Source organism: Camarhynchus parvulus, chromosome 3 (genome assembly GCF_901933205.1).
Source record: "Camarhynchus parvulus chromosome 3, STF_HiC, whole genome shotgun sequence".
Classification (NCBI taxonomy): Eukaryota; Metazoa; Chordata; class Aves; order Passeriformes; family Thraupidae; genus Camarhynchus; species Camarhynchus parvulus.
In genome coordinates this window covers 91295842-91440020 of record NC_044573.1, presented here as the reverse complement: position 1 = coordinate 91440020, position 144179 = coordinate 91295842, and the positions used below count along the sequence as shown (strand labels likewise).

The 144179-nt window shown below is 37.3% G+C and overlaps 2 protein-coding genes across 3 annotated transcripts; both read left to right on the top strand.

Annotated features, from left to right (window-relative positions):
* The first annotated feature begins 11529 nt into the window (after positions 1 to 11529).
* LOC115902805 (nuclear receptor subfamily 0 group B member 2-like) lies at positions 11530 to 16790 on the top strand. Its single transcript, XM_030946620.1, has 2 exons — positions 11530 to 12133; positions 16537 to 16790. The coding sequence occupies exons 1-2, from the start codon at positions 11530 to 11532 to the stop codon at positions 16788 to 16790; spliced, it is 858 nt and encodes a 285-aa protein (XP_030802480.1).
* A 17459-nt stretch (positions 16791 to 34249) lies between these two features.
* BCKDHB (branched chain keto acid dehydrogenase E1 subunit beta) lies at positions 34250 to 142653 on the top strand. 2 transcript variants are annotated; one of them, XM_030944590.1, is made up of 11 exons: positions 34250 to 34368; positions 36818 to 36895; positions 39458 to 39526; positions 55072 to 55205; positions 55887 to 56042; positions 59918 to 60026; positions 66462 to 66559; positions 68665 to 68775; positions 97170 to 97256; positions 137019 to 137171; positions 142322 to 142653. In XM_030944590.1, exons 2-10 carry the CDS (start codon positions 36832 to 36834, stop codon positions 137157 to 137159), a joined length of 969 nt encoding a protein of 322 aa, XP_030800450.1. In that variant the 5' UTR covers positions 34250 to 34368; positions 36818 to 36831; the 3' UTR covers positions 137160 to 137171; positions 142322 to 142653. The 2 variants fall into 2 exon arrangements, with proteins under 2 accessions (XP_030800450.1, XP_030800451.1); XM_030944591.1 differs by lacking the exons at positions 97170 to 97256; positions 137019 to 137171; positions 142322 to 142653 and adding an exon at positions 75040 to 79124.
* The last annotated feature ends 1526 nt before the right edge of the window (positions 142654 to 144179 follow it).

Genomic DNA, 144179 nt, shown 5'->3' with positions numbered 1-144179 from the left:
CCTTTCTCTTCCCCCTCTTGTAGACTGAGCATGAACTCATATGGTCCTGAGTATCACTTTGATCCATTGGGGCCACCTGTCCCAGCTCCTCCAAACCTGGGCCCCCCCAGTCTCCTCCCCAGCATGGCAGTGCAAAGAGTGAAAAGGGCTCGACTCTGTGTAAGCGCTGCTCAGCAATAACAGAAACATCTCTGTATCATCAACCCTGCATTCAGCACAAGTCCAAAACACAGCCCCCTACAAGCCACTTGGGAAAAGCTCACTCCACCCCAGCCAAACCCAGCACAACACCTCATCTTTTCCAGTGCATGTTTTTCATTCAAGTTCTTGCTTTACCACAGGTCAAAGCCACTGTCTCTGCTGCAGTGAGATACAGATTTCATCTCTGTGTCCAAGGAGAGGCCATTGCAAACCTGTTCTGTGTTTCTAGTTCTAATCCTGTACTAATGTTTCAAACTGCGTGGAATATCTACATGCAGTGGAACACAGGGATGAAGGTGCAAAGGACTCTGTTAATAAATTTAGGGGGATTACACAGTTTACCTTTTCTTTTTTCCTACCCTATATCTCCTGTGAAGATAAATGGGGAAATTAGTGTTAGAGTTATGTAACACTGGAGAGAAGTGCCTGCTTGTTTTTAAATATGTGCAGGTGTAAATGATTTTTTTTTAAAAAAAAAAAACAATTTTATGTCTGCTAAGTGAACATTAAAGCACTGGTTTCACAGTGTAAAGGCAAAGCAAAAGCAGTCCAACTTGAGAGCCAGTGTTGAATAATACTCACTGCACTGTGGCATCACAGGGTAAATATGGTCATGTTAGACCGAAGATTAACGTTTTCCATTAATTTTACTTTTTCCATAAACAAGGCAGGACTGGGTTATTTTTTGCTTTTACAGCAGCATATTAACAAGCACATGCTGCTTCTGTATCCCAATTAAAGGTTAACTGCAGTCAGCTGTTACATTGATGGCTTATCAGTTGTTTTCTAGCTGTGAAGTCAACCTGAATATGATTCTCTGTCCTTGGATTCTGCAATTACATCTTGGTAGTTTGGTTTACCTTTAAGATGGTTAGAGTGAAAATAACCTACTCATGGAGATGATTGTCAGATCAAAAGTCACTGGGTTCTTGCAGAGAATTACCAGGTGTGTGGTCATCATCCTGTTTGTAGCTAATCTAGCTGTGCATTTAAGGACTCAGAAGTCTACCTGGATTTGTCCAACGATGGACTGAGAAAAGAAAATAGGAAATAGGGAGTTGGAAATAGGGTGGCAGAGCAAAGCTTCATGACACTCTACAAACAGGGAAGTATTTTCCTATCAGCACTGCTCTTGTTATGTCTACTATAATAAGTAGCACCTGCTGCATGATACAGATACACGAGAGCATATCCCAGCAACTGCCTTAGAAATAATGATATTTGTGTGTCAGGGTTAATCTGCCTTCTTTCTTTCACATTTAGAAATCTTCTGGGCTTTGGGAGCAATAAGCAAGGATGCACCTGTAATTTGTTTACTTTCTGTCTTAATTTGTTTTGTGATAAATCCAAAGAAGGTCAAGGTCCAGTTGTCTTACCTGCTCAAACATCAAGTGACAAACAAGCAAACAAAACAGAAGGCAGGAAAAAGGGTTAGAAGAAAACATTTGTTTATGAAGTAAATTAATGCCCATTTTGAGGTATCTTCATATATCATTGTTTCTTTTAGCAGTTTTAGACCACAGTATCAGCTGTGTGCAGCTAAGGCACATCCAAACCCAACCACTTGTGTGGTTTCATGTGAACATCAGTGATAGCAATGCTTATTTGAAGCAAAGAAATTATTTTGGTGTTGGAAAAGAAAATTAAAGGGGGAAAAAATCTTCCCACCTTCCTCTATTTTATCTTTGAGATTAACACGACCATAGTAAGCTCTTGGCTCAGGCAGTGAAGTGCTAATTTCTTAATAAACAATAACAGTGAAAACAAATAACCAGTAGTAATATTTTTTTCCCAATAATTTTATTTGCTTGCCAGTTTTCTTCCTTAGTTCTTTACTTCTTCTAAATGCCTTCATCTGTTGAGATTTCTGTGTCATGATTTAACATGTAACAAAATGCACCAAGGCCTCACACCTAATTTCACCCTTATCAAAATGTTCATTTTTCAGAAGGTTTGATAATCCAGAGACCTCTTTCTCTCGTGCTATAATTATTTAATGAGACTTCTATCATCTACTGATTTTTTTTCTGTTCTCTTGCTGCCTAAAATGACATTTTGGGTCACGATGTGTATTTTCTGAGGCTGTATTAACAGTCTGCTAATCCTCTGGTCACACTGAAACACAAAGTCAAACAGAAGGTGAGGAAGGCCAGCTAATAAAACAACTCTGCTTGCTTTTTTTTCAAACCATATTGCTTGCTGTGGACACATGAATTGGGACTGGGAGTGGTTCTTCCAAAAAGAAGTATTTTTAGCTGTCCTGCATGCTGTTTTTAAATACATTCTATATTATTTGTTTTAACTTTAGAAGTTTTTCAAGTGATGTCTGGTTTTGACATTACAAATAAAACCAGAATTACTTTTCCCTCTATATGTTTTGACTTCATTTTTGCCCCAGGTTTTTGGGATTTAGACGTGACAGCTGTAGTCACAATAAACCAGACATCCCATGTGCATAGTTACTCAAGAGAAAATGTGTGAAATTAAAATTTTCACAGGTTTGTTTTCTACTGGGTGTTCCATTCCAACATTTGTTCTGAAAAACAAATCTATTCTTGGTCACAGTTTATAGTTTATTAGTAAAGTGATGTTAGCACGACAGCAGAGCAAAGGTGAGTGCTGCCCTTTCCAAACTCTGCTTGCAGAAGTGTGGGGGACTGGGCAGGAACATGGAGCTCTGAAGGGGTGGCCTCCTGCCACAGGATGGGACCTGTTGGGCCAGCTCAGTACAGCTTGTCCCAAAAGCCTCTCCCAACACTGGGCTGGGAACTGAGCTGAGGTACCCTCCAAAGTCCTGTCACCACAACATGTGTGGCTGCTGCCAGCTCCAGTCTCAAATGAGATCAATAATGAGCTGTGTCATTTGCTCACACTCGTGAAATTGTGTAACACATGATGGGCAGGGTACTTGATGTGAGTTCAGAGTAGGAGTTCTAGCATGAAACATTTATATAATGGGATTTGAGCATTTCCCAGATCAGTTTTACTTCAAGCTGAGCTGAGAACTTGGTAAATCCTGGCCCACTATGGGAATAGCTGTAAACTGGGCATGGAGAAATCCTTCTGCCCTGTCCAAAAGAGAATTTCATCTCTGCAACAGATGGCATCAAGTACTGACTTAGTGGAAGGAAATTCTAGGGCCTTTCCTGCTTGGCCTAATGAACCAGAAGCATATGAGGCAGGAGGAGAGAGGAAAAAGGGGAGAGGTTTGGGTCAGAAGGACCTGCACTGTTGGATCTGAGCTATACAGGGAAACAGGTCCTGGGGGGTATACATTTTTCAGTCCATCTGAACTTGGATGTGACCTCTCACAAGAGTATCACAGAGCTCTCACCATCCTGTCACAGGAACTGGGGAGGATGAAAGGACTATTGAGCACACTGCAGACATGTGCTTCTCTTGGTCTTTTGTCTCTTTTAATGCATTCAACAAGCCTTGCAGTTAAACTTATCTGGTTAGTGGTTTTCAAACCCTGCCTTTCTGAGCACAATTTCAATGCACAATGCCAGGACTCTAAAGTCCCACCTTCAAGGTGGGAGATTTAGGTATCAGACACACTCCTGAGGACAAAACTCCTCCTACATATGTTTCCCCAGGTAGCTAAGGGAGACAAAGGTATGTCTCTGCTTTGTTTCAAAGGCTGGTTTGAGGGGTGACAATGGATGCACCTCTGAAAGAGAAATACCTTCCAGTAGCCACTGTGAGCTAGGAGAAGTCACTGGCATGCAGCATAATAAAATCATGCTGGAACTGTGTGGGTCCCAAAGGATAATGTTGCACACTTGATTTCTTACCCAGTTTTATAATGTGTTTGAAATCAGTACATTGCATACATTTCAGTTTCCATTGCTCTAATGATCTGATGATTTCCTGAAACACTTTAATGGAGTTTCCACTGACCTTAGAATAATAGTGTTCTTAAAAAAAGTGGTTAAGTGCAGACTTTTATGAGACAAATGGAGCCAGACTTCTCTTTCAAAAATATGATTTTTGCAAATGTGCATGGTTCTAAAAATCTCAGAGCTGTTTTTCAGAGTGACAGAAATAACATAAATGCCAGAGTAAGCAGCAGTTGATCTTGCAACACTGAAGTTTCAGTACTAAGTCATTAATTGTATACAGAAATGGGTCCAGAAGAAGGTCTGAATGTCTTTCAAACTGCCACTGAACAGCATGGAAGTGCCTGTGTCTTGTGGCCACTTTTGACTCAGCAACTCACATCTTCATAGAACTATTTGCATTTATCTTGTTATAATCTGTTCTTATTAAATGTGCTCAGATTGATCTTTCCCTCCTTTCCCTCCCTTCTATTTTTAACCAGTACTATTTAACATTTTCAGGTTTCAGAATCTTCTACTCTCTCAGCAGCTTAGTTCTTTCTACAGAGAGACACTGTGGCAATCCTTCTCTGGGTTTGAGCATTTGAAATCCATTTCCTTAGCCTTAATCTCACATAACTGTTTGCTCAAAACCATACATGCTCTCTGGAAAGATTTTCAGTCTTTTTTCTTCACCTCTGCTGGACTCCATTGTTCTCAGAAGGCTGTCTCGTTCCCCAAGGTACCTTGACAGCTGAGCCTCTAACATGGAGATAGAAAATGAAATTCATTTACAATTTACAGTATGACTCAACGTCTTTTCTTTCTCCCCAGTTTTGTCAGACCAACCTGTTTCTAAAGAAATAATTGCCTAAAGGCAGGCAGACTCATGCCTTTCAGTGCTGCCAGTCAGGTAAAGGTTTGACAGATTAAGCATCCATTATTTGTAATACCTGAGAATTTTCTGGTTTTAAGTACTCTGAGCTCTTAGCAAATCCAGATTTTGAGACAGAACTGCTTTGTTCCTTTTCCCCAGTCTGAGTAGACAGATATTTATATTAGTAGAGAAGTTATCCTATGGCAAACAGCAAGGGAAGTTTGGGCACGTTAATTTTGTCACAGGGCAAATTCAATACATTAATCCTATGTTTGTCACAGAAGACATCTGATCTTTTTGTCCCTATATATTTCAAAATAAAATGAAATAGGGATTCAGTTTCTTGGGCCTTGCTAATCTGATAATAAATGAAATGCATAAAGCCAAATCTGAAGATATACACCACATATCTAATCTGCCATCTAACCTTCACTTGCCAATCTGTGGTATTTACAGAGTGCTGATCACTAAATTAGGAATTTATCTTCAATGACACAAGACAGACTAAATTTTAATATGATGATGGGCTCCATACTACACAAAAAAGTTTATCATCTAAACCACTCTTCTTAGCTAGGGAGGGGGCTGAAGGAGGAGCTCCTTTTCAGTGCCACTCTGGAGATGGCGTTGCTAGCCAGGAACATTTTCTAACTGTGCATCATTTTTCACTTGCTGAGCAATAAAAAGTGGTACATCTATCTGTATTTAAAATGACAGATGGTGCCTGTCCCAGTGCTGATAGTGGTGACTGTAAAAACACCATTTCCTCTGTGGAGGAGAAAAATGGCACAAACTTGTACAAGGTCATTTCTGGTTTATTTTAGAATCTCTACTTCCCAAGGTGTGCCCTTGTAAAAAATTGACAATTTACCCTTGTAAAATATTTAGTATGAGGAAAGCAAACAATTGGTGTTGTGCAGCCTAAAAGCTATCCATGTCTCCAGATTCATGTCCATTTCCAAACATGACTTAAACCAATCCCTTACCTGTCACCTGACCCTATGGTGTGCAAAGTGGTGAAGAAGGCTCTGATCCATGTGACCTTGAGGCAGGTTAGAGCTATTTAAAAAATTGTGGAAAGAGTTTACTTATCCAGCTGGGTTTGTTTGGTTTTGCTTGTTTGTTTGTTGTTTTGCTTGTTTGTTTCTTTGCTTTCTTAAACAACATGAAGAGCCATTTTGGGTTTATTTATGCACATGTGTTCAAAGAAATCTATTGCTTCTTTAGATTTATAAGAAGCTGAAGAGTTAAGAAATTTGTTCCTGTGTCATCCCATCTTCTGCCTGAGGAGAACTGCTGAGCTGTTATTTACTTTCTGTGCTAATATTTTAGTCTCATATTTGTTATAGCTCCAGATGGCACATGTTTGCATTCACATTTGCAACAGCTGAGATATAGTCAGGCAGCATAATAACTCTAGCAAAATGTCCTTGATCTAAAATGAAGATAAACTCTGCCCCTACTTCAGCTAGTGAGCAGCACCTGCCAAAAAGTCCCTTTAAATGCTACTCCAAGGTTTCTTGAAACAAAGAACAGGAGTACATGAGTTAAATATGATGCCTTTGATATGTTTTTTGGGAGGGTACTTCTCAGAAGTCCTGTTTTGCATCAAGGTTTGAGGCAGAAGTTCAGAGACACTTGCTTTCTATCTAACTCAGTCACCAGAGGCAAATTTATAACAGGCCTAGTTTCAGTGTTAGAAAACATTTCATGGCAGGGCAGCTGCCTCTCTATTAGTTTGCTAATTTATTCAAATGGCTATCATCAAAAAGATGCTGATTTTATCAGACATAACCAACCAAAGCATTTTAAGCACATGCTTACCCTCAATCACTTGAGCTTCAAGGTAGGTTAAGCATGTTTAAATTAACTGAATTTGTTATTCATGTAGATTTACTTCAGATATTAGGGTCAAATCCTACTCTACCATGGCATTCTCATAAGCTAAAGACATTGTTTCAGAACTTGTTTAAAAGATGAGCAGGCTTCAATGTGGACCTGGTATTTCCCAGTATCTGCTTAGCCAAAGCTGGCAGTCTGAATGGTAGCTTTTACTTTCTCTAGCTGAGAAATGAATGCCTTTATAGCTCAAGAAAGATGGAGGAAATGGAACCCTTCTAGAAAGATAATGGTTTTATTACTGTTTCCTTCTCTTAAGGCTGTTAGAGAGGTCAGCTGTCCTCAAAAGTGCCAGTGACACGGAATTCACCCAACCTCTCCCAGAAAACACATTGTATAAAACTCCTAGAGATTCCTGTTCTGAAGTCATATGGCTGTTTATAGGCCAATTAAATGTTTTCAAGTGAGACCAGAGTGATAAGAGGTCACTGAATCAAGGAAAATGTGCACATATCAAGCTGGTGTGACGCCAGAAAGACTGCTGTCAGTTTCCTGGGAAGGCATTTCCTTCTTAAAGCCCATATGAAATAATAGCAGAAGATTCTTCTCCTCCAGGAATGAATCTGCCTCCAATCTCACCTTTTAGGAAAGTAGGAGAGTTCACATCAATGCTTGGTAATAACACATTTACTATATATATATGGTGCACATATGCACAGTCCAACATTTATGTGCTTTTATATATGGACACTACTATAAGGACAGTGTCAGATTTTCTGCCCCATAGTTAAATTATTACAGTATTTTAAACGAGTCACAGCATTGAGTGAAATATTCTGAAGAGCAGTGGCTTCAAAGTTTGAGAATATCAGTGTCTGCTGATGGTACAAAATTATTTGGAGGAAGACAGGACTGTCAGAGAAATTGCAGAAAGGCTTTATGAAAATCATGAACTAGGTGTCAAATGATGATGAAGTATATGTGTATATGCATATATGGCAAAAGATGCACATAAACCACTCCTGACTCTACTCCTGATGAAGTTAAGAGCCTCTGAACTGATGACCATCCTTCAGGAATAAAAGCTGAGGGTTGTGACTGTTCCATGGCAACAACAGCTCATTGTTCAGAAGTGACTTTGAGAAAGGCAAAACAGACAACTTCATCCTGTCTCTGTATAAATCCATGCTTTCCTAAGTCCTGGATACTGTGTCCCATCCTGATACTTCAAGCACATCCCTCTAACGAATATCTTAGAAAAGCTGTAGGGCTAGGAAAGATTCAAATAAGGTTAACAAGATGATCAAAGGTCTTGTGTCACTCTAAAGAAAGAAGCTACATCTCTTTAGTTTGGACAAAGGGAGTCTTACTGAGATTTATAAAGTAGACCAAGCAATAGACAGGATGAATAGGGATTGATTGATTGATTGATTGATTGATTGATTGATTGATTGATTCCCCTTTTTCCTCCACAGCAAAAGAGCAAGAAGGCACCAGATCCTGTAAATGTAATGTTTGATCAAGTTTTGTCTCACTAACAAGCATCCACAGAGAATTCCTTGACACAGGCTGATGTGGATGTTCTTGTGGCTTTAGGAGCAGTCTGCAGAGGAACATAGGTTAGAAATTATTTGAAAGTTATTAAATGCATAAAGTGATTCTGGTTCAGAATTTCCCTAAGATGCAAATTATTGAAGGCAAGAAAAATAGTCATGAGAAAAGTGGTATATGTCATACACTCTTCCTGAAAGATTCATGTTTGGCTACTGCCAAGGTAAGAATAAGTTTGTCATGTAAGCTCCTCTAGTATCTGACAAGTTTCTTCAGACTTCCAAGTATTCCATTAAGTGATTTAATGCTATGGACTATGAGCCAAAAATAGTACATGTCTTATATGTTTGGAGCCAATGAGATATTTATTATTTTAATTCCCAGCAATGGGGTGAATATACATAGAATGGCTTGGTTGGAAGGGACCTTAAAGATATCTAGCTCCAATCCCTCTGCCATGTGCAGGGATACCTTCCACTGACCAGGTTGCTCAAAGCCCTTCTAACCTGGCCTTGAACACTCCCAGTGATGGGCAATCCACAGCTTCTCTGAGCAGCCTGTGCCAGTGCCTCACAAGTGGCTCACAGTAAAGAATTCCTTCCATATATCTAATCTAAACCAACTCTCTCTCAGTTCTTTTAATTTTGTGTGTGAACTTAGAACACATTGTACTGTTGTCCAAATGGCAACACTTGTGCTGGAGAAGCAATTCTGATAGTTCCAGAGAGAATGTGGTGGCAGTGAGTATTTGTGGGTATGGGTGTCTTCTAGGTTGAAAAAGTATATAAATACAAAAAACCAAAAAATAACACTGATGTGATTGTGTCTTATTGTTCTCAAGCCAGCATGCTAGAGACAGCTAAAATAGATAGAAATCCATGGGGATTTATCATATCACAAAATTGGGTTTTGTATTGTGTTCTTCCTTAACATTTGAAAGTATGAAGCATTGCTACTGCAGCATGCTTTATATCTAGGTGCATGTGGTTGCAACCATTCTATAGGTAAGATTTAGAAAGAAAAACTAACTATTGCCTAATTCATGAGTATAGAGCTAAATTTGGCTGCTGGTCTTCTACCTTTGAGAAAATTGGGTCACACAGGCAGTCAGTTTTGAATCAGGCTGACCAGGATCAGTTTCACCTGCAATTCAATATTGACTCATAATTCTAAGTAATCATTTTCTCAGGAAAGCTGATAATGCATAATGCATCCTAGGAAGTCATACTGGTGCAGTGACCTTTACTCTTATTTTTGGTAAATAGTCATAAAGTTATTATATAATTATATATACATATTTATATATACATACTGGGAAATTCTGATAGAAAGAAATATAATTTGCTTCTGCCTCTTAGCTCTATACACAAACAAAGGAAATAAATGACGACAAATAGGAATGGTATCCAATACCATATGTTGCTGACAACCGAACTCTGATGGAGACCTCAGAAGGAAAAAAGTAGGAAAAGAACCAATTTAACCTGAAGGAGAGTTTTCATAAGCACAGTTAATAGGAGCTGTGAAATAATGACATGGACCAAGAGAGTGATATGGTTAACCACGAGGTGTTGCTCTTGGAGCACAGGAGCTGGGATGCTCAGAACTCTGGTGCCTAGATTACTGAAACACCACCACACTCAGCAGCAGTTAGGACACAGAACTTCTTTTCACAAGCAAACACTCTGCAAGAATGATTTTAGCAAGCTCAGTCTGTCTTTCTAGTACAGCCATTAGCCAATCAATGTAATTCATGCTGAACCTCAGATGGCAATGGCCCTGTAACTGGAGTTCATTCCATTCAACCTCAGCCCAGCTTGAATTTTACATCATGAATAAGAGGGGGCCTTTCTGGGGGCTTCCTAGGGATTTCTCTCTTTCTGTGCCACTTAACTTGCAAAGCTCTTTGATATCCCAGCAATGGACAGCAACAGGGAGCTGTTGAATGGACAGAGAGGTGGACAATCAAATACCACCAGATATTCAGTGCTGTGTGTGCCCTGAACCTCCACAGCAGTTAGCAGTCACTGCACCTCAGCAGCACTACATTCCTAAATTTCTCAACTTTGGAACAGACATCTCTTACTCCACTTTTTGCCTCCTCAGAAGGGGAAAATTTTGCAACATAAATATCATGAAGAGGTAAAGAATGCACTTCTTAAAATAGCCCAGCATGGAAAAAACCCAAACCTGGTGTAGCAAAACACAAATTTGTAGTTAGGCATCTGATGGTGTGGGGGAGGCCATTACACACCAAAGGCTTGGAGATCTGGCAGATAGAGACTTTCAAGCTGTCGTTTTTAATGCTCTTGCTGAGACATGCTAGGAGCCCGGATGGTAGGAATGCATAAACATCATGCTTGGTGAAAAAAACTTAGTAACTTTTCCCCTGTATAAGAGCAAGCAAGAGAGTAGAGTGTGAAGTAACAAAAACTTTAAGTACCAATGTCTTCTTATTAAGGCTGAGTTCCTTTCATTCCTGCTACCTAGTGTTCCCTGATGTTGGCTGAAGAGTCCTGACAATTCAATCATTCAGCTCTTGAGCTGCTTCAAAAGTTCCCATGTACACTAGTATGAATTCCCATTTTTGTTTCATCAGATTCTATGAGGAAAATTTAATTACACAGCTTGTCGGGGAGAAATATTCTGAAGGAGGAAGCTGTACTGGATGTCTTGTGTTGCCTTGTTCTACATCAATGCCCAGGCTGCTCAGGGAAGTGGTAGAGTCACCATTCCTGGAGGCACTTAAAAGCATGTAAATGTGGCACTTGAGGACACGGATTAGTGGTGGACTTGGCACTGTTGAGTCAATGGCTGGACTTGATGATCTGAAAGGTCTTTCCCAATCTAATCAATTCTATGACTTAAGCATTCACATTCTGTGTTTGAAATTACCATTTGTGAAATGCAAGAAAGAACACTGTCATGAACTCCAACAGCTGACGTTCTCTGAAGTTTCTCTCAAATCTCACAGAAACATGAGGTAATTCTGAAACACAGGATTTCCATCTCCAGGACTGTCCCCAGAACTGGCCCATGCCACCCTGGGCTACAGCAGCCCAGGGACGCCAGCAGCCTGCAGCCACGCCCCATTCAAAACACACTGGTGCAAGTAAAGTTCAAGGTAACCTTATGGATCAGGGTCATATTGCTTTCCAACACCTGCCCAGGTCTATATAAGCACACGATGCCTCCCTGTGTGGCAGAAGGGCCCTCCCCTTCTGCTGACGCACAGCTCCAGACATGCTGCTTCCTGCCACAGGGAACTCTGACTGCATGGCCACCAAGATCCCTGCTGAGAAATGTGGGAAATGTCAGTGTGAGACACTCCATTCTAAAAGCATCCTGTACCAGATCCTTAACAAAGAGCATGGAAGTGAGACCAAGTGGCACCAGCAGCATTGCAGCCCTCACTGCTCTGCAAGAAGGAAATGCTGCCCTTGTTTGGACAGAAGAGTTGTCCTGAGAACACCAGAAGCCACATGCAGAAGAGCTTCTGAAGTGCTGTTGAAGACTTCAACTTTTATTAGAAACTTACCTTCTTTTTATCACATGCCTTGGGAGGATCAGTTTGTCCTCATACAACAGAACGGGGCTCCTCTTTTTGTCCTGGGCATGGCACAAGAAGGAGTGGATTTTGACCTGAGAGAGATTCCAGCCACCAGCTTATTGAAAAAAATCCTCCTCAATCAGTCTTCAACAGCTATGAATGAACTGGGCAGCTCATCAGCTGGAGCATCTTTCACAGAAGTTCAGAAGATGAAGAATTTATTGTGGAAATTCTGGGACCTGGACATAAGTGCAAAAGAATATGCCTATCTTAAAGGAATTATTCTATTTAATTCTGGTAAGTCCTCCCAGAAATTACACAAATTATTATGTGCCTAGAAAGATATTTGACATTTTTTATTTGCGTAGAGAAAATGTTTTGTTTTACTCATTTCTATGAATATAGTTAAATGTTCTCAAAAACCTGTATTCCCTGATTTAACAGTTTTTCTGCCTGATGTGGTTTATTTTGGTTCCTTGGACATGTGCAGTATGTCACCCACTGTAAGCCAAAACAACCTCTATCTGACAAATTGTAAGTCATAAAGAATTGTGTAACTTCAATGACTTCCAGTTCAAAGGTGATACAGCAGCCTCACCCTCACGTCACAGCAAGGGACAGAGGGTACATGGGCACATGATGTGAGCTTTAGAAGTATTTTAGCAAAGGCTTCTTCAGTAACAAGAACACTGGAGAACATAACCATCTGATTTTCATCAGTGAGGAAAAAGGATGCTGTGTTGAGTTTACACAGCTTTTATGTATATTCATATAATTTAGTATCTCTACTTTCAAAACCTGGGACAGCAAACTAAGACTTCTGATTGCATCCTCTCACTTCTGATGCCAAGTTCAGGCTCCTTAGGAAGGAAGGTTGCCTCAGTCAGCACCATGGAGTGCGTGAGTCATTAAAAGCTGAGCTCTAAGCCCACCAAAGTAAAAGGAAAGACTTATTGACTCCAGCCTGCTCTGGCTCAGATGCCCAGCTCCTTCCACAGCAATCACTGCTGCTGGCTGCACTGTCAGCAGTGTGCTGTACTTGGGACTGCACCAAAAGGATACTCAGATATTCCATTATATTTCTCGTGGTGGATGGTTTATAGGCTGTTCAAAGGCTGTGTGACTTTATAGTTGCTTCCAATGGGATTCAAATTCTGATTCTTGAGGTGTAATGTCATCCAGATGCTTGGTATTGCCTTGAGTGTCCGTGCTGCAGCAGCAAAGCAGAAGAGTTATTTTCAGTGCAAGCTTTTTTCACAATAAAATCAGGCTAAAAGAAACCACTGTTTATATCCAGGGGGATGATAAGAGGAGAAAGGCCTCATCTGCAGCAGCTTACACAGTTTAACTAACTGGCATTTTTATTGTCTCTGTGGGTAAAATGCAATATTCACTTAAGGAGAAACAGCAGTAGCAGGGTTATGTTCTGGATTTGTGCCTCCTAAAGGCCTGCTGCTTCCCCAGGGTGCTGTATGAGAGAGCCAGCAGCCCTCAATGCTGTCTGCAGACACATTCCACAGTTTCAGGAATGACACTCAGCTCTTAGCTGGGATGACCCTATTCCCTGGAATATTTCTCCATGAGCTGCAGAAGGCAGCCTGGACAACATCAGTTAAGCTTAGATTCAGTTAAGCCTCCATATGAAACAGAGTCACCATGTAAGTCTGGGCTGAAACAGGTACTTAGGGCTTATACACAGCCCAAACCACCCTTTGCTGCAAACAAATCTGTACAGCTCTTGTTTCACAACTATTACTTTTAATAGTTTTTCAACACTTTCCACCAAACTCAGAAAATGTTTTCTGCATATTTGCAACACATTTTCAAACTTTTCAAGTTTTGGCTTGATGTTTGGCAAAATGCTACTATTTTTGCCAGCCTCAGTTCTAAAAGGCTTCCAGGAAGTCACCAGCAGTGACTAACTCTCTCTTGGATTATGAAGTACCTCATTACCACCCTTAATGTTTTACTTCTGTTGGGACCACCAAAACTGACCGAAGCAATGGGGAAGGGCCAGGACCAGAGTGACCCAGAGCTGGGTCATGAGCTGGAGTTCCACAGTACATCCAGGCATGCAGCTGTAGCAGCCACCTCTTGGATAAGAAGCATGACAACTATGCAAAGCTTTGCTTGTACCCTGAGTGATCTCTTGTGGCACAAACATTGTGCTTACTATGAATAGAAAAATCCCTTTGGCAAGAGGGTGGCAGGCAGCATGATGGAGCGTAGGTCCTCCTACAAGAATCACAGAATGCTTTGGGTTGGAAGGGACCCTAAAGATCATCTAATCCAACCCCCCTGCCATTGGGAGGGAAACCTTCCACTAGACCAGGTTCCTCCAAGCCCCATCCAGCCTGGCCTTCTGGCCAACTTCTGGGGATGTGGCATTCACAGCTTCTCTGGGCAAGCTGTTCCAACACCTCACCACTCTGACAGTAAAGGATTTCTGCCTACACATCTGACCTAAGCCTACCTACCTTCTTTCAGTTCAAGGCCATTTCCCCTTCTCCTATCATTATAGCCCCCTGTAAAAAGTCCCTGTCCAGCTTTCTTGTAAAGTCCATTTAGGTACTGGAAGGCTGCTCTAAGGTCTTTCCAAAGCCTTTTCTTCTCCAGGCTGAACACCCCCAACTCTGTCAGCCTGTGTTCCTAGGAGAGGTGCACCAGCCCTCTGATCATCTTCAGGGCCCCCCTCTGGAGTCATTCCAGCATGTCCATGTCCTTCTTATGCTGAGGGACCCAGAGCTGGAAGTAACAACAGAATCTGTGCAGCACCTCTGTGTGGGAGGCTCTGGCTGGGTTACTGATTGACCACATCTGGGCCAGCAAGAACCTGCAAAGAAGAAATTGTGCACCAGCCCCTGAGGGGAAACCAGCACCTTGCATCAATAGGATCCACACTCTTCAGAACATATTGGCATCCCCACTCTTCCCAGGGGAGCTTCGGCTGGGTGGCTTTGGAGCTGGCTCTGTATCTGTGGGTGAAGGGTCCAGCTGCAAGGCCTTCTCTACTTGGAGCCAGGCAATAAGTCAAAGGAAGGAGCAGGTAGGACTGTTGTGCCACACAGGAACAGCCCAGAGTGAGGTGAAAACATTTTTGTGTTTTTGACAGTTGTCTGAAGAGCAATTGGGACTGCACAGTGAAGATACAGGAACAGAGAAAAACAGTGCTGTTATTATATCAGTGCCATACACATACATATTTATGTACATATATATATTCAAAAATTCCATCAAGGCTGTGACAGGGCTTCTGTTAAAGAAAAAAAAAAGGATACTCTTAAGAGGTTTACAGTTCAGCGGGAAACATGTGTTTGACTGAATATTATTACAATGTATCTCAGAACAAGAAGTGTTTCATAATGTGTAAATTAAAACCAGTATTTGGTTACATAGAAAAGAAGACCAAATGGGGAAATTAAGCATATTTGAAGAGATATAAACTATTGCAACTTCATCCTGAATCCACAAAATCCTGACAATTTTCTTTCCATGAAAAATCTCACATTTGGAATCATCCTCACAGCTTGCAGCTGCTGGTAATCCTGGGGGAGATGATGACTTTTGCAAACACTTAATTTCTGGCTAGCCTGGTTGTAGGTTTGGCTGAGGCTTCTTCTCCTCTGGCCATGGTGTCTAGGAAGAAGAGAGTTTCGGAAGGCTGACAACAGTCAGCCAGTTACAGACTAAAGGAAACCCAGCCAAGTTGGTTTTGCCCTGGTACAGGGCACTAGGCAAGAATGCTGAACTTCCCACACTGAAATGAATGATACTGTGTGAAACACACCTGGTGTGAACTATTCAGATTTATTCCAGGGAGGTATGGGGTCAGTCACAGTAAAAATTGCCAAATAATGCGTTCTACCCTCTGTCCAGACTGTAACAATTCTAGGAGAGAAAAGATATTCTTAGGGAGTCAGGACAGGAGGCAACAGGTTTCTGAGAGCTACGTGACAAGGCAATCCTTCCAGAGGCAAAGGATGAACATAGGGTGTCCTTAGCACTGAGTTCTGGCACCCACAAACACCCTCAGTGAGCCAGCAGGTCACATTTTATGGGAGGAATGTGATTGAGGCTCATGACCATGACTCCATAGGGCAAAGACCTCTCCTTCAGACACTCCTCTTGCTGAGGCACTCCTCTTGCTCTTTTTAGACTGTAAATGAGAATACCTAGATAGTGTGGTGAACTACAGTGCCCCAGCTTAGTCTAGCAAGCAGAGGCAACAATAGGAAGGAGATGGGGCTGGGTGTACCGGAAACCTACATCTTCAGGTCACGAGCCTGCTCACTGCTCCAAACAATCAACTCCATCTCCTGGTGTTACCTAGGTAGGGTGGATTAGAGCTGGAATATTTTCACCTGCCCAGACTACTATCTCAGCATCATTTGGTGGGTAGACAGCACTACAAAACTCCTTCTCTCTCTGTACTAAGTCAAAATTACCTGCTGTTACCATTTCAAAGCTGGATTTTAATGTAATTGGCTAGATTCCAATGTGATTACAATGCTGCCCAATGAACATTCAAATTATTGAGCTAGACATACCTTCTTTTTCCAAAAGTATGTTTAGGAACTGTTTATTTTTTTTCTATGGAGAAAGTAGTTCTATAAGCCAGAAATCCAGACACCCATCATTACAAAAGACACAGAACAGAAATGTTTACTCAGGATTTGTTATTTTACTTTTTGTTTTGACAGAATGTCATGCCCTGAAATGTCTCCCTTATGTACAATCACTGCAGCAGGAAGCGCAGGAAGCCCTGATGGAGTTTATCTCAACAATGCTCCATGGAAGCCTCAGCAGGTTTGCTTCGATTCTTCAGCTAATCACGTCTCTTCGAGACATTGATGCAGATGCTATTGAAGAGCTCTTCTTCAGGCCCATCCTAGGAGAGGCCACTCTAAATGTACTACTTCTAGAAACCCTATATATCAAGCCAGACTGGCTTTGAAAACAGATGACATCTGAGCAATAAAATATTTAATTTTGAAGAGATGAGAGAATATTATGAGAATATTATAAAAAAAACATATTTCAAGCAAATCATTGATGCATATTTGTAAGCCATATATGCTTCAACATTTTAGAACTAAAAGCAGAGAAAATTAAGCATTTCATGATACTGTGTGCTTTAAAAACCCCTTAGTCTAAGTATTTAAAGATTGTCTAGGAGCATCAGCATACTTTCCAGTTGTGCTAGGTTCAACTGTATTATTTCTAGTGAGCATTTTTCCAGCTGTTCATACTTTATGCTTTTGGCTTTAAGGAACAGGGGCAATTGTAAATTTTATTCAGTTGAAGACAGATACATAAAAGGCTGGTCAATGGTAAAATCAGTATAAATCCTTCCTTTTCCTTGTCAGTCCCTGACCCCAGTCCCTTTTCTATTCCACTGAGAAGCCTAGTCCTTGGCTGTAACAGCTGCATGGAGCTCCCGCTTACTAACTGCTTTCTTATAGGCTCTTTTCTAAGTCTTGCAGCAAACTGTGGGTATTAAATCCCTCTCCCATTATTTACAAAGTCCTTCCCTCACTGAGGAACTAAACAGCATGAATCAAAAATTTGTTGACTGGATCAAAGCCGTTGTTCAGGATTGTTTCCAGAATGGGAATAACAAAGGCTGAAAGTTACTGTGTCATGCCATAAGCAGCAGAACTAATGTAGCCCAGTTTCCTACACATTTAAGACCTTTTCCCTTTAGCCCTGCCTGAACCCTTCTATAATTACCCTCACTTCCTTCCAAATAGATGTCAGATATTCCTTGGACAGCAGAAATGGTAAAATATGTTTTCCTACAGATGTGTACAATCTGTTCCTGCATCTCTCACTGCAAGAGTTCCGTGTTTCCACCTCCAAATGCACTATGGCATGCCCCAAAAATGTCTCTGTCTCCTACCCGTCTGGTTGGAGAAGAGGCAGCACGTGTTGGGGTGGGTGCCAAACGATGCGTGTGCTCACTGCCCATCTGTCAGGATGAAAAAAACATTGAGCTTATACTTCAGCTGCAACAGGGGAAGCTATTTGTATCCATTTCCTGCCCCACTCCTTTCGCAATGGTTTCCATGAAACTTAAGGGAATTAATTTCTGAGTTTTTTCAGTAGCGGATCCAGCTCCTGAGGGCTCACACTCACCAAATGAGGGCTGACAGAAAGTGGACAGACAGCACAACAAAGAGTATGACAGCTTAGAATTCCTTAGAATGTCAAGCTAAAGTCAAAGGAAAGAGAACTTGTAAAAATATATATATATATATATATATATATAAAATACATATATAAATGTAAAAATGCACATCAACAGAGATGGATGTTGAAAGGACTTCCAGAAGTCAAACAACTAAGGAAAAAAGAAGTTTAAATAATAAGAAGAGTTTAGTACCTATCTGTTTTGACAAAAGAACACACATTTTTCTCCCACTTCGTTAATCAAGGAGTAAATTGCAAAAATCAAGGGGAAGAAGCAAACCCCAACCAAGACAAACCAATTAAGCCCTTGAGTAGTAGTGATCACAGAAATAACAATTTCTGCAGTAAACACAACTCACCTTCCTGTGTCCCTAAACTAACTAAACCTTTCAGAACTGTGGATTTTTGGACTGATATTTTCTATGGAAAGCCCTCAGAGTAGAAGTTTTCAGTAGCTTTTCTTTCTTTAAAATGGTTCAATAGTACTGCCACAGATCTACAGTGCAGGGTAAGAGGATATTCCATGGTGAGCTGTTTGTGATGCTGAATGAAAACATTGGTTCCAGACATTTGTTTTTGTCTGTTCTTCTCAAGATTTAAGGAAGCAGAATACATCCAAAACTGGCATTTGTACATTTGGTATCTATAACATCACTTGTTAGCAGACATATGAGCTCAAACACCTCCCAAGTCCTGTAAGCTTCTACCTCTACTACAGGTGCTCCACTTGCACCCAGACAGTGCCGCACAGGCCGGGCTGGAAGGAGCAGGGCTCAGCTGGCCTTGCACATGCAGCAGCTTCTGCAATGGAAAAGGGAAGAAGGGCTACGCTCTCATCTCAATGCTCCCACTGCTGCATAGAGAGGGGAAGAAATACCCTCGGCTCAGTGGGAAGACTGAGGAATTTTGGAAAGAGGTAAAATGTACAGAAAATATGCATAATAAAAAATAGTCATGGGGGCTTAGAGAAAGGAGCAAAAAGGCCTAACAAAAAAAAAAGGGGGGGAAGAGAGGGACAGAAGCAGCTTATTAATAGAGCTCATTTTTCTATGTAGAGTCCAGCTTACCTTCATAAGTCAAAGACCTGCTCAATGACTCACCAACAACCTGAACCTAGGACATGGTTCATGATCCTATAGCCTGAATTTCGGGCTAATGAGAGCACACCAGACATTCTCTGCTCACAGTTTTATTATAAAAAATCTGTTCAAGGTCTTTGACTTTATCTACATATAGAACGGCTTCAAATCAGCTCTCCTTGAATTGGAGGGCTCGATGCCAACCAGTCCCATGGCTTGGCTCATCTGGAAGACAATGCTGTACTTGCTGATAATTCTTTTAGCCTGGTGTGAGTCTATGTAAATCTGTCTGAAAAGAGTGCCTAGTGCTCAACAGGGAAGATTGTGGTCAGCATCCTGGATTTTCAAGATGACTTCACCTTCTACCATGAAGGCAAATACCTGGCTTCAAATGGAACTCCCACAAGATCTGATACTCATGGATCTCATCTCACTGTGCTTGAATACAAGATTCTTCAGATGATCAACAGATTTTATCTTGGTATCCTGTTCAAAGGGGCTGATACCACTGTCTTGCTGAGGACAGAGTAAGAACCTGTATTTACTGTGTTTAAGCATCACATGAAGTTGGAAGCTGCGCAGGTACAAGAAACTGGCAGGAACAGGAGAGGTGAGGGATTGTGAGCAGAGGTCAGGAGCGAAAACAGGAGCTCAACCTGGAAACTGGAAAGGCACAGCACCAGACAGCCTTTAGAAGTCAATGGAAATAATGCATTGGAATGAAGAAGCAGAGACTGAAACAAACAGAATGCAAGAGAATGACAAGAGAAAATCCCTACTCCAGGAAAAAAAAAGAAAAAGAGAGAGAAAGAGGGAGAGACAGGGAGAGAGAAGCAATGAAGAAAGGTTTGTCACTACTTTATTTAGCTTCTGGGATTGAAAACAGAAGCACTGTTTCTCCAGCTGTGAAATCCACCAATGTGACGTGTGTATCCATCCCCCTCTAGCGCCCAGGAGACGACAGTATTGCCATCACCTAGAATGTGAGCTTAGCTGCTGGAAGCGTGCCAGATACAGCACCTACTGCTGCTGATGACCCAGGCAGAGCTTTCACTCAGGGACACCTCTCCTCTCCCCTTGCTGACTTGCTCAAAATAGTGTATGGTAATATTTTTAAATTGTTAGAAGAAATCTACATTTGCAAAATCAAGAATGAAAAAGTAAATTCAAATTGCTTGTGAAGCCTTACTCCAACCTCCTTCTGAATATGATCATAAACTCTTTTCATGACCTAATTGCAAACTCCTGTGGTTTTCCCTCAGGACTCCCTGCATTACTTGGGGCAAACAATAGCCTGTGTGTGCTGTGGGAATTTGTTATGACTGGGCAATGGAGGAGGCAGCTGTTGGCTAAGGCTCAGCTGCTTTTGTTGCAGCACCATCATTGCAGAACCTGAACTAAAATGGATCTGCAGTGCCAGAAACAATGCTCTTACAGTGAAATTGGTTGAATGACACATTACAGAGTGTGGGCGAGCCACATAAATTGAAGTGGCATTATTCCACTGTGGTATTGTCCCAGAAAAAAGCTGCTACTAACATTGTTAACTGGAGTACAAGGTTATAGTTTTTCACAGTGGCAAACACAAGACCTGGGAAAGGGCAGATTGCAGAAGTCAGAAAGATATCACAAGTAGCAATCCAGGTCACAACAGGCTGTGTCTCATGCTTCCAGAATGATGTATAGTGCTGTAAGAAGTGAAAAATCAGTCTGTGCACACCTGAAGTGCAGGAGGCTTTCATCGACTCTAATCTAGGTGCTTTCATTCCTCCTTTGCAAAAAAAAAAGGGGTAATAATAATGCCTTCATTTTTTGACTCATCTTTGAAGATTTTAATCGGTGTTTGTAAAGAGCTAACAAATACTGTACTTGAGAACATGAGGGAATCCCACTGAAAATTAACAAATTCAGTGTTCTGTGCTAAATTGAGCAGCATGCAGTAAAGTAATGGAGAAGCCTACACACTACAGGGAAAGGATAAATTGAGAAGATACTGAAGATCAGGCTTTAGTAAGCAGCAAGTAAGGCAGTGATCTAGTAGCAAAAGTAACAATGACATTTCCAATGGTGGGATCCATCTTGCAAGAGAATCACTTGCACTCTCGCTAGACCACAGAGAGCGACATGCTCTGAGGGAGATATGCCTTCCTTCTCTCAGACACCTGTCTTAATTTTGGATGTATCACACCATGAAGTGCTTTACTTCTGCCTATCGGTACATCTAAGGAGCCCACCTGACCATTTGGGATTCACTGCCTAACTTTCACACAGTAAAAATGAGATTAATCCTACCTCTATGGCATATACTGAAGTGGTTTGGATCCATTTTACACCTGCAGTATTAACTTTAATGTCTTCTAATTAATGTCAGAAGCCTGCTTGGTTTTGCAGTCCTGACTATTACACAGTAGGACTTATGCTTTCAGCTAAACATGTATTTCTAATAACAAAAACCTGATACAGGCTTGGAAACAAACATAATTCTGTGATTTTATTCACTTGCCCATAAATGACTAAGAAGGCACACATAGGACATCACATTTACAAATCTACATCCTATCTATACTAATATTTCTATGGAGTTCTTTTTGCTTGGCAGGTTTTTTTTGTTTTTCCTGTGGAATGCCTTTCTTACCTCTTTTGTAGAAACAAAGGCAATTAATTCAAAATGTAAAATTTCACTTTCGCTAGAAAGCACTTGCAAGTCATAATCTCAGACATAATTTTATTTGCAGATAGGGCACGGGTATATGAAATGTGAAGTTCTTCACTTCATATTAATAGAGGCACACAAGGAAATATATGCTCCTTTTCTATCACAGGTCTGCTGATAAAAGCAGCCTGGATCAGGGGAAAAAATGGAGTCAAGTTTCTACAATAAATGCATAGTCTAAAAAAGCATAAATTCCTGTAATGACAAAAAAAGGTCTCGTTGAAGCCAGTGTTACTATTTGTGCATAAATCCTCAATCTTTCCCAGTAGGCTAGGAGAGAGGAGGGTGAGTCAGTAGTTTGGTTTTGCTTGGGCTTGTTATCAACTGTTGTCCTTATGAGATTGTGATTTTGAAAGTACAAGTTGTCATTCTTCCTGTGTTCTCTTTCTCTGCCTGGGGGGGTAGCAGAAATGTTGCAAGATGAAGCACTCCACATCTCACCTAAGATAAGAGCATCTTCATCAAAGGAAGACATAGCCACAGCTTTCTGCAAGTAATCTCATGAGCCAAGAATGCAAAACTGCAAGTAGCGTGGGAATGGTCCCATTCCAGTCACAGCGGAAACAGTACAACCCACGCACACTCATAACCATAGATTTTTACTAGGAGGGAAAAATGGAAATCTAGTGGGAAAAATAAAGGTCTTGTTTGTGCAGGTGACCACACAGTGAAGGGTCCAAAACTCTTTCCTTACCAGGATCTTATTAGCAATGGAAAGTAATCTGCCATACACCTGTAACAGACAAGTGTTTGCTTCCACATATTCAAACAGCAGTTGGTGCCTTGGAACATAACTTGATCCAGTAGATGGCTGTAGCCACTGCAGCATGAGCAGGGGGTTGCATGTCTGTTGAGGAGCAATGCAGCTCCTGGAAGCAAGACACAAAGTATGATGACAGACAAGGAAGGGATACTCTAACCAGGAGGAACAGAGCACCATCTCCACTGTGCAGCATTGTCTAGGAACTCAACACAACTGGGAGAGCCACCAAAGACGTAAGAGCAAGTTGCCATTCTTGGTGACATGGTACACACTGGTGGTGTATCAGACTAGTCTGCCACAAAACACCACATTGTCATATAAAAGCAACCATAGGGATGTTACACGTGGCTCCTGACCATGCTGCTGTGGCACCCTGGACTGGCACTTCTGGGATCTTGAGTCCCCTCAGTCCTGCTACATCACCCTGTACAGTCCCTGCATCCCTAATCTACAAAGTTTTCACACTCCTCTGAGGCACTGAACATGTGAGATCTGCACAGCCTTCTGAGGGTGTATGGATAGGTGTGGACTCCCTCGCCCACACTCCAAGTTAGGCGAAAGCAAGCCGGTTCAGATCTGAAAGTCATGTATTTGCACAGATTTAACAACTTGGGTACAGCCCTGGGCCACTCCAGCTACACAGATTCCAGAAGTGGGTGGCATCCAGTTGGCTTGGAAAGTGAGTGAGGCAAATGTGTGTCTGTCTGCACCTGTCCTGGTCAATACATATGAGTCAACAGCATCATTATTAGGAAAATAAGATTAAGGCAGGGACTAGGAAGGTCCACCTACAACATCCAATCTGGTCTCACTCATCATGGATATCGATATCAACTGTGTGTATGATTGCATCCCCAAATTTATCAAGCTCCACCTGAAGATAATCTAGGATGTGTTTGCATACCCTGTTCCTAATAGGACAGTACATAATGAGACAGAGCCTCCTGATCTGATGGTTAGGAATGTTCTAATTCTAGAACTTTCTAATTCCAGTTCTAGATTACTAACATTTTATAATATGCATCTTCTTTCTACTACTAGTATCAATTCAAATTGCTTTTCTCACTCAAGGTGTTGGATATCCAAAATGTTTGTAGACAACAGTGGTGTCCCCTATCCACCTGCCTCTGGCAGGTCCATCTGTCATCCCTACTCTGATAGTTTGCAGCTTCTGGTCCACATCTCGCTCTCTTGTTTTTGACTGGCCAGCTAACATTATACTAACTTGACCTCCCTGATGAAACTCTTTGATACAGAGGTGAATCTCGGATTTGCTTCCATCTGCTCTCCTTCAGGTGGAGGTAATTTTGTTTCCTGTTCTATGTCAGTATCACATAAGGCTTCATTGCTCCGTCTGAGACTCCACCTCTTAGCTATCTCAACTATATCTCCCTCTCCTCTGTTGCAACTGTCTTCCCTAATTTTCTCTTTTGCCATTCCATCATCTGCCTGACTTTTCATATCCCTTTCCATTATTGCAATTTCATTTCTCAATTTTTTCTTCTCTATCAGTTAGTCTTTTTTGTTTTACTTTTGCAACTGCATCCTTCTTCCTCTCTTACCCTTCAGGTAAGTTTCCTAGATCCCAGCCTTACAGAAAGGATGAAAATTCTCAGATCTCCTCCTACAAATTGCTACACAAGCCACCCTTGCTGTTTGTTTTGGGTAGGTAGAAAATTCCTTGCAAGAGTTATTTTTCCTTTGGTCTTGCCTGTAACAGTCTTTCACAAGAAGCTGAATGTGTGCAGTCGTAGGCAGTAGCTTTGACAATACATATGAAACCACCAGTAGGTCTTGTACTACCTCCTGGCACATTTGAAGCAAAACAACCCTAGGCATTCTTCTACTGCAATGTAAATCATTCCAGTATCTTCAGACCTGAGCAAAACCACTCCTGTTTTCTATCCCATCCTACTTCTTGCTATCACCTTTTCAGCATGCTAAGGAAAGTGTCCTAGGAAAGCATACTTCTTTCTTTCCACTAATCTCATTTCTGGGTGATGTGGGAAGCCTATCAGGAATACAGAGAATGTTGTTAGATAGCTTAAGTGTTCACACAGCCATCATATGCCTAGGAAATACACTGTTCTGCTGACCTCCAGAACATTTAGACTTCTCTAGCTAACTTGCTTCCACTGTGCTGCCTGAGATCCCTCTTTCAAAGGAAACTGTTTTCATTCGTTAATCTGAGTTAGTTATGACCAATGGTCTTGCATTGGGAAATATGTTTTAGTTTACTGAGGTCTCTTCAAAAGAAAGCACAGGAAAGTACAAATCTACAGTTTATTATATGTGCAGTTTAAGAAAAACAAAACCAAACTGTTTGGTGCTTTCTATAAAAAGGAGATGATACAGAACACCAATAGTTTGGGATTTTTGTTGAAGCGAGGGTAAGGGGATTGAGGCAGATGATTTTTCAAGTTCTGTTTTTTATTATATCCACATCAGAAAGTAGAGGGAAGATGCAAAGTCCTGCAAAGGGGGCTAAACTTTGTCCTCTTGGACACAGATAAGAAGAAATCAAAAAGGTGGTTGTGCCCACTCTTGCAAACAACTGTAAATTCTAAGTAGAGTCCAGGGAGACAGCTTGTTTAGGTCCTTACATTCTCAAAATGTGACAATATCTCAGAATATATTTATCCTCTTCTTGAGCAGACTTTCAGATCTGATTGTACAACAATGAAAGCACCAAAGGTACAAAAAGAAATATTCAGCATTTTGGCTCAGCTGAGTAAGCAACTCTTGACATTTCTGATAAAACTGTAAAGAACAACATAAGGAAAACAGGCTGATAACTTATAAATATATATAAATAATGTTTCCTAGCTTCAGGCATATGTTAACCCACATTTGAATTATGCAGACTGGAAGGACCTCTCCTTTGTGGAGATGCAAATACTTCGTACTAATTATCTGTGGTTTTAAAAACACAAAGCACAATAAGTGATCAGCTGGATGGTTATGATTGTTCCTCCCTTTCCCACAAAGATAAGCAAACCACCACTGCCCCAGATCGAAGCCCAGGATTAACCTATGTCCTGTTAGGCTCCATGCTAGTGAAAGCCCAGCAGCAGCATCAAGATGTGCATACACAGATCAGTTCATGCCCAATCCACCCCAGAGCTCACAGTGTGCTGCAGACTCCAGGGGCAAATTGCAATGTGCACACAGCTTGCATTGCATATTGCACTGCCTGGCACCCACCTGTTCCCAGCAGCCTGTCCTTTGGAGAGCTTGAGCAGCCCCACTGAACAAAATTCCCTCTGAGAAACACACTTGCTTAGTGACTTAGTGACTAGAGGGACATTAGTCTCTCAAAGACAAAAATTTTTGATTCTTGAACAACTCACAGTGCACCAGAAAAAATATTGCTTGTTTGATTTCACACAGGGTCCAAGGTCAATCTCCTAACACACTGCAGCTCCTCTCCCGTGCTCTCCAGGGCTATGCTGCATCTTTCCTGGGAAGTTTGTGATCTACACAGTTAGAAGGTAGAAACAGGGTAGGGTGATCGATAGATTGACTAGCTAGACTGATCCATTGGGAGTACCAATACTGCTGTCAGCATCGATAGCATGATTCAACATGCTGATAGCATGTTGAATTAGATTCAATCCTGCTTGGCAGCTTTCTGAAATCTGTAACTATTATTTGTGAGGGAAAGAAATTGATGTTGAAGATGACCCACCTTTTTTGTTGACAGCTGTGGTGGCCATGGGACCGTGATGTGCACAGGCATTGAGTATTTATATTTGGAATTAATCTGATTTTCTGCAATCCGATTGCTTAAGTCATCTTGTGGTACCATTATTATTATTGGGTTTGGCATTTTTAACTATTGAACATTCCTGTTTGAGATAGAGAGTTTCCCACAAGATTGCCTATGTCTGAACTGTGTGGATACAATACAACTACTCAGAGACTGAGATGAAAAATATAGAATTCTAACCCAAGAAGACATGTGGACTTCACAAATAGTGAAGTTATAGCTTGTATAGTTACTATCAGTGTTCTCAGGCAATGCTGGGGCTGAACAGGAGGAAAAAAAGGACTCCTTGCTTCCAGAGGCAATTGCCTGACACAAAATAGACACACTGTTAAGAGTTCTCTGAGCTGCTACACACATTTTTCTGTGAATAATGGATTTCCATCTCTTGACTGTCATTGCCACGTTAAAACTGCATTGAGCTGAATTTCACATCAGACTAATCAATAACAAATCAACAAAATATCTCTCTTGTGCTTCTCTTCCTTTCAGGTGTTAGCTTATCAAATGGGAATGGCAAACTGCAGCTGTATAGTATCTTCTGGAATTGGTATATATTTGGCACTAAATTATTACATAAACATATGGAAAAATATGCTTTGGGTCTTTCCAGTCAAGCATGTGTGACAGTATCTGTGGCACAGTTCCTACCAACAGCAGTTGATGAGTTTGAGGGGACAAGAATAAATCTTTTAGGGGATACTCTTGCAAGGGATTTAATTCCACATCTCTGGGAAATGCTGAGCATAGATTTCCTTATCTCCTACAGAGTCACTAGTGGTGCAATTAACTTCCCATACATCAATCACTGAGTGAGTTATCAAGCAGACAAGTCTTGCCCTGTGATTCCTGCCACCTACCCTCTCACCAGTGACATCCATTGCAACTCTAAAATCAGCAGCCAGCTAGATCTAGAGACATAGAAGTCGCTAGCAGTATAAATTTCCTGTCTTTTTACTTGCAGCCATCTGTCTGTCAGCCTGGGTGTCTAAGCCTTGTCAGTTCAATCCTTTTGTGCCGATGCCATGTAAAAGGTCCCTATTTATAGCCAGACCCAGACACAAGCATAGCCCTTACAACCAAGGCTCTCAAAAAATAATAAACTTTCTTGCCTTCCACCAATGCTTACTGAATTAGACTGGCCTAGGGGTTTCTTCCAGTAGAAAATTTAGCCTGACCAGAAGCAGAGATTAGAAGTAGATACACAACAGTGCTGATGTTTAATTTTTAAGGAACTCCCAGCGGAATGAGTTTGCCTTTTTGGTTTTTTTCTGTTTGTTTTTTTTTCCCCTTATTTCACAAAAGGATTGCACAAAAATGAAATCTGAAGCAGTTTTGATGAAAGCAGGGAGCCCTGTTGGTAAGTCATTTAATAATTAGCTAAACAAAGCTCTTGACAGTTCACAGTAGGAAATCTGATTCAAAAAGGGTGGAGAGAACAATCTCATAGATCTGTATTTCAACATATGTATTTCATCAAGTAAATCTTTACTGTTTCCTGCCACCTAATGGTATACATTAAAAATTACAAACCCATAAGACAATTCTCAATTCATGCTATTTCTAATAGATGTTGATATATTTATTTAAATATAGAGAAGGATGAAAGTTAGGGATAAAAATGTAAATTATTATTATTTGACTTTCAGTGAGATCCAGACTGCCTAAATTAGTCTAAATCCTGTGTTTTAGTGAAGCTGCATTTCTACATGAAATGCCTGTGCTGTCTAAGGGTGTCACTGAAAACCTGTTTAAAGATATCCTGTTCATATAAATTAAACTTAGGCAGAAGCTTGTCATATATGTATTTGAAACAATCTTTTCTATACAAGTCAAATCTTTTCTATAAAAGAAAGATTTAATGTACAACATTGCCACAACCTAGTTGTCCTTTTTGAATGGGACATAAAAATGCTGAACCCGTCCTAGATTTCCCAGACCCATACAAATTGCATGAGTATTAAGCATTCCTTCGCTTGGTGGTGACCCACAGAATTTTCAGGTACTCTGTGATGATGAAAATCTTTAGTCAAAAGAGAATATAGAAAGATACACTCTATATTAAAATTAAAAAATGCATCTAGATATTTTTTGCTGGGATGAAAAAAATTGATTGGGCAAAGGAAAAGAGGAGCAATAATAAATATCACAACCAGCTACTTTATATAAGACAGCTGCAAGTGGGTGACTGCAGTGGTGCAGAAAGTAGTGCCACACTGAAAGCAGCATTAGAATCTGAATGTGAACCAATACCTGAAACCTAGTCTAGAAAAAACACCTAGAACATTCTGTAACTGCACAGATGGTCAAACTAAAAGGAAGAGATATGTAGAAGGAAAAAATCCCTTGCAGTTTGGAATAAATTTAGGCAAACTGATAGCTGAGTATGTGATTTGGCTTTTATAAAATTAGTAGCACAGGTATCCCTAAAGTATGGTCTAATTTTGGGTAGCTCTGATTATTCACACTCTGAATATAGTTCTCTTCAATCCTCTCATGCTTGACAGCAATGAAACATGGGTCTGGATACTGTACTGACATATGAAATACTGCTTTTCTGCCTAGTTCAAAAAATGCCCAGGTGATGCACAGAAATTGATGTATCCACACATAGAAGTTTGGCATATTTTACAATTACATGGCTGGAGTAGGACTTGTTCACTGGCTGGTAGAGTACACATTTGGTATGTTTAATTTCAGAAATTACTATTAGCATTCTGGGGAGAGATTTATTCCTTTTGTAACTGATCACAGCTCCCACTCTGATCAGCAGCTGAAGGCCGGCCTGTGGCATGGTATTTGAACATAGCTCAAACACTCATTTAAACCTCTTGAATGTGTTGCTTGGTACATGGTGATCTCTAAAGCAGCACCAGCCAGCAGCAGACAGAACACTGTGGAAACCTTTTGGAAACTCATGGGATCCAAATGTGACTTCTTTAAATCACATGACCATTACTTAAAGCCATCTCTGTATATTTGTTTTTTGAACACTGCTTATAATGTCAGCTATATGTGTATATATATATACATACATACATACACATAAATACATTCAATATACCTGAAAAATCCATCACTCCACGTTTCTGAATCTGATTGAGATTTTTGCCATACTTTCTGCACCAGTCAAATAGCAATTCTCACTTTATTACTGAACAACAGGTATTTTAGAACTGCAAGGTATTAATAAGATTATTTCAGTATGACTTCATCGAGTAGTTTTGCTATCAAGATAGTAATTTTGTTTGAGCTACAGTACATCTTCTACAAAGAAATCTAGTTATGATTTGAAGAGTGGAAGTGATGAGAATCCAACATGTTCTCAGGCAAATTGTTCCTACATTTAACTATCCCCAAGATAAAAATGTGGTCCACATTCCTTGCACAAATTGGATTTAATTATGACCTTTTTTGGCATTAGAATTGTAAACTGTCAAGTATAAGAAATCATTTCTCTGTACAGGTATTTCTAGATTAAGTTAGTAGGAAATAGAGTTAAATATGCTCTGCGGTTTCAAGGCAATTAAAACTGATTGAATTAAACAGAGTGGGATTCTCATCCTGTAATTATGAAATACTGAAATGTATAAAGAAAGCTCAATAATGTCTCTATGGATAGACACCGCAGTTTCTAGCCTTGATTCACCTATGTTATGAATTACTCATGTAATTTAAAATAGGACTGTCTTCAACTTAAGAGTGCAGTATTTAAAAATCTAAAAAGCAATTGGTGATGAAACCCACAGTTACTATTCCAGACTGAGTGGGAAGCACTGTCTTACCACAGAGGTGGGTCATATGGCAGAAGTAACTGGATGATTTCTGACCTTAGATGAAAATGAGTGCAAAACTATGCCATTAAAGTTTCTTTTCCTTTTTCCCCCCCTGCTCTCTGCCAGACTACAACTTGTCTGGTTCCAGATAGATTGCTCTGACCTGCTTTTTATCAAAGTGTAAAATAATAATTTCTCTGCTAAACTACAAAAGGATTTCTGGCATTTATGCCACCTAAGATGAAACCATTTTATTCTAAATCCTGTTGATCAAAACCATTATTGCTCTGGTCTTGTTCAGTTTGTTTTACTCATTCTTAGGGGTAAGACAACCCTTTCTGTTCCCACATTTAATCTGTACAAGACTGACAATAAAACCAGTCAGGCCAAATGGTACAGCTTCTCTTTTTCACATATCCAAGAAAGAAATGACTGTCCCTAATCAACAAAAACCCCCATTTGTCTGAGGGAGGAGGGATGGGAGAAAACAGCTCCAAAGTATCAGCACAGAAAAAGAAGGAAAAAACAGACAATAATTAGGGTAGAAGGAAGACAGAGGACAGCAAACAAAGCATGAAAACAGCTGTAACACCAAGACCTAGGAGTAGCGTGACAAGAGCGCTTACGAGCAGCTCCTATAAGAGGGGGTGAAACAGCTAATCAGCTGTTGGGGTGGAAACATGCAACAAAATTCCTTCCATGAAGCACAGAGCAGGGAGGCAAACTAACAGCAACACTATAACACGTCAGACAGATGTGACAAGAATGCAACTATGCTTGAAGGAATGCAACAGAAATCGCCTGGATGCTTCATCATCTACAAAAATGTAATTTAAAGTAACACCTACTAGGAAATGTGGCAAGTTTAAGGTTCAGTTGCAAGCTATGTAAAATTTTTGAGAGATTTTGAAATAGAGTAGTAGACTTGGAGCCATATGTTTACGTCCAAATCCAATATTGCAGTTTGCTCACAGTTAGATACATGTCAATCAGAGGCAACAACACGGACTTCAAAGGAATTACATCTGATTGATGCTGGCATCAATATGGGCATAATCTGGTCTGGGTCAGTAGGGTCTGCAGTCATCATCATATCCTCATTAATTGCTTAAATCACAAATAATACTAATCCCTTCCAGAGTTTTTTAATGGTTGTCAAGAATACTAAGGATGTGCAAAATGACTAATACACACAGTTGGGGAATGCAGTTGATTTCAGCTCTTAATGTCTGCTGTACAGATTTAACAGAAGTGGCCCTAAATGACTAAACAACTTCCAAAAGAGAAAAATGTCTTCAAAATGTAATTGAAGTTGCTAGACTATCACAACATACACCAGGAACAACATGGATATAATTATTACCCTGTCAGAGCTGGAAAGACATAAATGCTGGGACAAAACTCCACTAAAATATTGTTCAGCCAATGTACATTTGGATAAACCTCTTTGATTGCCCCCCCACCCCCCTTTTTTTTTTATTACCAGTGCAAATATCCAAGGCCATGTGGACAAACCATCTTTTGTACTTAAAAGGCAACAACAATTTAGGTCTTAGTATGTCTTCAGATACTTTTTTCTCTTACCTAGGTCTGACTAGCAGATGAACGTCTGACTGAAGATATTTCTTCTTTCCACCCTTCCATCATAAATGCTGTAACTTCCTCTGTAAAATACTGGGCCACATGACCATTCTTTTCCTTTTCAAGTTCCACATATCACCAGGTATAGGAGACAAGAGTCACAGCATGGTATCTACTAACTGTACATAAGCAGGATATGTCTGACAGTTTATAGTATGAGTTTAGCAATTCACAGTAACTGACACATTTGAAGTAGATGACAGACTCACATGTAAAGTAATTCCTTTCTATACTATTGCTCTCCATTTTTAAGTTTTGCAGATTTTGCCTCAATGATATGAAATATAGCTAAATTCTTCCAACTTAGATACATTGCTCTCTGAAACACAAACATTTGAATAGTAAACTTGGATATTTTTAATATCTTCCACTATTAGCAATACATATTACATGATTATATGTCACTTGATGGTTATGATGTTGTTTTCCAGGTCCTAAACTTTTTCAAACATCAAATGTTGCCTTCAGTTGAAGTTGGAAGCAACCTCAATATTTGACATTTATACTCCTTGTTCATTGCAAAGATGGCTTTTCTATTGTTTTTTAAAATTCTCACCCCCTTTAGAAACTTAAATAGTGTGTTGTTTCCCTGGAATATACTGGGATATGTTCAAGCTTGTTTGATCCCATGATCAATCACTCAAAATATGAGTGCTTTTTCAGCAGTCTCTAAGGATAAAGGGCATGTTAAAGAGCAAGTGGATGGTCTCCCCAGTTAGCAGGAGGATTAAGCCTTTTATTTTGCACAAATCTTAATGATTAAGAAATTCTAAATCAACATGAAAAAATAGTTTTTCACAAAATACATAATGAAACAATAGTCTTCAATGAAATGGAACTGTGGTCATTACAGGGATATTCAGTAATGGCTTGGAACTCAGATAGAAAAAAAAAATCTAAACATGACAGTTATATTTTATGTTAGACATGAAATCTAACATTCCAGTATTTAAACCAGGCCCTGTTCACACAGGGTTACATATGAGCCCTCTCATTTGAAAGAGGTGATGCCATTTATATATAATTCTAATTTCTAACCTTTTTCTTTGAGGCACAGTATCGAGTTAGAGTTCTTGGAGCAAAGAAAAAATGCTAGCCAGTATAGTTGGTCTTACAGATAATATCAAAACACACAGGGAAGAACAACTCAAAGCTTGTCACATGCATTGGAGGCTGCATGAAAGGGCTTGATGAAGAGGCATGCACAGGGACAAGATGTGAAGCACTGACAAACGGAAAATCAAAAAAGATTGATTTAGAGACAACTGAAAGGCAGCAAGGATGGGTGTACAGAGGAAGAAATGGAGGCTGCAAAAGCAGACCAAGTAGACCAAGGAGATTCACCTGGATGATGGAAGGAATGTGAGGTTGTCACACTCTGATGAGGAGAACATTAGAAAGAATGTTTTTATAAAACCCAACAAAGAAAATATGGGCATATGAAAGATCATAATTTCAATAAAATAATGTAATGAAGGTCTGAGCAAGAGTGTTTGAAAGAAAATACCTTGGAAAAAATGAATTTAAAATAAGACAGACTGATAACCAGGTTGGATAGGCAGTTGAGAGGGATTCTGAGAGATAGAGTGGAACAGGTAATATCTGCAGGTCCATCAATTCTTTTTACCCTTCTGAGGCAACTGCTGGGGTAGAATATGAGGATTTCAGATATTTGTGGAGGGAGCCAAGAAAAAAGATAGAGAGTTTTACAAGACATGTAGTGACAGGACAAGGGGGAATGGATTCAAACTGGAAGAGTATAGGTTTAGAATATTAGGTAAATAATTCCCTACTGCAAGAATGGTGAAGCACTGGATCAGTGAGAAGCTGTGGGTGCCCCATCCCTGGAAGTGTTCAAGGCCAGGTTGGAAGGGATCTGAGCAGCCTTGCCAAGTGAAAGGCGTCCTTGGCGCTGGCAAGTCTGTTGGAACTAGACCATCTCTAAGGTCCCTCCCAACCGAACTCAGTCTATGATTCGTCGATTCTGGAATGGTGACACGACAACCCCTAGAGTGGAAGAAAAGAGAAGAATTCAAGGGGAGAGGTGAAGCCTTTGGTTTCAGCTGCGACTGTGACAGCACCGAGGCGAGGCGTCCCGTGGCCGTGCCTATGACTGCGGCCATGGCTGTGCCTGTGCCCATGGCTGTGGCCGTGCCTTGCGGCTGTCCCTGTGTGAGGGCGCACGGAGCAGCGCGCTCCCGCCCTCAGGGCGCGCTCACGGCTGCCGCGTGCCGCGCGCATGCCCATGCCCGTGCTCGTGCCCGTGCTCGTGCCCGTGCTCGCACCCCCGGCCCCCCAAGGCCGCGCCCGCCGCGCGCACGCAGCAAACCACCCTCCCTCCCACTCCTCCACCCACCGCGGAGCCGCCGCTGATTGGTCCGTGCCCCGGCGGCGCTGGCCAATGGAAGGCCGGTCCGGGACCCCGCCTCTTTAGAACGCGCTGCCGGCGGAGGGCCCGGCATCGCGGCGATGGCGGCGGCGGGGCGGGCGCTGCGCGCGGCGCTCCCCGCCGGGCTCTGGGGCCGCCTGGCCCCGCTGCCGGGCGCGCCCCGCCGGACCGCCGCGCACTTCTCTTTCCAGCCGGACCCGGCGCCCAGCGAGTACGGTGAGAGCGCGGCTGGCCGGGGTCCACCCCGCAGGCCGGCCTCGACCTCGCTCTGCCGCCGGGTCCATCCTGTCACCCCCGCCTTCTTGGCGGAGGACGCCAACAACCCGTCCGGGATGGGAGGGAGGGAGGCAGAGCCCGCTCGGGGCCCTGGGGGGCGCTGCCAGTCGGCCCCGGGGGGGGCATCCGCACGGCCCCGTGACCCCCGCTCGACACTTCCAGCCGCGGCTTGTCCCAGAAATCCTGGGTTGTGGGTGGGAAGGGCCCTGTAGGCCGCTGGCGAGGCCGGCAGGCCCCCTCGACAGTGGGGTGGCGAAATGGTTCGGGCTGTCAGAGCCAGAGCTGCACTAGATGGGCCCATCGTGTGCTCAGAGCTGCAAGGCCATCCTCGGCCCCTGTCCTAGACCAAAAGCTTCTAGCAGTAACTTAGTGACTTGACATCTATCCTGGTTTTTGTATTGCATGCTTAGGTCATGAGTGTGATAATAAACCTATGGTGAATAAGGACTGCTGTCTGCTGAAAGCTTCGAGGTCATCCTCGTGGTCACATGGTTGAGAGTAAACACAGATAACTTGGGAACGAGCAGCGCATGGCGTTTGACTTTTATTTCTGAGATACATCCCTGGAAATGGCTAGTGCTGAGTTTTCCTGGAAGAAGTCTACCAGCTGCAGAACAGTTGTTTCTGTGAACCTCGCCGTCCTCTAGAAAACTTGTTACTTGATTGGATACCTTGGTGTTGCATCTTGATCATGACCAAGAGAACCAGTTTCCATTAGTGACAAAGATGTACAGGTGACCAAGGTGCCATGTGGTGAAGCTTGTGTATGACAGGTCCCTGCTCGAGATCATGCAAAGAAGCACTGGAGTGGCATGCCAGTTATTGCCATTAATTAGTAGAAGTCTAATTCCCTGTGAGTCAAAATACACTTTGAAATTCTGTGAAAAGCAGTGGAAGTGAAATAAAATTATGGCAATACTGATGCTGATATTGTTGAGGTATTGCTTTTCCAACTTCACAGCTCAAATCTAAAAGGCACAGTTCGTTCCCCCTTTCCTCTGTGGGCCTTATACAAAGGCCTGTGTTATAAGCAAGAGAAGCAGGTTAGAACTGTCATGGTGAGGAGTTTCTGACAGCAGCTTAAGTAATAGCCATTTATTTATATCAAATACTGGAAGGATGGTATCTTGTAGGAAAGATAACCTAAGTACTAATGTGGACAACTAGGGAAAGAGAAGCATCTGCTCTTCCTGAGCTTTTCTCCCCTTGAATTTGTAAATTTTGTTAGGGCTTTTGTATAACTTGAACAGTTCCCATAACATTTTCTTTTCCACATTTTCCTCTCCTTAAAGGGCCATGTAAAGTATAACAAGTGAAGTTACCAAGCACAGGAATGTGTAGGAATGCAACTATTCAGCTACTCAGGTGTCGTGGTGTGACACGAGTCCTTAACAAAAAATACTAACATTAATTAAAGATTTAGAAGAAAGGGAAGCTGAATGTTTGTTGAGAGGTACTATAACTACTGGGAAAAGAATGTAGTTCACCTTTCTGAATTCTAACATCTGTTAGTTTGTGTAGGATCTTAATCTAATAATCTTATTTATTTATTTAATTTTACACATTGTGTGTGTTGGTAGGTAGCATTCTGCTGGACTGTGGCTTCTAGTCATGACTTCAGAGGTTTCACCAGTTAAAGATCTATCAAATGTCAGACAAGCAATTTCTTACTTACTTGGTTTCTTTTAAGAGTTATTTTATTTGCTTGGAGAGGCTGAATTGGTCACAGTAGTGAGGACTGGGCTACTGTTTTGGTCCATCTTTGCTTTCAGGTCTCCTTGTTTTTCCCAAAAGTGCTGGAATGAAGAAGGGCATTCTGGTAGCTTTGCTTTGAATTGAACAGCTTGCTTTACTTCAGCACCAAGTTTCTTTCTTTGAAGTATGGATTTGAAGCTTCAGACACTTACTAACTGCAGTGCAGAGAGCAGGCCAGTGGTCTAGAAAATTTCTGATAATAATAGATGTCTGTAGATGGGAAAGGCTGGAGCTTAAAGAAATGTGATTAAAGAATAATAAAGAAATCTTCAGTGAATTTTAGTAAGGGGGTTATCCCAGTCCTCAAAACAATAATACCTTGGTTTCTTCCTTTGAAAAGGAAGGCATTCTTCCCAGTGCTTGAGCTTTGCAAAGCTGCATCTGCTCCAGGCAAGAGCATAGTTTTTTGAAAAAAGAATTAGAAGTGGAATTATAGTCCTTGGGAAGGCCAAGTATACCATGCTCAATCCCATCTATCCTGTAATTTAAGTTTTTTCAACCAATGAATCTTGGGTATTCCTACCAGGGATCTTGTTTTTGATGGTTAAGTTTTTGGACATGTTTGCACCAGTGTTTGCTAATGTACTTCGTGTTTTGAACCAACTTAAACTGTGGAATGATCACTTTCACACAGGGCAAACTCAGAAGATGAATCTCTTCCAATCCATAACAAGTGCCTTGGACAATGCTTTAGCCAAAGATCCAACTGCAGGTACCTTATACTTGTTAATGTATTTTGCTTTATATAGATTGTGTTTTGCTTTTCCTATCTGTGTATAATATTTAATGCATTTCTCATGGCCTGTGAAGTTTTTTAATAAGTTATTACTACACTTCGATCTCAAATCTTAAAAATGTGTTGCATTAACAGATTACTAATGGATTATATGGTCTAAAATGTAATTGTATCTTCTGTATTAGCTCTGTGTATTTCACTTGAAAGTGAGGACAGAAGATACATTATTTACCATGTTTAAAGTATTACTGATGAGAACTGTCCTTGAGGGCAGCTTGAGTCCCACTAGTCAGAGTTTTAAAAATTTAAACAATACTTTACATTTCTTAAACTTTCCATTCCCTAAAACTGGTATTTTTTGAGAGCCCATATATTCCTTGCTCTGTACATTCTGCTTTCTTCCCTGCCCTCCAGAATTAATGTATAGCTTTACTGTTTTCTGTTCATTGTTGTCCATAAGCAGTGGAAGATTTGCTAGACTTTTGTGGTCTGGATAACCCATGACTTGGAAGATGCTACTTCATTATAGTGGGATTTAAAAGCCTTATTGTAAACTATTGCACAAAACTATTTACTCCACTTTTAATTCTTATATATAGCAGGAGGTCTTTTGCTTCTGTTGTCCTAACAAAGGCATGATGATAGCCAGATATCTGAAAGAGATGCTTCATGCCATGAACACAGCTGCTAAGGCTGCATCATCTTCTGTAATTTTGGGTTTTCTTTTTAGTTTATTTTTAGCCCTTTTTGTCACTGCTTGAATCACTGCTCAGCCTAAATTTTGACCAGTTGTCTAATCTGCTGGGACAAATTCTGTGTTGTGTGCAGTACTATGCCTGTATACGTTCCCTCTCAATCTCAGCTGTTCTATATGCTCCTCAATTAGATTAAATTGAGACAACTGAGGGTAAATTAGGGTCAAGAACAGATTTTATTACCATTTCTGTAGAATCAGCCGTATAAAACCAAGTAGAGTGTTAGTCCATCAGGAGCCTAGACTTATGTATAATCTTGAGACTTAGAGAACCATTTGCTCTAAGGTTCCTGTCTTGCTCCTCAGCTTTGCACGGCTTAGTCTTTGTAAAGCCCTTTGCAAGACCATGTTGGAGTTCTCCAGTCCAGATGTGAGTTCTCAGAATCACCGCACTTACTGAACTAATTAGGACTTTTCACAATGGAAAACACGTCCTTCATATGTTTTTAGTTGTATGAGAATTGAGCAATTGTTGTTTAAGTGTGGAAATCCTCATACTTGTGTTGATGAGAATTAGAATGTCTCCAAGAAAATACATTTCAGTGGCTGAACTGAATGAGTAAATCCATTCGAGTTTGTGGATACCAGCATTAAATGGGAATATTTTTTGTAGATGCCAGCTGGCTCAAAAGTAAGGAGACATATGGTAACAGAAAGGACTTGCAAAGATTTTAAGTACATGAAACCCCACCCAGATTATTGTTAAAAATTAGAGAAGTAACTTAGGGACATAGTTAAATCATACACTCCATGAATGTGTTCGTTTTATGTCTTTATAGAATTTATTTTTCTTTAAGTGGTGTCACTGATGTGATTAGCACAAGTATGCTAATCCCTTTTAGTGATTCCAATCAGAAATTTATTTTATTTAATTAAGAATAGTATTTGAAAGGCAAGGAGGTTAACCTATTATTTTGTGTCCTTTAGAATATGGAGAATATTGAAGAATTGTGGAATAATCAGAACTGACCCTGGTTCATGCAAACAGCTATTGGTGATATTGCTGCACATCTTACATGCTTAAAATTTTTAAATGGGCAGTAGTTGTTTCTGTGAAGCAGATAACAAAACTGTTTTAAGAAAATTAGACATAACCATCCCCTAAATTCAATGAAAAAAACCCACAAATAGATTAGTTGATATGAAGCTAAGTTTTAAAGGCAAATGCTCTTAGTAATAAAACTTTATTAACTACAAGAATAGTAGTGTTAAATACTGAGAACTGTCCTAGTTATTAAGTAGTCATCTTTTCTGTAGAGGAGTTCCTTTGAAGTCACTCTTCAGGGGTCTGGCAAGTATGTTTGGAGAACACTTGACACTTCATATTGGATTGATATTTTGAAAAAAATTTCAATTTGATGGTTTTCAAAACATTATATTTATTGAAGTCTTTGGATGAAGAATGAAAATGGTTACCAGTTGAAGCAGAAGGCTTAATTTCAATGACTCATTTGTGACTGAGTGTAATTGCTTTTTGGAATTTTACTCATTTAGTTTTAGACACTGTGCTACTATAGGGTATTTCAAAAAAGCAGATAGCTAATGAAAGCCTAACAGAATAATTTTCATGAATTCTGTTTTGAGACAGCTGTGTTCTGATTCCTCATTAACCTTGGTTCTTCATTTGTTATAGTCAGGCTGTGCATGAGAAATTCTTAGATCTAGATAAATCTTGAAGTGAAATGAAGTGTTAGGAGTTACTTTTGTTAGTGTCTCATGTAAAAGCCTTTGAAAGTAAGCTGTGTTGGAGTAATGTTAGCCTCCCCTACTGTTATTATTTTCAGTTGTATTTGGTGAAGACGTGGCCTTTGGTGGAGTCTTCAGATGTACAGTTGGCTTGCGAGACAAGTATGGTAAGTTTATGTAATTTATAAATGTGACATCAGTTTCATATTAACATCACTGCTCCTTTTTTTTACCCATTTTGCTGTGAGAAGTGTTGTTACTGGAATGCTAAAAAACCGTAAAATCAATGTTTCATGTATGCAGGCTAATTAGTGTATAGCATTTGGCAGGTCTTGGAAGCTGGTTGTGGAGACAGTAACATGATACAACTTTTAATTTGGCAATTGCTACTCCCCCACTGGGCTATTACAGAGAATAAGAGGTTATAACATATTTAGTTTCAGCAGCTTACTTTCTTCAAGGCACCAAGATGACTTGGACCTTTTGCAGCAAGTGATTAAATCTATTTAACAATAATTAAGATGTGTTATAGCCATCTTGGAGAACAAACATCCGCCTTTTTTTGAGTAAACCAAAAGAGAGAGAGGATGAAGACTATACTTCTAAGAAGTTTCAGAAGCACAACCATATTTTGTTGCCTTGCTTCTCTGCTTCAATTATTATGTAGATGTTCTCTTGCTCTCTAGTTTACATGTTAGTCATAGAACTTCTGTTAGCCGTGATCTTCAGTGCTGCTTGTTGAGACTGAGGTATAGTTCTGTACCTGGTTTGATATATTGACTGTGTGTACTAGACTCCGTATGAAAACCAGGCCTCTGAGACAGCAACCAGTTGCTGGAAACACAGGCAACAGATGTTATTTGGGAAGTAAGTAAAATAAGCAGATGGTTGCATAAGCAACCTTCTTGGGTTTTAGTGAACATCTCCAGTTTAAAAGACAGAAGGGACAAACTTTATATTGTTAGGGTCGTGCTGTGAGGGTCACTTGATGGGTTTTTTTGATGTAAGACAGACATATAATATTGGCATGAAGAAAAGAGATTATTTAATCTTTGTAGTAACATTTTATTGGTAGTGTATTCCAATGTGCCAGAGCTATTCAAAGACTCTGTGACAGCCCTGACTGCCCTGACAGAGCACAGGGGTCTGTTGAGGGAGTGCTGTTTACACTGTGCTAATCAGCATGGTAAGCAGCAGTCACAGCACATCAGCAGTCTAGCTAGAGTCAGGTTTATTTTATGGGTATAGTATCAATGATTTTTAATGAGATTTTTGAGGAAGCTATGATGTGACTTCAGGAATATTTGGAAAGAACTCCTTTAAAATGTGAGAGGGAACAGGAATTGTACTTATATGAAGTACAATTGTACTTATATGAATATTGAACAAGGACTAATTAAACTAGTATTGCCATTTGCTCAAAAAGGGTACTAACCTCTTCAGGGTGAATAAGAGGAAATACAAGTTTGAACAGGAAGAGAGTCTGAAGATAAGGTCCTGAATTTAGGACTCATTTACAGAATGGAAATTCAGTTTTGTAAGGCAGATAAGAGGACACAGGTAACTCAGCTTCTTTCTTCACTGATAGTGAAATTCAGTAGAAAACAGGCGGGGGCTGAAGAGGGAATGGCAAAGATGAACTGAAGCATGTACTGAAAATATAGTGACAATGCTGATGAAAAACAGAAAAGACTGAAAGTGCAAAAAAATTTAAAGGATACAGTGTTTTGAGGGGTATGACTGCCTATCAGTGCAGTCTCAGAGAGTAAATAAATTCTAGATGGAATGCTTGTTTTATGAAAAGGCTAGATTCCCTGTAAAATAAGGAGGAATTGCAGATGGAAGTGACAACTAACCAACCAACCTGATGAATCTTATGACGAAGATTATAAACACTTACTGACTCTTTCCCCATCCCCCTCCTGAATTTACTGTCAAATTATGGTAGGTGATGCAAGTAACATAATGTGAGGTTGTTTCTATATGTTGATATAAAATATGAAGGAATTAATGGGGTTTTTTCCTTCTATCCTGGAAGAGGAGCTGATTTTTGTTTCATTTATTTAGTTTCTTTTTCTTTGTAGATAATTAAGATCACTAGGTGGCAGTCTATGCCTGTAAGTTATTTTTTTGATAAAAACTGATAGTTCATTTTAAAGCACATCTATAGAGGTCAAGGTCTAAATATAATCTAATATTATAGTAGGAAGAACTTAATATAGTAATACTCACTAGTAGTATTATAGAGATGTTGGTTGGTGTCCAGAATGTTACTGAAGTCTCTCTGGAGAGACAGAAAAGAAATTTGCTTTTAGAATAAATTGGTCATTAAATATAAAAGCTGCTTTTTTTTTTTTTCCAGTGGAGTGTTACATTGTATAAACATAGCCAGAGGCCTGTACTAATAAGTGAAGGAAAGCTCATTGACTTTTTAAGGAAATAAATGCAACCTTTTGAGCATATGAATTTTTAATGTGCTACCAGGAATTATGTTTAAAAATATTTAATTAAGGAATTGTATGTAAGTCAGTGTGTGGAAATTTGATTTTCATGATAGTGTGACTAAAGATGGTATGTTTGTTCCTATGCATCTTATGTCAAGGTCTAAAATACATTATTCCCGTTTTCTGGCATTGAGTTGAATGTTTAAAAATCTGTTGCTGTATAATTCTGAAAATGAGTAGGCTTTCTGAAATATTTATGCAGAGTGCTCCTTTCAGATAAGGGAAATTAGTGTTGTACAGTTTTTTTCCTTTGTCCCCTCTCTCTGATCTGGTACCCTGGAAGGCATATTCATGTTTTATTTTTTATCTTTTTCCCCATCACCCTCTGACAGGTTTTTGATTGTCACTGTTTTGCAGACGTTACATCCTCTAACCTTTAGAGTATCTTTATCGAAATAAAGAATGCCTGCTGTTCCATAGTCCTGCTCTTGGAGGTGTTTCCTGTCCTTAGAACAGTGTGATGTAAACTGCCTACTGTGTTTCGATAGCCTAGGTAATGTGTGCAAACATTTTTAAATTTTTTTTTAAAGGGAAGTACATATGCCAATCCTTCAGAGAAAATGCTGTCCATTTGTTTTTGAGTCTGCAAATGGATTTGAAACAACTGTCTTGGAATGGGAGTATGTGTCCTGTTGCTCTGCCTGAAGTGTGAAATAAAGTGGCAGCATGTAAAGATCAGTATCATCCACATGACAGAAATATAGAGGAGATCAGAGGTAGGAATTAGATGATAGGAGATAAAGAAATGGGAGGAAAAAACAGAGGTAAAAACAAGGTAAAAATGGAGAAATTGGACAGAAGTGAAGACTGGGAAATAAGAATAGCAGAAATAGTGATTGACAAAGGATGTAACTCAGAAGAATGCTAGGGCAGGTGTTTTTTGTATAACTCAAAAAAAAAAAAAGACCTCTCTATCCTACTGTGGCCAAGAAATGAAAATTACATAAACAGGGAAATAAAGTATGTAGATAGATAGAACATTAAAGGAAATATCTTTCTGCCTATTCTCCAAACACCTACAGCTTGAGGGCTTCTTTATCTGTAAGTGCCTCTGTGGTGATTTTTCTTTCATACCATTCTGGCCTGCACTTGAAGGGAGAATCTAATGTGAACTTGCTGCCATGTCAAAAAATTGTCCTTAGTGAGGGTAAGAATCAGGAGCTTTCTGGCTATTTCAGAGCTTGATATTTTGAGATTGTGGAATAGGATCAGTCCTTGCTCAGAACTCTGAGAGTCCATCAGAAGAAAGGTGAGCTTGGCAGGTCTTTCCCCATAGCAGTGCTTGAGTAGGAGCTGACTTTTTTTGGGTGTATATGTTCACTTTTACAGATGAAGTTTGCAAACTTTTTGAGGTTCTGCTCAATTCCCTATTGTGCAGCAACCTGCAATTCCTTGTCGTGGAATGTCTTTCTGTTTGCCATGAAGGGAGTCTAGGTGACTGTATAAGTTAAATTCCCAGTATTTACAGGCCTGAATAGATTGTTTTCTAAGTTTTTGAGCTATTGAAAATTATTTTTGACTGAAAGAGTAGTGTAAATGAGTCTTTTACTTTTCAGTAGGGAATTCCTCAATAATGCCATTTTAATTCCCTTGCAACTATTTGCAAATACAGGTAGAATGTGAATACATTGAATGAGAGTTTTTATTTCAAACATTCTCTCAGTTCCAGGAGGATGTCACTGTGGTATCTCCTACCAGAAGCGAATGCTTGCCCGGGGTATAAGAGACTTGACCTAATGCTGTCCCTCAGGAGTTCTGAACTTACTTCACAAAGAGCTGACTGAGATGCCAAAGCTGATCTTTGTGAAGATACAGCAGCAGTTGTTCTTTTGAAATATTTTGGAATGAATTTGTCTTTTGCTGGTGTGGTTAATGTGTCACTCTTTGGGATCCTCTGTGTGATCGCAGAGTGAGCAAGAGGAAGATAGGGTTCTTCCTTTCTGGATTAATGTCCCATCCCTGATTAGAGAGTTTTTGACTCATGGCTTTTTAATTTTATCTATTCTGTTTGGTCTCTGTTATTGCTGTTCCCCTCTTTTTGTGTCTCAGTGCACACAGGGATGTACTGCCCACAGCAGCTTATGGTACCCTCAAATATTGTCAATTAGAACAGAGTGCTTTTCCCAAGGTTTCTGTGTAACATTGCTGAAATGTTCTAGGGGATGCTTGCTGCCTTTATGAGCAATGCAGTGTTGGCTGTCAGTTTGTGGCCTGATTTAGTACCCAAGTTTTTTTTCTAATCTACTACTGCTGTGCAGCCACTAATTGATTTTTGATTTTTTTGCTGGGTGGATGCTTGATAAAATGAAACTCTGTAAGAACAACTGTGTGTCACTCCTATATGTACGCAGGATAGACCAAAATCAATTTCGGATCATTTCCTTTTAGGTAATACTGAGGTACACACATGGCTAGAGACATTAATACATGCAGGTAGTAGTAAATGTGTAATAAGCAGCTTAATTTTTTTTCTCCTTATTCATTTTACGGTTTTGTTATGTAGAGTGGAAGGGGAATGCACAAGTAACTTGAAATTTAATTCTCTTTTTTCCCTAATATTTTCAAGCTTATTGGATTATTTTATATATAATCCTTCCTGTGCTTTATTATTATTGTTATTAGTTTGATGCAGCTAGGAGTGTAAATATAGTTGCTAGGATTATTTTCTTCCAAACCATATTTTTAAAAAAGTGTGAAATAGTTGGGGAGCAGACTGTAAACACTAATTTCTGTCTATTAAGTGAATTCAGGATATTTTCTTGCAAATTGATAAATTACAGGCAAAAAAATAACATCAGGAGAAGAGGTAACACTTGTATTGAATCCTGTGAGAATAGGGAGAGTTGAATCAGAAATTTCCCCTGTGGCAAGTTTCAAACTCAGCAAAAAGCAAGTGACTGAACTACATATGAAACCACAATTATAACTGTGAAAGAAAATAGTATCCTTATGTTCCTTATGTCAGGATGACCTAGCCACATTAGCAATCAGCTGGATGCTTTAAAAATGATTTTATTTATCACTTCCATATTTGTTTTTCTTTTCTTTCTGTGTTCCTTACAAAATTTTCTCTCTAAAGCAAAGGGTATGTTTTGGGACAGATCAACTGGCAAAGGATGTTTTTAGCCTTCAGTGGTGAAGTTTCTCTGGCTTTCCTACACATATGGTCCCAGTGCAGGATTATTGTTATGATTTGAAGCTTTTCTTTATTGATCAATTTCTCTGAACTCTGGTTGCTACAGCTGGAGGATATAGGGCATCCAAAACTGGATACTTTACTCGTGTGTTTTACTGAGTAAAACCTGGTTGCTTACAGCTCTCTGTTCTTACATCCCATGATAATGCTAGCTTGTCTTGAGCAATAATGTTTATTTACAACACCTGATCCACTGTAATCCCTGGTTGTTATTCTGTAGATCTTGTGTCTAAGGTGTAAATACCTGTGTGAGTTTTCAGGGAACACCTAATTCTCAGTAAATGAATAGTTTATTTATAGTCCAGTAAACTAATTCATGAGTCTGTTTATTTGGCCAGGAGATGGCTGTACCTAGTCATGCCCAAAGGACACCAGCTTTTCTAAAAAATAGTAGTCATTCTTTGAAGATAAGTATTTACTTGAGCACAGTATTATTCTATGAGCTTTAGCTGTAGAAAACTCCTGAAAGAAGTTCTGTGCTTTAAGTAAAGCCTATAGAGGAAAGCATGGGGGAGAAGACAGAGTTGTGCCCATGTTGTTATGGTACTTGGTGAAAGTTGTTGGCTGAAGTTTGGATATGCTTGCAAAAACTGCTTAATGTCCTGATGGCTTTTAGTGGCATGAAATGATGGCAGAACCTTTTGAAGCTGAGCTAATAGAAGTATATATAGTATAGAGTTGTTTTTAAAACAATTCTGATACTCTGCCTCCAAAATACATAAAATACTTAAAAATGTTTATATTGTATATATTTTGGTAGTGATTTGAAGACTTTTTTTTATTGTGACTGGTGAAGTAGCAGATATCTGTTAATGGAGATTCTGGGTTGTTCTGGTTGTTTTTGTGGTCACAGTGTGAAGGTAAGAAGTACAAGAACACAATTTGGATGGGCTGTAATGCAATATAATTAGGCAGTGTGTTCTGCCTCCCAAAAGCTACTAATAGTTGGGTCTTAATTCAACAGGTGGGAAGACACTCTGAAGTTTTTGTGTGGAATTTTGAATCAATGATCATGGTGTCTTTTACATTCTTTTAGAACATAACCATAGGCTATTATGAGGAAGAGGAAAAACTCAGCCTAAAGTAGCATAAGTAGCTTTACCATATAAACAGATAGAAAAATGTTATCTCGATGCTTAAAAGCAGACTGCAAGCTTGCTGGAGAAACATGGTGCTTCTTTGGCATAGGTCCTGGTCCTTTCTAAAACATTGCATGTGGTAGAAGGAAGGAGTTCAGAATTTTTGACATCATGGACATAAGCTGAAGGTGGAACATTTCATTCAGAGCTCAGAATGACTACTTGTGTGTAGATTGAGTAAAACCTAAATAGCCTGCCTCATTTCTTTGTTCATAGATTTAAGGAAGAATTCTGCAGTTTGCTTGCCTGGTTCTTCCAGAACAGTTTGGCAAGACCTGGATTTGTTCTGATTTATGTAAATGTCTTTGAACAGTAACATCTGGAGAACGTGTTCCGGACTCATTACACAATAGTACATTTTGTTCATTTTCATCTTAAATAGCCAATTCTTTTTTAAAGATTTACAGTTAGAAGGAAAGTTATTTGAAAACTTGGAAAAATGTAAAAACTTGGTAAAATGTAGTATGTCCTTTCTACATGTTTTTTATCTGTGGGATAATAATATAAATCAGTCACTGTCAGAGGTAAATAGCTTTTATTTTAGTTTTGTTATTCTTTTCTTTTTAATTGTTCTGATAATGTGCCTGCTGTGAAAATTGTATTTTATTTATTTGGGGCTTGCTAATACTTATTGTGTTTCTTTTCCTATGTTGTAAACCTGTTTGAGGGAAAGATAAGGAATATATTTTTTAATATAGAACTTGATACTCAGTGCAGAGTAAAAAGAGAAAGCTGTTCTCACATTTTTTAAATATTTCATTGCTGGGCAAGAAAGTATGTCCTGCTGAACTTCATAAAAATGGAATTTTCCACTTCAGAAAATACTTGTAGTGAATCATGTAAAAGTAGTATTTTGATAATATCATGTCGAGGAGGATGAAACTTTATGTATTAAAGACCCAAGATGGAATTGATGAGCATAACTAGTCTTTGCAGTCTGTATTAATATGAGGTTGCAAGCACATTTTGTGTGCCTTCTTTTAGACATCTCTCTTTATGCCTTTGCAATTCCTTAGGTGGAATGAAGTGATTCTCAATTTCTTTGGTTAGTCCTGTGATTCCCTCTGTTTATCTGTATGTTTATTTATCCCACTCATCAGCTGGGGTTAATTCAATATGTCTGCTGTTTTTTCTACTCTGAGTTTGGTGGTAAGAGGGTGGTAATTTCAATTTAAGAAGGTTCTGCAGGCTTTTTTACAGGGAATAAAACTCTCAGGAGTTTTCTTGGAAGTAATTTGCTTGAAGCCTAGAAGGGTGGAAAAAATCAAGACTAGTATCCAAGTCTGGGAATTGTTTAACCAGATTTGCAGCAGAAGCACTTTGAGGTGCAGGTTAGTCTTATTTTGACTTGATTCAGAGCCATCTTCCAGTGACCAGGTTGATATAACATGCTAGTCATTTATTATAAAAGATCTCTTTTCTTTTTAATCTGCAGAAACATTAAATCCTCAAAACCTGGCACAGGGTTTTCACACTTAGATGGAAGCACCAAGTTTAGACTACTTTATTAATTTTTCCCTTGCACATGCTTTGCATTATAAAGGGGCAGGCATGGTTACCAGTGAGATTTGTAAGATGGTTTTCATTACTGCAGGTTTCTGGTCACTGAGGTCTTTGCTCCTGAGTACTTCTACAGCAGCATGAAATCTTTGCTCTTGTCTTGAGAATACTTGCTTCACAATTCCAGGTAGATCCAGCATGCTTTCACATTTACTCTAAAATACATCTACACTACTGATACTGAGGAATGTGAGAGAGGGTAACTGGTATTATTTGACATTTTTGCCTGCTTCTTGATTTGTCATCCACATGGTGTGCACAGCTTATTATAGCAGAATTTTCATTGACAGGTTCAAAACTTAGCTTTGACAACTGTTCTGTGTTTCCTGTTGGATCTCTGTCGTGTCATGTCATGTTGCAGACGATGTGAAAATGCATGGAACTGACCTAAGCCTTGTAATTTAAGCTGGTGTGTTGTCCTCTGCATATACTCACATATAAGTATTTGGTAGATGTCAGTATTGGGGCATAGCTTCGTCTGGTGTACCTTCTCATGTCAAACTGTATGTCAGTTATGCTTTTCTGCAAGTTTGCTTCTCACGCAGCAAAAGTTTTTTGTAGTTGACAAAGGAATGTTATTAATCATAGCTGAAGGAATATTTGAATGCTTTAGTCCAGTTAGTTAGGCATTGCTCTTTTTTTTTATTTAAGCTGCAACTGGGTGTATGAGCCAGATGATGAGGAAGATTTCAGTGTAGAGTGAGCAGCCTGCATGAATGTTTAAACTAGCAGTTCCAGCTCAAAGTGTTCTCAACAAGTCATTCTCTTACTCAAGATGATGTGTTTTCCTTCCAAGAGCTCATTAGATCACAACTACTCTTTCACCTCCTCTTCTCCCAAGAGTCCCTTAGAAAAGTAGAAAGAAATTCTGGTGAGGAAATCTACCACTGAGATGTGAGCATTTTTTAAAAATTTTCCAAAGAGTGTGGATCTGACTGAGTACTGTTTTATTGATGTCATGAATTGCTTCCATGAACAGGACAGGTGAAAAGGACAGGCATAAAACGTTTTGGCAGTCAGCATGTAGCCCTGCTAGGGGCTGTTAATAAACCATAGAGAGTTGTAAGGAGACAACTTGAAAGTCATCTGTTTAGAACCAGTCAGTACTCAACACAGAGTTTAGTTTGCCTGTGATCTTGTCCAGGTGAACATGTCCAAGGCAGGAGCTTCTACAACCTCTTGGGACAGCTTATTCCACCATGTGACTACTGTCATAGTGAGGATTTTTTCTTTTTTATAATTCGTTTACTTTTTTGCATCATTCTTTCACTTGACACTGTGTACCTGAAAAGAATTTGTTCTTCCCCCTGTTCATGTTACTGCTTGGCTGCTCTTCCATTGTGGGAGGATTAAATGATTTGCAAGGTTACCAGCATTCAAAGCTAAAGCCAAAGCTTTGAATTAACCTCCCCCAACTCCTCCCACTTCTTCCCTGAGAAAGGGAGAGAATGATGTAATATATTTTAATATTTTCATTCTATTCTTTAGCTTTTGGTGGCTGGTAGTTTGTCACAAATGGCAGGAAATCTGAACTGGGGGAGAGGGCTAAAGATGAAATCTTCACTCTTTGCTTTAGGAAGGCAGAGGTATCTATGGAGTTTTTTGGATCCTCTTTAATACAAAATTCTGTAAGCCTGACAAGGACATTATTAATGTTATATTCATGCCGTGAACTTTCAGAATTTACTAAGTTTTAGTAGAAAGTTTTCCTTCCAAACCTGAAATTTGGTAACTGTGCAGATTACAAGAATTTCTGTCCATGCTAACCTTTTCTTTGTACTTCAGCACTTCTCCTGACTGATACTATTTGTAGTCTGTGAGAGTGAGGGTTAAGTGGAAATGCAGTAAACAGTCTTTTCTCCTGGGGAAATCTTAGGGGAGAGGAGGTGAAAGTGTATTTGTGATCTAATAAGCTCTTAGAAGAAAAATGCATCATCTTGGGTCAAAGAATGACTTGTTGAGAACACTTTGAGCTAGAACTACTAGTTCAAACATTCATGTTTCTTCAAATGCATGATTTAGTAACTGGGGAAGACTTAAAAGGAAAATAGATCTTTCAGCTGTTCCTAATTTCCAGATTACTTGAAGAGCTTTTCTAAAGTGTTGGATATGTCAGTGACATATATTATAAACCCATGAAGAATTCCTGTTCTTACCAGTTGCCAGGTAGAACAGGTGTCCTTTACTTTGGGCAACACAGGGGTGACAAGTGGTTCAGAAGAATGCATTTTTTTGGTGGGATTTTCTTTTTTTGCCTCAAATGAAGCATAATTAGGACTCCTGTGAACAAGTGATCTTTAAAACTTCTGTCTAAAAACTTCTGTCTAAAACTAGAATAGAAAGTCAGCTCCTTTGTTGCAAAATAGAGCATGATGGATTTTGCAGCAGCAAAATAGGATGAAGCTAATTTAGTTTAGTGCATGCAAATCTCATTTCTCCCCTGATGTCACAGATTTTGGCAGTATGTTTTTTTTACTAACTTTTGTATCTTACTGCCATAATGTGAATTTCTGGAATATTTATGGAAAATATAATGGGAATGTGATGTACTTAGTTGCTAAATAGTCAAAATTTGAATGGCTTTTTAATTCAAGCTAATGAAATGTTGAAATTGTTTTGAAGACATAGGCAGTGTATACAGTGTGTGTGGATACACACATTTCTCCTATTAACAGACCAACTCACTGCCCATGACTTGAGACTTTACACTGGCTTGACTGAGGGCTGAGACCTGGTCACTCAGCCCTGGGGTTGGCTGAGTAATACCAGAGGCATGGCTGGGCCCTTGAAGCCTGTTATGAATGTTTGGGCACACACAAATGTTCTTGGCTTTTGCAGGATACAGGGTTGGGGAAGAACAGGAGAGGAGTATAGCTAAATTCTGTACGTTGTTATTCTGTGCACAGTAGGTAAAAGTCATCTTTAGAAGTTCAGTGTATGAAATCCTTTTCATCAGGTGAAGTATTGTAACATGGATAGTTCTGGAAAAAGCAGCTTTTTAAACAACACAGCATTTAGTGTGCAAAGTTTCAAGACTGTGAGTTAAACCATCTCTGTGTCAGTGAGCCTGAAGCCCTGCTTTGGACAAGTAGCTTGGAAATTTCTATATTCAACTGTAAAGTTAATGTATATTTACTGGCATTCCCTTCAGAGCAACAGGGCCTCTTTTTTTAAAGTTGGAGAACTGTGACTAGGTTATCAGTAGAAAAAATGGTAGAACAAAATGATTAAAATGAGTAAGTTGTTAGAACTACTTTTGTTAACTCAGGAGCTCCAAAATTTACTTGCTGTTTGGCTTGCCCTCTTGCATAGTATCAGAGAAATGGAAGACTACAAGTATCACCAGTTGTAAAATGGGGCTTAAAAACGATATTGGATAGATTATGTTAAGAAATAAAATTAGTAGACTGATGTAGAAGTACATCTGTGAAAAATCGTAGATATTTTAAGGTTAAAAAGGTCTTTAAAGGCAGGACTGAATGGAAATAAATAATTCCTATTTGAATTTTCTACACAAAGTCCCTGCTGAGTACCAAAAAACCTCATCTTTTCTTTCCATTCTTTCTTTCTGCATGTGGAGCCTGACTGCTTTGGTTGAACTCCTAATATATTTAGCTTCTTAGACTTTTCTATTTGACTTATGGATGTTTTAAATGGAAGTCAGTGAGATCATTGAGACAAATGAAGTGCTGTCCACATATATTGTTAATACTGCTCAGTACTGACATCTTTTAAGATGCGTTATGCATTTTTTTAGCACCAGTGATGTAGCAGTATTTTGGAAACAAAGCACAGTTCTCCTTTGGCTAAATCACCAGCCATACTCCCTAAAACACCCAAATGATCCAGGGTGGACTTGTGCAGAGTGATATGAAATTACTCAGAGTTGCAGCATTGGGTGGTGTGTTAACATTATAGGAGATTTAATATTGTTTGAATATCTCATTTTTGAAGTTAAATTAAGACAGGAACATGACTTGTTGCAGAATCCTGAAATACTTTTTTCCCTGATGGCTTGGAACAAATAAAGATGAAGCAGCCAAAACATTAATGCACAATAATCGACTACAAATGTCTGTAAACATGTTCTGTTAGGTTGCTATGAAACTCTATTCCTGGCGAACGAGAAGATGACTGTGAGACTGCCTTAAAGCTTTTGTCTCTTGCACAAAGGGTCAGTGGTAATTCGAACATTCGTGGGATACTCTTTGTTCTGAAAATCACAAAGATCACTCCTTTTTATTTAAGTAAAATTGAACTGAGTATTGCTTTTTTCTTTAATGTTTGTTCTTCTTAATTTCAGATGTTCTTTGTTAGGGAAGACTTCTGGAGTGTTTTTTTACTTCCTGAACATGCATCTATTCTTACTCCTTAGTTGTTGGGATGGAGAGATGAGAAGAATCATCCTTTTTTTTCCCATAACCCTCCCTGTTTGCCGTATTGTTTCCCTCAGTAGCTGGCAAAGGGCACTGACCTGTTCAGATGGCTGAAACCAGGGATGTTTGTAAAGCCAGGCAGGTTAATTGAAATGCACACCAGTGTCATGTCTTCCTGCAGGGGCTGACGCACCTGGCTGCAGAAAGTGCAGAGCTGCTGCTTTCACCTGGGCTGACAAGTCACCTCCTTGAATTGGTGTTAGTTTGTTTTGAGCTGTGTGGCTAACACAAATCATAGGAGAAACACATTTTAGGAGGTGTTTCTTTGTTGGTAAGGAAATGTAATGTGGAAACACAAAGTATATCTCCGGGTTGTTTGTCTGCTTCAGTCAGATTTCAGCTGAAATCTAACTCAGCTGGGTTGCAGAGGATGGTGTGAATGGCGGTTTATCAAAATGGACTTCCTTTTCATGTTTTGAAAAAAAGTGAAAAATAAGAAAATGTGAAATAAAATAGATAAAAATACATAGGCTTAATGCATTTAAATGCTAAATATTTAAATATTTTGTGTTCGTTTCAGTAATGATTTTCATACCATATCAATAAAAATAGAAGGTTAAAGCAACGCCATACTATTTTTAGTGTTTGAGGAAATGAATATATTTGTTTTACCCTAACAATGTGTATGTCTTTTTGTCATAAGGGGCTAGATTTTATAAAGAAAGCCCTACTCCTTGAAACTCTGCCTGAAGTTGTTTTCTGATGTAAAATACAGTGAAGTGCTTTAGGATTTTCTTCTAAGTGGTCAGTATTATTGTTTTAATGCTACAATCAAATCTATTCCTGAGTAATAAATTTCATTCATTGAGTTCCCTTGCTGACTCTTTTCTGTTTTAAGTCATTGTGCTTCAGAATTGTACCTTTAGTCCTGAAACTCCAAATTAGGTGCTTCACGCTCCTCACATTACAGCTGTCTTGTTACATTTCAGATTTGCTTTAATGATTTTCACTTCATTTATTTTATCATACTCCATTGATAGCAGTGTGATACCTCTCATTTAATATTTCATTAGTATTTCAGCAGTTTTATTAGGATGTATTTTATATTTTGAATTATAGTGTTACATGCTAGTGTGGTGGGGCTAACGTGCTTTTAAATTAATTTACCACCCTAAATTGATATTAAAGAATTAATTTTCAATATGGCTACAGGGCTTCTGCACCTTCACAGTTGTGGTGGTAAGGCCTGGGACAGCTGCACGTTTACAAAAGGAAGTTTATTTTCCTCTTTTTTTGGCCATGATGTCTGTCAATGGAGAGAGTGCACCAGAGAATGCAATATAGGAACTGAGATTACAGCTCCTTCAGGAATGAAAACAACTTACACAATGAAGAGTCCCTCTAGGGGAAAAAATAATCTTGGATTCTCTTTGTTTCCACTATCTTGTATGAGAAATCATGGTGTGTCCTGCAATTGCGGCGTCTCTTTGGACTTGGTGTTGGCTTGTGTAGCCTCACTGACACCACCAACACTGTAGTATCATTTGATGGCATTTCTTTTTTTACTTGCTTTAAATGAATGTTTCTGGTGGAGGGGAAAAAAAAAGGAGAGCAGAGGGAGAGCCAAAAACGTATTCACTGATATACATACATTCATACATGCATATGGACAGGGTATAAGGGGTGACAGTGGTGTGCTGGGTGACTTGTGAAAATAGAAGATGTGTCCTTTAAAGAATTGTAAAACATACCTCCCTTTAGAATGTTGCAAGTACTTGGACAATGTTTTTTCCCTAATCATCTCTTTCTGAAAACTTTTGTTAGCTTTCCTTTTTATAGTTGAACTTAGAGATATTGAAATTAGAAGTCCTGCTAGTAACAGCTTTCCCACTTATTAGTTTAGTCTGGTTTTTTGGTTAGTTGATTCATGGTTATTTTGTTATTGTTTAATTTATTTCATAGCCACTGGTGTGCACTGTGCACATTTTTTCCATCCAATTTGAAGTGTTGGCATTTTCATGCATGATGGATTCCTGTAGAAACCTACTGTCTACCCAATGTTCTAAAGGGAAGATTTAATAGCAGACCAGGATTTTTTCTGCTGTATTCCCTTGGCAGAAAAGTACTGCTGGCAAATATTGTAAATAAGTCTTACACAGGATATTGTAGTGGTGTTTCATCTCCCTCCCACTCCTTCTTGTTTTTAATTTCATGAACTGAACAATTTTGTGTGGAGTCATCTATTAGATTGATGCATATTTGGAGTCTGAAATTACTGTGGCACAGAAATGTGTCAGGACTAAAGTAACCTTTTGCACTCCCTTAAGGGAGAAATGAAATCAAATGTTTTGGGTTTGTAGCAGGAACTGCAGTTCCTTGGGGACAAAGCTTATGTAAATGTGGCCTTACCTTGGCAGAGAAGAGTGGTAAGAATGGGCACTGCTGATGGGGAGTGTGGACCAGAGGCAGTGTGCTTTTGTACAGGTGCCCCTGGGCATGTGTCTGCCTTTGAGCAGGGACAGTTACTTGTCAGTGCCTGGAAAATAATGGAAGAAGCAACATTTACCTTTGTTGTAAACTATTAAAGATGGTTTTAAGTATTGTTCACTCTCATATAAGCATGGGGGGTATGGATGTTTAAATGTGAATACATCAGAACAAATTTTCCTTCAAGTGCTCAGAACGTTGTAAGTTACCGGAACTGTTCTTAGCTTTCATTCAGTTTCTCCTTTTCTTCCTCTAAGTTGTTACATGTTAAAGTATCTGTACCTCTGTAATGGATGGTTATTGTTGCTACACCTAAAAAAGCCCATCTAAACAGCGATATGCTTAATTGCATGTGACTTGTTTGTAAGTAAAATATTTCTGGGACAATATTTCCCGCTTAGAGCTGATTGTATTAACGGAATTGTATGGTTTTCTCTTTTTTTTATATAGGTAAAGACAGAGTTTTCAACACCCCTTTATGTGAACAAGGAATTGTTGGCTTTGGTATTGGAATTGCTGTTACAGGTGCTACAGCCATTGCAGAAATTCAATTTGCAGATTACATTTTTCCAGCATTTGATCAGGTTAGTACTAATAAATTTGAGAGGGGTTAAAATAAATCTTACATCTGTTTAAATTACTCTTCTGTTAGCATTAATACTTGGTTTGAATATGTAATTTTTGCAAATATAACCACAGCTGTATTACTAATATTTATGCATGCTTTAGGTAAACAGGCATAAACTGCAAACAGTGCTAGTACTGTACTGTAAACAGTAAACTGTACCATGGCCAATTTGAAGGCTTATTAAATAATGGAAATTAAAGATCTGGTTTGAGGCAAATGTCTGTTTGTTTTAATTTTTGGTTTTGTGGCTGTGTTGGCTTCAGCAGCCATAAAGTCAACAGCCTATGTCTTCTGAACACAGTCTCATTTCTGCATACAGCTGCAGCTGGCCATGTGTCCACAGGACAAAGTACAGATCTGGACTGAGCTGATTGACAGTATAGAATGATGAAACAACTGGGTTATAAGGCTACCCCTGAGGCTTAGGCATCTAACTTGAACACAATAAATTATTGTTTATTTGCCTTGGAGAATCTTTGTCTTTGTGCTGACTTACAGTGTTCCTTTGCTTCTAATTTCATCCTCTGAATCCCATGCATGGAACAGATGATGTAGTTACATTGCCTGTATTGAAGTGTCTTGATGCATAACTAGAGGTATTGGACTGAATGTTACTTTTGTATATAAATCTTCCCAGATTGTTAATGAAGCAGCCAAATATCGTTACCGCTCTGGAGATCTGTTCAATTGTGGAAGCCTCACCATTAGAGCACCGTGGGGCTGTGTGGGTCATGGTGCACTATATCACTCTCAAAGTCCAGAAGCCTTTTTTGCTCACTGTCCAGGAATAAAGGTATAATAACTCTTATTTTATGAAGACTATTTTTTTTTGTTTGTTCATTAAAATGGACCTGACTAGCAATGAGTCTGGGTGCAGAGAGGGGAAGAAGAGTAGATGTCAATCCACAACAAAATATCTGAATATGTTAATTAAAAACTATTAGTAAACTTAAACTCTGTTAAGTGTTTGAAAATTTCTAGCCATTATTGAAGCAACCTTTAGTACACATAGCATTTTGTATTTGTCTGTATTTTGTGCTACAAATATACATTTTATATAGTTTTCTGTCCAGTATAGTACAGAACCTAAAAACTAACAAAAAGTAGTACTTTCCTTTAATTTTTTTTTTTTTAATTTCTGCATCTCTATTAAGTGCATTATTGAATTAATTTATATGCAAGACAGTGGTGGGCAGTAGGCACAAACTGAAGCACCAGAGGTTCTTTCTGAACATGAAGAAGTACAGATTGCCCAAAAAATTTGTGGAGTCGCCATTCTTGGAGGTGCTCAGAATTTGTCTGCATGTGATTCCAAGCAATTGGATCTGGATGCCTCTGCTTGGTCAAGGGTATTGGACCAGATGACCCTCTGAGGGTCCTTGCCAAACTGAACTGCTTGGTGATTCTTGGAGTGAGAACTTCAGGCAAGCTTTGTGCCTGAGATGGTGACTTCCCTTGAAGTGAAGACAGCTAGTGCTTAGGTGGATGACTTTCCTAGAGCAAGGGAAGTGCAGGATATAATCATCTCAGACCAAGAGAGTACTGTTTGTCAGGCTCTTAATTTTTTCCTGACCAAATTTTTGTCTCTGAATTTGTACTTCTGGGTTAGCTGGCATCCACTCCATTGAGCAATGACTCAGGGCAGATTAATGTGGAAGATTTAAGCAGAACCAGTATTTGTATTCTAAAGACACATGTTCATTGTTTATGTGCTGTTTATACTGTTGCCTCTGTATGATTTTGGTGTCCTAAAGCTTCAGATATTACTCATCTACAGGGAGACCATAGCCAGTTCTCCTACTTGTTCTTCTTTTAAATAAAAAACCCTGTATTATTCACACTTTATTTCATTATATTTGAGGAATGGGATACATTCTGGTCTTAGGGTGTTCTTTATGGTGTTTGAGGTCCTCTTCTGAACTTGAAAGTATTTCCTGGTTATAGACAAAAGCAATCTACAAAGTCTTTTGCCAGGTTATTGAATCAAATGTTTTCTAGAGCTTGTTTAAAACTAAAGTACTTTATTAATATTGTATGAAAGCAAAACATAGCTTAGATAATTAAAATACTGACTCCAGGTCCAGCTAATTTCTGCTGATCTTGTAGGTCAATCGCAAATTTTTATATACTAAACCAAAGGATGAGGTTTAGTGGTCCACTCTGGTGATTAATACTCTTTCTGATTCATACCAGCTACCTAGACTGATGGCTAGTCTTATGAACAGGTTAGTAAGTCAGAATTTTATTTAGTCACTCCATGTGATATGATTTCTTTGTTCCTACCTCTGATCTTTGTGTTCGTTTTTCCACTTTCTTTCACTTTTCCTTGGATAAAATGCTAAAATAGGTTGCTACCACTAAGATCTGTCATCTCAGTTAAAGGTAAAGGCACATTAATTCTGTGGAACTGATGGAGCAATCTGCTAGCTTTTTGTGCAGAGAGAAGTGTTTTAGACTCTATCTTTTGAATATTGCTTTGTGAAAACAGTGTTGTTCTTTAATATTTTTTGCAAAGTTGTTTGTTGGTACAGTTCATAATGTTTCAAGATTGAAGGTATTTATGAATAACCCTGGCCCTTAAAATAGAAATCAAGAAGTTAAAATGAACTGGTGTTTCAGATGCATTTTCAAATGTCCAGTATCTAAGCATACTTTCTCCATATTACAGGAGGAAAATCAGTGTCTTACAAACTGAGAAGGGTAAGGTTTGATCTTTGGAAAGAGTGGCTTACAAAACAACCCTCTTATTAAACTTTGTGAGAGGTTTCTGGCTTTTTATTTTATGTTTTTCTTAAGTGGCAGGTAGAATTTGGATTGCTCAAGCCAAGGGGAGTTTGTACAACTTTAGTTATTCAGGGGAGGGATTGTGGTCATTGGTACTTAGGCAAAGCTTATTGGGGTTTGAGAACAGTAGTGGATGGTTGTATCTTCTGTCCACTGTTGTGAGGGTGTACATGGAAGAAATTAATATTGATTCTCTGCATTCCCTTGTACGAATATCTTCTTTCATGGTTAGAAGCTTTCTTTTTCATTTCCAGCATAAATTTGTTCTTGACTAACTTGTATATTAACTTATCTGTCCATTTATAGCCTAAAACACTTGTACTCTCTGAAAAGATCAAAGTATCAAAGATTTTTAACAGTATCTGGAGCTCTTTTGACATCTGTTTCATTAATTTTCTTTTGAAAGGGTTGAAAGAATCATGAAGTATTCCAGTTGAATTTCTAGCAGCGATTTTTACAATAGCATTAACAGTTCCTTGGCTGTGTTGTTACTTTTTTTTAGGACTTAACTGCATAGTATGCTAGTCATTTTTTGAGTAGATAACAAATTCACATCTGAATTTCTGCTCCTGAGTTCTAAATCTGTAACAAAAATGTAGTCCTTAAACATGTGACTTTCAGTTTGTTTTTGTGAACTGGGTCTTTTATAGTAGCGTCATCTCTAGTGTAGTGACTTCCAGCTTTGGAATAGTCTTCATCATCATGTTCTGATTTAACATCATAAATGAATGAGGTAAATAAAGTCTGTCCTAAAAATGATTCATTCCTAAGGAGCTGTACTAGTTACATCCATAGGTATTTTCCCATGTGTCTGTTACAAAGTGCTTTGATGAAATATTAATAAATTGCTTCTCCCTTGTTTAGAAAAATCACTTCTCAAGTTAATTTCATGTAAAAGGAGATTTAGGTTGTGATTTCACTGTTTTATATTATTTTTATGTAAATAAATGATATAACTCTTGAAATACATTTTGAAGCCATGGCTGTAGTTAAAATGTATTTTTTTTAAACAAGTGCTAGAACTAATGTTTTCAGTGACTTCTAACTTCACATGTATAAAAGTGTTTGCTGGTGGACTTCATGCTGCATGTTCCAGCTCTTTGAGGTCTCTGGGATGGAAATCAATTGGTTCTTCTGATTTGAGGGAATTTGGCTCTTGGGTTCTATTTTCATTTAAACTGCGATAATTTGGTAATTTTCTTTTCATAATTGAAATTCTCTTAGGTCATTCAAAGTTAACTTTTCTGTTGGCAAATAAATTATACTGTTTCCTTTCAAGTATTTGGATTACATCTGGAGGCCTTAGTTTTTTTTTGCTTGATAATGATTTAAGGTATTTATTGGTTATTTATTTCCAAAGTGAACAAATTTCAAGCTTCTACCATAAGCCAAGAAAGTCAGCTTTAAGTAACTATTTCATTTTGTAGCCTTCAAAACTTACTGGACTAAGTCTGAATACCTTTAGGGTCTGTTCTGATGAATCTTTACCCAAGTAACTGAGGATTATTCAGCTGCCTTTTTTGTTGTACATCTACATTAATTTTACTACGTTTACGTATATATGTATATTAATCTGACATTCTTCTGTTCCTTTTTACCTCAAATGTTACTGGTAAGATGTTTGTTCTACCTTATCTGAGCACAGTACCTTAGTATTTAAATCACTGTATAGAGGGGATTAAAGCTTCTTTAATGAACAAAATAAAATTAAAAATTTGGAGTGTGCTTTAATAATGTAGCACTGTTGTTGATTCACTTTGTAAGAACAGCTCAATCTTTATGTAGATTTATTTAAAGCAAATAATTGCTTAGTTTTAAGTATTATTGAGGAAGTTTCTAGCAGAATTGCTATTTTAACTAAACTATTTTAAAATATTTTTACAGGTTGTTATTCCAAGGAGTCCTCTGCAGGCCAAAGGATTGCTGCTGTCATGCATAGAGGACAAAAATCCATGCATATTCTTTGAACCTAAAATACTTTACAGAGCTGCAGGTAAAGATTTGTATGTTGTATCTTCCAATAAAGCAACAATGTTTGGGGTTTTTTGCACATATATGTTAATAGCCTCAGCTAAAACAATGCTTCAGTAGAAGTCTTGACTTATTTTGACTTCAGCAGAAGTCTTGACTTGGCTCTAGCTATGTAGTGGGATGGGTTTTTAGATGAATTGTGAAAACTGAATAAATTCTTGAAGTTTGACTGCAAAGATAAACCAACATTTGCCATCTGATTTATGCTCAATTATGCTCAATTAGCTTTGGAAGTGGAATGCTTTACAGTCTAAGGTTAGCAAAAGAAGTAGAACTAAGAGGTATTATTCTTTATCAAATTCCAGTATAAATTTGGCAGAATTTGAACTGCTTTCTTGTGGTAACTCTTAATACTAAAATAAAGATTCCAGATCTGTTTTCATTTTTCCAAAAGAAACCCACCATCACCATTTTATCAAAGTTAAAATTTCTTTGAAATGCCTAATTTCTAAAAATCTTCAAAATCTGCTAATTTAGCTTTCAACCTTATTTGAAAGGAAATGTGATTGCCATTACTTTGTTTTTAGTCATAGTGAACTTTCTGGTTCAGAGTAGTTTTAACAACTCTCAGTTATGTGTAACATATTGGAACAGTGGAAATTGACAATGATGGTGTTTGAACTGGTTCTAAAAATTAGCTTGTTACTTCTTTGGACTAGAGAAACTTGACAGAATAGAAAACAGATTAAAAATTTCGCTTGTGGAGACAGGCAGAGAAATAGGATGAGGAACTGATAAAATAGAACTGAAGCCCTGACCTACCTGTAGCATTTCCCTGTCCTGTAGCTTTACATGTGAACTATGCTTGATCCATCAGTCTGGTTTATAGGTTGACTCTGTGTGGACTGTATTTGAGTAACAGACAAAATGTTTCGATTTTGCTTTGGATCTTTTAACAGCACTTTTCCATCCATTTTGTAAATTTATCCTCTTCCTAGAGAGACAGTAATAAGGGAAAATTTAGAAAACAGACATCAAAACTACAAAGAAATAGTAATATAACTTAGGATCAAATAGGATATTTACTGGTAAAACTGCTTATTTGCTTTTAAATTTAAAGAAAAGCCCAGAAATCCCAATAGCAATGTAAATTTAAAAGTGCAGCTATTTTTAGCTATTTTAAGTTTCTCCTATTTTTAGCAGTGGGTGTGATGTATCCATAGGGTTTTGCATTCCTTAAGTTCAGTGTGTTTTGAGGGCTTACTAAAATTCAACTGAAGGGCCTCTGTCCATTCATTTAGAGAAAGTAATTTGAAAAATGAGCCTGAGTCTGGGTCCTGTTAAACAAAGAAAAAAATGAAGTGTTTTTAAAACTGGCCTTTATTTCTCCCCCTTCCCCCCATATTTACAAGTCACAAGTACAGACTGTAGAGTTAATAAAATACTTGCTTTCATATTAGCATTACAGACTGCACATCAATATCACACAGCTTTTGAGAATATAGGGAGGTTTTTGTGTTTGAGGAAATGACTTGTAAAGCAACTACTGGATCATTTATTGAATATAAATCAGGCTTGGGATGGAAATCTTGAGTAAAGATGTGCTGAAATAGTGTTTAATGTGGTGTATGTGCTGGTCAGTAACCAGCTATAGCATTGCTGTTGTTGGTAATTTCTGAAAGACTGTGATTTCCTCCTGCATTCTGATGGCTAATTTTCAGAGACTTTACCAATATTTTTTGTCTTAAAATTTCCAAGAACATCAGTTTAGTCCTGTAAGTTGAAATTTGTGTGTACAAATGTGCAAATGTATATACAATATGTGCAAATGTACATATAGTACATTTGCATCAACAAATGTTCTATATGTACATACGACAGGGATGATTGTAACAGGTAACTTCTTTCATCTACATGGGTATTTTATTATTTCTACAATGGTTTCTATGTTCTGTTTATTTCCACTGCGAACCTTTCTCTGTGTTATTAGTTTGTCATCTTGACTATCCTTTATGGGTTGGGTCGGCTTGGACTGGAAGATGACTGCTGTCTGGGAGTTTCTCCTATAAAATTGATCTCTCTTAGAGTTCATTCTTATTTTTCTGGCCACAGTCAGGGCTTCTGGTAATTCCACCATAGAAACCAGGTGGCCTGATGAATCAAGAAATGGACTGGGGCCATCATGATTGATAAGATCAAGATGCAGGAGCAAGGAGACACAAACCTGGTAAACAAGAATAAGATAAATGGTGGAAAGAAGGGTTTTAAAAATGTGACTTTCTTATGTTTCCTAAAGAAAATTTTTACAACACCCCATGTGAATGTGTTGATTCTAGCAGGAGAAAGTTTCTGAATCCGTACCATTTTCTGACTTACACAGTAAGCTTGGACTATGTCTGTATTTATTGTGTCTTTCCATTAGTGTCTCAAAACCTCAAAACAGTACAGGGTTTTCTCAAGGCTGGGAACATGCAGGCTTTCCAAAACAAGAACAAAAAATGGTATCAGTTGTCCTCTATTACTTAATTTCTTTTTTTTTTTTTCCTTTTTAGCATGGTATAATACTTCACCTAAGATTTGGGATCTCATTGTTCCAGATGAAAATAAATTTCTTTATTTCCATGATGATGGCTCACTTATTGAATAATGAAATTATATTGCCCCTACCATAGCTTTTTTTTTTAGCTTCATGTGAATAGACATGTTTGTTCAGAGAGCTTTGTGACTGATGTAGTAGTCCCTTTGTGTAGGGACTTGGTTGAAAAATTAAGGTGTTAAGGATGTTAATGAGAAAGAAGATTTTTTATCTGTAAAATTAATGTAGGCTTTTGAGCCTCATAATTTTCCTCTAATGGACTTTTCTTTCTTCCTATGAGGCCTCTAAATATTTGTCTGTGGTATTTTGTTCAGAGTTGTTGATATATTTGAAATTACAGTTGAAAAGAAACTGTAGGTGGGATAATCTTTAAAAGATAGGGTATCTGTCCTTATTCAGGAGACCTGAAGCTAATAATGCTTTGTTTAAAACAAGCGAGCGAAAAAATTAAACTAAAATAATGACAAAAATCCCATTCCTGCTCCATTCCAACCAGTAAAAATTTATAACCCTTCTCTCATTGTTCCTGACAAGGTTTGTTTCTTGTCTTAGTCATATTCGTCTTCACATATGTCTGCAAATTTTCTTCTCCTTTTTCTTTATCATCCCATCAGATAGCTGTACTGAAAGAAACACTCCCATATTCCTCACACCCTTACCAATAAGTGGGACTGAGCAGGTTTGGTTTTTGTAACTGCAACTCTCAACCTTTGTGGTAAGGTCTGTCTCCCTGTGTGTCCTTCCTCATGGCTTTTCTCTCTTCCTCTTATCCCCTTTTACATTGTAAAGATCCTTGTCTAGACACCCTTCCAGGAGCAGATGCTTTCTTCTTTCACACAACCATCCAAGTGTTTATCAGAAGTATTGTGTATGTTAAGTTTTCCTTCAATTATATTAGGAAGGACCAAAGAAATGTAAACCTTTCTGAGTAAAAATCTAGAGTTAAATATGCAAGTACAGGTTTGAAGTGAGAATTCTGTTGCTATTCAACTTACGAGATCATAGTGTTATTGAAAGTGCTGTAGTGATGTCCCCCTAAATATCAGAGATACTAAGAAAACATCTGAATTAAAGAGGAAAAAGAGGCTTTGATTTATAAAAAGTGTTAACAGCCTGTGCAGTGTCAAGAGAACATAATGGTTATGAATCAAAGGAGAAGATGAGTCACATTGACATTATCAGGTTTAGACATCTTGTGGAGAACCTACTCTGATGTTTTCTGACCTTTTCAGTTTCATTTAATTGTACTATATGTGACATTGGTGGTGTAGAAATAAATATAACTTGCATCAGTGGTTGTTATAGAGACAAGGCAGGTAAGATGAGAAAACATGTATTTTTTTTCTGCTGTTCAGACTGCTCCTTTAGAAAATGTAACAGATGTTGTAACCTCTTAAAATTGTCATGGCCTTTTTTCACTGATAATTACAACTTTTTGTTAATTGCTGTATTTGAAATCTGTATTTGAAACATTTGATTTAAAATACTTGATTTCCTTAGTAACAGATGAACAGGCTGCTTTGTACGTAAACACTGTTATCCTGGATTAGATAATTATTATGAAAGAATATTAATAGAATAATTCCATGTGCTATTTTTCATCAGTATTAGTTGGGAGTTTTTGCAAAGCAATCAAGAAAAATCCTTCCAAATTGGACTTTCCTATAAATTTTTGACAAGCTGAATTTTCCATTTAAAATTGTCAGGTATGATAGATGAGCTCATTTAATGGACATTTTAGTGCAGAATGGTTCAGCTATAGTGAGAAATTAGTTAATTTGTGTAATTTTATGTTATATTTCATTTCCCTAAGTGGATAAAACCATTGCACAGAGAAAAAGCTTTTATTTCTGTAGCATGTACACCTTCTAGTTCTTCCTCTGGCTCATCCCACTCCCTTCAGAGCCTTCTGATTCTTGTCAGTACCCTGGGTTTCCACTTGAAGGTCCTGTGGTATCTTTTTAAGTTTCTTGTTCTCCAGGTTTCATGTAGGTGACCATTTCATGACAAAGACAGTCATGCAATGCCAATTAGTATAGTTGTGAGTTTCATTATCTTTCAGGATCTCTTTCTGTTGCCTGAGGGTTGTACAATGTGCAAAATTCATAGAAACCTGGTCTGCCATTAATGTGCAGTGATCAACTGCTGGCTGTGCATTTCTTTCCCTTTCTTTCCCAGCCCTATATTTTTCTGGCTACTTGTCATTCAAAAAGTTATTACAGAGCAGGATGCTTGGACTAGGTGGTCTCCAGAGGTCACTTCCTACCTCAGCCATTCTCTGTTTCTATAATATACATGGTATTTATAGATCATTATCAACAAGAAAAAAGAAAATTGTCTGCCAGGATTGAAAATTATTTGCTACTTCATTTTTTTGAAGTTACATTTGGAAGTTGTAAGCCAGGAAGAAACCTAGGTCATTCTACTTGTGTTGTATCTACCATAACAGGGAAGGAAACATACTAACCACTTCACTACTGCTGTCACTCAGGGAGATTGTTCATTGTTACTTCAAGAAGCAATTTTGATCCGCAGGAACTCAATAAGTATTTTATGAGCTATGAAATAAATTAACAAAAAAAGGCAGAGTGTTTCTTTATAAATTGTTTCTGTGTATTTAGAAGATTTATTTTTTTCTACTTATCACTAGAATATGTTTCAAGAAGTATTACTTGACTTGCTGGTGCATAGACAAGTTCATCTTTAGATCAAAACCAGTATTTCTTTTAAAATATTATATATGGATGTCTTTAATCATAGTTTTAGTCATTAAACCAGTCATTGTATAGTGCATTGGAGCACTGATTCAAAACTAGCACAACTGACATTTTTCCAGCTGAAAACTAGTAAATGAATCTTGAATGGAGCTATATTAAATGTCTCAGGAGAAGACAAGATGCCTAATTCCTGCCTACTCTCTCAAATTGTGGTGTATTTTTGGTGACTAGATAACATTTTTTAAAGGAAAAATATTTAGACTTATTTAAAACTGTGATAATCAGAAGTTCTTGCTGACATTCCCTATGTAGTTTCTGAAAACTTTTTACTTCAGTTTAAACTTTTTACTTCAATAAAACTGCAGAGCGCCATATTTGGAGCATCTGGAGGATGCTGGCACATCTTGTCTTGTCTGAGTATTAAAGTATAATTTAGAGACTCTTCTCATGATTACTAGAATAATCAAGAATTCTGATCAATTAGTGGTTACTTGAGATTTTTTATCAACTGTAGCAGTGTGCATTTCCAAATCTGATGCTGACATTTTGACTGGATGTACGTCAGAACTTATTACTATCTTTTGCATGTTTATATATGCATAATCTTGTTGTGGTATATAACAGAAATTTAGCTCTACACTGAATGTATTTGTAACAGTCTAATTAAAAAGAATTTGAATTGCAGCTAAACCTTTGAAATGAATGCTAATACTCAATTATTTTGGTCTAATGCTAATAAAATCACACAATTGTTAGGGATGGAAGGGATCTCTGGAGATCATCCAGTCCAACCCCTCTGCCAAGGCAGGGTCACCTAGAGCAGGTGACACAGGAACACATCGAGATGGGTTTTGAATTTCTCCAGAGAGGGAAACCCCACAACCTCCCTGGGCAGCCTTTTCAGTGCTCTGCCACCCTCAACATAAAGTTTTTCCTCATACTGAGGTGAAGCTTTTTCTGTTTTTGTTTATGGTCATTGCTCCTCATCCTGTCACTGGGCACCAGTAACATACTCAGTGAAATTTTAGTCTATTCTTTTAGATGGCTTTAACAGTGAAGAAAAATTTTACTGTATGTTTTTATGGGATAATATTGGCTAATAAAGGAATCTAATACTTATTCTCCCCTATTTCTCTTTTTTCAGTGGAACAAGTTCCTGTAGAGCCCTACAACATTCCACTGTCTCAAGCTGAGGTGCTGCAGACGGGCAGTGATGTGACAATGGTTGCTTGGGGCACTCAGGTCAGTAACTCTCTTACAAGCTATTTGTCACACAGTGTAGCCTGGCCTAGGGGGTAGGTGATGTTTGCATTCAAGCTCAAGTGCCAGACATTAAAATGTGTGTGTCTTCCATCACTATATGCTGGGATGAATGTTTGCAAGTGTTAAATTTCTAGGAAACCTGTTTTTTGTTGTGTAAATTTTTACCCATTTTTGGTTGAAGATGACTCTGGAAGTGTAGAAGGTTAATGATGTGCATCAGGCTAATGATTTTTCTATGATTATGAAAATGATAGATTTAAGAATGGGACAGTGAGATGTAACTCTGAGGAAGGTAGTGGGAAAGAAAAGTTCAAAATGGTATGCTGAAAGAAAAGTATAGATCTTCACTGCATGATTTAAAGAACCTTGGGTCCCTTTGTTGAAAGTTAAAAACCTATGGGACATTTAATACAAGTAGGGATTGGTATAGGTTTGATTCTAACAGTTACATTTCAAAAACTGTTCAGGAGCATCATTGGCAACCGTCCCCTGCCCCCCAAATGAAGATCTGCAAATATTGAAAAAGCTGTTAAGAAAATACATTCTCATAGTCCAGAATTACAGAGAAGAAATTTGAGTCTAGTGTGGACTAATCAGAAGTTACTATTTTCTTGGCCTAGTTGTATCTGAGAAGCTTTCAGAAGAGAGGATCTTACAACTTTTGTGACAAAAGAGTTTTGACCTGATCTCTGGGTTTGTGCTTTTTGTTGTTATTGGGGTCTGTGTAGGATTTATTAATGCCCTCTAACCTTCAGGCAACTGACACTCCCTGACCATGTCCAGGTTGCTAAGTTTCTGTTGCCTTCAAGATGAAGATGACTTCATCCAAATTGATTACTGGGGATGGTCCTTGGCTTCAACCTCTTAGCTATGCCTAGAAGTTGCTTGATGGAGGTCATTTGCCACAATCCAAACCTGTATTGTGAAATGTTCTAACAATAAAGAGAGCACCAGAGTTTATTGGCAACATCATATTGAAAATTTTTCTACCCACATATCTCATGAGCAAATGCTTCTTGCTGAGATGTTTGTGGAGGATAATCTGATTTGTAACATTTCTTATTTTCCATGTTGGAGCATTTGCTTGCAAATATTTGTTTTAGGGAAAACAATGCTTGAGATACATTTAGCTGAAAAGTGTATTATAACCTAATGTCAAGATACAGTTTTGAATGTGTAGAGTATTACTTTCTTTTCTGTTCTTAGCATAATACACCTTATGTAAAGGATGGGTGTAGATGTGGATGATTTATACCTACTGTGATTCACTACTACTAAATAGATTCCTTGACTGGTGGATAGGGAATAATCTGTATTCCAGTTCAGTGATAGCCTCCTGCTAGAGAAGAATACTTTTTTGTTTTAGTAGAATGTTAATTGTAGTAATCAGGTAAGGTAATGCAGCATTTGTATTGTTGGTGTTAAACTACGTGTAGGAAGAGCAATAAGTGCTTATAATGTCATGCTACTGCTATATGCTTTGTGGGGATCAGGACTGGATATTTACAGATTGTAGTAATCACTTTTTCTCCTAGCTCTTCATAAGATAATGCTTTGGAGATGATCACTTGGCTATGTTTCAGTAAGTTAGAGCAGTTACTGGGGCTACTAGAACTGTTTCTTGGCTTTTTGGCTAAGATCAGATGTAGTGGAGTGTAGTATTTCTGAATGTATTTAATGCTTCTTGCAGGATTGCATGGGACTGCTACATTGAATACATTACTCTGATATATTTGGGTATTAGCTTTGTTAGAGTACTAATAAAATCTTCCCAAACTCATTCAAACTAATTAAAAAAAATAGTGAGGACTGATACTTTTCACTGAAAGACACTTCTCTAGAAAGCAAATTTTGTTCTCAGTGATTCTTTAGTGAATTGAGTTTTTGGAGTGGTGCTAAAATACTGGGAATAATTTGGTACTAAATAAGAAGAATGCACTAAATACTAAATGGTTATTATTGAATAGAAACATACCTGCTCAACATGCAGGTGATATGTTAAATTACTGCTTGTATTCCAGATGTATAATTTAGAGCAATTTGCATAATTCAGATTCTTTGGTGATGGTACATTGTTTTTTCAGGTACATGTGATTAAAGAGGTGGCAGCAATGGCTCAAGAAAAGCTTGGTGTGTCCTGTGAAGTTATTGATCTGAGAACCATCTTACCATGGGATACAGAGACTGTTTGCAAGGTAAGAAGATGATGCATATTCATTTAAAAGCAACCTAGGTTGTTTTAAAAAGACCTATGTTTTTTCTTTGTATATATTCTGTATTTTTGTTCTGTATCATAAATGCAGAGTACATGCACATTACATGGACCAGACATTTACTTTAGCATTGAAAGATAATTATGTTTCAGGGCTCAAAATAATGTCAGAATACATGTTCTTTACTTTCAAGCAGAAGGTATGATTTAATCAGACTTCCACCTGAAAATTGCTTTTCCACAATTTCTGAGTCTTTGTCTTTCTGACATCCCTGCTGTCTTGGGAAAATCTTTATATTTTCTTTTTCTTGCTGTTTTACATTAAGGTCTTCATCTAGTTATAGGTCTGCAGTAATGTGCCTTAGTGTTGTTTATATGTATTTTTAGAAATAAATGTTTTGATTTAAGGTATATTAATTCTTGAGCTAGGGAGAAAAAGCAGCATTTATTCTTCTCAGACTACCTAGTTTGAAATTCCTGAGTACTGGAAAGTCCTTTTCTTCTTTGTGGAAGTCTTTGATGTCACTAACAGAACACTCACTGCTTCTGCTAGAGCTGAGTTTCCTTAATCTGGCAAATCCACAGTCCTGCAGGACCATGGCTAACAACTCCTTGGTCCTAATTCAAGCTGGGTTGACTCGCTCATTTTATGCTCCTGAACAAATTACTCAGAAGATTGAGAGATGTCTGCAGCTTTCTTAACTCAGGCCTAGTATCTGTAGTGTGCTGAGTTAACCACAGGGATGAGAGCAGCCATGGGCTTGGAAAAAGGTGTGTGATTCCATCAAATACTTTCTCTGCCTGCAGTTTCTAATTTAAGGCAATATGGTGTCATGTGCAGCTAACTCAGATTTTACTGATGTTTAAATAGGGCAGATCAGGCACATATCTGACTCTATATACTTGGAATATCTTAATTGTGTAGACAAGTGTTCTGTCATTCTGTGTTTGCTCAGTAAGGGCCTTACTTCTGGTCAGGTAACATATAAACACATTAAGTATGATAAAGGGAAAGATGGGCCATTGGTCTGCTACTCTGTTTCTCCTCAGTTTTATTTATCTGAGGAACTGCCAGTGGGATGGGATGGAATAGATTATGGGAGGAAAGATCCATGTTGTGCATTTGCTATTGGCAGTGTTCTGCTGTCTGGTTGTGGATGTGTTACGAATTGTGTACTTATATGAGTAGCTATGAGTTGCCTCATATAAATTTGATCTTCTTCATTGAAGTGTTTTCATTTTTTTGTTTGAAGTGTATTTCTTCTTACTTGGATGTACTTTCTAGCTGTAAAAAATGAAATGTGTTGAGTTACTGTCATCAATATGAAGTGAAATTTTGGCCATAATAAATCCTTTACAATCTCTTCTGGACAAGTAAAATGATTTTTTTTTTTGGTAATTCTTTTTTCCTTCTTTGAAGATTTGAGCTGTCATTCTTTGGAAACAGTATCTCTTTGAAAGAGCAATTAAGTCTGTTTTGTTGGGTTGGACTTGCACTGAAACACCCTCAGGAAAAAATGTAGTTGTGCAGAGGAAGTGCAGAGCTTTAGTTGTACAATATTTTGCAAATATGTTTTTTAAATCTGGATACTCCATGAAGATTTTCAGCTCATGTTCTGTCCTGAACATCTTTTAAGGTAACTGTAACATAAAAATACCATAGAATGGTTTGGGTCCAAAAGGACTTTAAAGATCATGTAGTTTCAACTCCCCTCACATAGACAGGGACATCTTCTATTAGATCAGGTTGCTCAGAGTCCCATCCAGGCTGGCCTTGAACTTTCAGGGCTGGGGCATCCACAACTTCTCTGGGCAGCTTGTTCAGTGCCTCACTGCCCTTGCAATGAAGGTGTTTTTTTTTTTTTCTAATATCTAATCTAACACTTCTCTCAGTGTGAAGTTCTTCCCCCTTGTTCTGTCACTACACGCTCTTGTAGAAAGTCTCTCTCCATCTTTATTGTAGTCTCCCTTCAGGTACAGGAAGGCTGCAATTAGGTCACCCTAAAACCTTTTCTTTTCCAGGCTGAACAATCCCAATTCTTAGTGTTACCTTGTAGGAGAGGTTTTCCATATCTCTAAAAGATGGAATAGATGGACCTGTTGTTTTAAATCTGTTAATATGTTTACTATTAAGAATTAAGAGAATCATTAAAAAAAAAAGTACAGTGCCTGTTGGCTAGGCAGTTCAGCTGTTTATTATGATAAATACCAAACAGTAAATGTTTTTAGTTAGCATTGCTCTTATGTTAGTTTGGCTGTATGCTGGCTGGTCTGATGGGAGAAATATTAAATTCTCTTCTTCTTTAGATCTTGTCTGTTTTGCTCAGCTGAAAATAATTTGTGGTTTGTATTTGTGTATTAGTTGGTTGCATTATATAACACTGAAACTTTTTAATTTAATTTGCATCCTGGAGAGTTTTTAAGGTAATTACTTGTGTAAACAGATGAATGGAAGTACAGTTCTAGCTGCTTGCTCTAGTCTCATCCCAAGAGGAATTGCTTGTGGCAGCTGTTGCAGTCAACAGTGGCTTACAGCCTCAGTTTGGGTAATGTGACTTGTTATTCCCATCCTGAGATGCCAGGGTCAGGGTCCAAAAGATGAATAGAAAAGTTGGCCATTCCAGAGAAAGTCCTCAGCTGTCCATTGTTCTGCATATGTTCTCTCTGTGGGCTCTTAAATGATAATGGAATTACTTTTACTCCAGTCCAACCAATAAGCAAATTATCAGCTGTTACAGGTCTGACTATTTGCTGCTGCCTATTACTTGTGTCAGCACTCATAAACATCAGGCCAGCTTTTTGTTTTTCCTTGCCTCACATGTGTGTTTGAAATGTGTCTGTTGTCTGTCCTGTTGGATGCAGGTGGTGATGCACATAATATGCTGTAACCTTATTGCTCTTCTGCTGGTGCTGGAATGCATGGTCCATGGCTGATGGGAGTCTGTGTGGTGTTGGAGACTGGGATTTTGGGTTTTGCTGTAAAAATGCATCCCTCAGTTTCACTGCTGGGAGTGGTGTCCTTTGTGATCAGTAAAGGCTGTCATTTTAGTCTTAGCTGGAAATACATGCAACTTTGATTTGACAGCTGTGGTGTAGCCATGAAGAGGGATGGGCTGAAATTGTTAGTGCTTTGGAGATGAGCACTAATATGTAGATTTTCACTGCAAATCTAACTGCTTGGTCTGCTTTCAGTAGCTTTTTCAATACAGAAAATTATGTCCTCAAAATGTGTATTTCCTAGAACTATGAGAAGCTGTACTTCACAACTGCCAGCAGAGGCCTCTTCTAGCCAAGTTAAGCAACTGTTTTGACTTTGCATTGCTCCTATGAGTGCATTTGTGAATAAATATCTCTGAGAGAAACATAAATAAACATAAAGAATAAATACAGTGAGCATAAATAAAAATGGCTGCCTAATTTTACTGATATTTTCTTTGCATTTTTAAGATTTTTAGATTCTTCTCAGTGTTGAAATAAGTTAGCATTTGTCATCTGCATGAGGAGATGAGGTTGCACCTGCCTGGAGCAGACTACCATGGACTTCTAAGGGATCCCAGCAGTTATTGAAACTTTTTTTGGTACAATTCCTGGAATAGGTCAACATGCAAAAAGGGGCTCGATTTTTCTTTTGTTGATCTTCAGATGTCTAAGACGGAGAAATGAAAGAAAAATGATGTTACAGGAGCTCATAGGGCTATTCTAGAGAAAGGATACTTCCACAACTGCATCAGCAGTCTGTTTTTTTTCATGAGATAAATTGGCCTCTGGAAATATCATGGTTTAAAAGTTTGGTCTTTTTAAAAAAAAGGGAAACTGTAATTTTCCTAAAGTTAGGTGAGGCAAATTGAACTCTAATTTTGCACCTGAAAAATGACACCTGCTGCTGACATAAAGGACATAAGTAGTTGGGCTGTTTAAAATACATATCTGACATTTTTACTAGGATAAGAGCAAAGAATGTATGTGTTTAACATACATTTCTTTACATTAAAATGCACGCTGATCTGTAATCTTTCTAAGGTCTTTTGCAAGAAAAATGGGGTAGATTGTACAAGTTGTACATGCACAGGTGCAGCAACACACAGGCTCCCAGTATATTGCTTCTGAATGAAAAATGAAGCAAAAGCAAACATGTGCTTTTTCCCTGCAGGATTGAAAGTGAACATCAACTCCCAATATGTAGCTGTATAAATCAGCTTAAAAAGTTTTGTTGTTATGTGTCAGAAAAGTGACACAAGCTTGTTCAAAGACTATGTGCTGCCTTAGCTGCTTCCTTAGGAAGTGTAACAGCAAAAGCTGTCCTTAGATTACTGAGCATCTTGTCTATGTATACGTTTTCAAAGCACAATGTCATTGTGGTCAGTGAGAAATTTGTTAGGTCTTTTGTTTACTTTGACAATCTTCACTGATTTCTGACTATAACTCTTGTTTTATTCACTAGGATTGGAGTATAAGTGGTAAGCAGTTATAACTCAAAGAGAGATGAGCTAGCTGTCCATAGAGTTGATTTTTTTTTGGTATTTTTTTTGAGGGAGAGAATGCTTTCCCTGTGCTTATTCTGACATCATCCTACATCTGTGTGTTTTATTCATGTGGATCAGGAGTGATTTTTTCCCATTATACCTTCACCTGTAAACATGAATGAGTGATTTTTTCCCCATTATACCTTCACCTGTAAACATGAATGCATGAAATTAATGTGTTTCTCAACATATCCTGCTGATAAAGAAGCCTTAAATGCTCTGCTGACTCCTCAGCTGTTGCATGTGCATTGCAGACATCTGCATTTAGTGCAGCAAAGATGTCAGTTCCTAATCCGGACAGATAACACTTTTCCACTACTTAATTGATTAGCTGTGTTATTATTTAAAGAATAAGCTGTCATGAAGGACACTGCTAGAAAACTTAAACATGAGTGATATATGAAATGTCTATAAAATTGGTTATTTATAAGCCACAAAACTGTTTAAAGCACTTTTTCTCCCTTTCAGAAATGAAATTTTCAAACAGAAGTTTTATTTCCTTCACTATACTTAACAGATTTGCTTGGACACTTTGAATAGATTAGGCTGGACTTTCCTGTGTATGAGCTGCTGGATGGTGTGGTATTGATTAAAAAGTCCGTGGAACACTTCCCAGTGCTTCATTGGTCACATTCAGGGTAAAATTCTGTAGTTGTAATGGTTTTTATACTGAAAAATCCGTGTTACTGGAAGTAGGAAATCTAGCTCAGGATTAAGTACTCTTAAAGGATTGTGCAAGTTACTGTAGCTTTTTCACCCTGAACTGAGGCAAGAATGTTAATTTAAATGTTGAATTGATTAGTATCAATCTGCCATTTTAACTGTGCAAGTGAAAATTTGCAAATGCACAATTTTACCTTTTTGAATTATTTAGAAGGCAAGTATTTGCCATGCACAATGATACCTAATTAGTCATCTTAACTGTTTCTGAATGGTTGCTACCTTAGTGCAAAGAAATGTTGAGAATAGTAATTCAGAATTTGCTTCTTTAGGACCCTATGCTACAGTCAACCAAAGGCATGTTGTAGTTCTGGGCACTCCGTGTTACTTTGCTCCTCTTCAGGAAGGATTCTACAGACCCCCTCATGGAGGTCAGCAAAAATGCTTGTCAGGCTGCAAACACATCTGCTACTCATTGGAAAAAGCAAATCTGAGCAAAAGAAATACAGAGTTCTACAGAGGGAACCAGGGGGTAATACAGATTGGGCAAACTCTGGGCCTGTTTTCCATCGAGGCTCTTGACGGGAGCTTTTGTTTCCAGCATGTATTGAAGCATTATCCTTAATGCACAAGTGGCATTTTTGTCAGATGTCATCAGTGAGTAATTTTCAGTAGTACATCTTTCATGTCCTATACTTAATAGGAAGCATGTCCTAGCAGACCTATAGGTCTACCAGCTTGTTCCATTCCTTTAAGTTTACTTCATCTATTTGGACTGTGAATAAAAGGAAAATCAAGATCAGCAACCCTGATGTGGGTTTTTTATGCATTAACTACACTCACCAGGCATTGAACTGTACAATTGTAGCACAGGTATCCTGGGATCAGATTTATGTTTCTTGGCTATCTGTTCTTGATCTTTTGCCATTTTACATGTTGCTCCTTGAATTTCTTATTGAATGGATCTTGCACCTATAAAATATGATTAAAGTTGTACTGCTTGCATGATGACAGTTAATTTTGTCACTGTTTCCATAAGAAACTCGTGTCTTTTGGTCTTGTAGTTTCAGGTTGCTGGAGCGTGCTGTGGACTGTTGCTTGGCTTCCAGAAGCAGAACGCTGGAGCCGTACTCGGAGGCAGACATTTTTAAAGTTACGAGAATATATACATAACCATTTTAGAAACTAATTATTCATATCTTTGTTTATGTTTTAAGAAAGCTTTGAAGCCTTGTTTTTTGTTCCTATGCATCTTGTTTTTTAAGGGAAGTACCTAGTGCCAACGTGTTTGTTTATATAAAATTCTGTTTTCTCCTTTCTCCCTCCCAATATGAAAATAGTTCTCAGTCTTTTTGCCTATATATTGACAAGTGATACTTTAGAAAGAATCTGATTAGAAAAAAACATAGGTAAAGGCATTTGTGAGTACTTTCTCTTAACATATAGTGTTGATGATACTGTCCATCAGTTCTTCATCAAACATTTTGCTCACATTATGTATTACAACCTTCAGATTTAAAGGCACTTATGCAAATAAATGGGCAGTGGTACATAGTCTATGGTTAGAAGCTATTTTATGGCTCCAGTATGTGCATTTATTTTTTTCCTTGCAAGTGGTGCTGATTGAATTCTAATGGAAGTTGGGATGAAGTTCCATGATGGTAATCATAGATGAATCATTCTTCCACAAGCATAATTATTGCTTCTCTACAGTATTGCCTTTCTTTAAATGTCTGTAGCTATTTATCCTGCCATTATCACTTAGTTGAGCCAGCTGTTCTTTTAGACTACTTTTTTTTTAGGATTCACATGGTGTAGATTCTTCCTATTTGTGCTTTATTAACCTTTACCCCATGAGAATGAGGTTTTAAGTATTTCTACAATAATTTTGTACTTCTAAAGGTAATATTGAAATTCATCATGCCAAGATTTAATCTGCTTTTTACTGAATTATTGTCTAACAATATCCATTTATTAATAGCACAGTGCATTGTATTTAGCCTCTTGTAAGTATTTTTATGTTCACAGTGAAGGCAATCTGAAATCTTTTAATAAAAGTATAGACTACAGAGATTTCCAAAGGTAAATATTGCTAGAATTTTTTATAGGAAGGATTTGTTTTTCTTTAAGATATATTTACTCAGATATTTTCCAAAAGTCTTACAGCTGTACCTGGTATTACTTAGTTTTCATTATGCTGCTACCTTCTCTGATACTACTAATGTGGGACTCCACAAATCATTTCCTATCCCTCTCATCTTTGTTTTGTGTTCAAGAGTCTATACTTAAAGATTGCTTTCATTTTTAGTCTGCCACACAGCAGTGTTCAGCACAGTCAATTTGTGATTTGGTTTCTTCTAAATAAACTCAATCTACTCCAGAATAACTTTTTTTTTCTGTCAAGCTATTACGGAATACTCCTAAAATCCCCCAAGTCTCTTGAAACTCTTTTGGGCTGTTTAATTCTGCTCCCTGCAATCTGGTGGGCTGAACTAATGCATGAAATCCTGAATATCGGATTACCTTATTCCCTCCTTATGATAGAACAGTTACTGTCTTGTTATATGTATTATAACTTGTTATACAATTTTTGATAGCTCTGAGATACATTAAGACCTTTACCATATTGAAATGTTTGAAATTCTGATTATATGTTGAGTCCTCTTCTACTGTTTTTATCATATGGAAGTTGAAGTAATCTGAAAACCTTGCAATTTGCTTACTTTTCCTGTGTATGTAATTTTCACTGTCCTGAAATTTATGATATTTCACTTCATAATTTGAAAGAATAGGACAGAATTTGCTTGGGCTCGGTGGACATTTTACTTTTACATGTGGATATAGAAAACGAAAAAAATTGATGTTTTGTAATGTCACAAAAATGTCCTAGAATGAGATGCATGTAGTTAATTATTTCATGGTTATATAGTGGAAAAAAACCCAGAGATCTGCATTTTTTTCTCTCCAGAAACAAATTAGACTAATTTAATTTTCTTAGCTTTTTGTTTGCAAAATATGCTTTTGATGTGTAAAGCTGTTACTGCAGAAATTGTTTCACTTGATGTGCAGTTTTGAGAATCCTAAACTTTGTATGTTTCAAAGTTCTTGAGGACTTTAACATAAAAGGAAATTATAAAACAAAAGAATTAATTATATTTTTCTGTGGTACTACATTTTAGCAGTGTACTTTAGCTTTTCCCCCTTATCTGTGATTTCTGTTCAATTATTACATAGAACTAACTCTACAGAACTGAGAAGCTGCCTGTTGTGCAGAGTATTCTTTTTCAGACAACATATGACAATTTCAAGGGACAGAGACTAACTTTTACTCTTAGTCTCTTCCGCTTGAAATTTTGCTCCCGGCTAAATTACATTTAGATTGTTGGTGTTTGTATGGTGGATACAGCGAATGATTAATGATGCTGTGACACCATGTGGCTTCGTCTCTTGGAAGATGCTCATCTAATTTACCTTTAATATCAGCCCTTTAAGATCTCTGGAGATCTTTGCGCCTGTTTTTTACTGGCATCTGAGCATATTCTGTTTTCTGTGCTGAAAAAGAGAAAAGCTTTGCTGTTACTGAACTTGATTCTTCTAGGCACAAAGGGAAAGAAAAGGAAAAGAAGTATCTGATTACAGAGGCTGTCTTAGTCTCTCCCAGACACAAAGAGCAGGAGGAATGACTCTTGCATTTGCTACTGCTCTTGTTGCTCTCTTCTTCAGGTACCCTTTTGGTTCACAAAGATGTGTTACAATAGTTTCTTGCCTTTGTACTTGAAGTACAAACTAGTTAAAATGAGGAGCCAAGTGAAAGGAAGTGCTTTGAGCTGTGGCATGTAACATCGTCGTTACTTTGACAAGAATGGAAAAATCGAGCCTTAGTGGCAGGAAATGCAGGATGGACCAGTGACATCTGAGGAAAAGCAGGAGATTCCATTGGCAGTGCTAGAATGTTGTCAATGCTTGATTCATGTCCTTTTCTTCTACCCATGACTTGACTAAAAACTACCCATCTGTAGTACTGCAAGTGGTGCAATTTTACTTACTGCATAATGAATCTCACTACAGTGCTAAATCTGTTGGGAAGTTGGGTATTGTCTGCTTTTTGTGAATATTAGTACAAAATAAATTTCATGTACTGTCTTGACATTGTCCTTCCCTACTTTTCTACTTGTGTGATTATTCTGCAAATACTTTTGCCATCAATCAATCTAGTAGCTTGTGAGCTGGTGTTATGTAGTTATTTTACCAATTTATTTAATTTAAAACCAGAGATTTTATTCATAAAGTTATAAAAAGTCTTTAGGGGGAACTAGCTCAGACTGATTTTTCATCTCATTGATGAGACAATATGAAGAATAACATAAGAAAAGCAGTCAGAAATTAAATTAATAAAGTACTGGAAGGTCTTAATCTGAAGCAATCTAAAATAACTATGTTAAACATAAGAATAATCAAAATTTTTTCAAATGTGTGGTGTGAGGGGAATTGTTCATTCAACCTACTGAGGAAGCTGTCAGCATAATGAATGCTTACCGTGATATAAGTTTAAGATTATGCAATAAATTCATTTTTTCCATTTGATTCATATGTGAGGTATTTATTAACTTGCCTAAGCAGTATTCTGTTTAAACTGTAGTCACATTACTTGGATCAGCAGTGAAGTGTGCTGTAAATTGGAACTTTGCTTTGGTTTGTGTCTTGTAGCTTAAGACTTAACAAAAGTTTACAGAGAATGCTAATCAAATTTTCTAGATGAGAAAAAGAGGAAGTGGTAATTTAATACAACTTGGTTACTGTATAATGATTGTGCTATAAATGTGCAGTCTAATTTCTCTGTCCAGCTGAGAACCCCCATATTGCCATTTTTAATAAGTTCCTTGATCTGCACATGACAAAACTGTAAAATCACTCTTTTGGCACGTGGTCAACACATTACCAATAAGTACCAATCTCTACCATATTATCACATCTGGCTCTTGTGGTATGTTTCTTGACATGGTCCCTAGACTTTGAAATTTACAACAGTGCTATGTTTGGAAGGTTACAGATTTCTTAAGGAAGGAGGACATATATGGCTTTGCTGCAAAAGGCAAATCAGTTTTGAGTTTAAAGAGCAAGTGGCATCTATTTTTCATTTGCCATTAAACTGGCATGTTACTTTAGTAATAAAGGGAAATTTTGATTTATTAAAACTTTTTCAAAGTTTAAAAACATTTCTCTTAAAAATTTCAATTTTAAAATTAGGTTTAGAAGATGTGTGTTTTCTATCTGCTTTTTCTTACAGGGAAAATGGTGTTGAGGGGAAAAAAAAAAAAATTGGGTTATTAAGCTCAGCAGTGGGACCTAGTTTTCACGTGTTAATATGGAACCATTTGCAATATGATGGGAAAAAATGTTGCACTTTAACAAGCCCATGGAAACAATTAATTTCTGATTACCAGCTGTGGTGTTTTGCTGACATTAGAAAACTGTCTTGATACTGTCATTTTTTTGGCTAAGAGCTCAGTGATGTTTTAAATAATAGATTGGCTAGGGGAAGATGTGATTTTTAGGTCTTAAAACACTGTCAGCAGTTTATGGTAATACAGTTTTATTTTCCAGTGAAAGAAAATAAATCTTTCAGAGTAATCTATCTGCAAATCACTTGTAAATTGTCCTTTCTACTGGACAATCAAAATACATTTGAAGTAATTAATGCATATGTTACTAGGTATGTATGTGTCCTGATTTAAAGTATCATCTTGATTATCTAGACATCTAAGTATCATCAGGATTGATGTATCTATGTTGAAGTTAAGCCTGAAAGATCTTGGCTGTTATATCTAATTGTGTAGATGCAATACTGAAGTGTTGCAAAATGTAGAGATTTTCTAGGGCAATTACTTGGCGTAATTGAAAAGCTAATGTATGGACCCTTTCTTGTTTCAGAAATGACTTAGTAACAGACTGGGATTTGCTTAATAGAAAAGATAAATATAGCTATAGATTTTTTTTTCTCTGTAAGATCAGTAGTTCTCAAATACTTTGTATAATTGTAACTTGTTTTGCTCAAGTCATCAGTGTTAATTTTCTGACTAATATCACACTAAAATAAAATACCTTTCTTTTTCCCAATATTGGGAAAAAGTCAAAATAAAGGTGTGTAGGAGACTCACATTTCCTCTTTCTCCCATATTAATTTAGTATTTATTTCATTATCACCTAAAGTAATATCAGAACTGACACAATTGAGCATCTGATGATTCAGCAAAGTACAGAGGAAATTGCTGATGTGATGAAGTTTTGAGCTTTCACCATCTGTGTTCTAAAGAAATAAAATATTTTTTTGGCAATACCGAAATGCTGATCTTTAAATAAGTAAGAAACTCTGAGCAATCTAAAATTATGTAATTTAGAGGCTCAATGGTTTCATAAGTAAACAAAATTAGAAACGTGGAAGTATTGAGGAAGAAATTGGGATTTGCATTAGTCAAGTGCCTTACAGAGGCTCTAAGGTATTTGTGAAATTACTCAATTTCTTTATGCTGTGGTCTTCCCTTTTATAAATTTTGTATTAATCTTTCATTTTTCCAGTCTTGCCTGAGATAATTATGATTGTCTGATGAATTATTTAGACCTTCCACTAACTTTTCAAGTTTTAGGTCTTTTGTCTAATTTTCTTCAAGTTTCCCTTAGTCTCCTTTTCCAGTTTTCTAAATTTAGCATTCTAACTGTTCAACTTTTGCTTAACCAATTCCCCTTGAAGGAAAACAAGTGACAACAAAGATAAGCAACAGTCTTTCTCTAAAATGATTGCATTCCACTCAGGAAATTTACCTGAGAACTCCAGAAACTGTGATAAACTGGCTTCTGAAAACAGACCTTCTTTTTGCAAACAGACCTCTAAAGAATATCAGAGCACACAGAATTTGTTATGGGGCAGTAAGTTGCTGAGCTTCTGTGAGAAGTGGTGTGTAGCAAATGCTTTTCTGTAAGCAAATGTTCCTCAGAGTAAAAAAAAAAAGGAGAAAAATAGTAAACACAACCACATGTTGTTTGCTACCTACAGTGCTGGGTAATTGGTCTTCCCTCTGGCCCTTCCCCTAGCAAACCAAGGTTTTTAGAGATCCTTAACAAAACTACAGCTCTGCTAATTACTGCTTTCAAAAAATGAATTGACATTCTGGTTGAATATAGTTTTGCTCTGTTGACAAGCTTGGTTATGCTTCTTTCATTGTCCTGCTCTGAGATGTACAAAGCTCCCTGGTATTTCCATAGATCTGTGTTTAATGCATTCTCTCTCTGGCCCTGCATATGTAGAGGATGTAAATGAGGAGATCTCTACAGGCATTCCAGTGATTACAGTGATGCAGCATTAATTCCAGACTGGGAATGGATGTTATTCAATAGTACTGCATTTGGAAATTAAAGCTTCAAGACAAGAAGGTCTCATTTGTGCCTTGTATGGTTCTTACAGCAGCTTCATGGTTTTTCTGTCTGTATTCCTTCTGGCGTCAAACATAAAAACTGCCTTAGCAATTTGAGTGAAAAATATTCATGTGACACATAGTTTAAGACTGTGACATTTCAAACTGCTTAGAGGAAAGACTGTCTCAGATATGCAAGGAATATGAAATAAGCAGACAGGGGGGAATAAAGGCTATTATTCAGCAATAGTCAGAACTGTGCAATGAATGAATTACAGGCTTTGATTATTTTTTCTGTCATGTACAAAGATGACTGCTGTCTTTTAGTTGATAAACATTTAAAGGGCTCAACATCTTTTAAGCTGCTGATCTAAGTGAAAAATGCAAGTGCCTGTGTATCATGTTGAACAGAAGAAGCCAAATAGTTAATTCATTTATGAGTATATACCAAATAGATAAGGAATATTTGAAAACTCTTATTTCTGATAATTTACTTATGCTGCCGACTCATTGTAATGCTATGGTGATCAGTGATCAATGAAAAAAATTTATATCAGGCTGTTTTTCCCAGATTACTTTCAGAGTTTTTTTCAGCTCACCAGGAGAGGCTATTTAAAATAAAATGTATTTCTTGATCTATACATAGAATTTCTTTTGTCTACATTTTAAAATTACTATAATTAGTGATTCTTGGACTAGCATGTTAAAAGTTTTGATGTAACGATTAAATGAAGCTCAGTTATGTGTCAAGAAATACCTGTATCAAATATGAGGCTTGATTTCAGTGTTTGTCACTAAAGAGATTTCCATTGAGGTCAGTGGCAAATGCATACATTTTATGACAGTTTTTGTGTGTGCTAATGTTTCATTGTCCTGTGCTAACCCATCAAATGTCATTGGCTTACTGGTGCTTTCAGTAGCTGAAAGACCATTAAAGTTTATGGAAATGAATAATTGGAGGATGACGTTGGTTGAGTACAAGGTAGCCCTAAGTGGCATATGGTTCACCACAGTAATGTTTTTGAGCATTAGAAGTTCTTATTTTAGTGTAATCTAATCTTTTTTTTTAATTTTAGCTTGGATATGAAAGACATATGGAACATGCTGGAAGATTATAATAGTGGCATTTGCCAGAAAATAGAATGAGTTTCTAAAATTCAAGTCTGTCTATTAAAGAAAAGATTGCTGAATATTAACCTTTTTTTTATATGATACAGACATTTTGTTACATACAATTGGTCCAGAAAACAAGAATAATAAAACCTGCAAATTTATATAGACTTGAGTCATCATGTGATCTTTTTCAGTTGTTATTGACAAGATTGTTTTACCTTTATCCCAAGCACTGCAGCTGTAGTCCCTCTTCTGGGGAAAAAGAAGTTATATCCAAATTAGTGGCTTGAGTGACAGACATCAAAAAGGTCAAATTAATTGTTATAAAAGCAACAGAGTTATTGCTTAAATAGAAGACAGCTATTGTTTCATGGTATTTTCATGGAAATTTAAATCAAGAAATTATGGTCAAATTACTGAGTTTGTAAATGATTTGGAAATTCTAATGGCATAGTAGCACTGTTCCATGAAATGGAAGCCTGAAAAAAACCCCTAGAGAACTCTCAGATATGTGTTCCATGGGTTTTGCATTTGGCCTTACCATCTTTTCCCTTCCCATGCAATGCTGTGAAGACACAGAAATTAATTTCTTTACTTTGGATAACAACATTATGATAAAGAATGAAAAATAATTACTACACGAGGAGTGAAATCTATTTTTCTATGAATTTATGTCCCATATTTCCTGCCTTCCATCATCCCATGTCCTCCATTTACCTACATTAAGATGCTGAGCTCCTTTCTAAAATGAATGGCTAGACAAAAAGCGACAGAGACAATTTATTGGTGCTTACCAATAAAGAACTGTGGGAGAGATAGTGTTAAGTGCAGCTTGGCTTTCATGAGGTTATGAAGTTAGCAGGCGTACTAATCTTCCTCATACAGACTGATTTTTACCATGCTTTCAGGAACTTAGTATTTTTAAGACTTGCATTTGGCTGCAAAATGTGTATCAGGACACTGACAAATGGGCAGAAAAATGACCTCAGGTTGTGGGACCCTCATTTTCTTGGCTGACAGGCTGAAAATTAATGCATATCTTCAAAATGACTATTCCTTCTGTAAGTTGAAGTAGGTCAGATAGGGAGAGAGTGTAAACTGATAGAAAAAAATGGAGATTGTAGAAGAAATGACATGAGGATTGCTGAGATAGTTTGAATGAAGAGAGCACAAAAGATAGAAGAGAGAATAGGACAAAATATGCTGAAAGAATGAAAGGAGGAGGTGAGCTGGTTGTTGCTTTAGAAAAATAAATGGGAAGTAAAACAGAAAAAATATATTAAGAACATAAACAAGGCGTACAGTAATTTTTAAAGCCTAGGTTTGCAAGCTAATTGGCATAAAATTCTGTAACGACCTGTTATTCAAATAATTATATCTATCACTTCACCTGCTAATGCTTGTTTCTGAAAGGGGCAGAGGTGGCTCAGCTCTCATTTTCATACCACTACTTGATCATCCTGATCTGCTTCATATTTTTATTTAATTATTTAGTGATTATTTTGCTCAGATCTTTCCCTTATATTGTCTTGTGCTTTCCTATATAATCCATGTTAGTTTTTCAGATACTAAGTCAAATAAAGCCTAAGTGGGTTCAACATCTGCAGTGAAATAAATTCAGGTGTCTGTGATGAACTTCATGAATTTGTGCTATCAGAGTTGAAAGTAATTTAAGAAATAAGAATGAAGCAGATGCTGGATGCAGAGATTCTGAAGCTCCTGCATCTTTGGGAGGTTTGGTGAAACAAAGTCTTACTGCTGTCCTGGTCATGCTGTAATTCCCAGTATGAGCCAGAGTGAAAAACGAGGGGTATGCCACAAGTGGTATTGCCAGTACTTTTCTCAGTTCCTTTCTCCATACCTTTCAGAATCCACATATTTTCTTTCCAGAACTTGGCATCTCTCTTGCTATGGCCTTTTCTTTTTTCTTGCCGTTCTTCATTGACATTCCTGTGCTTTTCATTTTCTTCTGTCTGTACTGCCTTCAAGTTCTTATATTCTTACAGTCTTCCTCTTCACTTACAAATTTACGAAACATCATTTTTATTTTAATCTTTCTCTTTGAACCAAAGCGGGTTTTTTGCTGGGACACTCTAACTATTTGTCTTACAGGTTTATTTGAATTGTGTTAAAAGCTACTGACCAATTCAGTGGAGGAAAATGAAAGTATTGTTGTCTTCAGCAATGAAATTTCAGTCTGTTTTAGTTATTTTATTGGTGACCTGATTATATTTTTCTCTTTCTTTTAAGAACAGTTGTTGGCTTCTTTCAAGTTCTCCAAACCTATAGTTAGCTTCAGTAAAATTATTCTGAGGAGACCTGTTATTGAGTTATATCTGGCAGGATGGTGTTTTGCTTCTGGATGAGTACTGCCAAGATTTGTTCCAAAATAGTGTTTTTGTTTGTCTGTTGGGTTGTGAGTATGGCAGTGAATTAGCTGGCCCATTCTTGGATCCTCCAGAGTAGCTGGGGAAGTTCTCTATCTGGTGTTCTTCACAAAAACTGTAGTACAATATTTGGATTAATAGAGGATTTATGGATTTTACAAAGCACTGGATTGTCCGTGGAGGGTCTTTAAGAATTGCCCAGGATCCCATCTGTTTTACAAGAATAAAAAAATGGCTGAGGCACTATTCATGCTCTTGTTTTATAACTTGGTTTCACTGTCTGACTTTTTGATGTGATTCTACTTGTGAATCAGAGGACCTGAAGAGCAGGGGTACTGAACAGAGAGAATGGTGGTGGTTGTGAAGAAAGGAGGTAAATAAAGCTAGCTAGAGGCTCTTAGCATTTCAGGGGTTTAGGTACCTTCATAGTCCTGGGGTAGATCCCTCTAAGATTTTGGGACTTTCATCTTACAGAATGTGGGTGTTTTCCCTGCCTTTTTTGGCTGTAGAAGACTACAGTCTTTCCTTAAAGGTTATCTTGGATGAACCTCAAAAAACACTCAGACTTGAAAGCTTGAATTTTCTTTTTTTAAAAAAAAGTATTATAGTGAAAAGAATATGTACTATGTCAGCTTGATTATTCCAGGAATTTGAGGGACTGATGAAATTTTCAAAACTTGAGAATATTAATAAACAATATGCATGTAATTTCTGAAAGGCAAGAGGAGGGCTAGCTAATCTCAAATTTTAATTTATTAACAGACTTACAACATTTAAGGCCTAAAATTAGTGCTGGATTTGAACATGAATATAGAAAAACTGAAGAAGCAAGTTAATTTATGAAGGCACTAGTTAGTATGTTTAGCAATTAATTAAAATTCAGAAAAGGACTTTTCTCCATGCAATGTCAGCTGAATGTGGTGATGCCGCACAGACTTGAAGGGTGTCTTATAATGTGTCCATGTAGATTTTTGGGATGAAAAGGGTCTCTTTGGTGCAGTATTGTTCATCTGTATTTCCTGAGACTTTCTAATTTTGCTCCCATAAACAGGGAATTAAATGGTGTAGAGGGTGAGGGAGGGATACGTCTACCCAAGTGTTTTATTCACACTGGTGGAGGTTGGAAGCTGCTGCAAAAGTTCCTGTTTTCTGAAACCTTTGCTATTAAATGTTATGTTTTAGGCTATACACAAAGAAGGATTATTTGAATAGATATATTTAATTGTGGTTAAGTAGGCAAATGTAGTTCAAAGTACTGAGGAGTCATGAGTTACCAATCCAGTGGATTCATTAATATTTTTCATTGAGTTTAGTTGCCATTATTCTTCAAATGTCTATTTAAGGAATCTGCTAATAATTATTTCTAGAACACAATGACTGGGAAATCTAGAGGCATTTGGTTAAAATAATTTTTTTTGACATTCAATCTACTTATTTCAGTAGTGTTAGCAGATTGTATGTGGAGTCCTCAGAAATAAATATACTCTTGTACCAAATGTATATTTAAATTATTGTCACTACTAAGGAGAGCTTCCAGTGCCAGAAAGTAAATGAGATTTGAAGAGGTGGAGGAAAATGATGCAATAAAATCAGTGTAGTGTATCTGAAGTTATAAGAACGAGCCAGATGGGTTTTATTTTTAAATTTACTTTTGATTTCTGAATCAGTTTATATCCCTAACAAATTCAGTCTAATATGTATGTATCAAAAAGCCATGCTATGGAATTCCAGAAGTACTTTTTCTTTGCCCATCTCTTAATGAAGTTGATTAATGTGTTCTTAAATACTTTTAAGTTAAACAGGAGTGTCCATCTGCACAAAACATCAATTTTCTTCATTGTCCCCACAATCCATGACCATTATTATCACCCGTTGTTTTCTCAGCAATTATCTGTTTTAGGGTATGTAGAATGATGTTATAAAAGTATTACAAGAGGGTTTGTAGCAGTGTTGTATTACAAGAGTAAGTTTACTGAAAGGCATTGGAGAGTTAGTCACTACTTGATAGAATATTAGTCCTTTTAGTGTACTTTAACCCTCTTCTATTAAAAATTATATCAAGCAACCCAAACTGTACTGAGGTGTGCCCTGCTGTGTGTCATACCTCATTTCTCTTTTCACAGTCTCAGCTATTTAACTTGCAGGTTCTTTGGAGAGGAATTTTCTGCTACTCTTCATATGCTACTCTGCACATGGGGGATCCGTCTTTGGTTCTTGGCTTTGCAGGAAGCTTATAAATTTCTATGTTGATCATCTCAGTCATACGCTGGCAATGTTGTGTAGGTGTAAAAGCCATAACTGTTTCATTATTGTCTCTTCATTGTTTCTTAGGATATTCTATCTAGTCCTGTAGCAACTCCATTTAGTTTTGACTGCAATTAAAAAAATTTTCCATGTTGCTTTACATTATTCCTGTGCTTGTTTTCATTTTTCTTTCTCTCTGCACCACCATCTTTACGCCGCAGCATTGTTCTTGGTGCTATGCAGGAAGAATCCACATTAGTATTTTGGAATTATTTTTGGCATTTATAGTGTAAAATGATACATACTGGAATATTAAAATCCTGGTATGTTGAGTCAGTAAATTTTATGGTTGTGTTAACATTTCTCTGCAAGATGTTTCATATGTGCTTCCCTGCTGTGGTCACAGTAGTTCTTTATGAACTGTTTCTGCCATACATACAACTGGGGAAAAAATCTGTCCTGATGTGGATTTCAGTATGCAACATCAGCATAACAACAGAAACTCTGCCTCTGGGCACCACTGCAAAGAGTCTGGCTCAGTCTTGTTTGCACCCTCCCTTTGGTTTGTAGTTATATCAATGAGGTCCCTTCATCCCACTCCCCTCATCCAGTCCCTTAATTATCTCTGTGGCCCTCATTTGGACTCTCCAGTATGTCCATGCCTGTCTTACTGAGGAGTGCAGAACTGGATACAACATTCCAGCTGTGGCCTCACCAGTGCTGAGCAGAGAGGCAGCATCACATCCCTTGTATGGTCAGTGGTCCTCCAAATGCAGCCCAGGATACCATTTGCCTTCTTTGCTGCAGAGGCACATTTCTGGCTCATGGTCAATGTGGTGTCCATCAGGACATCCATCTTCCTTTCTTGCCAGGCTGCTTTCCCCCAGTGTGCAGGTGCCTGGAGTTGTTCCTCCCCAAGGGCAGGTGCTTCCCTTTTTTGAACTATGTGAGGTTCCTGTCAGCCTGTCCAGGTCCCTCCAGATGGCAGCACACCTCCTTTGGCCCACCAGCTGCTTTTCACAGTTTGGTGTCATCTGCAACTCTACTAAGGGTATACAGTCTACCCCATTATTCAGATGCAACTGCAGATTTGCCCAAGAAGAAAACAGCAAAATTTTCTAAATAATGATGTAGAATGCAGATTTGAAAATGTGTATTGAGATTGCTGGAGTGCTCCCATCTGTGGGTCATCTTACTGACAGCACTCAGACTGCTCACAGGTGCATGTCTTCTGCTTCAGTGAGCACTTGGTTGCATCTTGTGATCAAATTTAAGAAAATGTTACATATTTCATGAAAGACTTATCAGTAAATGCTTTTAAGCTGCTTTTGATAAAACTTCACCCAAACTGAATGTTTCCTATGATTTCTGAATGTGTTAATGAGATGAGGAAAAGTAAGCATGGCCTTGCTAAGGCTAAATCTGTGATGAATGTCTGGATCTGTGGACAAGGGATGAGCAGTGAATGACACCTTGACTGGGAGAAAACTCTTGATACTCTCAGAATACTCCTGTATCCAATGAACAGCTCTGGTCCAGTGGACAGCTGGGTAGGTAAAATACTGTTTGAGTGGTTGCATAGTCATGCTTAGTGGGTAGAGCCCAGTGTTCTACCTGGAAGCCAGTGACAAGCAAGGACTGCAGGGATCTGTACTAGGGCCTGTCCTCCCTCCCTTCCTTCATCCATGCTACTGTTAACATCGTCTCTTGCTTCTGCATTTGCACTGTCAAAAATATAGCACAGCTTCTCTCTGTGTTCCAAATTGTTTACTTGTTGCTTCCCCTTCCTTTGAGCTCTCATTAGGATTTTCTTCCAGCTATATATTGCTAATACTAAGGAGTTGATAAAAGAAGCAGCCAGGTAGAAGCACAGTTGGACTGATTGTTTAGGAGAGAACAGATTTAAAGGGGCTATGTAAAATGAACGTAAGTTTCTTTTTTTGAGCTTTGCTCCATATTAGAAGTCAATATTCAAATGCGAGTATGCATTTTCAAAGGGCTGAGTAGGCAGTATGGCAGCTGTCTACAACATACTACACTTGAGTACATGGTTTGATAATTTTTTTGATAAAGCATTAATAATTTGGTTTCAGGTAGACATCTTATTGGGCAGCAAATACATTTCTAATACTTCTCTTAGTTTTCCTACATTTTTGTCCATTGAATGATACTTAAGTTGTAATGCCTCATACTTTAGGTCTTTGTTGATTTTCTTTAATATCTGGTCTTTTATTGTGATTTGAAATCAATTGGAAAGGAGGTGAGACTAAAAAATTCTGGAGTTTTGTGTGGTGGTTTTTTTGCCTGGTTGTTTTTGGAGAGAGGGTGTTGTGGATTTTATTTGTTTTCATCTTTTACTCCAGAGAAAGCAGGTGAAGGTATAGGGACAGTGTCAGAGGGGGGCTGTATAGCAGGACAACCGCTCTTACCACTCTTGATATGCGAAGGTCACACATTTTGTTCAACATTAGTGGACGACTGTTCTCTGTTCTTCCCCTTGTCACAGTTGTCTGTTAATGTCTTCTCCTTTGTTTTGATTCTCCTTGATAGAAACCAGAATCAAAGTGTCTTCATCTTTGGCTCTTTGCAGTCTGGGAACCATAAAGGATGTGCTTGTCATCATTCTTGACATACAAATTAGTTATCACAGATCCTTTTGCTTTGGGGAAACTCATTCTGTGCTTCCAAAGCTGGCAGTAGGTTTGAGCCTGTCCCAGCAGCTTTGGCTGTGCCATTGGCAGTCCATGAATTCCAGACTTGTAGGTCAGAAAGCACAGACCTTGGTTGCGTCAGCTGAAAACACAGGAGTGGATTAGAAGCCTCAGTTTTGGTTAAGTAGTAAGTAGTAACAGGAAGACTAAGATTTGTGCTCTGCTGATGTGGGTCAGTTCAAATTGGCAACTGTTTAGCTGTTTGTCTCAAGCTAAAAAGGTCATAGACTTGTTTTCCATTCCCTGCTGTTAATCAGCATATTAGTTTATTACAGAATTGCCTATGTTTTTTTCATTTTATTGTTTGAGAAGTTTTTGTTAAAGATTTTTTTTGTCCAATGGCCTTCCTAAGTGGTGTAATAAAAATGACTTATTTTTCTTTCCAAGTAGATTTATGTTTGATCTTCATAGATTGTTGCCAGTGTTAGGCTAGGATTCTCTGCTATACAATAGCAATACTGTGATAATATTTGTTATACTTAAGAGAATCTTTAACAGGAGTGTAAGGCTGACTGCCTTGTTACCAGTAGCTGAGAAATCTCATTCATGCTTTGTGTTGTTGAACTGATGAAATAATGGTTTTCATGTCATTTGTTTATCTGGGAATTGTCTTGGTTTTATTGAAAAATGACTCAATGAGTTTCAGTCAACTTTTGGAAGTGGAGCGTAGACACTGTGATAGAGTACATCTCTCATTTTCCTTCTCTGGAAATCTAGTTCTGTTGAAACCCACAGCAAATGATGTTATTTTGTTTTCCTGTTTCATTTTTTCTTCAAAGTTAAGAATTAGTTTTTGTTGGTTGGATCTTTAAAGAGGGCTTGCTTTTCCTAGTTTTCCTGCTTCTAGGAGAAGGCACTCTTGGGCTATAATTTGCAAACTAGAACATGATTGTTAGAAAGCTGCAGGGTTTTCTTGTGTCCAGGCTCCTAGGACACAAACTGTCCCCCTCCCTTTCTATTCCTTTTCTTAGGACCCTGGGGGGGGAAAAATGGTGCTTGAGGATCTATTTGGTTTTCCAGAGATCCCAAAAATCCAGTGGGATTCATCCTCTGGGATGTCTAGAAATAGGGGATGTAATAACTGCATTTTCTAGACTGTCGGTGTATCCCATGCATAAACAATTCATTGTAGCTGGCATGTGTCATCCTGTGGATCTGCATGTGCTAAGTGAATGTAATCCTCAGGGATTTATCTGGAAGATTATGTTACATATTTCTCTGTGGGAAGTGCTGAATAGGAATCTGGGTTCTTAATTCTATCCCTATGCTTGTGGTGTTCAGTACCAAGAATGCTGCTATGCAATTTGTTATTGAAACGTTAAAGGGAAGGTAGAACTAATGGGCTGGAGAGAGTAGCCTCCCTCAGGGTTTACGTTTTCCAAGCACAAATTCATTAAAGCAGGTCTAAAAATGAAAAAGGAAGATGTTTTTCAAGACATTTATTGAAACTTTACCAAGTAATTTTTTTTTAAAGCTTCCATATTCTGATTTGTTTTCAGCAAAAGCACATATCAATTAATGTTCATTTTTATACAGTTTTATAATTGCTTCCATACATGCTCAGTACAAAATGGAATACAATAAAAATATAATTTCAGTACTCTTGCCAGCTTTTTAAAAATTATTATGGAAATCTTGTTTTTCGATTATGCAGGAAATTTTTATAGTCTCTAAAGAACACAATCAAAGGCATGCAAAAATGTAAAGGGGAAAGTGAACATTATTAAAAAAATCCTTTTCTGTAAGAGATGGAAAAATCTTTTTTTATTCTGAGAACACAATTTTCTTCTTAAAGAAAATAGCTAGCTTACCATTGTGACAAAATAACAGCTATTTATAAGAAAAGTTTGACTTTGATAATATCTCTAAAGGCAGTGTCCATGTTAGTGAAGCAGCTGGTTACACTGGTAGTTGTGGTGTTGCTGTATGTGGAGAGCAGTATTGTTACATGTGGTTTAGCATCAAATTCATTTTGGTTGGCTGCTTTCTCCTAAGTAAGGGCAGAATATGTTACTGGTAATGTCAGCACTTGGATTTCAAAGTGCTTGGAAGTGCCAGGCTTGTGTTGTTTTCTTCTGTCATCGGTGCTTGTAGGAGAGGAGAAAACATCCAACAAAATGAATTGAGAGTTGAACAGAAACGTGATTATAGAAACTCTTGGATGGAGAGTGTGGTCAGGGAGGTTGAAAACAATTTGCTCAACTGCTTCACTATAAAAACACTGGGCTGCATCTCAGAAAACCTTCAGAGTGCACCCTGAAAGCATTTGTTTTGCAAAGGCATTAGGTTTTTTTTACATTTCCTTATTAGATCATGCTGTTAGCCTTTTTCTCTGATGCACTGTCAGTTGTCATTCTTGTGAATGACACCAATGTAAAACAGAAATGACAGTGAAATTGAGGTGGAAAAGTATAGTCAGTATTGGTTTCTCTTTTTTTTGGAGGGCTAATTTAATGGTTTAAAGCCCTAGAGTCTCCTCTCTAATGATTGGATATAGCAGAGGTGACATTGGTGTGCCATAACCTGGGTCACTGCTGCCTTCCAGAAGGAGAGAGCACTGCTGAAGTTTTTCTGTGCAGATCTTGATGTGCTTTCCATTTTGAAATCTGTCTCTGAAGTGGTGTTTGCTGCTCTGTGCTAACTGTACAGGATAAATCAGATTATCCCCTTCAAGTGACTTTCCCAGTAGCCTTCTCGGTGTTGAAGAGATGTCAGGGATGGGCTGGGAAAAAGAAGTTCTGGGCGGGGTAGGACCTCTCCCTTTTGGAAGTCCAGGGTTGTGTCATCTGAACTTGGCTGTGACAGCACAGAGCGACCATGATACAAGGAGAAGCCATGCTCTCGAAGTGCCTGGATGTTGCTTCTGACTTCCCTCTATAGTCTGTTACTGAAGATAGCAAAAAAAAAAAAATTCAATTTTCATTTAATTTGAGATGTGATATACATGCAGAATCTCTTGGTGCCCTCTGAAGTATATGTAGACTTTAAAGATCAGCAAGCAACAGCTTCTACTTGTAAAGAAAGAACACTTTTATCAGTGCTAATCTCTTAAGTCATACCACACTTTTGAAGATATATTTTCAAAAGTAATCTTCATGAGATGCAAAATGTGCATGTATTTCAAAATATTAGTTTTTTACTTAGGTAATAAACTGTAAAGACTGTGGTTTTGGAAGACAGAATGGTGATGTTGGGGAAATGGGGCAAATCAATCCCTTACAGAAATACAAGTGTTTGGTTGTGAGGGGACAAAATACATTGTTCTTTGAAAGGCCATCCTTTTCTCTACCTAATCCAGACCAATAAAACCAATCCATCTGTCCACCTTCAGAAAAGGTGGTAAAATGGTAGGATTATGCTGACCAGTTTGCTACACTGTACATATTTAGCCACTGTTTTCTCCAGTTTTATGCAGTGGTGTTTCCTTGGAAGTCTGAAGGTTGAGGACTCCATTACCTGATAGTATTGAGCTGCATTTATTTGTACTCTAAATGCTCTTCTGAATATTGGGCTTTGGTTATCCTGGTGGTTGAATAATCACCTTGTCTAAATTAACAGGAGCTAATGTTTTGCCATAGATTTATAAAGTGAAATTAATGCCTTATAAAAGAACAATGATGATACCTGCCAATAATCACTAACCATGTCTACTGTGCCCTGTAGATAGTAGAGCAGCTAGTTTTGAAATTTGCACTTTTAACTGAATAACTATTTTGCTTCCAGGAAGTAAGATTAAATTTTCATTTGAAGATATTGAAATTAAATGTTAGTTTTCTAGGACACTATGAATGTGTTCACCAGGCTTTGTTCTAAGCTATGCCAAGTGAAGTATTTTTTCATGATAATAGATATTGAAAAATTGTATCTAGAAGAATCCCATCTGTTGTTATTGTCTGCTGTTATTACTGTATTGTGCTGTCATATATAAGGCAGAAAAAACAAGATAATAATTAAAATTAAGAGGGCATTACAAAGACTGCAATATGTTTGCAATAAGTTTGCTAACTGAAAGTATTTCTTGACCAGGAATTTCTTAGTCTGATACCTCATGAATCAGTTTTTCCACAAAAAGCCTGTACTAAATTAATTGGGCAGAATGATCTGTAAGCTCAGAAGATGCTATCAAGAAATAAGCAGCAATTCAAAAATAATTAGAAATACATGCTCAACTGTTCAGCGTTGAGAACATTTAATAGGTGCTCAAAAATAAATTATCATAGTTTGAAAAGTAAGACATTAGTAGTGAGCTGGCTTGTAACCGTGTGGCATAGAAAGGCAGTGATGGTGAATGGAAATAGTCTCAAGTTCCTGCAAAGTTGGATCTGGAACCTGTTTTTTAATATTTCTATCAAATACATGGAAAACATTATAACCATTACTGGTAAAAAGTTTGAGGTAAGAAACAGCTAAGAAACCAATAAAATAGACAGTTACTGATAAAGAGAAGATAAGCTCATTAATTGAGCTAAGCTCAGGCACATCAGATGTTTTTCAGTATATCGAAATATAATTTTGTGTCTTGAAATAATAAAGGCACACTGTATTTTCGTCTTTATTCCAGGAAGCCATTATCCTTTAACCTTCTTTCCCACAAGCAGGGAGTTGCAGTTATCAGTAAAAGCTGGACTTGTCCTGTTATACTTTGGCCAACAGGCGTCATACATCCAAGAGCTGCAGTAGTGCAGCTGTATTATCTTTGCATTTGATGGTGTTCTGATAAAATCTGGAATGCTGCTTCCAGATGGGTGTGCTTCAAGAAGGACGTAGAAAACTGGAGATGATTCAGGGTAGGGTTTCAAGAGTGATGAAGGAGTTGGAAATGTGCTGTTTGCTGAAAGATTTAGAGCTCGGTCTTCTTGATTTATCAAAATCATATTTACAAGACCATTTGATCACACTCTTAATTATTCACTTGGGAGCAGAAATGTGATAATAGATAGTGCATCCTTCTAGCAAACAGAAATAAAACACAAAGCAGCAGCTTTGAAAGTAAGTCAGCCAAATTAGTTTGGAAATAGGGTGTAAAATTGTAACCAGGAAGGGATGTAAAAACTGGAACAATTTACCAATAGGTATGACTCATTTACAAACACTAGAAATACTTAAGATTGCATGTATTCCTGAAAAACACACTGTAGGGTTGGTTGGGTTCTAAAAGCACCAAACCTCTGCATGATTTTGTAGCAGGAGTGATGCATATAAGAGTGTTATAGTAGGTCTGAGATGTTTGTATGCAATGCTTGGTGATCATAGCTGCTTGTTCACTCTTAACAAGCTCCCACAGACATGGACTACCTTGGAGCCCATAGGAATCACATGTGAAAACAAGGATTTCTCACACTGTAGAAGCAGGTTACCAGGAAGAGATTATTGTTCCCTTCCCCCCTGCCTTTTCTTTATTTACATGGATTCAATTTGAGAACAGATGAAATAAAAGTTATTAATTATTTAGTATAAAAGACCATATTGGATTCAAGAAACTGGAGATGTGAAAGTAACTGGAGACTGAGACATAGTGAAGGAACAGATTAAAGGTCCTTTTCTTTTTTTTCCCTAAACATTAAATTATCTCTTTGGGGAGATAATTTACTGGACTGACAGATTATTGGTCTGACCCCATGTGAATTTTCCCATATACTAACAGTGTTAGATTATACTCTATTATTCTCTGGGAAACAAAATTTGTAACTTAAATGACAGCTTATAAAGGAAAAGAATCTTTCTTTGAAATAAAGAGGATTAAAGAAAACATGAACAACTGGACTGAACTTTAACATCAATTAGTTGCATCAGTTTTACTATAGCAACTTGTACTATAACAACTGATTGTATCGGTTTTAATCATATCAGCTTAAAACTAGAGCATACATTTTGTTTGTGGAACTGTTGTTCTGATGTACTGGACAGATTTATAGTGCAGTTAATACCTCTGTTCCTTTAGATATGAATTTCCAGTGCTGGAAAAATACCCCAGAAATCAGCCTATGCAACTGCTGAAATTTTTTCTGTCTTATTTAGCTCTGGATATTTTCAAACCATTTTGTAGTACAGTATATGGAACATGTTCGTAGCCTGCAAGTTGCCAGTACATCTGTGCATGAGCTGCTTAGAGCCACTGATTGAGTCATTGCTAGAAAAGCAAAAGAATTAGTAAAATACTTGAATCAGAGAGAAAGCTGCATAATTAGGGTGTTGCCTTTATGTATCCTGTTATGTAGATAACATGGAGCTGTCTGACTGGACAGTGTGCTGGTGTAGACATTAAATTAAAGATCACAGTATTCAGAGGGTCTGATCTGATAGCAAGCACTGTCTTGGGCTCTTCCACTTGATGGATAATATTTGACCAGCAATATAGTATGGACTTATCTTAAATGTCAGACTGCAGCTGTTCTTGAAAGATTAACATACACAATAATCTGATTTTTTTGATGTACATATCTAGAAGTTTCTGAAACTTTTTAATGAGCCTTTTTATTATAATAATTTTAAAATGCATGTCATGGAAGTAGAGACTTTGCTACCATATTTCTTATTAAATGTATCCGATACTGTTTGATTCAGGCAATTTAGCATAGTTCCAATAAACATCAATATATTTCTGTATGGTGAAGCTTTATATTTCCCATAAGATTAAAAATACTTTGCTTTCATTATTACTGTCTGCAAGGAGCACAGTTTTGGTTTTTTCATCAAAGATGATTAGGTCATCTGTATATATTATGCTCTTTATTTAGCTATGAAGTAGATTACATAACAACTGCACAAACATTGAAATCTAAAATTAGAAAATGGTACTACTAATTGCCATGTAAAATTAAATATGCAGCACTAATTCACATGTTTCTTGCTAAAATTTTTATTTAGCAATTTTATTTTCTGAATAGCAGTGGTTCATGATTTGATATGGGATCTATTTGTACAGTGATATAAGGGAAGAATTTCTTTGTGTATGTATATTTTAATATTTTGAGGACTCAGTTTTTTACTGGCTACTTGTTAAAATCTTTATTCTATTTTAGAGACATTACAGTTTGCATTGATAGGGTAAATTAATATGAAACGAGTTTAAATTTATTCTTGATACTTGCTTAAAATTGAGTGGAAAATCTGAATACTTTTATAGTAAGTATAAAACCATCCTATTAATGACTCGGTTGAGTATTTTAGGATAATTTATTGTTCACTGGAAATGCAAGAGGGGAAAAGGAGCTGTGTTCTAACCCTGCTAACAAAGTCACATATTTCATATGTTCCACAAGTAGTACAAGTAAGAAATCACAAGAGCTGTAATTTGGTGACATTTTGGGTGTTTGTTTTTCCTTTTCAGTCGGTGGCAAAGACTGGGCGATTGCTGATTAGCCATGAGGCTCCCCTGACAGGAGGATTTGCATCTGAAATCAGTTCCACAGTTCAGGTACATGGGTTATTTGCTTTTAAGTGTTCTGTGTGGATGAATGTTTGTCTGTAGAAGAAATACTTAACGCTACATTAAAAGTTGAGGTTTTATATTTTTTTAAAGTTATTCTGTTTTGTAGTTTTGTGCATGCTTGCCTTTCTTTATCTGAACAGATGAGAAATCATGTACCTACTAGGCACTGTGCAAAGTGTCTGCTAAGCTAGAAATTTAACTTCCACTGCAAAACAGGGAGAATGAGCGCTGTGAGATGCAGGGGAAAAATCTTCATGTGTAGTCTGGTTTTAATGTTCTTTTTTATTTTTCTCATATGCATATCCCCTGAGCTTCTTAAAAATACATGCTAGGAATGTTGAAATCAGACAAAGAAAAAACATTCATGTCCAGTACAGTATAACACAGTGTGACACACAGTGTTCAGAGACCTCTTGAGAAAAGTCTGCAGAAGCTGTTCACGTGTTTGTGGTGATGCTCATGCACGTGTCAAGCTCGTGCACACAGAGCAGCTTGGAAAGGCTGAGATGTCCGTCAGTATCACTTACATCTGGAGCATTAGGTTTTGGAAGTCCTTCTGAGCTTTCTGATGTGTTTTATACCTGTACCTCCCTGGAAATTTTCCCCTTAACTTGATTTCTTTCCTGTGCACATCAGTAGTTCCAGTTTCTAGAAACATCTAAATTGTGTCCATCTCTATCTGATGACTCTTTTTTGATTATTTTAGGATAGTTAAATTAAAGGACTAGAATGAAATAGGATTGTAAAATTCCCGATAGTCAAAATATAAACCATGTAGGCAGTTATTAAAGTTTGGTAATTAGCCTTTTTATGGGAAGGAATAGAGTTATTAGTTCTGGGAGTGTAATTCTGAATTAAATATGTGGAAGGAATCAGAATACTATGTTTCTTTAACTTGGTGGTACAGTTTCTTTTAAAGAGTAGTTGAACTAATTTTAATGTAATTATATTAAGTTAAATTCATTTTTTCTACCAAAATGTTTTCTGTATTAAGAACCAAATATTTGGTTTCATGGAGACCTCATAGCAGCCCTCCAGTGTCTTACAAGGAAGCTGAGAAGGGCACTTCATCAGGAACTTTAGTGATAAGAAAGAGTAATGGATTCAAACTGAACAAAGGGAAATTAATGTTAAATATATGGAAGAAATTCTTTACTGTGAAGGTGGTGAGGCACTGGAGGAGCTTTCCCAGAGAAGCTGTGGATGCCCCATCACTGGAGGTGTTCAAGGCCAGGTTGAATGGAGGAGCTCTGAGCAACCTGGTCTAGTTGAAGATGTCCCTGGCCATGGCAGGGAGTTGGAATGAGATGAAGGTACCTTCCAACCCAAACCATTCTATGATTCCATGGTTTTTCATCCTTCTAAATGATCAACATTTGACCTCCTTTCTTTAGTAGATAGCCTCTGATTAAACTAGAACTAATAAAGCCATAAGGTACGGCCAGCTGTGAGTGCAGGAAATTAATTTTCTTTATAAATTCTCACAAAAATGTGAAATAGACTCACCTAAAAGAGCCTGTGTTCTAGCATCTTGTATTATTATCAACACTTGAGGAGAAAACTATTCTAAGGTGAGCAGCAAAGTCAAAATCTACCATATAACAAAGGAAAGCATATGTGGATAAAAAATGAGTGGAAAAAAAATCTTATCAGTAAATATCATTGGAAAAACATGGGATGCCAAATATATTGCTAAAATTACAATATTAGTTTTTAATTCTCTGACCTCCTCTAAGAAAGCCACTTACCTGATTGATCCTTCTTGAGGTGTTGTTTTTCATATCAGAGGTATATCTGACAAATATCACTTGTTTAGAAAACAAAGTTGAAAGTGCTTTAGTAAAGGGCTATTTATTTCTGTCAATATTAAAAGAAAATATTTGTTTTATTATAGTTGCTCGTAATTTTATATTCATCTTTCTTAGGAAACTAGGCTTTGTATCTTAAGAAATATTGATCTATTACATATGCTCCCTCAGAATAAATTTGAATATAAATTTTTGGCATTGCATTTCCATGACAAGTTTCTTTCATATAAATTGCCTGACTTGACTCTGTGTTATAACCATATTGTCATTACTCTGTATCTCCATTCTTGAAGATTCTATCATCCATATGAAAATTTTGATATGAGTTCTTTAAAGATTATACTGCAAAAGAGATTAAAATAAAAAGTTACAACATTTTAAAGAACAGTAATGCTTTAGGCATAATAAAGGCTTTGCTTTTCTTATTCATTTAAAAATCTTGATCTCAATGATCAAGTTAAGTCAGTATGTCTAATATCACTGTGCTCTAAAAATGAAAACAAAAAGTGAAATTCTCTTTTGCTGGATACAATGCATACTGAGAATGCCAAAAATTGGGGATTGCAGTTGGCTTTAGTTTCTTCTTACACATGGAAGTAATAAGACTTCAATAAAATATGCCCAGTTGGATTAGATGGTTAGTTTCCATAATGTTATTCCATCCTTGCTGTGAGGTCTCATCACAGAAATAAGGTGAATAGAAGTATATAGGCTATTTTAAAAGTTAGTGGTCACATACACTTCATGTGATATAAAATTCAAGGAAAAGAGATCAAATGGTAATGATGACTTTCAGTCACGAACTGTAGGAAAAAATACATTGAATACTTTCCTTTTTGGATATGAGAGATTTATAGCAGCATTTGAAGAGCATGTTAAATCAGGTTGTTGTGTGTCGAGTACAGAATATTTTAAAGGGGCATGTTACTGCACTAAGTGGTCATTTGCTCTGCTCAGATAAAAACTAAAACCAAGAAAAGATTATGTCCTTAAAACTCTATGTGATACAACTGTGCCCTTTGCTCCAGTATTTCATATGTGCTCTCAATGGGTATTCTGAAGTGAGCAACAGATGCCAGGACAAATTCAATCCAGGTACAGTTAAAAGTCCAAATAGTTTATATTCTGTATAAAAGCTTGCAAAACTGTTGTGTTCAGCAGAGGAAGGGTTAAACTTGCATAAAGCACAGTTTGAGAAGCATTGGGAGAGAAGTCCACTGAGATGTCACTTCCAAAATAATGAAGAATTGTGTGTGGAAATCATCAGTATATTGATCATTTGTAATACACAGAAACATAAATCCAGTAACTGTGTCCTGTTTAAAAACAAAAATTAGAAAAAAGAAAAGAGAACCAGTCAGGATGGAGACAGCTATCACAAAGAGTAAGTGACTCTTCGGATTACTTCACAGGGTTGCTGCCTGCCAGCACTGGGAACTTGGTATGGGATGCAGGAGGAAACATTTTGGAATCATAAAAGCCTTATGGGATATTTAGAGAAGGAATCAAAACTGGAGGGATGTGGGGGCCAAGGTGGTTTGGGGAAACACAGATATGGGAAAACAGAGAGATAGAGGAATAAAAAGGAAGCTTGTATTGTGGCTTCAGTAATATGGTGGTTGCTATTTTCTGATAGAGCTGAAATAAATTCAGGGAAGTAGTGTATACCCTCTGGCATTGATCCTGCAAATACAGGAAATGTACATTTTAGGAAGATCTTGGTGGTTTTCTACCCATTCTCTGTAAGTAATGGCTAAAATTATTAAAAATAGAAAATTACTCTAATAATTTTTAATGTTTTCATTTAAGGAATTTGAATTTTCATTTAGGAATTTCCATTTTTGTGTACATTGATGCCATTATAGCTGGATACACCATGAAAATATATGCTGTTATTAAAATAAAAGAAATGTGTATGAGTAAAGAAATTTGTTAGCTGACCTGGTAAAAGTCATTGCTGTCTATAAAGTAACAAGTTAGCACATTGTTTTTTGTAGACAGTTGCACAGATGCATCGTTCTTGCAGGAACAGAGCAATTCTGATTTAATTGCGGTTCCTGTCTTTAGCACAGTTTCTTTTCTCACTGCCTGGTGAGTACTTTGTCCTTGGGCATCTGCCTGCTCAGGGGATATTGGGTCAGCTACCAAAGAAATGTTCCAGTGAGCACAGCTCAGTCCTCAGGAGCCGTTCCAGAGGATGTGGCATGTTTCTCAGAATTACCCAGAAGTATCAATATTCCAGAGGACTAGTATCAGTCAGAGGATAGGACTCAGAAAACTCAGTGAAAGAACCTGTTTCTGAGAGTTGAGTTACATGATCTTATTTTTTCAAATCTTGCATTCTGTATCTATAAATTGGATATAACAGTATTTGACTGTTTTGATCAGTGATGCTTTAGATTTCTTTCTCCTGCAGCAAAATAAGGCCTAATCTCCAGTAAGTGGTGTAATTTCCTGCTAGAGTGTGCCATTAGGGGAAACTATTAGATGAGCTGGTTTTGTGAGAAGCATTTCAGGAAAAGGAAAAGTGGGTGTATTGTGAAATATCTTTTTAAGACATCAGAGTTCCACAGCATTTTTATCCTAAAGCAGGTTGCCATAGGAAAAAAAATGTGCCCGAAAAAGTAAAAGAACAAGAAAAAGAAATGTAATGACTTCAGCAGTATGAACATTTGAAATAAAATGACCTGGTACTGACTGATATTGAACAGGAACTGTGTAGAGTAACTATTATTTTACAGAGACTTAATGAAAAATTTCACCTTTCCAACAAAATGCTTTCAGAATATTTGTCCCAAATACTTCTTCATACCATTGCATTATCTGTCTTTAGAATTTGGGATGTTGAGATTTCCAAATAGTTCCATTGTTTCAGTTTTCCATGAGTAGAAGTTAAGGTGGGGTTTCCCAAGGAGGCTGTAAGAGTCCTCGGTGGGTTTCTGTGGTGCTTTGAGGAAGTGAATGCAGGGCAGTACTTAAAAATATCCATGGGACCAGGTTTGAGTTTCACATCATGCACCTGTGTTTGTACTTAGTGCCAAAGGAACTAATTAATAACTTTGTCTCTGGGATTGATTTTGAAGTTACGGTGAATAGCATCAGATTTTGTACTGGTGACACTTGAAATCTTATTTTAATGAACAGGCTGTAAACTGCTATTAAAGTCTGACTCTATTGAAAGCAGCGATTCTGGTGTAATTGTTATTCATTTATAGGTAAATGTTTTCATGCTCACAAGGTGAATTGGAGCAAATTGTCTTTTGAACTGACTTTTGAGACATAATGGAATGTGTATGTGTTAAGAAGCTGGAGGAGCCTGAGGTACAAATTGTTAGAACTACATAATTATAGAAATGAAGGAAATTTTAATTGTTCTCTATTCAGCTGGAGAAATAATAAAAAGACTCAAATTTATCTCCCCGAGTTGATTAGAAAAATAATTGAGGCCAGCCTGGACAGCTTTTCATAGGACACAGACTTTTTTCACTAAGTACCATTTAATGGGATGGCTAAAGATAGAGGCTCTGAACTAAATGTAACATAAATATCCAAGGAAAAGGCTCACTAAAACATACAGGTACAGCAGTATGGTAATTCAGCTGATGTAAGAAAATTATTACATCTGAATTGATGTTTTTTAACTTCCTTTGACGCAATTACAATACAGTAAATCACAATTACAATAGGCAGTAAAATTGGAAGAGATGAAATATTGACACAATGTGGTGCTTCATTTGTTATCCTGTTTAACTTTCACTATCACTCTTTTGGCACATCTAGCAGCAATCACAAACTACAATATAAAAGTCTGGTTTTATAGATCACACCGTCAGTTTCTGTCAGTCAGAGTGTGATCTAGAAAATATTAGTATAGAATATAAAGAAAAGCTAGAATACAGGCAAGTAAATTCAAGGTGGTCATAAATTGTTTAGTAATACAAAAAAGAACAGGGATTTGAAAGAAAAGAAAATCAAAGTATACAGAAATAAGCCATAATGATGAAAACCAATAAGATTATTTCTTAAGTGAGGGATTGGGAGCAGTAAGGGAAATATGAACATAAAGTTGCCATTCAGTGACTGGAGACAAAGGTACATGAAAATGTTGCCTGTGTTTATTAGATGTGACTGAACAGTTCAGCAAACTCCCAGTTTATGATGCAGGATGAACTAGAAGCAATTTTTGCTATGCAAGTCTGGAGTCTTGCATAGCATTTTGTTACACAATGTAGAAAATAAAGGTGAATAGACAATATGTTACAAACCCAGGGTTTCTCAAAGGGAATGAAGCTTTGTTATTCATCTATTTAAAAAAAAAGGTTTATGCATTATGAAAAATATTTGAAAAGTAAGATTCAACAGTGATTCTGAAAAGTTCATTAAAATCGGTATTTAAAAAATCCTCTTTCAGATTAGGAATTTGATGTATGAATTTAGTGTGAATAGTTTATATTTATTATCAAGCTAAGAGTTATTCTTTATTTTAAAAGAGCTTTCCAAAGAGCTTGGATATGGCAGTAAACATTTAGGATTTTTTTTGGTTTGTTTTCTTTTGTAAATGAGAAAGAAGAAATTCTGTGCCTTGTACTCCACTGTGCTCCCTGTGGAGGAGCATTGCCCCTCGCTGCTATAGTGCCTGCACAGTCCTGGGCTTGTGAGCTCAACTGTTAGGATTTGGTGGTTGTGTTTGTCAGGCAGAGATGGCATTTTCCTGAACCTGTATCCCATTTGAAAGAGAACCAAAATCTAATAAGCAATGCCTGTTCACAGGGTGGTGCCTGGGACTGTTTTTGCACTAAATCTATGAGGCCAAAAATGCTTTGGAGAAAAGTCTCTTATTCTAGTTTGTCTCACTGCATGGAAGTATCTTAATTTTCATTTGTCTTACGTTCTGATACCTATACACATACAGATGTCTTGGTTAATAACTAGGAAATGCAGTAGAGGATGTGAGAAATTCAGTACAGGATGAAATGAACTTCTAGGATGTTTTGTTTGATGTTATCATGTGATAAAGTCCAATTTACACATACTTATTTAATTTTAATGAACATAAAGAACAAATTCTTCTACAATAAAACCAGCAAATTATTGTAATAGTGGCATATGTTACAATTTAGCTACAAGGGACTGTTGCGTTCTCTCTAGGCTGGAATAAATTCAATACTGAGCAGAGAAGAGTGATTTAATGAATTCAATGTAGCCAAATACTGAACAGGACACAGTATTCTGTACTGTGCAAACCTCCCAAATACATTTCTTAAAACAGGCTCTTACCCCCCAAATCCTAAAACAAGATTCAACATTGAATGAAGTGCTCAAAAATGGTGGTGGATTTTCATAAAATCAGCCCCAGAATACCTTCGCTAAAGATGTAAGCATTTAGTGTTTACATGTCCAATTAGTCCAGTCTCTAGACATAACAAATATCAAAATGTCTTATTCATCTGCAGCTTGGTTTGAAGTGTTTTCAGCTCTGTGAAGCACTTCATGAAGAAGTCCGCACTAGAGTAGGCACGTGGGCTAAGAGTAGTCCCAGCCACGAGGTTGCTCGTGCACACTCACTCCTCCTGGCTTTGGGCACGGTGTCATTCCATGTGTGAGAGAGGTCATGAACCAATGCCTTGCCTTCAGGTGGAGTTTCAGTCAGCCACCCGTGGCATGTTCTTCCAGTAGCAAATGGTTAAACTGTGTTTGAACCCCACTGGCACTGATTTGGACATGGATTTCTACACTATGTGACTGTGCCCCATCTACTTGGCTTTGGGTCTGTTCTGTCTAAAACACATGGGTTGGGGTAAGCTTTTCCCAAGTGCTATGGAGCTAAAGCTGTTTGTTTACATGAAAAATGAGACAGGAGCTTGGCAGTTTCCATAGGCACTGAAAGGAGAGAAGAACAATAAGCTCTGTCTCCCTAAAAGTCTTCTGTAAGTGAGAGACCAAGTCCAGCAGTAAGGTTTTGAGGGCCTGTTCCCAGTGGATGTGGATAAATGCCTGCTCTTTAGGAGTGTGCTGCACATGCCAGCTTTGCTGCTGCAGGACCAGAGTTCACAGATGAAATGGGTGGGTCGGAGGGGGGGTGTGTACCCATGAACACCTCACCATGGATGGAGCAGGGAAAGCTCAAGCCAGTGATCAGCTTGTGACTGCCTGCTTCTCCAGGCTGCCATTTGTGGTAGGCAAAGCCCTGCAAGATAGGCACTTTTAACAAAAGCATTCAACTGAGAAAAGAGCATTTTTAAAACTGAGGGTTAACTTGAATGCTTTCTATGGAGTTTCTTATTTTCAAGTAATGTATTGAGCAACGGCTTTTGGGATTGAAACAAAATAACGCTTTCCTGTTCCACTTTCAGCTGCATTGTGTGTTAGCAGAGGGCAGCGTTTCTTCCAGCTGCATCAAACCCTGTTTGTCTTCTCCTGTCAGAACTGGTTTTCCTTGTATTGGGGGGATACAGAAGTGTGCAGCCAAGCACTTTTATTTTTAAATGCAAATTCCTGAAGAGGAATGAGTTTATCCCTGGGCAATACAAAGTGGTAAAGTGGAAGAATATGCTGAAAGTCAATGTGGTTCAGTGAAATCAAAAGTTTTAACTACTGAACAATTCAGTGCTTGATTCACCCTAATCACTCAAGTGTAGAGTATAAAGTGTGCTCTTAGTGTATCCAATGAGGACATTTTTTCCATGTTCTAATATTTAATTTGGCATGCAAATGTTCATGCCAAAGGCTATGCCTGAGGCTGAGCTCCAGCATCATTGTCCGGCTGATACACCCATGTTCATTCAGTGTGATTTATAACTTCAAACAATGTGTTTAGTCTTCCATATGCTAATTCTGGGAAAGACCAAAACCATGGGCACTGAGGCAGAATTGAAATTTTCTGTTTTCTGTACACTGTCCTCCATTTACATTTTCATCTTTCTAGCTATCAGGAATTCTTCTAATGGAAGGAACCTTTTTTTACTTACTTTAAGGTAGAGTTTACATTTATAGTTTTATTGCAAACTGTTTTGATTAGAATCATGTTGTGATTCTAGCATTTACATTTCTGATAGCTCATGGAGCTGATAGAAATGAAATGGTTTTAATTGTGAGGAGGGCAAAAAAACCTTCACTGAACTGCACATCTCATGTTTTTTGCTCTGTAATCCAGTGTTATTTTTCCTTTTTTTTTCCCCTCTAATACCATATCGTAGTTCAATAATGTCAGCCTTTCTAACTGATGTAAATATGGCTAATGATGATCTAGGAGAACATCAGAACTATGAACTTCTCTCTAGCAATTTTGGGTCCCTGATGAGGCTATTACTCAGCAGGCCTTTATATTACACCCTGTCAAATCACTGACTTGTTGCTTAATGAAAATTAATGTAAATAAAGTTTTTTTAAATTTTGACTCTAGTCTGATAACAGACAATCTGTGACTGAGCTCTAGAATAAGGCAACTCTGCAAAGCACCTACTAATTCAAGGATATTCAACTTCTCTCCTGTCTGAAAGCTGAACAATACCGCATGTAACTTGCTTTATTTCTTTGGCATTATCTTTAATTCCCAGTAAATTATGAGTTGCTTTAGAACTACTAGTAAGCGCTTTGAACAGCAGTTTATGATAGGGAGCCCAGGAGTCCCCTCTAAAAGTGTAATAATGACCTTTCTTTCAATTTTCAGTGCCCTGGAGCTGTAAAAAACTTCTTGGGTGGTGAAAGTCACTCAACCTTTGGCATAATTTCTCCAATGCCTCAGTGGGATGCTAGAATCCTTTACTAGCCACAGGTACAGCAACTTAAAACATACTAAGGCACCCTGGCAAGGCAGGGTAAAGAAAAATGTGGAGGTTTTTCATTGCACTGCATGTCATGTTTACTTCCTTGGACCATATAATCACTACCTTCTCTTACTTACTGAAAAAATTATTTTAGTGTGTTGGTTTGGGGTTGTAATGTGCTGATTCATGCAAGTATATTCTGGTTTTTTCCTGGCCTTTTGTGTTTTGATATGGCTGTTAGAAATAGTCTGGCTAGACTATTAGTTTAGAGCAACAGACATAGTTCAGAGTAGCATGATTAGAGAAGAGTGGCCTGTGGCATATAAAAATCTATGCAGAATAAGGGAAAATTTTAGAGCAACAAACAAAAATCTATCCTTCTATGTTAATGGCTCAGTGAAGTTTTAAAAATAAAAATAAATATGTAAGGCACTTGGTCTTTTTAACTTTCTTGCAGGTTTAATTTAATAATTACATAAAAGGCCTATAAAACAGTCTGTGTGTATTTATTGATGTTTTATTTATGCTCACAAGATCAAATTATTTCAGTTCTGTGATGAATGTATTTGTAGGAGGAGATGTAAAAAAAGCCTCTTGAGCTCTTCTGAGTTTCTGTGCCCTTCCAGACTACTGTGAATTTTGTACTGTTGCTGTTGGCTGCATTAAGATTTTTAACATATAAGAGAAAATGGAGGGTGCATTTTTGCTACCCCAAAAAACTAGTCTAGGAGCTTCTGCTGCTTCCTTGTGAAGGGAACTGTCTGATCTCCCTGGGGCAGACACAGCTTCTTAGTGCCCCAGATGTCAAACCTGCCTTAAAGCCTCAAATCTGCATCTACAACAGCAGGGTAAGTTATGACAGTGCCAAGTTTCTATGTTATAGGTAGGCACAGAGAAAGAAATTTTCAAATACTCCTATTTGTCCTTTTGAATGCAAATAGATACATGTTCATTGCAATCATGCAGTTACAGTGAGGCAATTAAAAAGCTACAAAAGTATTAAACCAGTTAAAAATGCCTGAATTGCATAGCTCCAGATGCAAGCCTGGAGCTAATTTCTAATGAAAAAAACACTTACAGTCAGTTACATGAGAGAAATAACCACACTAGGAGAGAACCTTGTGTGTCCCTCTCTTCCTATGCTCTTACCTGTGACAAGATCTGTGCTAGAGAAAGCTCTATTCTGTAATGTAACACCAGCAAAAGAGAATGAGCTAAGGTACTCCTAGTTGTGCATATAATTCATATGCTGTATATCAGCAGTGCCTGTGATGTTTTTTGTAGTAGTGCTGTTTGCTCCCACAGTGGGATTTTGAAAGGCACTTTATTGAAAGAACTCTAGCAGTACTGGCATCTGTCTGCATCCTGTTGGAAATGTTTGTTACTCTTACCACACTTAACAGTGATCATGGTGAGCAGGAGACAAAGTTCTATGCACACACAGCACAAATCCTTCTAATGACACTTACCTCACAAGCAGAAAAGGCTGATGAAGGTTTAATACTCGTTGTGACTGAGGAAGGAAGGAAGGGCTGCTTCCTCTTTACCAAACACTGTTATAAAATAACGTTCAAAACTGGAAAAGTTTTTCTACGAAGATCCAAATCCATCTTTTCTTAATCTATATACAGAAGTTTCTGGAAAAGCTGATCTGTGTAGCTCTAGCTGGAATTGTTCCTCAGATACATTTGTTTGGAAATAATATTTGTTCCCTGTCATCACTGAAGAAATGTCTTTTATCCATGTTCCAGCAAGTGGCGTGCTCATCGCCCAGCTGTGTTTTGCTGAAGCACTAAGCATGCACAAATGACTAACAGTAACTTGGGTGTCTGAGGCATGCGAATGTCTTCTTGAATAGATGTTTGAAGTGGGCACCGAGTGTTTCACTTTTTCCCTATATCTAGTGAAAACATGCCATTTCTCCTGTACATTTTAAAGAAACTGCTGTCCTACATTTGGAGTAATGCAGATTAGGAAGGAACATAGATAAAATGTGACTTTCTACTCAAAGCAACATTAAAAAAAGACCTGACTCTTCTCCCAGGGGGTGGTAGGCAACACAAAATGCACAGATTTCAGTCATTATGTCAATACCATATCTTCTCAATCCCCACATGTCTCTGGCATTATCAACTCGGCTCTGAGTTGCCCACAGTGAAAATGTAGGCCCTGGTGATGAAGTCTGTGGAATTAAGATTTTATTCTGAATACCTCTTTTTTTGTATTCCTCTTCTTTTATATGTCAGTGCATGGAGAGGATGGTTTGCCCTAAGAATCACCTGTTTTCTTCTTTAACTGGTTGCCCGTGTGTACACTTGGAAAGCTCTAGTTCTTTAAAGCAAAGACTCTAGTGCTTTGCTTTTTTGTACCTTCTTTTGTTCAGCTAACAAGGTTAGGTTTGCTATGCATTGATGAATAATCTTGCAGTAAATAAATAGCTGAGAAGTGCCAAGAAATAATATGCCAAGACTGTGTTCTAATATTGCAGTATTAGGAATAATATTGATAGATGTATAAGAAAAATATGTCACTGTGTGTTCTAGAGAGGAAACATTTCATGGTTTTGGTCTAATTTTGTTGATTTCATCAACATTGTATCAGAATCCTCTATGGCTTTGTACTTTATATTGCATGAATATCAAGTGCTTACTGTATACTGGGAGACCTAAATGAAGCTGTATAGCATCCAACTGTAAGAGTAAACTTGTAGCTTGGACACACTTCTTTTAAGCCCTATTAGTCAAAATGAAGTACATTTTTTGAGAGAGCTCACTGCTCCTCAACACAATGATTCAGTTCAAAATTGCACCCATGTCACATGAAATGGTAAAAGCAGCAGTAAAGAAGGAATCTTCATTATCCAGTGTGTCTTGCCTTGCTGGAAGTTTTAAAAGGCAATGCAGTGCACTTATGGGCATCACACAACCATCTGAAAAATATGCCACAATTATGGTGGGTCTGTCACAGACAATCAGAATAGGAAATTCTCTTATTTTAGCCTTTGTTTTTAAAAGCCATTTGTGAGACTCCACAGTCTTCTGTTTTCCAGTCCTTCTCATATAAATTTTCTTTTTAAAGGTGTCTGGTTTTTTTCCTTTATAAGATACCTGTAGTTGGACTAAGAAGTCTGCATTTGGTTACCTAAATATATGGCCTGACTTTAAAAAAAAAAATCCACATCTATCTTGAAGCTTACTGAAACAGTCCTGCTTGCTTCTTTTTCTTAGTGGTTCTCATTCAAGAAACTGAGTGAAAAAAGTTTCATCTAATCTACTCTAGGGTAATCTAATCTCCTAGTTATTCCTTTTAAAGTTGATAGTCATAGATCATCTGCAGAAGAAATGAGAGAAAAATTTCATAATCACAGAGATACTTTTTCAAAAGAAAGTACTGAAAGAAAAGAGAAAGGTCTGTATCTAAGTTTTCTCTTTGAAAGTAATTGAACCACTGAGATCAACATGTCATTAGTTAACTTGGGCATAGCTAGCATTTCAAAACTTCTTTATAAAGAAGTTTTTCTACCTTTTGAGAGAGATAGAATTTTTACACAGCAATTTTGTACTCATGATTGTGTGACTGAAAAGGTGTTGGGTTTTCTGTCCATGTCTGACCATTTATTTACTGGTTTCAGAACTTCTTTAAATTTAGAGTGCTTTAGTAATAAGAAGATGTGAAGTTTTGTGATTTGAAAGGTTCTCTTAAAATGGATTGTAGATTTGGGAGTATCTTATTTCCTGAGGCAGCAGCACTTTTGTGTTTAACAGTGATGTGTTTCATGGTTTGCAAATTTAGCTGATGAAATTTGCCTCCCCATGGACAGAGATTGACACTTGGCTTGCACATGTATTATGCCAATAGATACAGAAATCTATTATGCTAATATAATGAGTTTTTTTGAAATAGAGAAAAATTAATATTTAGAATAAAAATTATTTTTCTTGTCCTTTCCTCTGATTTATTTCCTTACCTGCGGGCTCAACTTGCCCCTGAGCAAGCATTATTTATAGGTACGATGGCTTGCAAAAAAAGGATGTCTGAGAATTATTGCAAACTATGTTTCAGAAATCTTTCCATACTGAATTGAGAGTTTTCATGTGAACGTTTCAATCACTTAACTTTTAGAAAGTTGTGTGACTTCTGTGATGTTGTGAATACATAATTTGAGCCTCCTGTGGTTAAAAACATGGCTTTCCCAGGAATTGTTTAATTTAAAAGATACAGATATAATAATCTCTACCATGCGTATAACATTTGTTGGACAGAGGAATATCCACTGTGGTAAAATAATAGGGTTTTCTCTGTTACACTGATTATATATTTTGTATTTAATGTGTAGAAACTGTCTAATAGAAAGTAAGCAGAAATAATTGAATAATAATTGATGCCATGGTGAGGCTATTACTCATTATCACTTCTCCTGAGCATCGCAGCTAAATACACTCTAGATGACATAATAAAATTAGCTGCTATGAATTTTAAAGAAAATCCTGCATATCAGTTTTAAATACAGAATTATTATGATACATATGAGAACTGTTGAAATACTGGCGGCCAAGTGACTTCATATTGCAGAAGTGAATTTCAGGTCTGAGTTATGGTAGTACACGATACTGCTCGAATTAAAGATGAAAGAAAAATCTGCTACTGAAACTTGCATTCCAGTGTTAGTAACTTAAACTATGACCAGAATAAAATGCAAAATACAAACATGCATTGCCAAAGAAAATATCTTCCCTAATCTGATTGCAGCTGGTAGTTAAATAAAATTGCTGAATATCTAAAATAAAATGGTTTTACAGTGTTAAAATAGAATTTTGGTTTGTTATTGAAGTTCTATAGGCTACACATTTTTACAATTATGTGGGCAATTTTTCTTTAATCAGCCCCTAAAATATTTATTATGGTAGGTATATTTTACATTATTAAAAGCAGGTCCTCCTCACTGACATTTTAAAATATTTTCTATGAAAAAAAAAGCTAGTTGTGTGTGTATGTTCCAGTGCTTTAGTGTTTCACTGTGGGATGTAGTTCTGCATGAGTTAGTCCTACTCTGAGTCATGAGCTGGGAGTGCTGCTAAAAATATGGTGAAGATCACTTACACCTGTGGAAGGAAATCAGATTTATTTTACTTGAAAAATTGCCTGTGCAATATTTAAAATTCATTGCAAGTGTGAGATCTTGGTCCTTTATTTGTGTGCTAACTGGTATCATGCCAGCTGCAGGCAGCAGCCCAGTGCTCACTGCAATGCGAGTTACCTGGCACTTCGAGTATGAGAGGTGTGAGGGCCAATTATCAGCCCTTGTGTAACATCTATCTTAATACAGTCCTGCTTTGCAATAGTTAAGGTCAGTGGTACTGAGAGGCATAAAAATAGAGCTAGTGATTACAGTGTATCAAAACAAGGCTGAAATAAATTATGAGATTCATAAGGGCCGATATATAGGTTACTTCTATTCTTGACTGACTGTGACAACATCACATTATCACAGCCAGGATTGCAGTGGAAGTAAACACTTAAAATGCTGATTGAAACCATCAGGAAGAAAGAGCTATAAAAGTGTGGAATAACATTGGGAAAGGCTGGGCTTCATGATTTACTGGATATACAGATCTGACAAGCCATTCAATTGTGACTAAATTAAACATATGTACATTTCCTTTACTTTCCTCTTTGTCGCAAGCAAAAGGAGGAAAGTCTCTTCAGTTCAGCCATAGGGAATGATATGAAGCATGTTCTCTCTGAGAGGAAAAATACAGCTTGAGTAGTATCAAGACATCCCAAAGCTGCCTTTTGTCATAACTAAAGTCCCCTCTGATACTGGCTAGAATGAAGTCTCACTAGATATTACAAATATGTTTACTTGAATAGAGCAAACAGCATCATTTTCAACAAAACCTGAAGGTGGTATCTTCTCTTTCCCCTTGATATCTATTGAGGGCTGAAAGGAAACCCCCTGTTTCCTTAGAAAATTGTTGTTTACACCCACTTCAATTGCTGAAGCCTTAACAATTTGCTTGGAAATAGCTGCACTGTGCAACAGCTTTATTCCTTGTAACTGACAGTTTCTGCAAAGGCATAGAGACAAATTTCTGACAGTATTTCAGGCAGCTTCAATGTTTAGGAGTCCTAGATGTTCATCATAGCATTCTCCAGTCAGTTGCAAAGTACTTCAATCTATGTTTGCTTTTAATTTTGTCATAATTTACTAGCAGTAGATATATTAAAACATGAAGCAATTGAGGAAGATGGCTGAGATAATTACTATTAAGTTTGGCCTGGCAGCTGAAGTGATTAAAAGTAATCATATTGCAACATGCCTTTGTATCTCTCCTGAAGGTACTGGAAGTGCTTGTGCTTCCTGAAACCTTAGTGTACACAGATCAGAAGGAAAAAAAATGGAGAAGTATGGCTGCAGATTTTACTGGCAATTTTCAGGTTTGAAAATAGTGAAATAAATATTGTTTTGATGCTTCCAAAATGGAATAATAACTGTTAGGTTTTTTAAACTGTAAAATTTTTCTCTTTTTTTTCAGTGGGGGAAGGTTTTGTTCCTAAGTTCCAGACTGGACTAAGTTATGTGAATGATGCTGAACTGCTGGTATACATCAGTCATGAAAAATCAAAACCAGTCATCACATTAAGCTTCCTATATAGGTGATTTTGTTTTTCTGTCCATTTTGACATAACATTTTTTTAGATAACAAGAAATAATAATAAAAACCAATTTTTGGGGAGATATGTGCCAGCATGCTGCTTTTATACCCTTCTCTTACTATGGTGCTTGCAAACCCCACAGGTTTACAGTAGCCATTCTGCTAAAGAGTCATGTCTGTGGGTTGTCCTAAAGATGAATGTGAGTTGAATTACTGCTCCATAGATTCTTTTGGGCTGAAAAGGATGTGTTTGTGCTACTGTTCTTCTGGACTCTTTTCCCTGCTTTCTCATTTGTACTTGGCAATTGAGCTGCAGCTCTTGAGAAGATCATTAAGATCATTGACAGATCTTGGAGATGTTTTCACAGCTGTGGCCACTATTCCTTCCATTTTTGTGTGCCTCGGCAGTGGCATGGTAAAGAAATAATGGCTTTTGATTAACAGAGAAATGCATAATCTGGTGCACTGTGTTTATGGATTTTAAATAATCATATGTTGAAACTCAAGAGTGTTACATCAACAGAAGGCATGATATTTCTGTCATGCAGCGCTGGGGACTGTGCCCGCCATTGCAGAGTGTTAATTAGAGGAAGTAGAGCAATGAGGGCTTAGAATTTTCTCAGTTCTCACAGTAAATCCATATCTGTTATTTTAGAAAGTTTTTAAATCATAAAAGCATTTTCCAAAAGGCTGTCCAGTGTCTAATAACCCTTCAGTCCTGATGTCAGTGCCTACGCAAGCAGGCTTTCTGGTTTGCTTTGCACTTCCCCATATACAATGCAAACAGATAGCTAATGACTGGGTAAATACAATGGGAATGTACTTTGTGCACTGTGTGTTCTGAGCTTGAGTGTTTTGGTCTTTATTTTGTTTGCCTATTTTTATATTCTTTCACAAGCACATTTTGTAATGATGGGATATTACCGAGTTTCTGGTACAGTACAGAGGAATAACACAAGGCATGTATTGTGCTCACTCTCTTTAAATCTGAAATCTTTGCTGATGCCAATTATTTTTGGCTTTTATTCTTTTGAACTAGTATAGTATGAACCGGGGTTATGTGTTATGATTCATTAGCAAAGAGTGTTCATTTAAAGCAAGAAAAAAAACCCCAACAAAAATGTATCTGTCAGACTTTGGTCTATCTGTTTTCCTTTACTAGGTTTTTAATTTATTTTTTAAATGAAAATCCATGAAAGTCCTAATACATGAAAGAAAAGACAGTGAGAGCTGAGGAAGAAGTCATTAGCTGAGAACTACTTCCAGTTGTAGCATTAACCCATGAGAGTTACATTTGTGTCATGTAAGGAATATGATTTTCAAAACCATGAAACAAAGACATTGAAAGCAAAGTCTTTAAAACCAGTCTGATCTTGGACTTGCTAATACAACCCAAAATGCCCTTACCTGCCCTTCCTGGAAGTGCCCGATGCTACCTGTCATGTAGCTTGTTGCCTGACAGGATTTCCAACATTTTTTCCACAGAGCTAGTTTCCTGCCAAGTGTCCCCAGCTGGCAGTGATGCTCACGGTGCTTGGGTACTGGGTGTAGGACTTGTGCTCCATGATGTGCTTGTCATTCAGTTTTTCTGTGTGATGAGGTGCCTCTGAATAGCTGCTCCATGTCCCAGCTTATCAGTCCTTTCCCCCCATATTTGTCCCCTCTGTATTTTTGCTCTGTGTGCTCCATCCCTGAAGATTGATGATAAAGCTGGTGGTGAACACTGATCCCCAAGGAACACGTCTACTAATCACCTCCTATTAGATTTTGTTCTGCTCATCTCCATACTTTGAACCTGACGGATACAGACAGTTTTCCAACAATGCTCATTTTTGCAGCTTGTGTTTCACTAGCTTGACTAAAGGAAGGCTGTTAACAGCCTTGCTGAAATCCTGGTAGAACAGTATCTAGTCTTTTCCCCTTGTCCATTATCTTTGACGTCTCGTGTTAGAAGACAGTCAGGTTGATCAGGCAAGATTTGCCCTTGTTTAATTAATATTGACCATTCCCAAACTACTTTTGCTCTTGGACATGGCATTGAGGCCCCTTGGTGGTCTTGGAGATGGAACTGAGAATGATTTGCTTTGTCTTTCTAGAAACTTGATATAAGGCTGACTGTCTTACAGCTGTAAATTCACATTTCTGTAGGTCCTCCTTGCCCTGCCTAAAAATGTGAATTGATTATATTGCTTTGTAGATCACATCCCTACTCTGTCTGATTTCATACAGGATTTGAGGGAGAAATCAGCTTTTATAAATCTTTTTGTGATACCAGGGAGTCCCTCTAAGCAAAAACCCCAACGTTGTGTCAACTACCTGATTTAGTTGAAAGGCCATGCTGGGTTTTGTTTATACAGTACCCAGTGGCCTGAACAGAATGGATTGGCAGAAGTGCATGGCTAGTCTATTCTTACATAATTAATTTTCCTAATTAATCTAGAATATTATGGTGGAAAGAAAAGAAAACTAATGATAGCATTTCTGAAAAAAAAACATAGCAACTCAATGCCTGGCAATTATTGTGTCAATATGAAAAGCTGCAGTGACCATATGAAACCGGAATGCTTTTGCTATGTATTGTGTTAACATCTTTCACTATCTAAATTACCTCTCATCTGGTCTGTCAAGCCCAGTCATCATCAAACAGGTCAATTTGGGTTTTCTTTGAACATTCTCTTGACATACTTTAAGGTTCCAACAGTGATACTTGGAGATACTTGGAAAAGATAAGCTGAATTAGTATTTCATTATTTTTGAAGGAAGGAGGGTATTTATTTTGGAAGTCTGGTAGACTTCCTGCAGAGATGCATGGTTTTCAGCATCAGATCTGTCTGAAGGTTTTTTTTTTTGCACTGCATTCCTTTGCAACAGCTGGAATTGGGCTCAAAAAGTAGACAAATGGAACAGTGCTAAGAAGGAAATCTGAAAAATTTTGTCTCCTAGACTCCTGGTTTCTATATTGCTGGCTGGTTTAGATAAAAGGGGACTTCAGTTTGGAAAATTTGGGAACCCGTGATGTTTGTTTGGGAAAAATTAGCAGGAGAAGCAGCAGAGCATTGGAGCGTGAGTGTCTGTCTCTTATCTAGGATCGCTTGACCATATTTCTCCTGATCCTTGATGCTAGATAAGCCTTGATTGCTGTTGACAAAAGGCTTTTACTTTATCTCTTACTTCTTGGTGTCACACAGTTTCCATAAATTCTTAGTGTCTGAATCCATTTTATCTTTGGGATTACTGGAAGCTGTCTGTGTGAAACAGAATGGTTCTGTATGGGGCAGTGGACTGGGTGTTCTGGAGAACACTTCAGATCTCCGCACTATCAAGTTATGATGCTGTTGCAAATTAAAGATTAGTTTGCATTGTTTTTTCTTACTCTCTCTTTTTAGTGTCGTTTCTTATATTTATTTTTGCCTCTTCTCACATTCAGCACTGTTCAGTTATTTTAGCAGCTCTTTCAAATACTCCTGGAAGGAAAGCAATCATATTGGTCTTATTTACAAGAAGACATTTTAAAATGATCTAAGGAAAACCTGTAATGGTAAACTCTTGTTTTTAACTCAGGCGATAAAAATAATTAGAGAAGCATTTTGAAGTTGCAGGTAAACCTGTTACTGTCTTAAGATGCATTGCGTTTTAAACAAGGGCACTCGGTGAGGGACTTTGCAGAATGCAGCACAAAGTCTTTCCAGAAGTTGCAGAGGTGCAGTGACTCAGAATACAAGGGACATCCCCTAAACTGTGGCAGTATTGGCAAGTAGCTAATTGATCCTGCTGAGACTTCTGCTCTAGGCAGGTGCTCATCAACAAATATTGTGTAGTTGTATTGAATTGCTGCTTAACTGAGCTCTACTGCTCATGTAATTTACCTCTACTTGGCATCAGTGCAATCAATAAAAATGTCAACAACTGAAAATAAGTTCCTTAAACTTTAGGTTGTTATATAAAGCTTGCTAGCTTCACTTACAAATGATAGCAACATATGATCTTTGTTACTCTGAGATGTGTTGATTGGTATCTGTTCATTTGGCATTACTTAAAAATTATTTAATAACAGTTGAATAATGTTGAATGCATTACATTTGTGACTATTTATATTCTTATACTGATTGGGAATGTTCTCCAAAGGCAATTGGGCTGCTTCTGTAATTGAATATAAGCCAATAGTTTAATTTTATTGTGGATAGATAATTTCTTAATGCAAACTGTCAGACATAGTTTTAACTGATTAAGGTCAGATTGTTATCTATTTTTTAATAGCAGATGAAATGGATTTTATACAGAAGAGCTGACCTGTCTCTAAAACCGATTAACACATGCAGAGGGTCTTTAATCTCTGCTGTATATTGTATTTGGTGCTAGGTTAGGATGCCTCGCTTAAACTGAAGTTAGGGAGACTTCCACTCTTAGAGGGAGTAATAACAGACAGCTGAATTGTCTGCATAATTTTCAATAGACATCATAATTTACAATGGATGATTTATGAATTCCATGTCTGGTAAGAATTACATGCTGAAAATCCCTATGTTTGAGTAAATCTAATATCATCTCTTCAGACAATTCATAAACATTCATAAGACAGCACATTGTTTTCAGGAGTATTTGTTCAGTTTTACTGTTTAAAGGAGACATGTTAATAAATTATGTGTGATTAGCGCTTGAAGACACTCTACTTTGTCTATTCAGAATCAAACAATTTATCTCCAGATAAATGATTCTTTACCAAGTAAAGGAGGTCTATTGTGCTTTTTCAAAGAACAGTTTATTTAGGATAATTCAGCATTTCTAATAAGATAAGGAATGTATTTAGAACTGAGATTAACGTTCTGATCTCTGAAAACGTGGTGTGGAGATTAGCTTTAAAATGCAGAGGTGACTAAGAATTTCACACTGAAGACAATATCTAATAGCTGTGTACCCAGCCCTCTGAGCTGGAAGGCAGAAAGGGGGATCTGAATGAAGATCCCATAACCCAAGGTCAGTGACCTCCTATACCACATAGACTCATACAGGTTTATGGGTCTGGGTGGGATCCACCCAAGGATATTGAGTGAGCTGATGGAAGTGATTGCTGAGCTCTCTGAGACCTTGTTGCTCTCTACAATTACTTATAAGGAGGTTGTAGCCTGAGGGTTGGTCTCTTCTCCCATGTGACAAGAGGGTAGGACAAGAGGAAATGGCCTCAAGCTGCGCTGGGGAAGGTTTAGGTTGGATATTAGGAAACATTTTTTCACTGAAAGATTGTCAAGCATTGGAACAGGCTGCCCAGGAAAGTGGTAAAATCACCATCCCTGGAGATATTTAAAAGATGTGTAGATGTGGCAAATTGGGACATGGTTTAGACGGAGACCTGGCAATGCTACGTCAATAGTTGAACTCAATTATCTTACAGGTCATTTCCAACCCTATAAATTCTGTGATTTTGCGAGCCTATTAGTAAAATGTAAGTGAAGCAGAAAGACCAGCTACTCTTGAAATACCTTTGAATATATCTACACACCTCTAGATTGCTATAAAATACAGACTCACACTTAAAAATCTTGGTGAGGGAAAATATGCAAATAAGTATTTATGGTATCATAACCCAATCAAAATACTATTTAAGCTACCATAGCATCTTTATTAAAGATCCTGTAAAATCTAGCAATATATAGTTTCCCAAGAATCTAGAAGCCTTAGTCTTACATGCCTAAAGTTCACTAGATTGTAGGAGTGCCTTGGGTAATGGTGTCTGTGAAAAGGAGGAAATAAAGGCTAAAGATATACCTCTTTTTCTGAAGATAACTACAAAAACAGTATCTTACCCTATAATAGCAAATATTCAATGGGAAGTTTGTAAGGGATATCAAACTAAATTTTCAAATCCCAACCTTAAATAATTCTTAAAAAAGAGGTAGTGTATCCTTTTAAACATTGCTACATACATAAAGAGTAAGCAGTAGTGTTTCTCACAATGCAGCTGAGAAATGTGAGGATTAAAAGGTTTTTAAAATGACTTAAATAATAATTCTCTCTGATATTAAAATACAAGAAAGTGAAATAGGTCTGTCAAAAATCTGGCTTGTTTTAGTGTAGTGCTACAGATAAAATGACACTTTATCAAGTGAAAGGAAGCAGAAAATCCTTCAAATTTTTAAGTATTAGTAAGAAATATACTTCACAACATGAGCTTTATCAGGATGGTGTGTTTGCTCAATGCCCGAGTTGTCAAATATCCTGAAACAGTGAAAGAAGTTTGGATTTTTGTGCAAAGCAATTGGTCTAATTCTAATTCTCTCACTAATAGTACTGGAAAAAAATAGTACTGGGGCTCAGAATAGAATCCAAAAGGAGGACTGAATTCAGGGGATTTCAGGAGTGTTTGCAAAGTTCAGAATTCATAAAAAGGAGGGGATATGCAATCAAGATGGTAGTCTTTAAAATGACAGATGACATTTATTCTAGAGGACAAGCCTCTGAAGCACAACAAAATAAGTAAATGTGATTGAAGCTCTGATATAAAACTGGCATTACCCGTGACTTATTATCTTTCATAGTTGTACAGACTGAGAAGATTGTATACATAAAAATATTCAAAGATTATTATTTTAAAATGCAAGAGGACTGTATCAAGAAAAGATATTCTGTTGTTGAGATATATTCTTCCAGGTCACTCAGGCTTTTCCACAAATATTTTGTTACGGAGGTTTGTTGCATATGGTTGTAATTATGTTTACACTTTATTGAACTTTCACTTTTTTTTTTTTCTTCATTGTGAACACAATTTTTAGAGAATAAAAATAAGATCACAAAACACACTTAATTGAAACTTCAAAGGCTGTTCTTAGACTTTTGCTCAGGTTCATAAGATCTACATTGCTATATGGGTGCCAGATTTTACAAGTGAGCACATTTTGCTATTCAGAAGACCTAAGAATGATCTCCTGCATTTGAATATTTGAAAATCCTGATGTTTGCAATAATTTGCTCTGAAATGCCGTTGGTGTTTTGATTTTATCATGTGCTGTAACCTCTAACTACTCAGTTGGTTGGAAAAGCTGATTCAGACTTACAGAGTAAAGCGTTTGATCCGACTGGAACTGTTGATGGTTTTGTTTCCGTATCTGGGAAATGGTGAGCGACCCGTTACTCATTTTTCTCCTGCCAGTCTTCACCCTTGAGTATTAAGGAGAGAAAATTCTTTCTCAGCTCAAAAATGCTATAACAAGAAAGTTGAAAATTAGGGTTTTCAGCTGCAGAACCTGGGTATCTATGTTTTAAACTGAGGGAGGCCAGAGTCATTAATCCCAGATAGATGCATTTATTTCATCTAGGCACTGAGTGATGCTGTAAAATGTGAAGTCCCCGGAGGCAGAGAAAAGATTTGATCTTTGCTATAAGACAAATATATCAGATATTTCAGATATATCAGATAAGCAGATAACCATGCTAATAGGCATGTGTGTTACAGTGTTAAAAGCTGTTGAGCATTTTCTCACCACAGAGTATTTTTATACTTTCCTTTTAACCCTGTAGCGCTTTTTGACATGTTGGAGATTTTAGGGCCGGTTCTTTGCAGTTTTTTGCCTGCATAATTTTTAGTTATTCCTCAGTGGCTCTCTTGATTTAGACATGCTCTACGGTGTCATCTACCAGCATGATTTATTGCACTGTATGAAAAAGAAACATTCACCTTACTATGTAGCTAATTGTCAGGATGACCAGGGCTCACGGTAATTGTGTACTCTTTGTATGGAGTTTTGTATGCTCTTTATGGGTCAGATACATTAAATTTAGTGGTGATAACTCTTTATACAAAGGGAACTTAATTTTTGATTTAATTGTTGCTTGACTGGACAATTGTCTGGGCTGGGGTACGTGAAGGAACTGGGAAGTTTTGGTGCCATGAGCTCCCTCTGCAGTCACAAAGCAGAGGTCTCAGTCACATCACAGAATGTCCGGGGTCTGCCATGCCTTGGGGCCCTCTCTTCTCCTCCCCTCCCTTCTCCTCAAACTGTGAGGAGGTTTTGGACAACTGGCTTAAACCAGATGTTGGCTCTAAAATAGCCAGCTGAGGTTAGAAACTGCCCACTGTCTTGGACTGATTTCAGACATTTTGTTGACAAAACAGTTCCAAATTAAATATTTTACTGTCCAAGTGCATCTTGAAGTCCTTTCAGGTAATACTCAGCTGTGGTTGTTGCCTTTTTCCTCTGGGTAGTAAAACAGTAACACAAATTTATTCAGCAGCTTCTGAGTAACAAAACCTGCTTTTAGGTGTCTTAAACCTGCCAAACCTGGATATTCAATGTTTATTTTGTGACTCGAGGGACTGAATTGCCCTGCCCAAGGTTGGAGAGTGATCATTATGCCATCCCTGCCTGCTCAGTGGAGGGGACGGCTCTGTCCCCCCTGGAGATGCCCCCTGACTGTGGGGGCTCCACCCTGAGGAGCTTTGCCAGTCACTGCAGTGGTGCACTTGTGTCTTGAAATGTGAGGGAAGTGGAAATTTTGGATCTGGAAGTTGCCTGGAGAATTTGCAGGTGTTTGGCCCTTGAATTAAAAAAAAAAAAAAAAAAGTGGAAGAGGGCCCAAAAAATTGATTTTATTGAGTGGAACAGATGGCTTTTCTCAGGGCCCACTGCCAGAGCAGCGGTTGAAGCAGACTGGTCACTGTCTTCAAATGAATTGAATTGCAATAAGTATAAAGCACAATCAGTTGTTTTAGCTCTTACAGTTTTTGACCAGCTACTGCATAAATGTGAATATTTGATGGCATGGATGTCTATCTTCCTATATAGCCAAAATACCTGGGGAGCTGAACTGGAGTGCATGCCTGAGGGCACAAAAAACAAATTGAGGAGTTGTTTTAAAAATGAAATGTTTCTTGCTTTTAGTCTGCAGTTTAGTGGGCTGTAACATGTTCGAGCAGTAAAATAAGTAAGAGAGTTTAGTGCCTTAGCATGTTTTGTACTGTTTCTTCCACAAAAAATTCAGACCTAACCCTTTGTGTTATTTATTGCTGTCACCTTTGACTGAAATCTGAGTTTTAAGTAAGCATGGGAAGGCATTTCACAAGTCGTAGGGCTGGAATCACTAATGTCTATGCAACTTTTTTTTTGACAATTCCGAGCCAGTAATTTTGTTTACATTGTAGAAAGAATTCAAAATGGTGATCAGTGGAAGTAATAATGAGACAATTTAGTGACCATATTTATATAAATATTAGTAACAATTATGAAATATATTCCAGAGAAAATGTATGGGTTTGTTTTTACTTCAGTAATACAGTATATTTCTTTGCATACTTTGATACTAAAACATAATAGATTACCTCTAATTCTCTTTATGCATATCCAAGCATATTTGTGAATGATCACAATTTTAAATAAGTATTTTTAAAGCTTAATTTTCTATAAACACAGCATAAGATGGTTGCAATCGGAGTTAATTTCTTCCATGTACTTTTAAAGCACTACAGCTTTAAAATCTGAAAGCCATTCTAACGCCTGTTTCATAGCATGAAATTTAACAGTGAATTATGGAACATACATTCAGAACTTAAAGATGGAACTGTTATTTTAAGTAATTTCTTTCTGTGCTAAATTAACATGTTTATCATTTATTGCTTTTTAGAAATGATTAAATTTAATTCTAACAATCAGAAAAATGTTGACCATATTAGTAATTGTCCTTTAGAAAAAAACCCATAACTTTTGATTTAAAAAACCCACTGATTGATGCACTGTAAATATTAAAAATTAGTTTTCTTTACCTTACAAATATGATAATAATTATTTTATGGTATGTGGAACTCTGTATATTTAATTTTTTACATTTTATCTCTTTTATATAACTTAGGACTAAAGGAAAAATTATTCTTTCTACATCTGTTCATAGGTTTTATAATCAAAGCCAGGTTTAAATAATACAATTGAAACATAAAAGCACTACATTTGTATTTTTGCCAAATAATATAATTAATTAATTTCAAAATACATTAGAGTATAATATAATTATAAAAATGCACAAACTTTAAAATTAAATGCAGTCTTTCTAATTTAAAACAATTTACTGTATTTGAATTGTCTGTTAGCTGAAGTTGGAACACAAGTTTAGTTGCATGTGCTTTATAATCTGATCTCAGTGTACAAAATCTTCGGAGCAGTATAAACATACATGTAAATGAATTGTTTTAACATTCAGTTTTTATTATATAATTGCTCTGAATCATGAAACCTCAGACCAAAGATGTTCCATCAGGGAGGCAGAAATACTGGTAACAGTGATATCCAAAAAGCATACAAGAAATAGTTGGTGAGGCCAAAGACAACTCACGTGGTGTTCCTGCAAAAACTTTAAGGAGGAAAAAAAAAGGCAGAAAACCCCACTCCTTAAATCCTGCATTAGAATGTGAAAGCTCCATGCTTTTGTTGGACAGCTGAGATGGATGAATTGTATTTTAGGATTGGCTGCTGCTCTAAATACAGTCAAACTTATAGTGTTCAGTATTGCCACAGAAAAAAAGTTATCTGTAGGCCCAAGTTTCAGTAATTAAATCCTGGAAGGCCCCTTGGGTGGCTAGCATTGACTGGTGTTATTCCAGAGAAACAAGCATTGCAATTCATTTATGAAATATGCAAGTAGAAATATGATGTATCTGTCCCTTTGCCTAACATAGCTTCAATATTTTTCTTCAAGATGAACTGTAAAAGATGTTCAGACTCTTACATTTGAATACCTCTGTAAGTCATAGTTAGATCCAAGACATTAATGGTAGGATAAGGAGACAGATGAAAGTTGCTGAGGACCTGGAGGAGGAATAACCAATTCCACTGGGGCTGCTAATATTTAGTCCCTGCCAATCTATTATTTCAATCAGGCAGGAAGCTAATTACATGTAACACTTCCATTCTTTAGCACAAAAAAAGAGATGAAGTGCATCTATTTTAAGACTGACCACGGTCCTTTTGGCAAGATACTGTTCTGTCAGAAAATGCCAATGTCAAATCTTTTTGCCAGTTTTAGCAGGAGGTTTTTCAGGGAATACTAGTTCTGTCTTTCCAGGTGGAATTTCTGACAAATTAGTGTTCTTGGTTGAAAGTCTGAGCTTCTTCCCTGGACTGTTTTCTGCTTTGTGTTAATCTCCATTGGATAAAATGCTTAGGTGAGGAGCGTGGGGGGTCAGGAGCTGCCATCCCTGAGATGAGCACCCTGGCCGTAGGCAGAAGTGCCCTACTTGATCTCCCTTCTTTGCTGCTCAGTGGCACTGTGACTTTTGGGGTGCCACAAGAGAATGTCCCTCTTTAAAATTTTACCCATCTCTGTGGTCATTTATTATTCATGGAAGTACTTAAAAAATTAGATTTTGTTGTTTGTTTGTTTATTTTTTTACTAGCTTGTCATAGAATACCCTCAGATACCTTACTTGCGGGTTAGGTTCCAAACATCTGATTCTTGCTAGCCTGGCTGCCACCTTACATTAAGAATATTGTTTGGCTGAGAATAAGAAATACTGGTTACAAAAAGCATTGACTATTGTGTATTGTAGGTGTCACAATACATATTCTGTGTATTGTAGGTGTCAAGTTCAAGTCTGCATATGCATATGTCTAAGTCAACCACAAAATATATTGATATTGATGGAATTCATGTGATTATATGCTAATAAATATATTGATGGACTTACATCTATTCAGTCCCAAAGGGCAGAAGTGAAAGGAGACAAAATGTCTCTGAAATATGAGTTGTAACGCCCTATATTGCTATGTGTTGAGTCAGAAAATTTTTGAGAAATCTTCAGTAAGCAGTTTGTCTCCAGAATGTATTGAAAATGTTTCAGATGTGCAAGGAACCTGGTACGTAATACAGAGGAGGCAGCCTGCTGTTACTCAAAAATCAAATTATGTCATCAATGTTGCCTTACCAAGATAATTTTAGCAGCTTTTCTCTGAGAGGAGTCCCACTTGGTTGAACCAACATTGAAAAATCTACTTTCCTCTGAGGCAAAATCCTCTAATTACTGTGTATTTAATCACTGTCTATATTGAGAATACTAAGAAAAGGATTTCTTCTATAAGTAAGCATGATGGGATTATGTGAATAAATATGGATGTTACCATCTTTGCACAAGTTATAAAGAAACTTGTATTGTTGTTTAAGGATTGAAATTCAGATTTAACTTTGAGTAGGAAGATCTGAATTTACCCCAGGAGTTTTGAGCTAGTTGAGGGAAACATTTGGCTCTGAATACTATATGTAACATTATATATGGATTTAGAAGTTTCAAGAAGCCAATGGGTTTACCAAAATTATAGAAGCAACTTCAGAAGTCATCTAATGAATGGCATTTATTTTCCTTTTATATGTTTGATTATTTGCAATTTTCATTCACCTGTAAAGCTGGATACTATACCAACTTTGAATTCCAGGTAGTTGAGAAACTTGAAAGATCTGAAGCCCTTTCACTGTCTATGTACTGACAATATATGTCATCCTGTATTTTATGTCCATAAAGATTTTACCACCCTTGGCAGTGGATCAGGACTGAAAAGAGAGGGAAATATGGATTGATTTTTCAAGTATCATTGTCTCTTTCACTGTTACTGATGGACACTCTTACTGGATACCACAGATTTTGTAGCGGTCTATCTTCTGCAATAGTTCCATTTAATTGTGAATGTTTGTTTCATGTCTGTGATTGCCACTGCTATAAGGTGGCATGGATTTGAATTTTTTTAATAATTACTCAGTTGGGATTGATCTAAAATTGCATCTCTAATCTATGCACTACAGGCCTCCTTTATAGTCAGTAAGGATTAATATCTTCGAAGGATGGTACATTTAATTTTAGAGTAAATATCCCTATGGAGAGGTTTGAAACTTTTTAGCAGTGCCTGAGAACTAGAGATCCTGTTGATTATCCCCTAAAATTGTCTCCCTTTTAAGAACATAAATAGCTCTACTTGACTTTTAATGGCAACAATCTAATGAATTACACAGAACCGCCTGTTTTACCCCTAAAAATTCTTTGGCTGGGGAGAAATCAGAAAGAAAGAAGTCTTGAAAACAGCCTTAATAATTTAGGAAACTTATATCAAATAATTAGGAAAACGTTCAAAATATGTTTGAATAAAGGAAACCATTGTATTCAATAAGAAAAATGCAAAGCAGCAGCTTGAATTTCAGCGTGCTGTGGTCACTGTGCTGCAGCAAATCTCAGCCCTTGTTCATTCACTGGGTCTTCTAGGCTGAAGTTGTTTATTAACCACTACAAGCTAAGCTTTTCTTTCTCTATATAATTTGTGGTGATCACTAAAATAAGTAGAAATGCCTTGAAAAATTATATACTGTTCAGAGAAAGATACTTAAATCTCTATTTTTGTAGAGTATTCAAAGTAATATTGATTTTACAGTGGATAGGAAACTATGAAGCCAACAAACCCCATAATTTCTGGAGTATCCCTGAATTCATAGCAGAAACAAACCAAGAAAATAGTGTTATATGTGAACTTTATTTCATGACTTCTTTTAAAGTCAACCACAAAAGAAGACATTTGAGAACGTTTCTTGTCTTGATCAAGAAAAAGTACAATGTCAAACACTTAAACTAGATCTTTAGCGATCTAAACCCATATCTGCAGTGTCTGCGTGTTTCATTCTTACAGTTGTTAGCAGGATTGGTTGACTGTATTTCTACCATCTGACAAGTGAAAAATCTCACCAAATACAGTGAGAAAAGTTCCATAATAACTTCTGTACTGGCTGGATTTTTTTTTGAATACTGTTTTTCAGTCTTGACAGCTAATAATTCCCTTCTAAAAGCATGAAGTACTAATTTTCTTGTGTTATTTTGCTCTGATAAAAATGTTGAAATGAAGCTGGGTGATATTGAGGATCTCAGAAGCAGAGTTTCTACATGGCTAGGAACTCCTAATTTTTTAAATCACAAGCTTATAAATGATTTGTTGGGTGAAAGAGGAAGAATTGCTGTATCAGTTGGCTTTGGCTCAGTTGTATATCCTGCAGGTGGATAAAAAGACAAGTGTGTTTGGAGAGGCCCTTATGGTAGAAATAGTAAGGACTTATTTTGTTGTAGAACACAGTGGTGTGGTGAACTAGTTTTTTAAAATAATCTTGAAACCAGGTGACATGAGTCAGGAGCTGTTAGGGTCACCAGAAGCTGTGGAGAGCTTGCTCTATGAAAATACTTTAATGGTGCCTACCTTCTTTCCCCTCTCAATAGGAAGACTAAAGGAATGGAAGTGCTGTTTAGAAATTTACTGTGAAAATAAACAAAGGCAACCAGCAGAAAAGTGTTTGCTAAAGTAATACTGGGGGAAAACTATATATGAATGAATCTGAAATTAATAGCTTGAAATTAGAAAAAGAGTTTCAAGATGACCTGTCGCATAGAAGGAGTGTGAATTAAAAAAGCCAATAACCACATTACAGTATTATCACCACAATAGAGTACAATACAGTCAAATATATAAATATCAATTTGTGATAGAAACGGTGGCCTTCTGTGATGTCAGAGACAGGTCTTCTGTTCTGAGAACTTGCCAAGTTTTGTGTCCTTATGCTTTGTCAGAAGTCTGGGGAAAAAGCTCCAACTTCAGCTGTGCATGGCCTGGTGGTCTTATTAGAAAATCAGGCATATGGGCTGGTAGGCACAGAAATTTGAGAGAAAATCAGGCATATGGGCTGGTAGGCACAGAAATTTCCATGACTGGATTACTGTTGTTTAAAAATGTGCTTTGATTTTGTGGTTGCCCAGCTGGAAGTACATCAGTGTAAGCGCACCTAATCCCTCACTTCTGACACCAGTAGTGGCTTTAGGTGACAGGAAGCCTGATTCAAGCAGTGGTGAGTTTGGTCACTAGCAAAGGAAATAAAATCTCAGACTTTCACAGAATTCTACATTTTGGGTTCTCCCTTTATGCTTCGTGTTGTATGTTATGTATCACAGTCTCTGTGATTGCAGGAGGTTAGAGTTTATGCTACTTTACAATCACAGTACTGGATGAAACTAGAAGCCCAGTATACTTCAAGAACTATGTTAAAAATTGAAAAAAAAAATTGACATAGGGAATATTAATTCTCAAAAAATCCTGCATTAGTATAATACCAGTGTTTATTGGGTTTTTTTTTCAGGGCAGATGTAAATTAGGATTGCTGTGTAATAATTAGCTTAATAAAATCAGATCTTGTAAATAGTAAATTATTGTCCATTTGTACTGTAGTTCTGTTTTATATTTATGATATTCTGATTTTATGTATTATGCCATTGAATGTCATTTGTTAGAGACTTCTAGTCCAGTAGGGTCCTGATGGATTGAGTTCTGCAAAAATTTTAGTTAGTGAATAAACTGAGAATTTCTCTCAAGTACTTGCATGAGAGAAACACTTTTTTACTGTTTAGCAGACACATAGGTGGAAAAGAAAATCTCAATGTGAGCTCTATTGTAATTTTCCTTTTGCAGTACTACCAATAGCTTATTTTTGCATTTCATTCATGGCAATTTTATGTTGAGTGCTAATTGAAACAGAGAAAAAAAATTATGAGAAAATTATGGGTTACTTCACAGTAACTAAGGCAGCTGTGTAGGTATTTTACTTCATTTGTTCTTTAAGAAATTTCACTGTACAATTGATGGCATTGATAAAAGACATAGGTTAGGTTATATAAAAGATTTCTAGTTTCAACTTAAAAGCAGTAAGTTCATTAGTGGGGTGAAAATTAAATTTGTGTGAATTATTTAGCATAAAAGTAAAGTTCACATAACCATTTTAAGAAATTTATTTAAATGATCTAAAACATAGACCAAGTTAAATACTTGGGCTTAATCCAATGAAAACTTCAGTGAGACTCCTAAAATGTACATTTGACATCTATGTTATGTTTCTCTCTTGTGTAAAAATAATTAATTCTGTTATCTGTATTTCTGTGTGTAATATTGCTGAATATGTCACAGGTCCCACACATTTGTTTTTATACATGCATTTCATCGATTCCATGAAATCACGGCAATAATTTTCAACTGTTTGTTCTGGCATAAAAGAAACTCAAAATTTCATAGCCTCCAAAATATTTTATTCTTTGTCTTCAGTTTTGGATCAGTTTTTAAATTAAGAGATGTAATGTGAACTGTTTATGGTCTTATTAAACATTTTAAAATAAAAATGTTTCATTTTCAGCCCATTTCTTGGTCTTTTGTAACAGAGTTGCATTGACTATTTATAGCTGCAAAAATTAATGAAGTATTAATTTCTTATTTTCTTAGAGGTCTTGTTTTCATTTGTTTTGTTGGCAATTTTTCATTACACTGGAATATCAATGTAGCCTGTTTGAATAGTGATTTAGGAAATGAAGTGTAGAATGATCAAAACTATAAAAAATTGCATCTCTCTAGGAAAGAAGAAAAGCTAATTACTTTAAGAAATTTGGTGAAATAATTATTTCATGCTTTTTAGTTTAGCCTGTACCCAAAAGCTCAGTCTCCAATGTAATTATTTTAGTATTTCTGAGTACTTTTTTGCATAAACTTTTATATTAAAACCTCATTACATTTTTCTCCAACTTTTAAAACTTTTTCTGTAGAATAAAAATCGTGTATATTCTCACCAGTCAGATTTCTTAACTGTTAATTTTGCCTTTGTATGAGAGAATATTTATTATTAATTTGAAGCTTTTCACTAGAATTCTTCTACCCGAGGGCTTGAACCATCAAGCGTCTTCTGATAAATTAAATTTATAAGTAAAATTATGACTTGGTTTAAATAATACACCGTGAAATTCCTTATATCTTTGTGTGAAGTGATCTAATAATCCCCTCCACTCTGAGCTTGTTTTGCAAAGGTGATCATGTAAAAAAGTCTGGAAAGATATGAGGTGAGTCTTAACCTTTTCATGGGAGGACTGGATAGTTCCTTTGTATTTGCGCCCTGGCTGCCTGGCCAAGCTGTAGGTTTGCCCTGGGGAAGGATTTGGTGACAGTCACATTGACAGCATCATTCTCACTGCACTGTCCCAAAATGCAAATGCTTCAGTATGAAAAGGGAAATGTGCTGGTTTAAATTGTTTAGTAACAGCAGCTGAAATTGCATTTCCTTTGAAGTTCATTAGTGTGTGTTGAGCGAAATACTTCTACGAGAATTTTACTGTGCCAGATACGTAGTCTGACAAGGCTGTCTTTGCAAGAATCTCTCAGCTGGCTCAACAGCTGTAAAAATAAAAATACCACTCACTGACTATTAAAATTCTTAGCAGCAAATCCTTCCAGTCACTTTTGGCATGCTGAGCTTAACCAGATGTTTTTACAAAATACTTAAATAAGTAATTAGAATGTTAGGTGATAAATGATGATCGAAAAGTATAAAGTTTGATTACATTGGTAGCATATTTCTAGCTTTATTAAAAGGTAGGAAGTAATTAGAAGTAGGTTAATCTTTACTGCAAATCTTAACAAATGTTTGTTGTACAGAACAACTGCTCATTCATGCAGAAAAATGACCTGTGATCTGCAAACAATTTCACGTAGGAATAATTTTATGCAGGCACTTCAGCTCTGTTGATTTCCCTTGGATTATCCAGCCATGTTATTGTACATGTAGCAGTTTGCAGGATCATTTACTGAACAGATCAGTTAGTAATGCCAAGTAGCTAAATAAAGGCAAGAATGTTCAAATACTCATGGGCCTGGGGAATCATTCCAGCTCTGGCGCTTTGGGCATGCTTTTAGAAAATATGTGGGTCCTGCTGCAAATTGCCACTTAAGAAAGTGCACAGGAAACTTGGAATATCCTATAGAATAACATAATTTGTAGTAACTTTGCTGTAAGGTGGTTTGCTGCTATATAGAGGAACAAATTCTGTTTGAATAATTTTGTCATATTCTGCATACATAATACATAACATAATTGCCTAGGAAAAAATAGTATTCCTAGTATTTGTAGCAAAAAGGTGGGAAGTGATCATCTAGTGGATTGCAATTAATTATCAAAAACTTGACTTGCCAAAAGACATTCTTATGGTTCACTTTAAGTAGCATATTCACTAATCTGCAAGTCATTCCACATCCTCTTGAGTGTATCTGTCTTGTGCCCTTTGTTTTGTGGAGAAGAATTGTACTGGCTGCTGCGCCTCATACCCCAAACAATGCAAATTATACATTTACCAGGAAGACCTTAATTCTTGTCTGTGTGTTCTTCTGAGTTGAATATATTTCAATTCTAGTACTAGATTCCACCAGAATCAATTTAAGCGGTGTAGTATTTTCATAGAAAGTCTTTGACTTTTTCTATAAAACACAGGATTAGGTTGTGAAGAAACAAAAATTACTTTTTATTCATTTTCCTCCTTGTTGAAAACATAATTATTTTACATAAATAAAGTTTTGGGCTTGTTTAGTTTGTGTTTTTCCTTTTTTTCTCATTTTGTATTGTAAATACCTTGGGAATGCAGTGCCGATTTCTTTGTGCAGTTCTGCCACCAAGACAACTCAGCCAACAGCTTCAAGTTAATGCTCTTGCTGTCAATGTTTGTTAGAGTGGTTGTTAACTTGATATGGAAAATTTAACAGATTATACCATTGTGTATAGGGTTATTAAAGATTGTTCCATTCATTTTTTAAGCTGGCTGAAATGAAATTCGAAAGCAATCTTCAAGCCTGTGTATAAATTGTTCATTTTATGTTATAATACTTTATCTTTTATCAAATAAATTTGAATTATTCTATAAATACTGTTTTATATGATTTATTACTGCAAAGACAATATTTGCAGTTAATTGCTTTTTAATGATAACAAGACAATCAATTACACAGAACAGACATTTTTCCCCCCTAAATTTTTCTTTGTTTTATAATTACTGAAGTATTTTGTAAGTAAAAGTATGATCTCTTTTGGCAATTGCACAATAAATAATTTTAGCAGCTAACTATTTTTCTGTATTTGACAAGATATTAATTGCATAAATTCAAAGAATTGGTAACAAATAAAATGGATCATTATTAATCTATGCTAAGTTATAAATATATAGTCTTAAAGTGATTTGGAAAGGAGAAAAAAATTGATAGAAGTTAAAAGTTTACAACATACATCTGCGGAGTTCTCTGAGGAAAAATTATGTCATGGTTGTAACTATCAGGAAAAGATTTATAAAAGTACTTTAAGACAAAAATGGCTAAGCTGTTGGAAAAAAAAAGTTCCTCTAAAGAAAGAATATATAGATCACTCTCTCTACTCATATCTCAACTTGAGAATATCTCGTGGGTGCATTGTATAGTACTTATGTAGCTCATAGAAGTGACTGTTCATAGGAATGTGACATATATTTGTTGTCAAAGCAAATTGTCTTTAAAATGTGTAGCATTTGCTGCTTGCAGCTGTAAAATATTGTACTACAACTGAGAAACATATGAAAACTGAAGACGCTTGACTTTTCTGTTATAAAAAGTAGATTTTTAAAATAAGACATTATTTTTAAGCAGAAACCAAGGAAAAAGACGTTTAGTCTTTATTTAGTGTCAGCTTTAGTGCATGAAATCCACATTTTACAAAATGGTGCTTGATTAAAAATGTCTTTGGAAAGCTTCTTTTGAAAATCTAAGCTATGAGTGAAAGAACAGATTTTATTGTAAATGAGATTTCCGTGTTCATTATTAACCTATAATAGGTTTAATCTTATTTTTAAAATAATAGGTAATTTACCGTTGAAAATCTGTATGTGGAAGTAATTAATAATATAGATGTAACAATCACAAAAAAGTGATCTGAAATAAATTTTCTTAACTGTTTAAGCCCCACACTTTAGTTCATGGCAACAGCATAAATAAATCTGAATAAAAATCCAGAACAGAAACTGAAACTCTGATGCAGTAAGTTTTCCCTCTGAAAAGTTCTTTAATTAAATATGTGGTTTTTCAAATTTTATAATCTGTAGATGAGATGGCAAAATTCAGAGTTCTAATTGACAGTATTGACCACAATTTAATTAAAGCTTTGCATCCTGCAATTCATTTGCAAATGAATTCCTGAGTCTAAATTTTGTTGTAATTGTCAGCCAAAAAATGAGTACTCCTGTATGAAGAATGTTTCTACAGTTTGCCTTGTGTAATGGACTTTAGCTTTAGTCTTCTTTTTATTATAATAGCTATAATACCACCATAAACATCAAGAGTTCCATCTAACAATTTGTATTAATATTAGCCTTTTATATAAACTTTTTGTTTATCATCCTTCAGAAAGTAAATTCCTGTACTGAAAAAGGAATTGTAAAATCAGTGGTCTCATGTAGAGGCCAGCTGGAGTTCTAGTAGCTGTTAATTTTTGGGGTACTTGTAGTGTTGCAAAATAAGAATAGTGTGGGAGAGACTCTAAAGACATAAAATATTGCAGAACTAATTTATTTTTAAAGGAAAGCTTTCTCACTTAGGAAGTATTCTAAACACAATAGAAATTAAAAATTTTTTAAAAGTCCTGTTTATGGATTTTAATCCATACCAGCTACAGCGGAAAATGAAATAGATCCAAAATATAGAAATAAAGAAATTAAGATTGTAATGGGCGAAAGACTGAATTTGAATTTGTCTGATTTGCTAGCTATGCATTACATAATCTTGTTTACCAGTACTTACTTACCAAAGTGTTTGCATTTGAAGGTCTGTTTATTGTGACTGTGGAATTGTAGAGATTCCCTTCAGAGGAAGGACAGGCTGGAGAAAAAACTCTTTTAGCTATCTTCTTCTTGCCCAGATGCCTGAAAGCACTTCCTCCAAACAGCAGATGAGATTGCTTTATTTTTCCATACATTGCAGATGGATGAGTAATGTTTTCTTTCAGGAATACCCAATAATGGACTTGATTTTTTATTTTATCTTTTTTGTACAACTGTATATCTCTGTAAATGTCTGCAGTTCTCATTCAAAGATTTTTAAGAGTTTTTAACTCAGAACCCTGATTTAGCAATGAGTACCTGTATCTCTGATAAAAGTAAAATATACTTTTAAATAAAGATAAAAGAAACTGGGATAAAATTTTCTATATTAGCATACTGGGATATTGTAATCTGGGGAAATAGATTGAGTGTACCACATACTGGAGGATCCATTTCACATACAATTATGTAACATCCAGCAAGTCCTTGGTTTTAGGTCCTATTCTAAAAAAATCAAGGCATGTGATTGTTTTAAAGTGTTGTGTGTGTGATACATTTGACTGATTGCTGTGAATTTCAAGAACAGAAGAACAGATTTTTTTTGGGGACCTGTGCTCTGAAGGTGTTTTGAAAAGTCTTAATGAGTGTGTATTAAGCATCACATGTTCAAATAGAATTATGTAACCAATTATATGCCTTTATATCTTAATGTAATAATGTATTTTCCAGAAAGCTTTCAGTGAAAATCAGGCAAATGAAGGAAAATTGGCAAAGGTCATATTGAATAACTGAGGCCAGGATTTGGCTTCTGCAGTTAGGAAGCAGGGCAAGAACAGCAATTTAATGTTTCGTTGGGTTTTTTTTCACATTAAAAAAAAATTAGCTAGATTGAACTAATAACTATAGCTGTTGGTTTCATAAACACTTTTCTAACCATATAATAATTTTTTACTTTAATTGAATTTTGGAGGTTATGGATATCCTGCTAATCGAGTATGACTTTTTCATACAGGTATTCAAAACTAAACATTTTACACTGAACCAGAAATCCCATGCCTACTACTTTATTCCAAAACCATTTAACTGTAAAGTTTTTTCCTAATGTCTTTCCTGGGGAGATATCAGTTTGTTTAAACAGCCTGTCTTCTAGATAGTGGTCTATGTTGGGCACTTGAAAACAGCACCGCAGGGCTGGGAGCCTGCGCGTCTAGAATATACTTGCATGTTTTGGTATAATGTAACTGACAGGTGGATTGGGCAGTCAGTTTTGGGATGCTCCAAAATCTATTGCCTTGTCTTATTGGTCAGTTACAACATGGGAATCAAGGACTGTTTAGTATCAAAATCACCCTTGCCAGCAAGTCAGAGCAGGACATCGTGATCTATCTCGTGGACAGATAAAGGACTTACTACACTCTGCTTTCCAGGGTTTTGTACTAACGTGAATCTTTTGCTTTGCAAAGAAAAGAGTGCCTGGAAATGGAGCTCAAAAATATTTCTATTGTTTGCCTTTATCTTTTACCTCAGACCTACTCAGATTGTGAAGTTTTCTAGGTGAGTTAATGCACTATTAATTGTAATTGATACTGTGTGCAATCACAAGATTTCTTGGACTTTTTACTTTGGTTCATTGTCCAGAAAAACCCATCTCATAATGCTGGAGTGAAAGGTTGAGATCTCATTATGTTACCAGTACCTTCTATACTGCCAAATATTGTGATGTACAGAAAGCACAGTAAGTAGAATTATGCTGCCATGGACTGCAAGGCAACGTGCATTCAAAACAGTTCATCAGTCTGAGAAAATACTTGGCACTCATTTGTAGAAAAGCATTTTAACTTTTTGTTCAAGCATTTGTAGAAAGGCTTTTTAACTATTTTCCCTGTGGGCCTGGCGGAAAAAGGCCGGTAGATAATACTTCATCTTCCATTTTGCTGAGCCAAGTACAGGGGAAGTTGGCCAGGATTTCTCAGTTGATGCATGCCATAAAGGAGAGACCAGGAGGAGACATGTTTTATCACTTCATTTGTCTGCTTTGGAAAGCAAATACCTATACTAAAGATATGGGGAGAAAAGGGAGCTGATAATTAGCATCAACATCAGTTTGGTCTGGCTAAGTTATTTCTACATCCACTTGCAGATTTTTGTAGTCCATGCCATCATTCTGGCATTTGAGAATAAGAAGATGGAACCCCCACTATTTATTTGGTTATTAAGGCTGATCATGTTACTTATTTACAGGTTACTTTCAAATTAATGTAGCGTTTGTAATATTTTGTGCTGTTCTAAGTCAAGTAATGAAACATTATGAGTCATTATTAAATCTGATCTCCAAGTAGAACACAAATTGTGGGGGGTAGAGTAGAGCATGGATTTGACTCAAAGTTGGAGATATGCAAATCCACTTACTTTTCCTAACTGCTTAATGCTTAGACAGAGCCTAATAATCTAAGAGTTGAAAGAAATTTGAATATGATATTCCTTTATCCACTAAATAATCTGCACTCTTAGATTATATAATTTTTCTATATGTTTAAAAGTGGCACAGGAAAGAGACTCTAACTCCTTTGCTCTTAAAATGTTTTTTTCTTGGCAGCAGTTGTCTGAATGTATAGCAGATGTCTTAAATATAATCTGCCTATGATTTAATGCAGCGCACATGCAGAGAATGAAAATAACATTAATACGATTTGTATTTTTAATTAGGACCTTTGTGCAAGAGGAAAACTATTCTGGTTATGACTACTTATTCAGTGATATAAATAGAACTTCTGAGTTTCCAGGACTGTCTGTCTGGCAAAGTTCATATGACCCCAATTTGTGATGCAAGACTCCTGAAAAGAATGTCCTCACTAACATTTATTCTGTATTTTTCTTAACAGGAGGAATGCTTTTTGAATTTAGAAGCTCCTATTGCAAGAGTATGTGGCTATGACACTCCCTTCCCTCACATCTTTGAGCCTTTCTACATCCCAGACAAATGGAAATGCTATGATGCTCTTAGAAGAATGATTAACTACTGAGCAATAGTACAGGTGAGAAATAACAGCTTGTACTGACAGGTTACCTGCAAGGGTTCTGACAGGATTACTGCAAGGTTTGGGCCTATAGTACTACTTGTTTATTTAATTAATTTATTAATGATTACATTATTTATTTAAGTTATTAGTTTATTTAATTGTTTTTAATAAGAATTGCCTCTTACAGCTTTGGGCCTTCAGTCTCAAAGGCGTCTGAATATTTTTGAGTACTGCCATTGAAATCAGTGTTTAAAATGAATTACCTTGCTTAATCAATTTAAAAATTTGGTGTCTTGAATCTTGAGCAGTGAAAAGAGTATAAAGTGAAGGGTGAAAAGAATAGTTATGCAGAGAATATATTTTCATCTCTATTAGAATACTCAAGAGTTACTTCATAGGCAAACCATAGTGTTAAATTTTATAATTTTTCACTCCTCGGGGTGGCCTGTAATCCTGCAATGTAGAAATAACACCCAATTTATTCTGAATATTGGCTCTGTATTGTAAACACACACAAACCATTGGAAATACGTGAAGCATCTGTAGTGTCTTACCGTTCTATTGGTTAATTATTTATTATAAAAATAATTTTTCTTTATAGTCTTCAATGTAATTTGATCATGCTTGAAGATTGCTATTTGCAGAGTACAAAGACTGTGAAGTAATACACATTCCTGTGTCTGTTACTCACAGTCTGTAACATCTTTTGTTTCATTATAATATTACACTAAGTAACATTTGACTGTGGGGTGGACTGATGAGGATTTAGAATTTTGCTGTGGGAGAACTTCTGGCGTATAATGACCAAAGTTTAACAGTTTAGAAAATGTGTTAACACAATGCATTCTGTTCTTCCTTTAACTGAACAGTTACCTAGTTTTTGAGATACAGTTTTGATGGATCTTGTACATGGGAAATGAAAAGAAGAAAACAATAGAAACTGTAATGGACAGGCAAGGGATTTTTAGCTGTTGACACCAAAGACAGGAGGGCCAAGGTGGGCCCTGTAGGAATCTATAAAGTTAGAGGGTTTCAGGTTTGTAGAGAAAACAGACAGGCCTCAGTGCAGCAGAGTTATGGATCTTGCTGATGCTTTCTCTCTGTGTAATTGGCTAGGATGAGTATTTAGTGACTTGTAACAAGTGAGTTTCTTTAGCTTGCTGCCTGGATGCGAACTGTCAGGATCTTTTCATAGACAAAACTATGTATTATATAGATTCTAGAAAATAAACGGTTCCCAACGCATCCTTCAGTGGTCCCGTCCTGTTCGTGTCTGTATATAGCTAGCCGGCGCAGGCCCGATATGAGGGGTGCCATCTTCTGTCTGTTTTACCTCTGCATTAAACTGTGAATTAAATTTAGAGCCATGGATAGAAGGTTACTGATACCATAATGTTAATTTCCTTTATAGAGTTACTTTCAGGAGATTTTTGGCATTCCACTGTTTGTTTCCCTCAATAGCAGACAGTGGAGTTTCTGTGTGAGAAATGGGATTGCTACCAGTGATGCAGTGTCTTCAAAAAATAATGTAGTTCTACTTTTCTCAAAAATCGCTTATTACTGACATACCAGAGCATTTCATAGAATCACAGAATATGCTGAATTGGAAGGGAGCCATCAGGATCATTGGGTCCAACTCCTGGCCCTGAGGAAGACACCCCAAGAGTCCCATCACGTGCCTGAGATTATTGTCCAAATGCTTCTTGATCTCTGTCACGCTTGGTGCTGTGATCACTTCTCTAAGGTTCCTGTTCCAGTACCCAGCCACTCTCTGGTGAAGAACCTTTTCCTGATATCCAACCTAAACCTTCCCTGACTCAGCTTCATGCTGTTTCCTTTAGTCCTGCCTTATCATGAGAGTGAAGAGATCAATGCCTGCCCCTCCTCCTCCCCTCACAAGGAAGCTGTAGCTGCAGTGAGGTCTCCCCTCAGTTTCCTCCAGGCTGAACAGACCCAGTGCCTTCAGCTGCTCCTCACACAGCTTCCCCTCAAGGCCCTTCACCATCTTTGTTGCCCTCCTTGGACCCTCTCTAATAGTTTAATGTCTTTCTTACATTGTGGTGCCCAGAACTGCCCCCAGCACTCGAGGTGAGGCTGCCCCAGTGCAGAGCAGAGCAGGACAATCCCCTCCCTTGCCCAGCTGTGATGCAGTTCTTAGTGCACCTCATTTCCTTGGCATTAAAAGAAAAGCTGTTTTCTGACTGGTCATATTTTTTGTAGAATATGTAGTCAGCGCTCTTCTTTTTATAACAGTTGTCCTTGCCTTTGATCTGGGTTGAAGTAAACTCATTAAAGATTTATTTCCTTTTTTTGTTCGGCACCTCTGTAACAGTCAGGGTATCTTACCTAAGGAGAATGGTTTGGTTGTATCTGTTCCTTGAGGCGAGTTACTGGCTCACGCTTGATAGCCTCTGATTGGTTGCTTTTCGCAGGAAATCAAAGGATCAAACCTTTGGTCCTGTGTAAGAAAAGGGAGACAAACTGAGGGCATTTGGTGGTTCAGTGACTTAGTTAACACCCTGTTCCTCTATAGGATGGTAAAGTGAGGGAGGTATGAGCTGAAAAAATGGGTTCTGAGATTGCATCAAATTTGTGCACACTCCAGTTTCAACACTGGAAATCCACACTAAACCTGGTCTAAAAAATTTGCCTGGATTTAGCATGTCAAGGAGCAGGTTTATTAGAGGTTGTCTGAAAAACAGTGTCACGACACAGAAAACTCTGCTTTCTGCTTTGTCTAACAAAACATCCAGATGTTGGGGCCCATAGCACTATATCTTTTGGCTGGTGTGACTAGATGTTAGTGTCACAGAATGAGCTGCTCAAAGTTTTTCTGTGTTTTTCTATGAGAGAACATTAATGTGCTGTGTTGTAAGGGGAGAATTCCCTTATTTTTCTGTTTGCTATACATTGGTCTTACATACTTGACACAGCAGTTGCAACAGACCTCCATTCTGCTGTCAACTCCACAGAGTTTGCCTCTAAGGTAGCTCACTTATGTTTCTAAAAAATTGAAGGATTGCTTTACATTTGCTTATTTTTGTACTCATGGTAACATTTGTTACTTGCCATTGGTACAGAGTGATGAAGTTATGTGTTCCAAACCATCTCATATGTTGTTCTGAGAAATGGTTATACAGTTTGTGTGGATCTTAGCACACCCAGTCCTTCTGGATGTTAGAGGGGTTGGGCCCCTTCATGTCCTACTGTTGGAGAGACAGGAGTTTCCTGTGGTGAAGAGGGGTGTAGGGTTGGCTTTTGAGAGTTACAGAAATGGTCAAGCTGGTGTTGTGGTTTAACCCCAGCTGGCAGCTCAGCCTCACACAGCCTCTCTCATTTCCCCCCAGTGGGATAGGGGAGAGAGAACTAGAAAAGTAAAAATATCTGGGTACTGTGGTTAATAATTTCTAAAGTTAGCATTATTATCTTAATGTACATTTAGTTTTGTTCAGCCTATGCTGACAGCATCTCACACACAGGTAGTTGCTTATCTTGAGTTTGTCAGTACAGATGGATTTTCTGCGTAAAGACAGTGTTTGTTAATGTCTCCTGTGTACCTCACCAACGAGACAGGCAAGAGCAAAGTCTCTATCTTTCAGCAGCTTCTCAGTTATTAAAATTTGTAGCTCTGTTAGGTATATGAGAAATAGCTTCCAGGTAGGCAGCTGTGTTCCAGATAACTCTCTGTAGTTGGAAAACGGATAAACATAAAAAGAGCAGTGAGATTAGGATGGATATACATTTCCTGGGTAAATGGAACAGTGTCTGGCTGTTTGTTTGAGGAGGAAAAAATCCCTAAAAGATGAAACAGAAGATAGCCATGAAACCGAAGAAAATAGTGACGAGTTTTATAAAATATGCTCTTGTTCACAAATATGCTGAGGGCTGGCTGTAGCATCGAAATGGCAGGGATTTAAGTGCTTTTCTGTTATATTTTGCAGCTTTTACTACCACATTTGCATATTTTGTTTTCTTGTCAAATTCTGGATTTTAAAGCTATGTTACACTTTACCTCCATGAGAGTGTGTGTGTTCATGGAGAGCCATTGTTATTGTTACAAACTTAGTCCCTAAAAATGCAGTACCCTGAACTTTATTGCAGAACTATTTTATGAGAAGTTTATTCTTGGTGCTTAAAGGTTAGCTGATGTTAGGGGATCTTAGGGGGCTGATTTAAATTTATTTTTCTTTCCAAGCATGCAGTTGAAATTGGTTGTGCTGGGAAACAGGAAGGGACCTGGAAGGTGCTTTAGTTAGTAATTGTGTCTTCCTTGCACTCCTGGCTGTTTGGCAGGGCTTCGTACAGGTTAGCTTGAGGACAGGACAACTGTACTTCCTCTCCCTGTTTTGTAAATAAGATATGAGAGACTGTGAAAGATCTTTTTAACCTGACACTAACAACCAGTTTCTTTCAATACGTTAATCAAAAATGTGGCAGACTAAACTGCCTGCTTAATAAGTACTATCTGTAACCCACTAGAACAAACAACCTCCAGAAACTTGAGTAGGACACAACATTCCTGGTTTATAATCTTTTCCTTCTGGATGACAAAAATCATACAGGTGGTCAGTGAATCATGTCTTACTTACAACAAGTGAGTAGTCCACATATAAGATACCACTCTATTAGAGCTATGAGTTAGACTGTTAGTATGGCTACTGCAAATCTGTACTTGCATTCAGACATTGCTGAGAACTCATGCAAGATCAATAATGAAATTATCTTAAAAAAATCCCTGTAAACAGGAAAGGTGTTGACTATAGTTGCTTTACCAGACTCCACTTCTCTGTAATAGTAGAATGAGAGTATATCTAATGGAAAAAATACAAAACATTTAATGCTTAGCATTCTAGAGTAGGAGGGAAGGTAGTTCATCATAAGTTTCTTTGAGTAAATGGCAATAATTAGTAGTGTGCTGACTCTAGGTATCATTTGCAGCATTTCTAATTTCTGTGGGTCTACCCCGGCAGCTTTAAAGACACAAAATAGTATTTAATACAAAATCAGTAAGTAATTGATAGTAATTTGTTTTAGTTCATACACCTTGAAGTTAAGACATTGTGAATTTAGGAACTAAGATTACCCTAGGGTATGCTGTCTGTTTAATGTGCAGATGTTAGTCTCAGTCTTCAGATTTATAATTTATTTTGTCATTTTTTCTGCAGAGAGGAGAAGAACAACAGGGAAATACAGAAGCTGCCTTCAAAACTCTTGACATTTTAATCAGATCTTTTGGGTTTGGAATTTACATAGCAGACTTTTCTTTTAACTCAGCTATCCTGAATGTTCATCTTGGCTATTCTTCAGCAACTTCAAATTTTCCTTAATTATGAAATCAGTGATGGGCAGGTGATTGTTACAGTAAGTACTTTCAGATGTATTCAAAGATATTCCAGATGTTGAATGAAAATTGCACATTGCCGTGCTTCACTAGGTTATATCTAGACTTCACTGTGTAAATATTAGAAGCAGAATTTTATTCAATAAAACATGTTATGCTCATGTAGTCTCTTCATTTTGCTGTTGTTTTGGAAGAACCCAAAGAAGTTATTTGAATGTGACTGTTTTCAACACAATAAACCTTACACAGCCAGACCAACTTGTGTGATAGAGACCTGCTTTAACTGGTGGCATCAGTGTTTTACTTGAGTGGCTTCATGCAAAACAGTCCCTAATACTGATTTCCCTTTCTGCAAGGGAAAGTCCATTTTTCTTGAGAGGGGAGGAGAACTTTTTTTGCTTTGTTGCTGTGAGTGAGAGGCTTAATTGGTACATCTTTGCTGCAATATCCTTCCTTCTAGAATTGGAATGTGTTTGCTACTAAGCAGCTGTGCAAAAAGCAATTCCTCTTCTTTTTGCCTGCTTTGCTGTCTGTAAAAATCAGTCTCATGCTGCATTGCTTCCTACCGAATAGGGGAAGGACGAGATGGATGGCTGTAGCCAGATAATCACATTTCTGTGATTATTCAGGGGGGTCTTTCTGAGAGAAAGAAGAATACCTTTGTACACAAACCTGCTCAGGACAATCCTCAAGATGACAGGTGAAACACACCAGGGAAGAACTTGAGGAGGATAACTTCACATTCAATATCAGTGGATCTATGGAAGGTGCTAAACTGTCATCTTTTCAGGTCTTACCATTTTGAGTAAGATTCTGTCTTCACAGTTTGTGCATTCCCTAAAGAATTTCACACCTGATAATGAAGCCAGTTCTTAATGTATCCAATCAAAATGAGATTGTTGTCAAATTGTGTTAAGTCTCCTGTAAATGCCATGTATAGAACTTGTTTATTGTCTGAAATAAGATAGATGCATTACATACTTTATATTTTTTTGTGCTGGATGGAAGCTATTTTGGTCATATGAAGAAAAATAGTTTTAAAAATTATTTCTGTCTTTGTAAAACATGAATAGATATTTTAGTAACTGTCTCCTAAAAATGTACTGTTACTGTATTTCAAAGCATATAAAATAGATGCAATTAGAGTACTGCCTTAGTAAAATGTACTTTGGTAATTTATAGCCTTAATAAAATATACTTTGTATTTACAGTTTTCACAGAAAAAAGTGATTTCTAATTTAGTGCAAAGCTTAAGTTCAAGTTTCCTGTATTGAAATATGGAATAATATATTTCTTAATAAACATGTAGAAAATATTTGCTCTTAATGTGGACTGCTACAGTCCGGTTGAGGGGCAGGTTTTGTGTTTTTGGTGGCTGGTGTTGTGTCGGTTTTAATAGTATAAAAATTGTTCCTTTCTCCTCTGTTTTGGGTAGTAGAATATTTTTCCCCGGCAAACATGGACTAATGTTCTAAAATAGGTGCTGCCTCCAAAAGCCTGCCTAGATGGCAGTATTCACTCACATAACCTGTGCTCAAGGATGGAGGCTGTTTAAGTGCGTGTTACGGAAAAATGACTTACAGTGCTAAACTGGATGGGAAGGTCTGTGCTGGTACATACAAATAACTGTTTCTTATTAAGTTTCCTAATAATAAAATCCAAAGACAAGTCATATTTTCTGG

Excerpts from the sequence above, each read along its gene's own strand:
- LOC115902805 (XM_030946620.1), top strand. The coding sequence starts at position 11,530 with ATGCTGCTTCCTGCCACAGGGAACTCTGACTGCATGGCCACCAAGATC. Across the intron at positions 12,134-16,536 it reads AATTATTCTATTTAATTCTG|AATGTCATGCCCTGAAATGT; the intron begins GTAAGTCCTCCC and ends TTGTTTTGACAG.
- BCKDHB (XM_030944590.1), top strand. The coding sequence starts at position 36,832 with ATGAATCTCTTCCAATCCATAACAAGTGCCTTGGACAATGCTTTAGCC. Across the intron at positions 55,206-55,886 it reads TTTTTCCAGCATTTGATCAG|ATTGTTAATGAAGCAGCCAA; the intron begins GTTAGTACTAAT and ends AAATCTTCCCAG. Across the intron at positions 68,776-97,169 it reads ATACAGAGACTGTTTGCAAG|TCGGTGGCAAAGACTGGGCG; the intron begins GTAAGAAGATGA and ends TTTCCTTTTCAG.